Here is a 113,405-nt window from a genome sequence, read left to right as displayed (position 1 = left end):
GCATGAGTTGACTCCACGGATTTTTCTTTTTTTTTTTTTTTTTTTCTTTTTATATATATATTTTTTCTAAGGAGATTAGAAAATTTTGCCATCTTGAAGTTTTTCCTGTTAAAAAAAAAAATTCCTACATATTTGTGGTTTGCGAATTTATTAAATAAAAATAAATGGCCTATTTGATTTGTAATTTTAAAAACAATTCTCAAAAATTTTAAAATAAAAAAATATTTTTTTAGAATTACAAAAAACAGTTCTCTAAAAATTATAGACATTTTAGACATTTTTATTTGTGTTTTCATAAAACAAATTAAAAAAAATTGAACTAAATACAATTTTCAAATTTTTATTTTTTTATTTTTTTTCACCAAAACCTTACCCACCTAAATTCCAACTTTTCGAAACCCAATAGTCAAACCACTTTAATGATGGTCCATAAAAATGGTCCCCTAACGAGGCTGTCTTTAATTCCTTTGTTTTCCTATTCTTTCCCCTCTATTTTTCTCACTAAAAAGTAGGTCTAAAACTTTATCAGTGTCAAATTGCCAATATCTGCTAAGCAAAATAATCACACCACATTTGAATTTGGGAATTGAAAAAAAAAAAAAAAAAAGAAAAGAAAAGAAAGAGAAGCAAATGAGTTATTATGTATTCATTTTCTATTTTTAATGTATTTATTATTTCCTTTTTTTAGCAAGTATTTCTTTTATGTTATAATTTTTAAAATCACAGAGTTAATCCACTTCTTTTATTCATAAAGGTACTTGAAAATTTGGAATAAGAAAAACTACATTCATATCACAAATCAAAAAATAGATTTTTTTTACTAACGAGTCTATATCTTTTACTACGATTGGACATTCTGAATTCGATTCTTATTATTATTATTTTTTTATTTATTTGAATTCGATTCTTACAAAATTTCTAAAAAATAAATGAATATTAATGATATGTGAGTTGTAAATAATTGCACAAATCAAGGAAATAATAATAACATAAAATAATATGATAACTTAATATTTTATTGGTCATTTTCGTCCACCTCACTCCTTATAGTTGAGAGTCCAACGCTGGAAAGAAGAATGCTGCGATCCTTCTTTTGGTTATCTCCCCTTGTAAACCTAATAAAATTAACACACACACTATACCATGCACACAGAAAATATTTGTACGCTTATAATTGTTGCTGTCATCTGACTACCCAACAGCTGAAACAAAAGCTACAAATAATATAGTTTATGTCATTCACTCTCCAATTTCAACGGATTGAGAATGCACACACAACCCTAGAGAATCTGGGAACTCCTCATAGCCATTGATTTTCACTAGAGGGTGTCAGATTAAACTCTCCTCTCCTTTTCGTTGCCACTTTCATTCAAAGTATAATCATCACTTTTATTTGTGTATACCCTTTTACATAAATCTTTAGTGGGTCTTCAGTTTTTATGACTCTGATACGATTTGTGGAAGATTGAGGACTTGGACAATAATGGGTGTTCTGTGATTGGGTTTCTTATTGTTTGGTGTTATTCTTTGATTTGGGTATTAATTGGTTTTGTTCAAATTTTAGAGAGAGACTGAAATTATGATGAATTTTAAGGAATTGTGGACCAAGAGGACGTTTGTCAGTCTTGGTTTGGGGCAGTTACTTTCTCTTCTAATCACCTCAACAGGCTTTTCATCTTCTGAACTCGCCAGAAAAGGTCTTTCTCTTTAATCATGTGTTTTTTTTTTTTTTTCTCCTATTACATGTTATTATGTGACTTATTCAATCTGCAATTGAGAACCACTGCATTAGAAATTGGGTTTGTTTATTTTTAAATTCAGCTTGCTTAAAAAAAAAACACACAACAACTAACAAACAATGCATTAACATTTTAACCTAGCTATGCATTAATTATTATTGAGAATGAACTGGTTATTCTCATCATACTATTACAAATTTAAAAGCTCCCCCTTTTCCCCCATATTTGAATGACATTCAATTGTTGGTTTTTCTTTTTTGGAATTCTTCTATTATTATTATTATTTTTAACTTGGTAATTATTATTGAGAATGAACTGAAAATTCTCATTATACTAAAAAAAATTAAAATTTCCTCCCATCTTGCAATGACATTCAATTGTTGGCTTTTCATTTTTGGGTTGCTTTTATTATGACGGAGTATGGTAAATTATTAACATATGTTTCTGATATCTAAGACTCTCAATCCAAATTTCCTTAATTTTTCTGCCATTTGGGTGTTTGGCAATCTATTTTAATTTGATCCTATATATATTTTTGTGTGCTGTAGGAATTAATGCACCAACTTCACAGTCTTTTCTAAATCATGTGCAATTGGCGTTAGTAAATGGAGGCATCATGATATACCGAAGGAAAGATCTTAAGGTTAGTTCTCTGTACTCTCATGTGTAGCCTTTTTGTGATTAAATTGATGTTATTGTTGGTCCATTAAGCAATGCTGTCATTCTAGTTGCCGAGTTGTGCTACTTGAAAGTTTCATGGAGCAAAAGAATGACCAAGTCATATACTCTCATGATGACTGTAGGCAAGGATAGTTTTTGAGGTTGATTAATTGATAAACATATAAGAGAATTAGAGACACTAGATAGAGTAGCAAACCAGCTCCAACATGGCAGTGTGTGAAAGTGGGCTGATGCTTTATACTCATGTTGGGATTCGTGAGAGCATCACAAGCCTCTGAGTCCAACAAATCTGGAAACATCATTGGTAAAAATTTCCTGTTTTGGTCCAATCCGAGTGTTGTGTGCTTGTGTTTATGAGAGAGAGAGGTATCTCTTCCATCCAACCTTTTTACATCTTTCCTAGCATTAGCATGAGCATGCGCTAGATGGAATGGGCTACCTTTTACTCTTAAGAGGAAAATGCTTCCCACTATATATTAAAACAAAATTAAAATTATGGATGTGTCTAGTGAGATGACATATCAATGGAATATCTGGAGTTGGGGAGTTTGAAGCCTTTTCAAGAATCTCCTTGAAATATATTTCAAGTACCAAAAGTATGTCTGATTTTATACTTGTCCCTACTTTATAAGCTTCCCCATTGTCTACTAATTGTACTCATATTGTCTCATCTCCATTTGACAATGAATCATCCATATGTGAAACTTTGATGTGGGGCAAGTGTGTTAAAACACTTCGCCATGAGATCTGATGCAAAAATTAATCTGAGACTGCTTTAAATATGAAGTGTATGGTCAAATTAATCAATTTATATGTAGGTATAACCATAAACGTTGATCAAATTATGGAGTTTGAGGGTTTCATAATGGTTTAAGGAGACAAAATTTTTGGGGATGTTATAGAATTGTGAACTGTATCTGTGAACCATAAATAGGGGCTTGGTTGGAGTTCTAAGGTGCTTGGGTTGAAGGAGCAAAACGGGGAAGGAGTTGGGCTTGTTAGTGGGATTTTCAAGGGTTGAATAGAAATTAAGATATTGTCTGCCTTTTTTGACGTCTTAAAAAGTGCAGAAAAGTTAAAACCAAGAGGTAGAAGAAGCTATGTGTCCCATCTTGATTTCCTCAAGCATCACAGATTTTACACTATCCCAAGAGCTTTTAAGTGCTGCATTGGATTGAAAGACTTACATAGCAGTCTGCTTTATCTACTACTTATTCTAGCAGGATTCCCTCAAGCATCACAGATTCAACCTATCCCAAGAGCTTTTAAGTGCTACACTGGATTGAGAGAATTACATAGCATTCTACACTGTAATTTTGATTACTAAGTCAATGAATGAATAAAAATATCCTTGAGGTTTCTTTGTGAGTGATTCACAAATTCTGAGGGTGTGAGGCCTTCTCTAGGTGTGATGCCTTCTCTAGGTGTGATACCTAGGCCCTGTTTTTTCCTAGTTGGTACTCATACACACGTCTCTTTTGAGACTTCAACCTTTGACCTCCCTTTGGGAAGTAAGAGTTTGATACCGCTAGGCCACAGGCCCGTTGGTATATCTAGGCCCTGTTGGAGTGATTCCAATAGTTTTTTCTTGTTTTCAATTCTTTTTCTCTACCAATCTGTTTATTTGAATTTCCAGCCACTTGTCCTTTTATTTTCTACATTTCTACTATCGAACCTCCAAATTTCAGCCCTAGTTCTTTGGACTTTCAGCCTCTGAACTCTTTAGTTCTTAACTATTTAAGGCTTCTCCCTTGTCTTGCATCAGAGTCTTAGATTATCTCAGAGTTGTCATTTATGTAATGCAATGAGAATTCAAATTTATTAGTCTAAATAACCAATTTGGTATACTTCCAGTCCTATAGATGATAGATCTTCGACTACCTTTGAGTCCATATCTGGTTATTTTCAATTACCTTAGATTCTTACATGCTGTTTTCTATTGTGATTTTTGGTTTACTGTAACTTCTTAAATTCCAGCATGACATTGTAATCCCTGCGCTTTCTGCTCTGTACAAGTCTTTCATCATTGAGAAGGCTACTATTCTCACTGGATCATTCCCCTTCTGAAAGAACGCTGTGGACTTTTTCTTTAAGTTTCTTACATGTAAAAGTTATTGTAACCTCCGGATGCCACATCATATGTGCCACCTAATGCTGTTAAGTGTACCTTTGGAAACAAATTTCTGCTGGTTCCACTACAAGTTTCTCTGAACTAAATAAATATGGTGGGAATAAATTGCAAGAGTGCAACTTCAGAAAAGGCCCTGATTGCAAGTAAGCATTGTGTAGTTTTCCTGTTCAACTTGCAATTTATTATTCTATCCCTCTTTTGAGGATATTCAAACCTTAAAACTTTATAAATTACTAGCTTGAATGCAATCTAGAACTAGAAAGTTTATATATGAGTTCAATGGAAAAAAGTAAACTTTCTTGTAGTTGCTTGCATATCTGATTATGTTTATATTTTTCAAACAAGATGGTAACATCTTATAATGATTTATATACTTCTCTATATCTATATTAAGGCCAAAGAGTGCTCCTTGTTCTATTTATATGGACTTGGGCATGTCATATTTACTTGGGAAAGATTTTAACCCAGGATAATTTGAGGACGAGATTTCAGGTGGTGGTCAATCGTTGTTACATGTGCCTTTGTGATGAGGAGACAGTGGATCACCTTCTTTTACATTGCGCCATGGCCAGGGAATGTTGGGATTTGATGCTTGGTTTGTTTGGGATTCACTGGGTTATGCCTAGATCCTCTAGAGGGTTGATTGAGGCTTGAAGAGGTTGTACAATGGAGGCTCTTATTCAGGATGCTTGGAGGGCTATGCCTCTATGTGTGTGGTGGTGTATTTGGCTCGAGAGGAATAGGAGATATTTCGAAGGAAAGGAGATGCCTATTTCTATGCTTAAATTCTCTATTTTTTTCACTCTTTTTTGTTGGGATTCAGGGAGAAATTATAGATCTTTAGAGGAGACTGTTGATTTTTTGGCTTCTTTGAAGGTTTAGAGGCTCTTTTTGGCCTTGTGTATTTCAATTGGGATTCACTCCCCTTTTGAGTGCTTTTTTATACAATTAATTTTACTTATAAAAAAAAAAAAAAAAGTTTACTTGGTGCGGGAGTGTGTATAGGTTTTGGATCTCTTTAAACCCCAAATCTCACTGTTGTCTACTTGTCTTATGATATAGGGACTTGTTTTGAATTGTGTCTAAATTTTAGGTCATTGGCTTGTAAGGGTGGGAGTATGCAGCACTACCCAAAAAGTTGGGCATGGGTACCTAGGCATATCTTGCACATTTAGATACAAATCTGCTATAAATATATATATATTATTGTTTAACGTATAATTAATTCCAATTAATTAATGGAAGTGGTGAAGAAGGTTTTCCATCTCTCTCTCTCTCTCTCTCTCTCTCTCTCTCTATTTATATGTGTGTGTATGTGTGAGAAGTAGGAAACTCTTCCTTTTTATCAAATTTGAGTTTGTTTCTTCTTCTACTATCACATATAGAGGTTTGATATGTCTGATTTTAGTTTGTGCATCGAACATAAATCCCATGCCTATACCTGTGTAAGTTTCTGTCGACATGGGTACCTTATGTAACATTAAAGAGTTCACGTAATGTATGTATATATCTCTATGCATGTAGATAAATATGCATATATGTCTATGTATGTACATAATGCATGTATATAAATAGATGCAATTTTACAGGGTTCATTGCTTGGTGCAAGCGGAAAATCTCAAAACTTAACAACGTAAGGATTCGGATTTGAGTATCAGTTTATTGACAAATGTCATGTCCATCTTTAATCTCCCCCTTTAGAAGAGGGACCTACATGGTGATGCAGTTTTTTTAATAAGTAAACATGACTTTTTCACTTATATATATATAGATAGAAGTATATATAGATAGAAGAATATGAAACAAAATTTGTTTGTGGTTCAGTGGTAAATCATTTAATTGTAAAACAAGCTTGTCCCAAGTTGCCTTTCAAAAAAAAAAAAAAAAAAGCTTGTCCCAAGTTAAACCCTCTTTAGGTTCAAATAGTGCAATTGTTCTCAGGCCCTATAATCAGGTCATTATTGGACTGAAATTGCATGCGGCATTTTTCTGGCTGGGACAGAGCCTGGCGGACTTGGGCCAGCTTGGTTGGGCTATCGGGCCACGGGCTTTTCTTTGATCCCTATGGAAAGCACACAGGTTATGTGATCCAATGCCCATGGGGAAGTTATCAATTTGAACACCATTTTTGATGATTCAATGAATATATTATTGTTGGATGAACTCAATTATTACAATGCTGGTTCAAACTGATGTTATTTACTTACAAAAAGAGACGCTACTTATAACTTAAAAATGGGTAATGAGTAACACTCTTAGACCAAAAAGTAATAATTCATTGAGGATTATCAATTTGAAAAATTGATTCACTGAATCAACTACGAACAAATGATGAATATGTATACGGAAAATTTTCCATTTCCCTTAGGAAAACCAAAGTTTACTCCCCTATCATTCCGAATTTTTTTTGTTCCAAGAAGTACCATTTGAAAATTTTGAGGTTGCAGTCAAGAAACAATTCTTTTTCTATTTGAGAAGGTTAAGTATTCTAGAAATTGATCTTATCCTTGTTTGATGTGCAGTGGTGATGGCATATCAATACACATGTGACATCCCGAACAAGTGTCATGCTACTGGATTGCTGGTCAATCCCATCTGTCATAGTTCTTACCTGGCTTTTCTTGAAGACAAAATACAGATACAGAAAATTTACAGGCGTAGCACTCTGTGTAGCTGGTCTTGTCGTGGTGGTTTTTTCAGATGTCCATGCAAAAGACCGATCAAGTAAGAAAATGCTCTTTTACCTGGTTGATTCTAACTATATCCTGCTCCTTATATGCTCAAGGTAGATGATTTACTTGTAATATACTTTTTTCTTTTTGGATGGTCAAGAAACTTCCATTATCTGATCTTGTGGTTCCTGGACTTCAAAATTGTAGCTTATCTGATTCCAATGACCCTAAAATTAGTTATTTTTTGTGTGGTTTACTTGATACGTTTATCTGGTTGTATCTTTGGTGAAGATTCCTATACAGATAATGTCGCAAACAATATGTGCTAGTTTCTGTACTTCAACAGATTGATATTATAGGATTCATATGGCTATTGACTTAATGTTCACATAACTATGTGAATTTTTTTATTCAAGTTCATCTCTTTTTGCTGGTCGTTTGATATCTTTGTTTTCCCCATTGATGCTTGTTATTCTTTTAATGTTTGTTTGTTATTTCTTTTATTCATTAAGGGTACTATTATATTTTTTTTCTTCCCACTATATAAATAGGTGAGAGGTATGGGAAAACTCTAATTCACTCTCATCCTTCATAAAATTCTCTTCTCTCTTTTCTTCCTCTTCCTCTCTATTTCTACAAACACAAGATTCAACTTCAACTTGGTATCGAAGCAGGCAAAGTCTTGACTTCAAACTTCATCGTCACTCGAATCCTACTCTTGTTATAGATTCTTTTGTTAAAGTTCCAGTGATGGAGTGGAAATTTATCTTTTAGTAGACTCTTGACACAAGCTATTCGTGTTAAGTAACCCCGTCTAGATTCTCCCATGACAGATTGTAGTCCGTATTGCTAGAGGTGGAGAGAAATTGAGTGTCAAATAAGTCACAAGAGTGAAGAGTCCTAGTAGGCCAGATTCTGACTTGAATAGAGCACTAATTGGCTACAATTGTACATGAATATAGCACAGCAGGCACACAAATCTAGCACTCTAATTTTTATGAGTTGCTCATCTTCACATCTGCATAACTAGGATGTAGGTCTGAGACAATTATTCGATATAATGTTGGAAAAAGTAATGTTTTATTCAATTTGATATGTAGCTTGCAGTAGAACTTTTGATTCCAAAAGATATCATTGTTTGTGTATCTACGTACTAAAATAATTTTCCTTGATGTTACATAATATTATTTTGGCTTTAGGTGGGAGCAATCCTTTTAAAGGTGATTTGCTTGTGATTGCTGGGTCTACGCTTATGCTGTCAGTAATGTCAGTGAGGTAATTTAATATCATCATTTATCATTAGTATGCATGCATATCTGGTTTGAAGACATTTCATGGGTTAATTTATGTAGGAAAGGTATATTTGCTGTTTATGCTATTAGGACATAGGAGTTAGGATGGCACATTTGCGATCAAAGTTCTGCCATTTGTTTATTTTACAGTGTCTAATTAGTTAAGTTAGTTGTATTTCCTAGTCCAAGGGCAACTTATTCAATATGCATTGAAAGTGTTTTTGAAAAATAGAATAAAATCAGAATCCAAAACTAATTAGGATATCGAGGGATCCATCGAAGGATACTGGCCTTTTGTCGATCAATTGATAATTGACTCGATTGATCGAGCAGTTCAAATTCTGAGTTTCCTTTTCAAATTCAACCACTCTAAAACCCTATTTTCTATAAAAAGTCACGCATTGTTTTAAAAAAGTGGAGAATATAGCTAGCACAAGTTCCATGGCACACTTTTGCATCAAAGTTTTTCATCCATATGGCTTGTGCTCTTTAGTAATCTTTTGATTACCAGGCTTTTGTGTCTTTGCGTCCATCATCATACATCTAGCGTGGTAAGTGGATCACTGAGTTATTGAAGATTTAGTTGCTTCTCTCAAAGGATTTCAACAAAAAAGCCTACACACATAGTTGGACGATACTAGCAAGGAGATAGATAATTCATGGAAAAGCAGAGTTTGTGACAGGCAAAGTCTGTCAACAGATCAGCAACTGAAGGATCTGGGATTGGTCTTGCATAAGTTTGAGTTGGGAAGGACTAAGGGATTCTTGGTCTTAGAATCTGGTTACTTAGTTTATAATATCTTTTCTACATAGTGGATGCTTTATTTGCCTGGCTGGGTCCCGTGGTTTTTCCTGTTTGGGTTTTCTATATAAAATCTGGTGTTCTGAGTGTGATTGGTTTATTTCACTGATTTATTCTTATCACTTGCATAACTAACAATGTAATTGATTGATATTGCTTCAGCCTGTGGCTGCGGTGGGTACTCTCATTCTTCCTTCTATGTAAAGGACTCCCCCCTGCCCCCGTTCAGGATACGAATGAGGGCAGGACTTATTTGCTTAAGATGTGCTCATAATTCACAAATTGGCAGTGTTTTATTTTACTAAGTGTTAAGACCTATGCACCCCGCTCTAGGTCTAGATCACGGACTTTGTGCAACTATAATCAGAGACTTGGGTTAAGGTCTAATAATTTTTCTCATATACATATCAATGGACAGCTTCCTATGATTATTATAATATTTTTACTTTATTTTTATTTCGGTTACTCAGTGCTGGTCCCTCTTACACAGCATGCTAGCAGGGTAAAGACTAGATAGAGACCTATGTTTATCGCCATAGACCGTTGTAAATGTTTTTTTCTTCCCTCCTTGTATAATATATGGTTGATTTGAAGTTACAAACCCCTTAAAATGGCCTCAAAATGCTTCTGTTACTCTCTCTTTTTTAGTAAATGTTCCTGTTGCTTGCTTTTCGGGACTATTTTCCTTTTCCTTTCCTTTTCTCTATATTTTTTTCTTGCTGTGATCGTTTCTCTTGATTATTTCATTTTTGCTTCCTTCTCTTCTGTCATATCTTTCTCCCACTTAGTGATCTTTTTTCTTAGCTTTAATAAAAGATGTTTGTGCAGTTGTATCATGTTATCCACTTGTAATTCATGCGTGCTTAATAAAAAACCCGTCCAGTAAGCAAATGAAATACCGATTGATAGAATTAATTTCGAATGCTAGGAAAGTCGATATATTTTTGGTATTCTTCTGGTTGCTTCTGCTTGGTAGCATTTTCTATCTGAAGTTTTGAAGACCTTATTCCTTTATGAATTGCCTATATTTTTATAATTACTGTTTATTCGTGTATTCATATTTTTTATATAATTTCGTAAACTTCACCCTAGATCTTTTGTTCTAGATTTTGTGTATTAAATTTCTTTCTTTCAGTTATGAGAATGGAATTTTATTTTCTGCTAGAAATCCTGGCTAACTCATTAGAACTAAGGACATTTTAGTAAATTAGTTTGCAAAACTTGTGGTGGTTCACTTTCATAGAAAATGAAAGGGGAATACAGATCATTTCTTTGCTGAAATCCTTTCGCTTCCTCACTGGTAGCCATCTGATGCCTTTTTTTGCAGTCCCAACCATCATGTTATCAATTTTTTTCTGGTTCTATCTGCCCCACTTTTTAGCATATCGCCCCTCCCATAGACATAACTTATGTAAGCCCCTTTTCTTCACTCACTTATAGCAGACCTGTGAAATGAGAATTTATACAGATGGGGTTGTTGAACAATCAACTGTGGTTTTATCCAACCTACCAGTCACTGAAATTAGATTAAGAATCATAGCTAATATGGAAAAAATTAGTCAATGCACAAGTCAGGGATTAGAGCTGTGCAACTGGATTTATGTAAGCAATGTGTACGGGGTGGGGTAATGTAGAAGTCGTGTAATGGAGGAAAAGAAAAAGGCGACAACAACAAAGAGAGAGAGAGATACATGTTTCTAGAAAGATCTAGGAAGACTTCTTTTATAGAGAGTTAACTGATACTAGAAATATGTAAGAAAAATCATATTGAAGAAGATGATGGATGATGCCGCAAATGAGTGGCGGTTGCCTAATAGAAAAGACGCCAGATAATCGGGTGAAGGAGCCAAAGTCTTTTTTTGCTGAATATATATATATATATATATATAACGGAAATATATATATATATATTTCCGTTTCTCATTTTTATTTTTCTATTTTTTTCCTTCTTTTTGCGAATTCATATATTGTTCCAATTGTACTGAGTTAATAGCAGTTCTATTGAAACAGAAATGGGTCCAATGCTGTCCACATGAAGTAGGTTTAAATTCCCCTTTATTTACTTTTTTATTTTTGGTAACAGTGGTGTATTTAGATTTTTGCGCCTTACCCTAATACTCGGTTATGTGCAGGAGTTTCTTGTGAAAAGTGCTGATAGGGTACAGCTCATGGTAATGTTGGGCCTTTTTGGTGCCATTGTCAGTGCTTGCCAAATGTATCCTTGATTTCACAGCTAAACAACAAACTAATTTTTCTTGCAGTATATTGAACTTCTGTGATTATATTCAATTTGGGTTGATCTGTTGCCTTTAAATTGATTTAATGGAAATATTCAGGGCTTGCTTGGACGTTCCTTGAACTTGAATGACCTTATTCACAATTTATATAGCCTTTCATTGTAGAAGTACATCATTTTGAATGGAGACATTTAAAGAAATTAGAGTTCCATTGTGTTTCTTTCAATGTGGTGAGTTTTTGGTTTCTTTGAAATGACTTGAGTTCAAGATTTTAAACAAATTTTTTGATATGGTACCATCTTCACTAATGCCTCCATTCTAGATGATAAATCTCAATATTAAAATGACTTCCAAGAAGTGAATGGGGCTATTCAAATTCAAGAAGCATCCATACAGGCCCAATTTTTTTTGATATGGTACCATCTTCTTTATTTATTTATTTATTTATTTTTTATGTTGTTGAGAAACAAACAATATTTTTGATATGCTCTCTTTTTGATAATTAATCTTTTTCCTATGCCTTTTTGTGGTCAATCTGTTTCGTTAACAATGACTGTAGAAGCATACTGAAGCACAATGAGCTCAAATCCATCCACTGGTCAGCCAGGGCTGTAAGTCTCTTGTTATTCTCTCTCCCTCTCTCTCACACACACATGCACACAAAAGTCAACACATAAATCCAGACTAGTGAAAAGATGCAATTGGTAAACGATATATGGCATTGTCATAATCTTGGTGACTAATACATGGCATTTTCAAAATCTACTTCCGCAATTTTAATGGAAAATTTTTTGAGCACATTCTTTAAAATAGCATGGTAACTACTTAAGTTTACAAAAAAAAAATAAAAATAAAAAATGGATTCGTATTGCACGTTAAGAAAATTGGGAAAAAAAGAAACAAGAGTGAGGCGTTTTTCTTTCTGTTAGGAAACTTGTAATCTTTAAGACACTGAGCCTTAACACTTTGACAGTATGACTTTGAATTCTAAATAAAAATGTTTATAAATATATTAAGACCATAATAAAGAGCCAAGTGGTTAACGTGAAAGTTTGTGGCCAATTGTGTTACACCATTGAAGTTGAGGTGTAAAGGTAAGTTCTACAGTTTATTTTGCACTTCAGCTAAAATGTCTTGAGGGGTTATTGGTTGGTGCAATGGTAAAAACTGGAATTAACGTGATAACAGGTTCAAGCCTCAGTGCAGCCACTTTGCGCAATATAATAACAAAGATTAGGCTTGTCTCTAATTTTCTACTTCCATATCCCATATAGGTGGGACATATACTGGATAGTATACGTGGAATTGTTATAAAAGAATAAAAAGGTAAAATACAAAATAAATAGTAATATATGAACTTCTCTTACTGGGGCATATTAGCAAATTTAAGCTAAGTATATAGTAAAATTTAATATATCAAGGTTGTACATAAAAATAGAAAAATAATAATCCAATCACGAAATTTTGGAAATAGCAATATAAACATTATAACTTGCTTGTATGTATATATTTTTTTGATAAGTAAAATTGTATTAGAAAGCGTTCAAAAGGGGAACGCATCCCAAGAGCTAAACAAGAACCAAGAGCAAAAAAAAGAAAGCCTAAGGATCCAAAGACCCCAAAAAGTCCAAAAACTCCTCAACGGAAGAACAATCTCTCCCCATGCCCCAACTAAAAAAAGAACAAATAATAGAATACTTAAGTGCCCCAATGGGTAACTCCTCCCCAACAAAGGATCTTCTATTGTGTTCTTTCCATAGACACCACCAAATGCAGAGGAAGTCACCATCCAGAATTCGCGAACTCGAGCCCCCCCCCCCCTTTGTCCCCTCTAAATATTGATAAGACCCCGTGAGGTCCGAGGTATATAGTTAACTTGCTCGTATGTATATAAAGATGTATGTTCCAAATTAAGTGACAAAAGAGAAATGGTTGGTCACGTATCACATAGAGAGATGGTTAATCATTAAAAAGAACCAAAAAAGTTAAAAATTTAGACACAAGAGATGCATGCCTCGTGAGTTGAGGTGAACAAAGTGCAACTTTGACTATGTCCTGGCTCATAAGGGGTAAGCCTAATGAGATTCCCACCCAAGTTTTAAAGGCTTAAGGTGTTTTACTTATGTTGCCTTGTTTTGATGGGAGCCTTGAAGTGCCCCACAAGGGATTTATGATGTTAAGCCAAACTAAGGCATATGATGTTTCTTTTGTTTTTATACCATTTGAAACTTCTTTGCAAAAATTTAATGTGAATTTGATTCAAACTTTCATTATAGAAATCATAGTTGCACTTTCTGTTTGGTTCCTATGAGAAGGATCTTTCGGAATTTTAAATAGACCGTGATGGAGATGCGTACATAAGGAAGTATATATAGGACTCTTCAGAATCAAAAGAGTGATGAAAAATTCACAGTAAACAGTCTAGGAAATGTGACCTTTAGTGGTTTAAGTACTTCCTGCTTGTTGGATGGTGGATTTACGTATTGGCAACTGACAAGTGGGAGAGGAGGGTGGGGGGAGCTATTGAAGTTATATATAAATTAATTCCATTTTGTTAATGACCAATGGTTCCAGACAATTTTAAACTTCGCCAATGGGATATTAGTTAGAATAAAAATGTACTCTCTGCGAATTCATGCTAACATCTTTGTTATCCTGTAGGTCTTTTTCTACTGACGTAACTGTCTTTTTCTACTGACATAACTATCTTTTCCACGCAGATCAGTGGGTCCACAATGCTAAACTTGTCGTTGTTGACTGTAGATATGTGGGTTGTTTTGATTCGCATCTCATGAGAAGGTTTATAAGAACGTTAAGCTTTACCTGCATTTTTATTCAATATTTGAGTCAACTCTAAACTCAAGGGTGCTGAATTTCTCCCCAGGTTGATTGGATGTACTTTATAGCCTTTGCTGCTGTTGCTATTGGACTCGTTATTTATTCAGGGTAAGAAATTTTTTATACTTCACTATTGTTGTTGTTATTGTTATTGTTATTGTTATTATTCTTTTGGGGGGGACTTGAAATAAACTATGTTTTAGAGAGCCACTCAAGCTCTGGCAAATTATTCAGCTTGTTCGAACTTGTTAAAATCTTTACAAGCCAAGCTCAAGGTTGGCTTTTGAATGAAAATGCTTAAGGACTTGGCCTCTTCCCGATCAGGCTAAGAACATAAGAGGATTTCTTGCATCTTGTAGGTGGTACCATTTTAAGATTTTTGCAAACCATGAAAAAACTTGAGTATGGACAAACATGCTTGAACGAAGCTTTGATTGGTTGAGCTTGGTCTATAGGCAATATCAGATTTACATTCCACTATTTCCAAACACTCTTGAATAGTCCAATACTTGGCTCGATTCATTCATACCCTTGACAAGATATCACTTTGACAATCCCAGATTAGCTTATTTTGCCTAACGGGTACAAAGTTCATATTGCTCACTTTGACAATCCCAGTTCAGCACGATAACAAAAAGATAAAAAAGACTACTATTATCTTCTCCATTATTGGGTGATCAAGTCATATTTTCTGGTTATGTTATCAAAATTTAAAACCTTATTGCTGACAACAGACTTAATATTTGGCAACCTATGCTTCTTGTCTTACTTCAGGGGTGATAAAGAAGGGGATCGAAATCGTAGTGAGGTCACCAATGAAAAAGAAGAGCAAAGCAAGCATTTTGATGAGGAAGCTGCTTTGGGAAATCCAAATGAAAAAATTACAGCTGGGAGCTCAAAAACTGGAGAAACTAGCGCGTGGAACGTCGCTTCCACCAAACAAAATGAGACTGAAAATAATAATGTTGGAAGAGGTGCATAGGGGAAGAAACTTTGAAACCGGATAAATTTTGTATGCATAGGAAAGGAACGTTGCATGGGATCAAGCACTCCATTGTGAAGGAAGTGGCTGATGTTGGTTCAGTCAGCATTAGCATGTCACAAGCATATTTGAATAATAAACAGTTTTGAAAAAGAAGGCAGTTTTAGATCTGCCATAAAGTGGCTGATGATTGCTTTTGTTTTGTTTCTATTTATTTGTTGATGGAAACTGTGAGACAGGTATGGAACTTTGGTTAATAATCAATTCAGTGTAAAAGAAAAACACATAGACGTTAGGGTTCTAATGTCTAAAATAAATCCGGAGTCACAATCATTTGGGAATTTTTAACTGCCTTCTCCAAATTACATAAATAATATCTTCTCAAGAAATTAGCAGCAGAGTAGTAATAACCAGTGGATTTGGGAATCTAATAGAATCGGTGAAAGGTACGTAATTGACTAAAAAATAATTTTTTTTTTTTTAATTTGAAAAACTCGTAAATGATATTTTTAAACTAACAATTACATTTTTTCAAACTTGCAACATTTTACCAAACATTCTTCCGACTACTATTAAAATAATTACTTTATAACAAAACAAGTGTCTTGTTTTGATAAAAAAAAAAATGCAAACAAAACAGAACCTAAAAACCAAAATATAAGCTCATTTGCATTTGCATTAATAATATATATATGTAATGTTTATATATGTAAGGAAAAATATAACTCTGTAACGTGTATATATATATATGTAAGGAAATATGGAGCTGAAGGGGCAAAAGCCCAAACAGAACAAGGCACGGGCCTATACAAATCCTAAGAGCCCAAGCCCATGTTGTTGAAATTCTGTTGAGAAGAGTAACGGTAACAAAAATTCAAACAAGCCTCTTTTGAGGTTCTTCAGAACGGAGAGTTTCAGAACAGAGAGTTCCATCTGTGATCACTCACAATCTCTTTAGCGAATGGGTAAATATCACCAAACTCAAATCCGATTAAACCAACAACAAAACTTATAAAACAAAAAGTTATCTATGTAATTATTGATTCTGTTGAGGAGAGTAACGGTAACAAAAATTGTGTTGAACTCTCTGTTGAGAACAGAGACTTCCATCTCATTACATAACTTAAACTTGATACAACAAAAAGTATTTTGTAGAAACAACATCTGTGATCACACACAATCCCATTACATAATAAGCATTTGACTGTGTGGAAACAATTACATTGAATTATATACATAAATCATTAGAACCCTAAATTTGCAGATAAGAATTGAAATTGACCGGAATCGACAGCCGATTGTTGCCCTTTTTAAGGTCGGTGGCGAACAACCCCTTCTGTATCACCACAACTATACCAGAACCACCCATGTGTTGGATACGATTCCTCATGCGTGAAGGCAGTGGTGGTGGGTTCAGACCAATTTCTGCGTTCTTGGCATTTTTCTTGGAGTTATTCTTGGTTTGATGATGATCAGAGCCTGCAAGAGTTTCCATGTTGGGCAGGTTCAGGAAGTGATTAATGGCCGGCTTCTTGAGAGATGGGGATCGTTTCTTCATCGGCCATGGCGGCGGTCGGAGCGAAGAAGAAAGGGGAGAAATACAGCTATTGTTATGAGAGAGAGAGAGAGAGAGTAGGGAATGTTTGGAAGGCTAATTACGAGTTGTCTTAATTGGGATTATCAAGTATTGTCTAATAATACAAAGTAACCTGGACACAGAATTGACAACACTAATACTACTGTAGATAGAGCAAAAGCAACAGCACGAGATATTATTCATAGAAAATAATGGCAACATATTAAGCCTTTAAAGGGGGCTCAACTTTCATAACTTGCAAAACAACTGAATCTCCAGATTACCATTTACAATTAGAAGCAACAAACTAATATAAAGCACAATTTACAAGTGATAGACAAATGACTACGACATAACCAGTAACTATACAAAGGTCATGTTAATTAATATAGCCAAAAGTTTTCTTGGAGTTGATCGATGTTGCCGACTGAAAGTGATGGCTCATCATCATTCATAAGAAATTCAGATAAAGCATTGAGTTGCTCCTGCATTTCTGGATCAGTGTCCTCCAAAAACGAGTCTTCTGCTGCTATTGTATATGCATGATTATTGGAGGTTGCAGTTGCATCTAAGTTGTCAAAAAATGAGTCTATCTGCTGCATATCACAAGAGTTGATTGTGATGTTGGACAGATCAAAGACTGTTGCAGTCTCATCATCATCATGTGTTGGCAATGGCTGAATATCAAAGGGTGTATTGTTGGGTAGTTTCTGTGGAAGCAACTGATCAGGATGACTGTCCATTATTGTTACTGTGGACACAGATTGATCAATGTTTTGTGGAGTTGTAGAGACCTCACCATGATCATATCTCATCTTCTTACGACATCTAGGGTTTTCTTCTTTGGATACTTCATGAGCATGATGCTTTGGTGCTCTCTTGAGATGTTTAGAATCATCTCTTTTGATTTTGCAAACTACATAATCATGGGTGCCTTCTTCTAACCCATTCAAACTCACACCGCCCAATGAATACTCGTGCATAGTCCAATGACCTTTTGGCATGATCAAGAACTCATCTTTCTTCACATCTACTTCAAAACTCAACATCTTGTTGAATCCAATAAGCTCTTTCTCTTTATTATAAATGTTCTTGATACCGGTTTGGCCATCCCATGTCCCACATCCGGCTCTCCGAACAATTCTCTTCTTTTCGCGGTCAATTTTCTTCAATTGGGTAAAGACGTAGATAACAAATTCATTGGATTTCAATGAATGCCATGGATCTTCAGCAGTAAATATATTCCAAGGAGAATCGCCATAAACATCGCGCTCCAAAATTACACCCTCGTAAGGCAACGATTCTTGCTTCAGTTTTCTTCTGAGAAAGTGTGTGAGGAGTTCTTCTTCTGTGGGGATAAACCGAAATCCTAGAGGCACAAACATATTTGTGCTAGATAAAAGAGGCGGTGATAAGGATTAAGAAAAAGGAGGCCGAAACCCTGGAGGCTGAGGCGCTGCGCTGATAAAAGAGGCCGGAAAAGAGACGCGGCGATGATGAAAAGAGGGCTGAGACGCGGCGATGATTGGTGAATAAAAATGGAAACAGAAGAAGTGGGACAGACTTAGCGAAGAAGAAGACGAAGAGGAGGAGCGTGATTGAGGCGGTACGTTTTTGGAAAGTGGGTTGGGAAGAAGGAAATATATAGATGGAGGCGGCGGCTAGTAACTTGGAAGGAAAGTAAAACAGATATTGTAATCATTGAAAAAAATCTAAAAAGAGAGAGAGAGAGAGAGAGAGAGAGAGAGATCAAATATTTGATTACAATTACGAGTTGTGTTAAGAGAGAGAGAGAGAGAGAGGGAATGTTTGGAAGGGTAATTACGAGTTGGGTAATTACGAGTTGGGTTGATGTCTGCAGATTTGGGTAATTAAATTGGCGTTATTAAGTAATGTGTAATACAAAGTAAGTTATGTAACCTGGAATAGACTTATTATACATATATCATCTATATATGGATAATCTTCTTGTTTTCTTCAATTTCAGTGATAAGTACTCAACTGCCCAAGGAAATTAGCACACTTTTATTGAACTCAAGCAAGAGCTTTGAATCTAATTCAACTAACAATTAATTGGTGGTCATCAAATTTAATATTAGTGTGTGAATTAATCCCATAAAAACTGGTTATTAAGTAATATTATTGTGAATTAATAATCCCATAAAATTTGGTAAACTTCCAATAAAAGAGCCATTACAACTTCTTGAAACTCCTCTTCCCACAACATAGATACAATGATTGTACTTAGAATTTGCAATGAAACATGTCCTTTTACACATTTAACTACTGAATCATACCAAATAATTAAACTCTGTTGAAAAAAGTAGTTGCTTTTTCTGCAGCAAATTAGACCAGTTGACAATGCATTATGGTAAAGATTCATACACTCTATACAGCAAATTATCTGGTATAATCAAACATTCTCTGGGGAAAAAAGAAGGAAAAAAAAAAAAATTCCTTAATGGAATTTAAGAACTTCATCAGTGCAGCAATGGACAAAAGTGTCTGACTTTCTGAGTTCCTTGTGTCGCAAATCTTCTTTGCTACCAGAGGAGAATAAGGAAAGGCTGCAGTACTCATTCAAGGATTTGATTGATTGTCCAGTTGCTAAGAAATGTACACATCCAGAATTCAGGTAAGGCTAGCAGCCCCCGTTCATTGAGTCAAGAGGTTGTGAGTGTTTTGTGGGCGTCTCATGATGCAATGGATAAAGGCATGAGTTCTTGCTGAGACCACCACCATTATAAACTAATTAATTTTGAAATTAATTTGTTAAACCATAGTTAAAAATAGATCTCAATTTACAACATAAAAGATGCAGTTCTTAGGAATCTTGGTGGAGCTTTATCATGGATGAAATCTATGGCTGAAGCCTCCTACAACTTTGTGCGAAAAAAAGATAAGTGAAGAAATACAATCTGATTACAGTCTATCTGCAACTTATTTGATATAATCAAACAAGTTCTAATGGAATTTAAGAACTTTATGGGCACAGCAATGGAAAAGTGTGACATTCTGAGTTCCTTGTGTTGCAAATATTCTTCACTTCCGGAGGACAAAAAGGAGAAGCTGCAGTACGTACTCATTCAAGAGTTTGCTTGATTGTCCACTTGAAGAGGTTTGGGAATTGTTAAGTGACATGAATTTTTTTTCACAGTGTTATGAAATGGTAGCTGATCTAAAAGGGAGTGGAAAAGAAAATTTCATCTTGGTATACTCAAAGGTTGGCTTGAGTGTTTCTGAGGCCTATGTCAAAACGAATAAGCTACGATCAATTGCTGATATGAATGTTGTTTTCCTTAGTATGCTTTTCGATTTGGTTATTAATTATTGGTGTGCTACATCATGTAAACTGGAATGAACTAACCAATTATACCAACAAAACTCATGTTACGTTACAACTTAAGCTGTTATACAATATAAGAATGGATACACAGCCTTAAGTATACACAATACAAGAAACCCTAGTTTACACTTCTCTGCAATCAATAGGATAGAACCGTCAAATCACAATGCAGCTTCACTTGATGAACAAACTAGGTTTCCAAAGCCTTGTCACAGCCAAATACACTTGCTTGAATGGAGCACACAGTTAGATAAGCAAGGTAACTCATGAACAGCTCCCAATAAGCTTAAACCCTGTTAGCATATATGATACCACAATTTATGGTATGACTTACCATAATAGCAGAGCTTTAAGGGTAAAAGGTTCACTTCACAATGCAGCTCCAAGAATGATCTGCAATTGCGTTCCACAGCTCTATATAGCTAAGATAAACTTGCTTAAGAGATAAACTCAGTGAAACCAGCAAGATATAGCAATGTAAGAACACAACAGCCTTATAATCTTCAAAACCCTAGTTTTAGCCTCTCAAGGGTAAAACTGGAATTTCACCAGAACCTGAAGTTAAACCTGGTTTCTGAAGCCTTGATAACTCAATACATACTTGCTCAACAGGTTGAAATAGTGTATGGAGCAAGATAAAATAATACAGGTTAAACGCTGGCTTTCAAGCTCTTCAAGGGTAAATCTGTCAAAACACATGAAACATGTGCTAATACAGGTTCTCACGGATTCACACAATCATTTTAATCTTTCACAGACGATGTTCTCAATTAACTCAGCAAGGATGGAACAATGTACCATAAAACTATAACCAAAAATAGCTCTCAGCAGGTTATGTTTGCAGCTCCTGTAAAGCCTCTGATCAGAGGGTATAAAAGTAATTCTGTGATGTCTCGGGCCTTAACAATGCTCTAATAATCTTGAATCATAATTATAAAAATGCTCAGATAGTCATTATAACGATTCAAACATGATATCTCAGGCTTAGTTCACATATCACAGAGATTAGGCTTAAAACCCTAGTTTATGAGGTTCACTATACCAGAACTTGAATGGGTCACGTTCTTGGTAAAGTATCAACTTTATTAGCTTTAAATCAACAATTTATTCATGCTTATATGGTGTACATGATGTTCACAGCATGAATTCAACATGTTTAACATATTTCAGTTGTATTTGCACCAGAAAAACACATTATACTGAGGTTAGAGACTTGTAAAACAAATGCAGCTAGGATATGAAGATAAACTTGATTTCTGAAAATGTAAATTGATAAAACAAACTTGCCTCAACCTTCACTTGGCACTACAAATGAAGCAAACCAGAGTTGCCCTTTCAATCCAGAATTCTGCACCAGAAAATCAGCTGCAACTGTCCCCTTCTTGATCTTCATATGAAGCACTCATGATAGATGATTTTTGGGATTAATTTTGGTTCTCTAGGTTAATTAAAATCCCAGAAATACTTGAGACCTTGAGCTTGCAACCTTGCTCAGAAATGCTCTCAAGGGCTCACATTAAGCTCTCTGGCTGCTGTAGCTATGAAGTCTATACAGCAGAACATACAAAGAGGCTTGATAGCTTGTTGTGTCTTTGTAGTGAGGTTTAGGTATTCAATATGTAGTGCAGCTCTAATTGGAGTTCAAGATATTTTCTCATAGCTTGATATCATCATATTAAACTTGCTTGTATCATCAAAACTCAATGCAATGCAAGTTAATAGCACAGATTAGTTCAATGACAGGTTTCAGCAAAACTTCTGCAGAATCATCTTATACATTCTGTATACTCTGTGACAAAAGGGCATCTTGGTAAATTTCCTTGAGACAGGGCCTTCTCGTGATTCTTATAAACTTGTTTCAACAAAGTAAGCTTGCATAGTTTATGATTAGCCCACAGAATACAAGTTATACACAGAAGTCTCTCAGGTTAGACTAATTTCTGCTGAAACCCTAGCTTACACAAGGTTGACATCTCTAAAACCTCTTGATCAATTTTCAGTGACCTCCCTTGTGAATGAATAGCCTTAAATTAACTTCATGATGATGTTCACAAGAAATCCACTCAAGCTCTGGCAAATTATTCAGCTTGTTCGAACTTGTTACAATCTTTACAAGCGAAGCTCAAGGTTGCTTTTGAATGAAAATGTTTAAGGACTTGGCCTCTTCTTGTTCAGGCTTATGAACATAAGAGGATTTCTTGCATCTTGTAGTTGGTACCATTTTAAGATTTTTGCAGACCATGAAAAAACTTTAGTATGGGCAAACATGCTTGAACGAAGCTTTGATTGGTTGAGTATATCAGATTTACATTCCGCTATTTCCAAGGACTCTTGAATAGTCCAATACTTGGCTCGATTCATTCGTACCCTTGACAAGATATCACTTTGACAATCCCAGATTAGCTTATTTTGCCTAACTGGTACAAAGTTCATATTGCTCACAAGTTTGGACATCCTTTCCATCTTATTCTGTAGAAGAGTGGATGTTCTTGTTATGTGGGTCATATAACATTTGTAATAAATTTTGAAATGTAAAACTTTTGAATTAAAAGAGTCGAAAAAATTCATAAATCATCTTGTGAAGTATCTTGTTTTTTCTTAAACTGGTCACCTGAAGGTTGATGGATATTTGGCAAAAATTCAGAGAGGTTTGCCATATATAGGAATCTTCCATCACATTGTCATTATAGTTGGGCTGATTTTCCTTGCTAGAGAAATGTATGTTGCTACTTGAGTGCAGCCTGAAAAAACTTGTGATACATACCCTAAGATCTTTAAATGATGTGAATATTTAAGCATTTTTCTATTTTATAACGAATAATTGAATCCATTTAGTCTACTATTATACAATTCAAACAACTCAATTCAACTAAGCTTTTTTCCAACTATATGGAGTTGGCCACTTGAATACTGTTTTGTCATCCCTCTCTAAGGCCATAATCTCAGTCAAACCCTATGCTATCATATCTTTCCTTATTATCTTTTTATATCAGCCCATGTTAGTTTTGGCTTTCCCTTGCACTATCTTCATTTTGGATACATCACTCTTCCTCTTGGTGCAATTATTCGTCTTTCATATTAATAGATCTTCTCTCATTTTTATCTCTGTAGATGCTACTTCAATTGTCTCAAGAATTTGTTCAGTTTTAATTCTATATCTTCTCGCCTTTCCATGTATCTATCTAAATATTCATTTCTGCCACACTCATTTATGATATTTCTACCATGATACAAAAAAAGACTACTATTATCTTCTCCATTATTGGGTGATCAAGTCATATTTTCTGGTTATGTTATCAAAATTTAAAACCTTATTGCTGACAGCAGACTAATATTTGGCAACCTATGCTTCTTATCTTACTTCAGGGGTGATAAAGAAGGGGATCGAAATTGTAGTGAGCTCACCAATGAAAAAGAAGAGCAAAGCAAGCATTTTGATGAGAAGCTGCTTTGGGAAATCCAGATGAAAAAATTGCAGCTGGGAGCTTGAAAACTTGAGAAACTAGCGAGTGTAACGTCGCTTCCACCAAAAGAAATGATACTGAAAATAAGAATGTTGGAAGAGATGCATAGGGGAAGAAACTTTGAAACCGGATAAATTTTGTAGACATAGGAAAGGAACGTTGCATGCGATCAAGCACTGCATTGTGAATGAAGTGGCTGATGTTGGTTAAGTCAGCATTAGCATGTCACAAGCATATTTGAATAATAAACATTTTTGAAAAAGAAGGCAGTTATAGATCTGTCAAGGATGGTTGCTTTTGTTTTATTTCTAATTATTTGTTTATTTTTTGATGGAAACTGCGAGATAGATATGAAACTTTGGTTAATAATCAATTCAATGTAAAAGAAAAACACATAGACGTAAGGGTTCTAATCTATTTTAATTGTCTAAAATAAATTGATGCAGTGGACTAGATTCAGAGTTGGAACTTTAGAGAGAAAATAGAGGAACTGGTACATAATTGACAGTAGCAGCAATTATATATATATATATATCAGAAATAATGGTAGAGCAAAAGCAAAGAGTATGGTCGACATTTAATTGATTCAGAAAAAATTAATCAAGAAATTAGCAGCAGAGTACTAAGCAGCAGCAGTCACACTACTGCCAACCAATCAAAACACAGCCAAATACACTTGCTTGAATGGTGTACACAGTTAGATAAGCAAGGTAACTCAAGAACAGCTCCCAATAGGCTTAAACCCTAAATTTAAGGGTAAAAGGGTCATTTCACAATGCAGCTCCAAGAATTATCTGCAATTGCCTTCCACAGCTCTATACAGCGAAGATACACTTGCGTAAGAGATAAAATCAGTGAAACCAGCAAGATATAGCAATGTAAGAACACAACAGCCTTATAATCTTCAAAACCTAGTTTTAGCCTCTCAAGGGTAAAACTGGAATTTCACCTGAACCTGAAGTTAAACCTGGTTTCCGCAGCCTTGATAACTCAATACATACTTGCTCAACAGGTTGAAACAGTGGATGGAGAAAGATAAAATAATCTCAGTTCACAATAGGCTTGAAACACATTAAACCCTAGCAACAGTAAAAACATCTTGTGAGAGTTTTTGATATTGCTGTGTTTAATCATGTTGGTATTCATCTCTATGCTTTGGTATTAGATGCTTCCCTTGTCAACATGAAGTCGAGAAAAATGCAGAGACATTAGGGTTCTAATCGATTTTAATTGTCTATTAAAGTCCGGAGTTGCAAGCATAAATTGATCCAGTGGACTAGAAATCAGAGTTGGAACTCCAGAGAGAAAATAGAGGAAGTGGAAGCTCAACTTTTTTCCCTTTGAAAGATGATACAACTGCCAAGTCCAAGTACTGTACATTTACACAAATAACATCATCTACAGAAATTAGCAGCAGTACACTACTGCCCTTGCAAAACAGAGGTGGAGAATGAGAATTGAAGATGGTAGGGGTTTTTTTTTTTTTTTTTCTCAATTAATTACCTATTGATTCTAGCAAGAAACCCGTGCACTCACATGACCAGCCTTTGACCTTCAAGGTGAAATCAGCTTACCAAGTAGCTTTAACATTGGTTCAGCATAGTAATAGCTCTTTTGTTAAGGCTGCAGTTATAACATATTAGAGCTTAAAAAAAAGGAAACAGAAGGAAAATTGAAAACTGACAATGCTAACAACCTCGGATCATAAATATATATACCTGCCCTCTTGGTACAGAAGTCCTTATTTCCAGTGATTACAAGTACAAAAGGTCTAAACACACCATTTTATACCATGAATGTTGAAGCAAAGGAAATATTTACAATATGTGTTCAATTTGGGACAATTAATCATCTTTAAAAGCAAAATTACAAAAACACCAAGGTGCCTTAGAATGTTCATCTGATTGATTCAGTAGCAGCCTCACTTTGAACAGTAACAGGACGAATCCATACAAAGTTGCACTTTGCCAGCCTCATCTTCGATCTGTTGGCCCTCTGCAGGAAGAGGGGTTGAGGGGATCCAGACCTGGTTTACTGGAACGCTGAATCCGACAGAATAAACCTGCTTGCACCTTCACTATAGCAGTCATCCATGCCAATGGCAACTGATCGGACTTTGTCTTCTCAGCACCATTTTACTTCTTCTCAGCCATGAATTCCTGAATTATATAGTTCAGCAAACTCGTCCCTCTCCAAATGATCATGTCTCTATGCCAACATTACAGAACTGTCAAGCTAAGTGGATAATAGCCAAATAGCGCTGCATAAAGGAGAGAACGAAGTGTTCATTATATGTGAAAATCTTTGGCAAGTATAAGAAGGAAGAAAAAGGGAAAAACTTACAGAGAATGATTGGAACATATAGTAGACAATGTTAGCATCCAACCTCTCCCGTATGGCCCTATTATCCCTTGGCAAAGCCAGCCCCTGTTCAATAGGTGAGACGCGATTGATGGTGTTTTTAAAACAGAATCATCCACCGTGACCATGCACTTAGGAAGGATGAACATTGGTGCCAAGGTTTAGCAGAGACCTGTTATCCAGAAATTGTCACAATCTGGATTTTTTTCTTCTTCTCAAGTAACTAGAATTTTTCCTAAGTATGAAGAATATTTGGGAGTAGTCAGGGAGTTTCATAAATAAATAAAAGTTCAGTTAATTCAATGGAAAAATCAGAGTAACTTAAAATTTCCAACAGCAATCATGGTATGGAAAATTGTAAAACAGGAGATAATAACACGTTCAATACCACTATATCAATTCCAAAATAAAGAAAAATTGAAACTTCCAGCATCAATACAAGATATATAAATAATATGCTAAAAACTTATTTTTGCTTGTTGAAAAGATCACAAAACTTAAATCTTTTTTCCCCTAGATCTCAATAACAGGAGGAATGCTGCAAAATAATCAAACTCCAGGAAAGGAATAACCTTACCATGGAAATTGGCCGTTATGATGAATCATTTCAATTTTTAGAATTGACATATTAACTAGGTTGAATGCTTCTAAAGAAAACCAAAGGACAACAAGAGGAAAATGAGATGCACAAACACCCACATGTGAGCGCGCACAATTTCTCTCTTTAAGTTTAAATATTCTTCCAACAAAAATAAGAGTTGCTTTATCCAAAAAGCCTTGGTGCAGAGCATGTTCAAAGTCCATTCATTATGGAGACTGTGCTTGAATATTCTGAATACATTCTAGCACTGCGGCACCCATGTGGGGCCCAAATACTTCTGATACGTAATGCCAGAAACGAAAATCTAAATTATTGTAACATATCAAAAAATGAAAACTGTGAAGTCCAAATGGTCATTCCATAGATAAGAATAGCTTGTTTTCCCAAAGCTCCTTATATTATTGGTCCATTCAGATAAATCCTTCATGGACTCAAGGTTACATCCTCCCAGTTCTTCAACTAAAATGGTTAATTTTATGAGAAAAACCAGATCTGAGATACAATCAAAATCAAATACAGTACTTCTAAAATAGATCTCTTCTCCTAGTTCTCTATCCTCCATCAAAACAAGTTGTTTCCTGCTTCCTCATGATGCTTAAGACAATCATCACAAACTCGTTTTGTAAAAGATGATTCCCAAATTCTATTAATATTTGGGGGGGAAAGGATTAGGTTACCAGGGAATACCTTTTCCATTAGTTGTTTGACGTTGCAACGAAGATTTGAGTTCTTGGATCACCTTTCACATTTATGTAGTAGGTAATCCTTAGCTTTTACCACCAGCAGCTAATCTTCCACATATCATTTAGATATCTCACTGAAAGTTTAATTTGAGTAGAAGATTGTACGAAATGGATGCTCAAACTTGGTGTGCAGAGTAGGAATCATTTCAAATGAACTCAAAATGCATAATTGCTATTGTACTCCAAATATTGTAATAGCAAATGAGGTGCAGCATCAAATTGAATGAATGCTATTGTACTCCAAATATTGTGAATGCTGCTGATGCACAATGTGGTTTCAAAACTTTCCATGAAGGCTAACTGCTAACAGTATCAGCCGAATTTAGCAATCTGAATAATCTGATTCATATTCTGAAAGCAGATTACAATCTGAATCATCTGATTCTCCATTTTTGAACCCATTGTCACTGAGTTCATTACTACAAACATCCTTAATCAATCCTCCTCAACAACAGAATCTCTGTTTCTCTTGCATAAGCCCCTGCTCCTATCCAGCAACCCTTCCTTCATCATACTTGCAAACTTTTCCCTGTTGTCAACAAGGGGGTATTTCTGGTTTACTTTATGACAGTTTGGGTGTAACGCTTCTTAGAAATGTATAACATGTCAGGATGGCGTTCAAACACCTTCATGAACGTCTGTGGCAAAGCCAGCGGTTTTCGGAGATTGCTCACATTCTTGTGCTCAGTTTCTTTTGTATGGGGATGTGGAGAAGCTCATGAAAGACACCAACAATCCTCTTCTCAGATACATCAGTACAGGGATCTAAGCATCCCATATGAAATGAGTTCAATTCTTGTTTAGTGAGTCGTCCTATCATAAATTGAAGGCTAAAACACTGTAAACACACAATACACGTAATGCCTGTACATACATAAACAGACCACATACACCCATGAGCACAATGAGAACCTTTAACATGTCTATAATTCAAAAACAACATTGTAAACGAGCAAGTACAATATATGTCCCTTGAATGTGTCATAAGTTTCTGAGTGATGCCGTAGACTTAGCACTGCTATGCTAGAGCAACAACAGGCCAGCTGAAGTGCACACCCATAAAAGATGCATTAAAATGAAATGTAGTCAGAACTTTATTTAAAGATAAGGAATCCAAAGTACTCTGAAGAGGATATAGTAGATTAGAGAGGCCTCATTGAATCCAAGAAGAACTTGGCTATATGAAGCAATCCAGCACTTTAAGCTGTAATTTTAATTTTTGATGTGCCAATTGAAAATTTCAGGTCAACATAAAAAAAGGAACATCAAAAGTAGCATGGTAACATGACACATCAAAACAAGATTAGTATCTTGCTATTCATGCAAAAATGGCAATAAAATGCCATGTAAAGTTTAAACCACCTTAGTACATCAAAATAGTTCATTTTGGTTGTATAGCTTCACAATCAAGGGAAAAATCGTACCTCAGGAGCAAAAGACCAGCATGCTTAAAAAGGTGAAAATATAGGAAAAACAGCACACAAGCACAGATATTCGGAATGGTCTCCTTTAAGTGATCATCTTGTAGGAGTTGTGGCTGCCATGCTAGCCTTATATACTATCCACAAAGATTATTAAATTGATATAGATAAAAGCAATCAAATCTGAAAGCAAAAATCATAAATTAACTCAATAATACAAACCCCGAAGGTGTATTTCTCAAGCCCATTCGAAAATCAAATTACGAATATCTTTTCAAGGACAAACATTCATTTGATTATAAACATAAATACTCAATAATCAACCAAATTATAAAGACGTGGTGTAAAGTCAAAATCTCCAATTAGATAGAAAGCTCTAAACATAAAGACAATTGTATAACCCAGAAATGCACCGAGGAGAATCACACAAACGTCTTTTGTTGACATCAGAGACCCGTTGAATTAATAAAGGGTGTATCAAAAAGATAAAAGCAAACACATTTGCAAAGGTTGGTCTTCAACTTCAAGGGAACAGAGTCGAGTTCAAAAAAAAATGAGACACATTCAATTTTTGGAGTAAAACCACGTTCCCAAATCATTATGAACAAAACTAAAATTTGTCTAAAACAATCAGACGATGGAGAACAAAAAATGAGCCAGTAAAGGAGTAAATTAAATGAATAAATGAAACCCACATAAAAATAAAAATAAAAACTTGAAAGCTCTGGAGAAACATGGAAATCGAGCACAAACATGTGGAAGCATATGTAACTCTCAAAATTGAAGCTCTCAATGTGAATTATCAGCCAAAATAAATAAATAAATAAATAAAAACTTCAACCAAACAAACAAAATCAACAATATAATCGAAATCTACGCCCTGACCTTTCTGCCGTGTCAATCTATGCCTTCGATGGTGAGGGAGAACGGTTGGAAACCGGAGAGAGAGAGAGGGAGAGGAGAGAGAGAGAGGGAGAGAGAGAGAGAGAGTATACTGGGTTGGGCTTTGGAGTTCAAGTTTGGACCAAATAGTATTACTCTGGTAACTGATGGTGGTACTGGGCTGGGCTTCGAAGTTCAAGGTTAGACAAAACCAGGTTAGGTTAACTATGCTTTTCATTACCAACCAGCTTATACTTGTCACCAATCAACCTTCGACCCTTCTCACTGTACCCGCATTGGAGATCAAATCATGCAAAACGCGCCACATCGACCGCATTGCAAATCAAACCATGCAAAACGTGCCACGTCACGCACTTACTAAACCGACATTGTTTTACATTTCAAAATTCACCTCTTGTAATTGTGTGGAAGTAATGTAAATGATGAAACCACTTTACACATATATATATATATATATATATATATATATATATGAAAATAATTTTATCTTATATTTCGAATTTCACCACTTGTAATGGTAAATTTTACTGAAATTTCAGTATCAGAAACTTGTAACATGAAGTACCCACACTGAAAAGAGGATTCCAGTTTTGTCTCTCAGGACAAATTATCTCTTTTTTTAATTTTTGGGAAGTTAATTTATGTAATAGTCGTATTGCTTCAAAAAAAAAAAAAAAAACGTAGAAAAAAAATTTATGTAGCTCACACTCATTAAATTATGTGTGAAACTAAATAAGGTGGATTGCAATACACGGCATGTTTCCTGTCATTCGGTGTATTGCTTCATTCGGTGTATTGTTCTGAGAAAGTCTGAAACTCACACTCATTGTGTGCTTTGGTCAAAGAATTTTCATTTCCAATCGTCCTACTCATTGAAAACTCTTGGGTTGTCTCACTGACGTGAGAAGTATAGAGAGAGATCAAAGAAAAAATCACAACTACAAAAATTGGTACGAATAATCACTTTTCATGGTGGATATTATTAGGATAATGTGTCAAATTATGTAATTATGTTTCTATTTTAGTGTAATTATTACTTTTTAAGTAGGGTGAATTACATTAAACCCTCTTTTTTTATCTGTGTTTTTTACTAAACCTCCATTTTCTATTTTTTTTGTCAAAAAACTCCTCTTCAACTATTAGAGGGGAGTGATTTAACTAACTTCCGTTAACTAACTATTAGATGGAGGTGATTTAATTCTCAAATATATATATAGCAAATAAATTTCAAGAAAAAAAACTTAGGCTTATATTCGAAAAAAAAATAAAAATTAGGCATTATTTCTGGTAGTGTCCCTTTAATAAATTTATATAAAATGAAAATTAATAAAAATCAAATAAATGAATGCACAATATAATTCTCAAATATATATCTATATATAGCAAATAAATTTCAAGAAAAAAAAACCTAGATTTATATTGGAAAAAAAAAACCATTACAACAACATGTACTTTTCTTCTTGTTCAACTTCTTTTATTTACCCATCATTATAATATTATATATAATTTGTATCATAATATAATAGTATATATAATATGTATCATTAAATATTATTTAAATATATTTTCATTTCCATTTAGCCTTCAGACCAATATAAGTCTAGGATTTTTTTTTTTATTTAGGAAAAAAATCTAGGTTTCTTTTTTTTTTTTTTTTTTTTTTTTTTACTTGAAATTAATTTGCTATATATATATATTTGAGAATTATATTGTGCATTCATTTATTTGGTTTTTTTTTTTTTTTCATTTTATATAGATTTATTAAAGGGACACTTCCAGAAATAATGCCTAATTTTTTTTTTTTCCAATATAAATTTAGGTTTTTTTTTTTTCTTGAAATTTATTTGTTATATATATATATTTGAGAATTAAATCACCCCCTCTAATAATTAGTTAACAGAAGTTAGTTAAATCACCCCCTTCTAATAGTTGAGGGAGGTTTTTTGACAAAAAAAAAAAAAAAAAAAATAGAAAAAGGAGTTTAGTGAAAAATATGGATAGAAAACGGAGATTTAATGTACTTTACCCTTTTCATACATTAAATATCATCTCTTTTCAATATTTACTGATCTTTTTTTCTTCCATCTAAACTTTCACATTTTCCCTCACACATTTTTTTTTTAATTCCCCTCTCGTTCAATTAAAATTACGACCAAGGAAATTCACATGTGAAAGTATCAATAAGTGATGCAAAGTTAACATGATTTGCAGGTAAGTTCATGTTTCAGGCGTTTAAAAAAATAAATAAATAAATAAATAAATAAAACATAAATAAGTGATGCAAAGTTAACATGATTTGCAGTAAGTTCATGTTTCAGGCGTTTAAAAAAAATAAAAAATAAAAAAAAATAAAAAAACATAAAATTGCAGTGCATGTGAGGGGATAGAGAGAAAAGTAAAAACACCATTTTGGTATTTTATCTTGTTTCAGTACTGTTTGGACAAATTTTCACTGTAGCGGAGGAAGTAGCCGGCCCAACTTGTTTCACGTATATAACATTTTAGGTCATTTTTTGGGCAAATTTTCTCTCTCCTCTCCTGATACTCTCTCTCTCTGCGATTCAAGGGCGATATCAAATACAACACCGAAGCTAGATTTTCATCACCACCGACCTAAGCCTACCTAAATTGAAGAAGATATGAGGTAGAAAAATCGAAGCGAAGAGTGAGAAACCTCAGAGAGGGCAAAACGGAGAGAAACGAAGAGAGTGGTGAAGCTCTCGGCAACCGCCACGGAGTCCCTCTCGACCACTTTGAGCGTTCCCAGAATCTCTTTCTGACCAAATTTTGTGGGTTTCGATTCACCAACTCCGTTATCTTCTTGATCTTCATGAGAATTCATTCTGGTGATGCGTTGTTGATTGCTAATTCGTTTCGGTATCTGAAATTAGGGTTTCTGAAGTGATCGTTGTTGTTATTTGAGCTTTGTGTGCGCCTCCTTCTTGTGCATCCATTTTCAGGTGGTTCTTTGAAGGTCACACCAGTTGGCTGCGAATTTGATCGTGAATCTGTGACCGATTAATGTTTGGGCAAGTTTTCAGTCCGAGCCCTTAACTGGATTTTCATCACCACCGATACATGTGTGTGTCTGTGTGTGTATATATATATATATATATATATATATATATATTTTAATTTTTGCAATAAAGATATTACATGTGTATATAAACTAGTTTATAGCAAAAATTAAAATATATATATATATATATATATAAATATTTGTGTGCCCAAACATGTTTTTCATATTTTTATTTCTGACATTTTCACAACAAAGCATAGTTCCTAAACGTACTTCCGAATTTTCACCAAAACTTTCTACAACAAAAACACTGTTTCTGTTTTAGCCAAAAATAAAACGCCAAAAACAAAACGCATGCCAAACGGGCCCTTAGCTAATAATGATAAAGTAGCCCTTAATGAGGTAGAGACACTTAATGTGGTACATGCAAAGGAGCATGATGAAATGGGTGCTCGTGTAGAGACCCAGTTAGCTAAAAGTGTTAAAATGAGACACCTGCCAAAGAGCACGATGAATGATGAAAAGGGTACTCTTGAAGAGACCCAATTAGTTAACAGTGATAAAGTTGCCCTTGATAAAACATATGCCCTTTATATGGCAAAGAGACCTGACGAGGTCAAGTTAGCTAACTATGATAATGTTGCAAATATATCTAGAAATATTGAGATCTCAATGAATTATGAAAAGAAATGGAACAGAAATAAAATTGTCATGGACACTAGATATCTTTGCATAATTCATTGAGGTTCCATTTCTCTTATACAATTACTCTTAATATAAATAACGAGAATCCGAAACCTCAAAATGTCGAAAAAAGTCGACAAAAACATGATTGACCATCTTGGAAAAGAGCAATACAGGTAGAGCTAACTGTACTAGTTAGATAAAAAGTCTTTGGATTTGTGGTCTAAACACTTGAGGGTGTAAAGCATGTTGAGTACAAATGAGTATTTGTACAAAAATGGAATGAGAATAATGAGATTATAAGATTTAAAGCCCGACTGGTAGCTCAAGGTTTTCACAGAGACCTGATATTGCTCATGAAGAGATATACTCTTCTATGATAGATGAAAGAGGTTATATCAAAAGTGATAGGACCAAACACATCTCACCAAAATTCTTTTATGCACACAAACACCAAAAGAATGGTAAAATTGATATTTAGCAAATACATTCATGTGAAAATTTAACAAACCTGTTCACTAAGGCACTGCCAACCACAATGTTCAAGAAATTGGTACATAACAATGGGATGCGACAACTGAAAGATCTTTGGCACTAATGAGGGGGATTTCTTAATTGAAAAGGTTTTGACATATACTGTACTTTTTTTCCTTCGCTCAAGTTTTGTCCCAATAAATTTTTAATCTTGATAAAATTTTAATGAGACATATTCTTAGTATAACGTGACGGAGTCCATAAAGGAGTGTTATAACAGATCCACATCCTTTAATGCACTGTCAGTGTATACAAATGAAAATGTGAATTGTAGGCTGCAACTTCCATTAGTCATGATTACACTAAAAGGCTACGCACGAAGGAAGAATAGTTGATTGGTGTAGTGATGCAATGGGTAGTGGATGCCGAAATAAAAAGCGGCAAGTATTTAGAGTACAAATTGTAATTGTACATTACTAATTCAGTCGGTTGGATGTCTATATATATGTATGTGTATCATTCAATGATGAATAAGAGAAACTATCAGCTATTCACTCTCTCTCTCTCTCTTGTTGTTCTTTCAGCTTTTGATTTCTATACTTTGATATTATTTCTATTACAACAAAAAACAAACAAACCGACTCCATTTCGTGTATCAAATCCATTATAGGTCCTTTTTTTTTTTTGTTTGGACTTCTTATATGTCTTTCAAGACCACCTGATCATCATTATTACTAATCAAACTATGTATTTTAATAATTTTGTATCAATACAAACAAAGTAAAAAAAACATCTTTATAACTATAAATGTTTTTAATGTTTTATCAGCATAACACTTTATATTATTTTTCTAAAAAAGAAAAAATACCTGAGAGTATGTTTGATGGCGCACCAATCTTGGATTTGGGTTTAAAAAAAAAAAATTATTACAAATTTTGAACTAAACTTCCTCCAATCTCAAATCTAAAGCAAATTTGGTACTTCCAAATATAACATAAAATATTTTCATATTTTTGTATTACATTATGCTATTTCAAAAGTATAAAAGGTAATTGAATAAAAACTCAATATAAATCTTACAAAATTGAAATAATTCATGAAGTTTGTTCTTTTGACAATTTTTTCCATATATCCTTACTCAAAAAATAAAAAGGAAAAAAATTACTTGCCAATAACAAAAACTTTTAAATAAATATTTTTCATTAAGTATTATAAAAAATAGAGACGGGTACAACATGGTATTATTTTTAAAGTTAAAAATGGGAGCCCAAAATTTTTGAGGCCTACGGGCCAGCACAGACTTTTTTATTCTGCTTAAACCCCAATAAAACCCCTCTGTGTCACCATCGAAACCCATTTTGCTTTCAAAGCAAAGCAAATAGACCCTGAAAGTTTTCTTTTCCACTTTGATTTCGGAAAGAAAATCAGAGCAAACGTATCGATCTTGTTGAACGATCTATAGCCATGGTTGTAGATCGAGTGGTTGGAGTTTAGCGAGTGGACTCAGCTGGTGCTTTTCTGTTGGAGTATACCGAGTGGACTCGGTTGATCAAAGCATATGATGACAAGGGAATCGTCGACGAACCTACCTTGAGAAATCGAGATGGACATCTTCTCTAGACTTCCAGTTAAATCTCTTTTGAGATTTAGGTGCGTATCCAAACATCTCTGTTCTTTAATTTCTGATCCGTATTTCGTCAAATTGCATCTCAATCGATCAATTCTCTCCAAGAACTCCCAGCAAATGTTTTGCCCTAATTCCACTCCCCAATCAATAGACTATGAGCCATTATTTGACAGCAACCACAACAACGATGATATTAATAATGATAATAATAATGCAATAGTTCAGTTGGATTGTCCATTCTGGAATATGGCTGTCCATGTAATGAATTCTTGCCATGGTTTGATTTGTTATGTTGTTATTGGACGCAAAATTATTTTATACAACCCTTCTACTAGAGTGTCCAAGGAATTGCCAACACCAATGCGGAGTCTTGATTATTTGGGTTTTATTTTGACTCCTCGGATGATGATTACAAGATAGTTATGCTAACTAAGGACCCTTTTGATGCAACTGAAAGTTTCGGATTCAATATGTTTAGTGTTAGATTCAATTCTTGGAGAATGCAAGACGGTGAGTTGTAGTTATGATCTGACATTTCCAATGCGTAGAGATGAAATCTTCTTAAATGGAGCTTTGCATTGGCTACAACAGCTTTCTTTTGATGTATCAAATGAGGTATTTAGTGAGACGTCCCTAGATGGTATTCATGACGAAAATTCGTTGATTTACAGATGGATGGATTTCAGATTTGGGGCTTTCGAAGAATCTTTGTATGTACTTTTTTCCCATATTTTGGTGATGCCCCTGTTGAGGTGTGGTTGACGAAGGAATATGGTGTGATGGCATCTTGGACTAAGTTAATCTCTATCGCATATCACATGGACACTCCCTTCGCACCGTTATGTTTCTTGAGAAATGGTGAACTTCTACTGATGACTAGCGGTGATCGGTCAAGACATCGGGCAAACTTTGGATCATACAATTCTAAAGAAAAAACATTTACGAAAATTTGTAATTGTCCTTTTTCTCAAGCGGTTTTGTATGTGGAGAGTCTAGTTTCACTTAATAGCATTGATGAGAATGGCGAGTTTCCCGTGCAGGGGCCAATCCCAAAAGCAGTGATGGGGCCAATCCCAAAAGCAGTGATGATGATGTTGGCGTGGTTGATTTACATTTTGTGGTTTTTCATTCCCTGCCAATAGATGGATGTTGAATCTTGGATGTCATACTTGGAAAGGAAAAACTGTTTGCCTTCGACATTATACCTAAATACTGATCTGCAATTAGTGTGCTGATTTTCTTTTTTTTCCCTGGTGAATGGTATGTTGAAAATCTATGTTAGTTATATATTGAAAATTAGACAAAGACGATTAAACTATTTGAGCTGTGATTATTTTGATGGAAATTTGTGCATGTGTTTTTTGTCTTTTTTTTGTGAGGTTTTCATTTTACTTTTTAATATATGTTAAAGTTGTTTGTGTTCAAGCCACATAATTAGATTTCTACAATTAGGATGGTATAATTATATGTTAAATTCAATGCATTCACCATTTTTCCATATTAGACGTGGTTGATTAAACCAACAGTATTGAATGGGGTTTTCAACTTGAACAGAATTAGTCATTCCTCAACAAAAAATTCTGAGATGCAATCCTATTGTTAGTTTCCTGAATATTTAATTTTGTATAATGAATCTCTATTGATGTACTCACCTTTAGCAGTAATCTCCAGATTGATGAACCTTTTATCTTTCTTTCTTTTTTTATTATTTATTATTTTTTATTGTTTGGTAATTTGAATCTAGCATGACATGGTTATGAATTAATGACATGATTATGTTATTTGCTTATATCTATGAATAACCTTAATAAACCTTGTTTTGCATCTTAGCGGAAAAGTATATTCTACTATTCTGGTTGTCTTTCACGAGGAAGGCAATGATTTTGCTGAGATGCTATTGCAACGCCTTGAGAGGGAACTCTAACTAGATCCTTGGAAGTATGCTAAGGTTTTATGAGTCTGCTGTAGGCCAAAAAGGGTCATTTACCCGTTATGATTCCTGTTAATCAAGGGTGCTGACAGGAATATATTAGATATAAACCTAATCTTTGGCATTTGAACCCACCTTATCATGCTTGAAAACGAGCATTTCAACTCTGCACTAAATAATATCCTGTTGCATGTTTGTCTACAAACTACATAAACTTATTTTCTTGCATAATTCTCTGCACACGGACTTTTGCATGTAGATGGGTGCAGGCATCCAGTAAAGGTGTGTGTTTTGGGATGCATAATCTCCAAGAATGATGATCCTAGTCAGTTGTTTATTTATTTTTTAATTTTTGAAAAGGTGCAGTGAATATTTCACAGCAATAGCAAAATCTTACATCCATACTTGGGGCATACCCCAAGAAAACAAATACAATTGGTGCAGGTTGAGCTGGGCTTCGTTTTCTTGCTTTTAACAATGAAGTTAATGTACATAAACTTGGTGCAGATTGTTTATTTATGTGTGTAACCTTTTTGGAGTGAAAGCCAATGCTTCATTGGCAGCTTTGCATTGGGCTATTGATCATGGCTTATTTTATAGAATTAGGATCCCGTCCTGTGCACTGGACTGCTCACTGCTCTAGTGTATATTATATTTGTGTGTATATTATTACACAGGTGGATGGCTTTTTTTCAGCCGCTTGCAAGAGGTGCCAGATTGTTGTTCAAGTGGCACCTTTTGCACATTATATCCATTCTTTATGTCCCAAATGTGTCGTCGTCTTGACACAGTTGTGATACACCCCCAAATAATATGATAGTGGACACGCCGGAAGAAAACCCGGAATGCAAAACAGAGGCACCAAAACACCACAATAGATTGAAAATCTAGTCACCAATTGCGTACAGGCCGTAGGACTAAAAGCAACAACACCCAAACAATCCCCATATTCCATGGCTACTACCTCAGTGCTTAGAAGAGATACCTATCATGGAAACCTAGATCAACATCGTGACTAGACATAACCTAAAACAAAACATAGACATATTCAAAACTAAAAGGGAAATAAAATAAACCGACACAATACCGGGATCAAAGGGGAAGAGCGGCGGAGATTGGCCGATTTGCTGACTACCGTTCAAAGCACTCGATCAGAAAATCCACAAGACACATGAGGCCAACCTAGCCAACCACCTGCAGAAGCAACTGTCTGGATTTTTCAAGGAAGCCATCCCATCGAAACGTAACATATTGGAGAAAAACTAACTCTGACAAATAGAGAACCCACTACAGTGAGAGGAACCGACCTCTACAGGGAGACTGTGTCATGTGGATTTTCTTATGTGGAATTTCTGAAATTTTGAGATTGTGTCCTTCCATTCCTTAACTTGGATCTGCCTCTGTTTTTATTACCGTTGCCCTTATTCTTGTTTAAACCATTGCCTCTGCTTTCAACATTCAATGCCGAACCACTAGTGGAATTTCCTGTTGTTTGTCTTTTGATTTCTTCAGTCAGAATCATACTCGATCACAACTTCGTCAAACTTTAACTTGGTGTTCCTTGCAGAGCTACTGATCGCTGTAACTGTGCCACTTCAATTCTCTGGTAATTGTCCTAAAATTAGCAGTGCTCAAACCTCGTCTTTGAATTCGATATCAACAGATACTGATTGCCCAACTATCTCGTTAAACGCATTGAGATGTTCGTTGAACTTACAACATTCGACAATTTTCATGTTAAACAAATTCTTGATCAAGTGCACCTTGTTCGCTGTAGAAGGTTGTTTGTACATACTAGAAATAATTTGCCATGAGAGACTTTGTTATCTTCTCATTCTTGAGCCTTCCTGTCAAGTAATTCACATTCTGCATCCTTCGTATCCTCTGGCTTCTCTTTCAAAGAGTGATACATATTTTTCTAAAACAAAGGTCTTCTATTTACATCTTCTAAAAATCGGAGTTGTGCTATCGAACTTCTCGATCATAGATGTGAATGTTTTATCTTCTGATACCATTACTCCCACTCGAACGGACAGATCGATCTGATTGAAAGACTTTCGAAATTTTGCTAAATGCCTTCTGTGCCATATGTTCTCAACCAAAGGCTCTATTACCAGTTGTTGGAGTTACTCTGCACAATCAACTGGATCCTTTGATACCAGTTGTTGTGCCGGAAACGCAAAATAAACAATGTTGTTCGAGAAATAATCAAGCAATCACGAAGGATAAAAAAAAAAAATCACACACAAGAACATAAGATATACATGGTTCACCCAAATCTTAGAGCTACGTCCATGGAGTGCACCGAACAAATTTACTATGAAAAAGATGAAGAATTACAATGGAGAATTTTCTCTCAATCTCTCTCGATTCTCTCTCTTGTGTTGGCACAAATTAATCATTCATACAACACATATGATGACCCTCTCTTATTCATTCTATTTTTTCTGCACTTTTCTTCACATTCTAAAATCTTATTAGAGTTTATATATATATAAACTCAAAAAAAAATTGTCCTACAATAAATTGTCTTTTGTAGAGTTCAAAATCAATAAGGAAGTTAGAACAGATTAGAAAATTGAAGTTACCAAATAACAAAACAGACTCAACAAAACCACAACAGACATAGTTCTGGGTTTCTGCAACATCTGCGAAAAGAAGTAATTAAAGAAGTAAAGATTACATTTCCACTATATTTATTCTTTCAATTGAAAGATAATGTGTTGTCTATTATTATTTTGGTAGATGATAAATTTTGAGGGTCCAAACCTAACACTAATTTGTTGGGTATCGGAGACAAATATCAAAAATAGAAAAATAATAAAATAATAAAATAAAAAAGTCACTTCATTTAGAAGACAGCCCTTTTACATAAAAGAGAGCCGGACAAGAAAAGAAGTAAACGAAGAAAACAACATAATTATGTCTTAATCAATAGAAATTATTGTTTAGGTTCGAAACCATTGATACCAATCCATCAATAATTGACATTCAATATGCCAATTTGTGATTGGTCCAGTAAGTGTTAAGACCATGTAATTAGATCATTGTTTTAAACTTTGTACATCAAATTTTCCATTTTGATAAAATATGTATATAAAACCCTAGATGCAGTACCCATTCAAATTTTATCATGGTACCGCAAGAAGATAAAAGACATTTGACTTTGTTAATTGATACTCATAAGATGCTGGAGGGTTGTTCTCACCCTAATAACTATTCACTCTCAACGTTTGTTAACTACAAATGAGACTCACCTAGTTTATATGGCATCATCCCATCCAATTCACGAATAGGATGTATTACAATCAATGACCAACCTCTACAAGACTTCATATCCCTCATAATTCTTTTTAATCTACTAATTCATACACTTTTTCCAAGGTTCTAGAATTCTCCAACTCTCCCTACATCCTACAATTGTCGACACTTGTGGAAGATACTTGAACAAACATGCGCTTACATAGTGCATGTAGCTGCCATACAGATCCTTGAAAAATAAAAATAAAAAAAGAGGAGTGCTCCAAATAATTTCCTTTTTTAAATCACTTTAATTATTGTGATTAGTCAAAACTCAAAAGAGTTAAATTATTAACAATGCTGATGTTGGCCTTTGGGTTATTCCTTATCTACCTAGATCACTTTGTAACTTGGCAATGGATATGAGCTAATTGGAAAATTTTGAATTCACCACCAATTCGTAGGATAAAGGATCGGATCGAATCTGTTGAATGGTGAATCGAATCGAATTGAATTCGCGGATTGAGATTTTTTTTAAATAATCCAATATTATTTATTTTTTAACCATAACCTAAGAGATAAAATTTCAATTTATCACAATTAATTCATATATTTAAATAATCTTTAACTAATACATTTTTAGAGTCCATTAAGTGATCATCAACTAATTAAATTAACTAATACATTCTTTGAATATATATATATATATCAAGGATCGGATCAAATTGAACTCATGGATCAAATTTTTAAAAGCACAATTTGTAATCCGATCCATGAGCTACAAAATCGATTTTTTTTTATCTGCCACCGATCTATGGGTATAGCAATCTTATCCGATCTGCACGGATCGGATTTTTAACAACACAATTCGTGATTCGATCCATGAGCTACGAAATCAATTTTTTTTAATCCACCACCGATACATAGGTGTAGCAATCCCATCTGATTTGCACGGATCGGATCGGATCGAATTCGCGAACTCACAGATTATTTGTCCACCCCTAGTTTTAGGGCGGTCATCTATTTATAATCATTTGGACAATACTTAAGTCCTCGTCATTGAGGATTTACGTTATCATTTTTGCTATCTCCACTTTGCACTTATACATGCATTTGACATCAAACCAGACATTTTCGACACTTTTTCTTTTCGAAACAACCATCTCAGTCATTCTCTACCACTTTTGACACAAAAACCAAATTTTGGATTTATGAAAGATGAATATCTGCGAAAGCATTTGCGAGTAATGTTTTAATTAATTAAGAACGAAAGTTGGGGGCTAGAAAACGATATGGAGTGGCTCATTTTGACAAACGTGTCATTTTTGGAAAAATATGTTATGTTTGGTAGGTTAAAATTTTTGGAGCGGTTGATGTAATGTGACAAATGAGCATTATATCCTAACCGCGGATATGAACTAATAACAAATGAACGCATCTTTTTTTAATTAACAAATCATAAATGGTAATTAATTCTATAAGTAAGTATGTACCCGTCATATTTGATTTGATAATTAAAAAAAACATATTCATATATTATTAGTTCACATTAATAATAAGATGGTGTATATCTTTATCATTAATACTGTCCTTATCATTTTACCCCATAATATTTACAAGGGACGAGATCCTTTAAACGTTCTCTAAGTGCATGGTTCTTAAGTTCAACTTTTTTCAATTTGACACTATTCTCTGTCAACTTCAAATTACAAAGTTTCCATATACTTGGGCCCAAATACCACTGTCATTCTTTTTAGATTCCAAACAACAATCCCATTCCTCCCGGCCATCTCTCTCAAAATCTGTTAATGTCTTTATTTTTCTTTTTAAAAATTCATTAATGATAAAGTTTTGATTTTATTTGGAAAAAATTTCCTGCTGATTTATTATAAAATTAATGACAAAATGATACCAAAGGCATGAAGAGCTTGAAGATATATAGAACATGTAAAAAAATTTATGTCTTCGATTCAAGAACACCCCTTTATAACTATGAACAATTACAATATACTCACGGTTAATATGGACCAATAATAAATAGACACGTCCTATTTTAATTACCAAATAACAATTGATTAGTAATGTTCACTAATTTGTAATTGACCAAATTCAGTAAATTAATGAATACTGTTTGCAATTGAATTAGGGAAAACAATATATAAGTGGATTAGGAGTTCTAAATAACAAATTGATCAATTTGAAAAGTTAATTTTTCACATTGATTGAATTAAACAAAATAATTACAAATGCATCCAGAATTATTGCTGAGGTCTAAAATGTCCTCACACTCTTATTACAAAATACAAAAATATCATTTTTAAGTCTATCTAATTTCAAATATTAAAACAAATAATTAAGAATTAGTTTAACTATATATGCCAAAACTATAATTTGATTTATTAAGGATCTCATATCCTGTTGTACGGTAGGGTAATGAAGTATTGGAATATCCATCTGCCTTGCTTTTTTGTTGTCAAGAGGTCTCTAGTTGTTTGTTTCCTTCTTCAATCAATTATAAAAAATCACAACAAATTTTGAGATGCCAAATTGATAACCCTCTTCAAGAACCCTAAATTCATAAGGTACAACATACTTCTAAGGCTTACAAAGTCATAGATCTGAACTCCTAAACAAAAATAATTACATATTTATATTTTTATATGTGTATGTGAAGAGAGAAAGGGAGAGGGACCTAAAAGACTTGCAAGGTGGGTGGTGCCCTCAGCGTTGGTGGCTGATTGACGACAAAAATAAGTGATAGAGAATTATTATTCGCTAGTCAAACTAATTTTTAATTATCTATTTTACTATATTAAAATTATAATGTTTTAAGGAGGATATTTTGTTATTTTGAAATAAGAGTGTGGGGATGTTTTGGACCTGAGCAATAAATATTGATGTATTTGTAATATTTTGCTTAATCCAATCAAACTAGAAAATTAACTTTTAAAACTAATCAATTTATTATTTAGTACTCCTAACTTCACGTGTAGTTGTCCATATATGTACTGCTCAACCCTGCTACTGCAAAACCCTAGCTTTCCTGACCAAAATCAACGCACCCAGGAGTCTCACCAGCAAGACAATATTAAAATGACTTGCGAAGACTAACTTTCTGATGAATCTCGGATGGCCGAGGAATCTCACTATCATTTGAGTCAGATGAGGACCCCTTTGAATGTCTGCATTATCCTGCTAAACATGAAGATCTTTACCGCAGGTACGAACTGTACAAATGCACTAATTTTGTTTTTTCAGACAGGTTTCACAATTATTCACTTCTTCATCAACAACTGTTTGGGATATTTATGTTTCATGTTGTCTTAAAGTACTTATAACTAATTCGAATTCCTCCTCTTGAATTTTCTTTTGATTGCAACAAATATCTTATTATGATGTGGCTGCTAAAGTATGTACCATGAAGCCATGGAGTCAGTGGTTCAAACTTTAGGTGATATTTAAGTCTTATTTCTCAACTCAAAATATATATATATATATCATTATTGCATGAATGTATATGATAAAGACCCAAATAATGGAAACAATATTTACTACACTCTTTACAACTTCTCTTACTATTATCACTCTTTTTTTCTTGCATGGAAAGGGATATCCAAGCAAATTCAGTGAAGGTCAAAGGACGTAATTTTAATTCAGTAGACCCTCCTTGCGGTTTGTCCAAGACAAAGGTAAGATTTTCAGTATAAAATGTTGTTGATGTTAATTTTTATTTATTTATTTATTTTATTTATTTATGTTAATTGTGTCATCTTGCTTTGTGCACATTATACCAAAGGTTGTATCTATACCTATTTCATCCCCACTGTCACTCTCGATTAACGGAGAGACCACACTTGAAAATGACCCTTCAGTGTTTTGTTGATCAAAGAGTTGTTCGTGTGGGAATTAAACAAGTACATTATCATTTCAATGATACAATTTGTCACGAATTTTCAAAATAAAGCTTCATTGGAAGAGAACAAATTATGTTAGTGTTGATTCTAGTATCGCCAAAGCTGCTTTGTATATTTACCAATATGTAGCTAAGAAGTATACATGTACACACACATACGCATTCATGTGAGTGATTGTGGGTATGGGTAATGCCACATCACCCCAGGTCAACACTTTGAGACGACACATCAGCAGTCAAGGTCAAAATAAACCAACCAATATCATAGCAAAGATCAACCACAAATCACCAAACAAAAACAAGTACAGTCTGTCAATCGAATGACCTAGAGCCTTGATCCATCCCCTCCCACTTAGACATCGAGCAACCCAGAGCCTTGAATGTGTCAGGATCATTCAGTCGATCAAAGGACTTAGAGCCTTGATTTGACTCCTACCACTTGAACATCGAGCAACCCAGAGCTTCAAATGCGCCATCATCCAGTCGATCGAAGGACCCAGAGGCGCCTCAATCCGACTCATGCCACCTAGACATCGAGCCACCCAGGGCCTTGAATGTGCCAAGTCCACCTAGTCGATCGAAGGACCCAAAGCCCCAATCTGACTCCCACCACCTGAAGATCGAGCAACCCAGAGCCTTGAATGTACCGGTCATCTAGTCGATCGAAAGACCCAGAGCCTTGATCCGACTCCCACCCACCTGAAATTTTCAAAAGATTTCATTTTCCTGATAACGTTGATCCATCTTATCTAAACTGGTGAATTTGGTTACAACTCAACCACTCCTTGTGGTTAAAAAAAATCTCCTTTATTAAGAGATTTCTCCTCGTACCAGTGTTTTCTGCAGTATATCAATATTATATGGAGGTTATTTGCACTTAATTCAAAAGTTTATTGGAGAGAATTTTGATCCATATATTAATTAAATTAATCATTGAAATTTGCATTGCAAGGACAAAAAGCTATACGGACTTTTCTACGTCAAAGTATGCAGCCCAAATTTGGAGAGCCAAAGAGGTCCAATGGGATCTTAGAAAGTGGGCCCCAAAGTTTTGCATTTGGAACTGCTCTTAGATGTATTCCTACCGTTTTTTTTTCGTTTTTTTTTTTGTTTCAAACAGTCCAATTCCAGAATTTGGTCGACCGTCTTATGGGCATGTTTGGCCCATACCGAAATCCAAAAACTATTTTTTTGGGCCCTTTTTTAGGTATTGTTTCGCTGATACAAATAGTACGTAAACCGCTTTATTAGAAAGAAAAACAAGATATTGATTTTCAATTTTTTTTTTTTTCAGCACTTGGACTAAAATAAGAGCAGTAAGGCCCATAACAGTGCCTAAATAGCTTTATTGACCCAAAAAAATTATAATATTAAAATAAAAATTTTTTTTTTTTTTGAACTATTATAAATAAATGGTGCTAATGACTCATACTTACCATTTAATAGAGTCAAAGTCTTATAGTTTTGAAAAAATAAAATTGACCAAAATACTGACATGGATATAAAAAAATAAGGTTTATCCTCACTGAGATACCACTTTTAGGCACGGAGATACCTGATATATAAAAAGTGGTACATCCGTGCACAAGAGATACCTGATGTATAAAAAGTGGTAAATCCGTGCACAAAAAGTGATACCTATGTACCTAAAAGTGACACTTGAATACTTGATGTATAAAAAGTGTAATTGGACTACAGATTCTAGAGGTCCCTTTGTTTTTTTTTTTTTTTTCGAATGATGAAGCAATATGTATCTATATATAAATTGAAGGTTACATTTGGGCCCAAGGAGGGCCCAAAAGAGAAAGAAACGATTACAATGTTGCCAACTGAAGAACCCATATAGGCCCAAAGATGAAGAAGCCCAATGATGAAACAGTAAAAGATAGCCAATTGATAACAGCTCAAATTGCCGTTATGAATGGATATATTCCAACATATTCCGGTGACAAGGCCATTAACAGCCACACGACGATGAAAGGCACCGCTCTCGCTCAGTCTGGAGGCATTGGTGGTAGTCGGTTACTGGACGGAGAGCAAACCCACTCCTGTGCAAGTTGTAAGAGGATATCTTTGTTCCGAGGTCGCAGCGTACTTGCAACGGAATTTCAAACCAACTTCAAGACTCAGGATTGCGTAGAAGGTGAGTTCCTAAAAACCCCGTTTTGTTCCTTTCTTGCCAAATATGGTCGACCATGGAAGCTAGGGCAAGCCGACATTCTGCATTCCTAGGGTTTCCTTGGTTCCAGTGATTGTTTGCCAAATTAACAAATTGGGGCCAATTGTTGCTTCTTCTATAACATCTACATTTATCTTGAACACATAACCACATTCAAATTAAGAAGAGATGAGAGTGCGTTTCAGGTTTGAAAGAGCAGAAATGACATATGTTGTTTGATTGAAGGTATGAATACACTTGGAGTCAAGGGTTGAGAGCTTAGATTCAACAGCAATCCATAGGATCATCTTCTTTCTGGGGATGGCCATCGAACTCCACACATTCCTAGACCATGGAACTGGAATGTAGGATGGGGATATGGCTGAGATGGTGTGTTTGAGACTGTATATTCCTGTAGGGCCTCCTATCCAAGAGATTGAATCAAGCAATGGTGTGTTGGGAGGGTTGAGTGGCCTTAGCTCAGGGATGAGGGGGGTGAGTTGTGGAGGAAAGTACCATGTATTAGAGTCAATGAGCTCACTCACCAGTGAGAATCAGTCCTGCTAAATGGATAATGGCCGGTGTCTGTGAAGTGCTGGGTGAGTGGACCTCTTTCAAGCCAAAAATCATACCAAAAGTGGGTAGAAGCACCATTGCTTATCTTGTGTTTGATTAATTTCCTTGCAAGTGGTCTCAACTGCAAGATCTTCCTCCAGCTCCATGAACAGACCTGTGGAATTTTCAATGACCAGAAGCAGTTGATCTTGATTAGGTAGGAGTAGGACCTGCACCAGTGTATCCAAATCCTCTGGTTGATGCCAACTTTGAGCTCCCATATGTGCTTGAGAATGACTGTTCTATTTGCAAATTCCAGATTGAAAAGACCTAGACCTCTGTCAGACTTTGGTTTGCATGCATTAGACCATTTGACTCTGGCCCGTCTTCTTTAAGTTTGGACCAGTCCACAATAATCTTCTTAGCAAGGCATTGAGGTCATTGATCAACTTCTTTGGTAGGATGAAAATGCTTGACCAATACAGTTGGGTGGAGATCACAAGTACAGATATGATGAGAACCAGCCTGTCAGGATAAGATAACCTCTTGGAAGACCAGTGGTGGATCATTGATGTGATCTTCCCTAGTAACATGTTGCAGTCCGAAGCCTCGAGACCAGTGGAGATGAGAGGAATCCTGGAAACAGTTTAATGGGTAGTAATCCAATTTCAACGCCTAGGAAGCTGGAGTATAAGAGCTCAGTTGAAAGGTCATGATGTGATGGAATGGTCTTAGTGATGAATGGGGAGAGAACATCTTGGCCATGATGTGGTGGTGGATTCTCACCTCCAAGATGCTTGAAGAAGCTGAGTACCTCAGCTTTGATGCCCTTATGAGCGATAATAGGATCACCGGTGGAAGATGTGAGGCTAATGATTCTCTTGCTATTAGTCCTTGAGAGGAAGGATTTGTAGAAGTAGGATGTATTAGAGTCACCTAGTTTGAGCCATTTGACTCTTGACTTCTGCCTCATTACATCTTCTTTAGCAAAGAGGAGCTTTGTATATTCAGCAGAGAGTGCTTTTTCAAGGACTCTCAGATCAATGTCTGATGGATTATGGTCCAGGTCAGTCTGCATATATGATTATTTCTTTCTCACCATATGTAGGATACACAGCTAGCCAAAAAAGATTGTTAATCAAATAGAGAACTTATTGAAGCCTCACTAACATTTTCAGGTATCTAACAACCTATTGAATGACCTCTTTTTAGCTCGAGTGGAAAAAAAAAAAAATACAGTTTACAAGAAGTTCCAATTTGAGTTACCAGGGAGCCTTTAGAGCTGATGGTATTAATCTCTCTTTCATAAAAGTATGTTGTATTGGAAAATTTTGTAATTTTATTACACACAATATATAGAGAATTTATCATTTAATAAAATGGCATCTAGAACTAAATTTACAACATGAATTTGAACTTAAAAGTTAAAGTTAACAAGCTTTATTATTTATACATGCAACAATGGAAAAAAATAATGACATAGTTTCAATAAGTAAAATGAATAACACATAAATAAAGTTTATATTTGATATTCATACAAAAATTAAAAAAGAAAAAAAGAAAAAAAAAAAAAAAAAAAAAAAAAAAAAAAAAAAAAACTACCCATTGAGATTGAGAGACGTGCTAGGCACTATCCTAGGATTGATAATTCCTCCTTACGTGTGCGAATTGGCATTAATAGTACCAACTACAAGATTCAATCCGAGTGCTCGTAGGTGGTATCCCTACTAGGCACTTCTGAAGGAAGACTACGTAACCAAGTTGTGTCTTTTTGCTCATAAGCATGCAAAATAATGAAGTGTATACACATAAGAAATAGTACTAGTTTAGAAAAGAGTGAGTATAGTATATATGAGTTTTACAAAGATAGTTAGAAGTAGGATTAGACTATTTAAGAAGTGTGGAGACCAACAATAGCTATGCTAATAAAAATCACTACAGTTCTTATAATAAAATCCACCGTAGCTTTGTATAAATAAACAAAAGAAGAATAAACAAGAGGTCCTATAAGGATAGAGCAAGCCCTAAGGCCAGATGCAATACAATTCATAAAATGCATGAAAACTACTGGATCAATTTTCCTCTGTCAATGATTGTCAAACTGTGCACAAAAGCACAGAACAGAAGAAGCTAATATGATAATGCCCAGGTATGACATCCTGCAAATGCACAGCCCTGCGAGAAAAGCTGTTGAAGATCATCCATATCCCCCATACTTTTTAGATCTGCTCCCCACTTCAACTTCAATGAAGCAATTCTGGCTCCCACACAACTTTTGATGAGTCGACAGTGTGGACAGCATATAATGACTTATCTCTAGATGCTTTAGCATTCCTTTCCTTCCAGGTAAAATATACAGCAGCAGAAAGTAACAATTTGTGAAGTAAAAACTCCTTTGAATTCCAATGTGAACTACACCAATCAATAATGTCAGTCCAGCAACTGGGAAAGACATAAAATCCAGCAACATTTTGTATGAATCTCCAAATCTGGCTACTGAACTAGCATTTAAAGAAGAGATGATCCAATGACTCACTCTCTTTCAGACACAGAAAGCATGCATTAATGTAATGCTTGCTTAACATAGGCTTAGAGTCCAGTGTGTAAAGCCTTTTCCTGAATGCTAACCATGTAATGTGACCATCCTTGGGGATATGGTTCGTAAACCGAATTACATTATGCCATTTGTATGCAATAGAAGGGAGTATGAAATACCTCATTGTGTGACTGATTGAATAAGCTTTATTTGGACCAGGAAGCCATTCAATCAGATCAGGGGAATCAGGAGTAATGTGTAAACTGTGAAGCTGATTGATGAGTTCCAGTGATTGGAGAAACTGTTGATGCTGTATTGTAGGAGGGATAGTCCACTGATTATTGGAAATTAGGCAATCAACTGTGGCATTAATATTGACATTGGGTAAATAGGTGGACTTGGCCTTCTATGTCACTGTTACATAAAACCCAAACAATTGGAGACTGTGTGTAAGCAAGAGGATGTTTATCAGTTGATTTAAGCCCAGCTTCCTTGGATACACTTCCACGGATGATTTATCTGTTTTTATTTTTTATTTTTTTTCTCTAACCTATGCTTCATCATTTCTCTATTTACTCCAGGAATTCATCTTGTTCTCATTTGAGTCCAGATAAATCCATCTTCGAGCTACTTAGTCAACTTCTCAATGGAAATATTGGTTCGTTTGCCACAGAATATCCACAGAACGAGCAGCTAGCTGTTAAGCCTTTTCAATGTAGGTAAATACTTAAAAGAGGAAGTATATAAAACATATGGCACTTGGTTAATACTTTACATGTTCGTGTGTATGTATGTATGTAATTGAAGTGGACGGATCGTGAAATGAGACTATAAAATTGCTTGCATGTAACACACAGAATATTGGGCAGGTGGTGGACCAATCCTTACTAAAGGGAAATGTTGGTCAGTTTGCTGCTCTTCTTTTGGTGACTCGAGAGAAAGTGATGGCTCCAATTGCCATCCCTATAGATGACCTTTCCGAATAGAATTTTTTTCACTGATGGTATCGTTTCTAACTTGAATTAGTTATTATTGTAGTTGCCAAGCTACTATGTTCAATTATTTTTATGTAGATGGTGAAATACTGAGCTTTAGTTCCAAAGGTGACAGAAACTACCCCTCCCTGCCTCGTTATGTTTTAATTTTACTATTAAGTTTAATTTTAGTTTGGAATATGTGCGGTTGCCATTATGAAATATTTGTAATTTGAATTTTATATTAAACTACTATTAATAACACTTTTTGTGTATGTCTGGGGAGGAAAAAAACAGGGGAAAATATTTGGGAGTAATTGGGTGCTCGCAGGTGAAAACACATAAATGGTGGTAGGGATGGGGTGGCAGGACACCCCGGTTAGGCGGTTTTGGGCCGGGGTGGAAAGATACTGTCCCAGAGAACTGCCCCTGTTACCATCCCTAGTCGTCTAGCCTAGAGTTTAGGAACAACTCAGTTTCTAGCAGATGGAAGCCATGCAGCTAAACAAATAAACCCCTTATCACCATCTTGCATGGATTCAACTCATGCGGAAGAAGAGCACAATAGCTATGAATGAAGACGAAAGAATGACTTGATGGATCTCTAAATATAAAGGCATACAAGCCGTAACTCGAAGAAAATAAAAAAAGGCATACAAGCCCTAACTCGAAGACAACTCCATCTGGGATCATCAAGGATTGTGCACTCCAAATTTATGAAACACAAGGACATTCACTATTCGTCAAACACTACTTTTTAATCTAAAATCTAATGTTTGTCTTTCTGGTGTGATTCACTGAATTTGATGAACCCCACAAGGCTATAACTTGATTCTGTGAAAGATTTACGACTTGCCTTTAGAAATGACTGAACAGAATTGTAGAACATAGGACTAAAGGCAACAAAACAAATACACAAGTATCCACACATTGCTGAAAAAATATAGAAATAACATTGCTATATCTTGCTTTATTTTACATCATGAAGAAACAGCAATGTTGTCAAGTTGATACCAAAGGGCCTTTGGTCCAACAGTTTAACCTCCCCATCCTTAAAGATGAGTGGAGGGGTTTGAGCTGTCTACAGGTTGGATATCATGACAATGTAGCTGTTCTCTTCTCTGTATATGGAACCAGCTTCACACTCTTCTTTGTTGCCCCCAAAGCTTCCCAGTCAGAGAACTGGTCCAATTTCCTATCCTAATATTCATTCCAGTACAATGTTATCGATCTGTGATTTTGCTTAATTACTACTTACTCAAATGAAACTCCAAAACAAGAAAAGTCTAGCCAAAATTAAAATTCATCATCCATATATTAAAAAAAAAAAAAAAGAACTTGTATTAAAACAAGATGGACAAATATACACAATTTGACTTTCCATATATTTTTGAAGAAACGAAAGTCACACAAAAACTGCATTCTCTCGTCAAGCTTTGTCATCAATTGTCTACCTCAAAAGCTCTACACAAAATTCATTCATTTTCCTCGTGCAATACTTGAAAATAACTAGTTGCAAAACAGAGGGAACACACACCAACAAAACCACACTTCCTTTTCCAGACTGCACAAACATGATGTATTATATGATACCATATGATGCTTACTGAGATTGTAAGCCTGTATCCCCCCGACCCCACTTTTTTTTTCTCTACTTTTTGTTCAGAACAAAAGCAAGATTGCGAAGTTCCTCAAATGCTTGCATTGTTTCTGCATCAAATCCTCCGGCAAACTGCACCAAATCATTGAAGAGAAAATCAATACAATCGACATTGTTATCATGCAGCGACCAAAACCCACTCTGCTTGTTCTTAGTTGTTGACTAAAAACCAGAATAGAGGTTGCTATAAGTTCATCCACATTGTTAGAATTCTATAGCTTAGAGTAAAAAAATACTCGGATCAAGATGTTCCCATCTTTTAGAAGATCATTTGCTCGGTTTCCTAGAAGATAAGTGAGGTAAAGGGAATAAAATTTTGTAATGTTCTGCAATTCTTTTTGGTATATCATATTGGCAACTAAATGATAAAAAAAAATTAAAAAAAAATGAACTTCTGGTATGTCATGAGTGGACAGTAGAAGAACAGAATTGAATAGTGTTGCTGTTGTTATTTTACAAACCTGATGGATTCGGAAGGCAAATCTCACTCCTTGAAGTAGCATATAATCCATGGCAGAATCTTTGTCCGGTGCCCCCTTGGATTGAAGCTCCATTGCTACCCTCTTCATGTACTTCTTTGCCAACTTGACTGAGCCAAACTTTATCTACAATCAGGTTTTACCAAATCAATTGTTTTTAAAGCCATTCTGAAAACTCTTCACCTAGTAAATGCTGGCTAATGAAAGAAAATAAATTGGAAAATGTAGTTGGCTTCCATAAGAAATCGGTTCTTAAGCACCAGTCATGAAACATGTCACATCTCACATGTCAGATTGTGAATGTCACGACAAGGAAGAGGAAAAAATAACGAAAGAAAACAAAAAAGTGTAGGGTAAAATTATTTAGAACTCCATGACCTGAGGAATCCCATATTAATCTGTTTAGAATATTGTCAAGAATATTTTTTACCATCCTAGGAAACAGATGAAAACCAAGACCCATAGTAAATATTAAGTACAAGTACTCAAGGCTTGAGCCAAGGAATCATATTAAAGCAAAGTCTTTTAAAAGGCCTAGGATATTTCGTCGGTAAATTACACTTTTTTGACCTTTTCCTGTTATCCTATCTAGATTTGCCGTATTCATCACCCATATTATTGATGGAAGGCTAATAGTCCAAGTCATATCAAAATTATATATTACCAACTTAATAATCTTTCTACTCAACTTAACTCTCAAGCCTGATCGATTACAGCAATTCTCCTTCCAAGTCATATCTATGATTTTACAGCTAAATCGAAACAACTTGACAACGTTCTTGGAATGCAGAATTATCCTTATTTAGAATGCAGATTCTTATATAAGGAACACATAAAACCGCAAACTAAGAAATGAGAGTGACAGATAAAAGATGAACCTTGCTTATTATCCCATTGTCAAGCATCCAGTCTGTAGGAATATGGAACTCCTTACAATGACGCATCAATGACTCTCTCGTCCGGAGAAGGTTATAAATGGTGCGTTCCATCCTAGAGTCAAGAAGGAGATTGTTCATAGTTTCATACCTTTGCAACTAGCATATATTTCAATAGCATAATAATTTGACAAACTTTAGAAATGCTAATGGATGAAATTTCAGGCTCTTACTTCTCAGACAAAGCAACCATTTTCTTTAGTGCAATGTCACAGGGCAATCGAAGATCATCCTTGTGATTACAAACTTCATATTCCAACTTCTTGAGATCTCTATAACCGAATGCTGCCTCTCTTAGTGTGTCAGCCTTTTTCTCTGGCCAATCAAAGTGCTTTAGGACTGCCCTTTCATCCACCTTCAAGAGGAGAGAATCCGGATAAGAACCAAAAGAAAAAAGATGCAGATCTCTTAACGTTTTTATATATTACATTGGTCAAGATATTCCATAGAAAGTACAGAAATTTTCAAAGCCTACAAAAGTGTGTAAAATGGGTGCAGAAACAACAATTTCTGGTAAAAAAACTACTAAAAATATCATGTAATTTTTTTATAAATTAAATGTTAATGTTGCTATTTCTTTTCAGTAAACTTTTCCCTTATATTCAAATCATAAACTTAATGATTGCAAGAACGATGCACAGAATAATTAAGTTATTTGACAGTGCAAATGAGCTTACAAGGAAGCAAAGTTCGTCATCAAGCCACTTAACAAATGCGACCACATCTTCAATGTCCTGAAAAACTGCATTATTGACTTCTCTTATAAGAGAGTTCACAAATTCTCCTTGAGTCTCAACATCTGCCTTTATCTACACATGAAAAAAAAAAAAAAGATTAAGCAATGTGGAGAACCACCTTACATAAAATTTGGAATAAAGCAATTCAATGAGTATCTTTCTTGTCCTCCATCTGATTGCCAATAAATTGTGACGAAAAAAAAAAACTCAAAATCTTCAACAACTCCAATACCAACTTGTTAACAATGCCAAGAAATTCACTCTTTTTTCTATGTTATGTTAGCAACTGAACAAAGGATTAATGCAAGACATACATCTTTGGAGCCTATAATTTGTTACTAGCAATATCCTAGCTCTTTGATAATGAAGTTCTTAAATAACAAAGAACAAAGAAAGGGGAAGTACTTACAGCAAGCAAATGTGATGATCGATTCTCAATTTCACCAATCATGCTACTACGAACATTTGCAACATCTGGGACTTCACAGGTTCCTCCATTTAAAGAATCTTTCCTAGAGTCCCTCTTCATAAGTGAATGGTAGAACTCAACCACTTGTGGGGCTCGCTGCACCATTCCTGTATTACCTCTAGCTGCAAACTTCAGAGGAGGTGGTGGGGGAGGTGGAGGTGGAGGAGGTGGTGGAATTTGAGCCGGACCATCTTTGTGTCCGCTAGAAATGGTACAAGAAGGTCTTGGAGGAGGATTAGGAATACGCAAGGCTCGTTTTTCAACATCCAAAGAAGCTGTCAATTTATTACTTTCATGGCAGTTGCTAAAAAAATGGGGCCTTTGGACCACACCCATATCATGCTTTGGAGAAACCGGCAGTTCTTCCTCCTTTTCCATTTCTTTTGAACACATAAAACCATCAGATTGCCTTCTCATATTTTTTAGCAAATCTTCAGCACAGCATCTTGATCCACTTATGGAGTGTCTTCTTCTAGGACTCTCCAAGACAACCCAACTTTTATCTAAGACATTATCAAGGCATTCTAAAGTTGGCAAATCCTCACCAATAACAGGCCATTTCTTCAACTTTTTGATCAGATTTATCCTCTTCTTAGCACTACTATATTCTGAGTTTTCATTACTCTGACAAGAAGACGAGCTAAGAGATTCACTACTCCTCTCAACTGAACTAGGGCTTGATGCCTTATCAGAATTCATGGTTGAGAGATTGCGCAACTCATTCCGTAGACACGAATTGACCCATCTCAGGTAGACAAGCTCCTCAACCTCGTTTAACCTGCTCATTTGTAGACCTTCAACTTGTTTACAGAGATTTTCATTTGTGTGCCTTAACAAAGAAGACTCCGCTTTGATCTTCTCAACAGTGTCACTCTGATCATAATCAAAGTGTTATAAGAAAGTGCAGGAACAGAGTAAGAACAGACTGATAAAATAAAGTCACTTTGCCTACCCAAATCTAAATCAATAAATATATTTGCAGTTTTTAAGACTATGAAGGAAAAAGAACAGAAATCAGAACTCTGAAACTCAAAACTTTCATTGTTTTTAGGAGCATTGAAACAAAATATATACACACACACTTTAGATGCGCCTCATAAAACTATTGGATTTGGTTTGAGCTATCCATGTGGAAACAAAAATAGTAAGAAACAAAATGAGAGGCCAACAGATAAAACAATCACAATTATGCACAGCATAACAGAAAGTGATTACCTCAGAAATTTTTGTGTGAGAGGCCAACTGGGATTCCATGGAATAGAGTCTGCAAGCAAGATTTCTGTTCTGAAGCTGGAGCTCCTTGTTCAGACGCCTCAACTCGACAACCTCCATTTCAGGATTACCCGTAGGTGGTCCTGTTGAAATTTCATGATCATCCTTTTCTGATATATCACTCTTCCTTTCTGAAGCAGAAGTTAAAGGCATCAATTGTTGAGAAAGGCTTGTTTTCTCAGATTCTAGCAAAGCAACCTTCCAAACAAGGTTATCAATTTCACTTTTCTTCAATTCAAGTTCCCCTTCAAGGTCCAAAATTTTTGGATTTCTCTTACATTCGGACAACTCAGCTTGCAGCTTAAATTCCCTTTCCTTTGATTCTTGGAGCAAACTTCTCAGTTGATCAAGCTCTAGCAACAAATCCCGAGACCCAGAAGACTTTGTCCGATGGAAATGAACTGCCTGAGGATGAACTTGTGTAGGATTGACCGAGCATGATAAATCGCCAATGAGAGACCGCTTTACCCGCGAATGAGAAGGCACAAATGCGTTCTTCTGGTTTGAGATATCTGAGCTCGTGAGCGGTGCTTTCTTGGCCGGGACTGTGGTCTGCAACTTGGTTTTCTTCTCTGCTGAAAACCCCTTCACAATGTTGGACCCCCACGAAGACCGTAACTTTGAAGAATTATTGCTGTTGCCTTTGACATTGTTACCCTTTGGCATCTGATTTTGATCAGAAAACCTTGATGCTTTCACTCGATTTTCAGATGGGTTTTCTTCTCTCATTGTGAATCAACAGTTCTTAACTTAGCAATATTTAAATAATCTCAATAAAAATGTTCATCAACAGCTACCTTAAAATCAAAAACCCCAATCTATAGCTCATATAAAATCAATGTTTCAATTTTCAAAATTCCGAACAAGTTTATGAATAAGCCTCTGCAAATGCTAAAAAAACTTACGGCAACCACTGATTAAGGTTTCAAGCTCTAAAACCCATAAAACTAGGGTTTTGCAAAACCCTAGGTTTTAAATTTTCAAGCACTACTTACAAGAACAATCAATTCAAGCTATATAGAACCAAATAAAAGGTGGGTTTCTTCAGAGAAAACCAGTGATAGCTTTGCAGCTGGGTTTGAGTGATTTGGAGCTCACAGTTGAAGCCGTCTCTCAGTCCAACAGCCCAAGAAACAGAAGCTCCGTTCTTCTTGAACCCAGAAGACTATTGCAAGAAACAGAATATGGGTTGCTCTGAAACAAGCTAAAAACTTGGAATAAATGATGTCGAAGACTGAAAATTCCTTCAATCATAAAGAAATCATACCACTGAGAGTGAGAGAATGAGAAAGAGAGAGATTTGAAACTTTTGAAATGGAGTTAATGAATCGTCTCAGGTGGAGCCTGAAAATTGTTGGGTGAAATGAAGAAAGGCTCAAATTTTGAGGGATTGGACCATTGGCTCCTCCGTTGAGATTCTGAGAGAGTTGCGAGAAAAGTGGCACTTTGCAGCTTTCTTTATTGTCATTTGAATATTTGAAATTTGAAAGTGAGAAAGTGAGGAACACGACTACAACGCTGCAACGGTCGTATTCCAGTCCCGTGCGCACGCGTGGGTTATTCAGGTAAATATGTCCAAATACACGTGGCATATTATATTGATATGAAAATTCCAAATCATGCCCTTTATATATTCTTTTAATACTGTATCTAATTGCTATTGTAATTTGCTCTTTTTGCAATAACATTTGGTCGCACTAATTAAAATTATCATTATTCCATCACATGTGTCTTGCCATAATTAATACAATACAAAAGATAAGATGTGTCGCAGAACTAGACCGAGAGCATGAACGTGAAATTAACAAAATTTTAAGTCATAAAATATAGAAAATAGGAGTAAAAGTGCACACAAAATGCGAAAGCAACACCAACTTAAAAAAATTATGTGAATGATGTGCAACCAAATTGGTACAACTTAGGCCCAACCATTTATATTTATTGTTTACTGTTTATTTAAACAAATGTAAAGAAAAAACATGTTTGATAATTTTGTTTTGTTTATAAAAAGTTTGAACACTTGAACAAATAACAAATACAGTAGGACGTGTATTTGCACGTTATCCTTGCTTATATATGTGTGTGTACAGGCAATGACAGATTCAGAAAATTTTGTGAGAGGGGCGGTCTTTTAATTTATGGGGTAAGCTTATATGGTGGGTCCATTTTTGTAATTTCAATGAGATTTTCTTCATATATTTTTAAAATTTTAACGTATAAAATGCAAAAAAAAATTATTCAGTAGGGCAAATTATAATTTTAGTGAGGGCATTTTCATAAATTCTCAAAATTTTAAAGTATAAAATGTAGAAAAAAATAATTCAGTGGGGGCGAATTATAATTTTAGTGGGGGCATTTTCATAATATCTAAAAAAATTAAGGTCTAAAAATTCAACGGGGGCATCCGCCCCCACTGGTTCTATGCTAGGTCTGTGCTTGTGTACGGGTCCTAAGACTTTCTTTGTTTATACCATCACGCATTGGTATCATGTTCCATGTTTCAGTGTGTTTTAATTTCTGTGGTGGGGTCATAGGATCGTTTTTTTTAACTTTAATTGTTTTGATAATTTCAATGCAAGAAGAGTAAATTTGCAATACTGCGAAATGTAATACTTTAAATTTTTAATGGGGACAATTATATGGGACAATTCAAAATGAAAAGGTGGACAATTAAATTTAATTTTTTTTTTTTCCCTTCAATATCTGTTACCATGTAGAGCAAATTTCGAATCTTTTAACTAAGTGACAAGCAAATTTACTCCCTAGTAAATGTAAGTTTCACCTCTTTGGGCTTTTATTGATGTATATATGTGGCAAATTACACAGATCGACACCCTTTGAAATTAGGTCATATGATGAAGATTTTTGTTTTAACTTTCACTTGCACCTCAATTTGCCTTTTAGCCTCTGACACATGCAAATTTACCCTTTTACCCTCAAATTTTTAATACAAAATATATAATCTTAAATGACAAAAAAAAAAAACCCTATATATATATATATTCTCTCTCTCTCCCCCCCCCCCCCTATCCAGCGCATCCCTCAATTTCTCTTAACTTGCACATTCCCTCTGCCCAGATGCTCATCTGCTTCTCCCTTTGTCTAAACCACCGACTAGTCACTCGAGGAGGCATTCTCTCAATATGGCTATGTCGTCGACTCAAAGGTCCGTTAGGCTATGTGTAATGCCCTAATTTTAAAAGGATATGTAACACCCCACATTTTTCACGCATAAGTTGATCAGACTTATACACGAAAAATGAGAGATATCAAAAAAATAATTAGTAATATACAAGCATGGAATACAAAATGATAATAATAAAAGAACTTAGACAGGAAAGGAAAACTCGATAATAAAACATCCATCCATCCTTTATTAAATACAATACTCAGTTATACAACTTGGAAATCCCATGTCAAGGATCCCTATATATAAACTTGAAAGTTCAACATCGGAAGTAAATAAAACTGAAAGTAAAATAATACATGAAACTTTTACCCTGAACAAGACCGTAAGAGTAAATGAGTTCGGATGGTGGTCCCACACTGCTAAGCCTCAACCTTGAAACGGGTACTGACCGTATCTTGAAATAACAACAATGGTGGGTCAACCCCACAAGCAAGTCATCTCTACTATGACCCAAATCAGAGAATCAAATAAATTAATCATTATTATTCAGAAGTATACTATACCTGTATACACCCTAATAAAACTACACAATGTATAATATGACCTCAGCCAGAATAGACGGTGATCACTTAGACTCACACGAGGTGGTTAAGTGTCTTCTTTCCCTACCTGGGAAATCAGCTATTAATACATGGTGCACGGCACTGACAACACAGCCTATAAGTCCTACACAGTGGTAACACGTCTCAAGGTACTAATAAATATACTGAGCATATCACTTAAGCAACACATGTCAATAATATTAAAGCACATACCCCAACAGCCACACATCTGTCTATGGCAACGAATGCATAAGGTATAAATGAGTCTCAACTTATTAGTCAGCTCACATGGTTCTATATGGCAACACATCCATATAAATGCGACCTAATTTATTAAGCAGTCAACTTATTACCTGAAATGCACACAGCATAATAATAATGATTTATATATCATTAACAATATAAATAATCCTGTAATGTATAATGGACAATTTATATAAATTAAATCATGTAATCATTTCATTTAACATTAAATAACAACACAATTAATATTCAAATATGTTATTATAATAATTACGTTTGTTTCATAGCGGTCCGTACTGTAAACCATATAATTAATGTTTGGAAATATTAATCGGACATAATAATAACTAACGGGTAATAAAATAATAATTCAATATGCCGTTAAACCCGAACATATCAACACGAGGCCCAAAAATGCAAGTTTGAAGACTCTGGAAATCATAAAATAGTCCCTAGGGGTATTCTGGACATTTCAAGCTACTGCAAAGGTCCCTCACGCGCCTTCACGCGCCTCCTAGAGCTTCCCACACGCGCTGCCACCTTCCACACACGCGCACGCGCCCCCACGCGTGTCTGGCATCAGCCACGCGTATGCACGCGCGCACTAGTGCGTCCTGCTGACGTGGCGCGCGCTGGTTGGTCAGTTGTACCGTGTCTCCGTGGGCGCGCTACACTGGATTGATCTAAATGATCATCCTCTCATCCAACGGTCCTTGAATTTCGCGTACCATATTATTGTATACCGTGCTACACCAAATCAATCTAGTGATCAAAGGTTAATCTATCGGCCACTAATGTAAGCACATAGTAACCTTTGTGCGCTGCATTACACCGGATTACTCCGGTCATCTTCCCCACTGCCGGTGATCGGAATCTCGTCGGAAAATTCACCGGAAATTACAGAAAAATCCCGAAAAATTCCAGAAAATTCTAAAAAAAAAACCTTAAAGCCTTAAATAATTATTTTTAGCTATAATTAATTACATAGGCTAATAAATAAATATCTACCACCTTTAATAATTCAAATTTCATTATTTTAATAAACTAAGTATTAATTTATTAAAATTCCTAGCATGGTTTCGATGCTCCAAAATAACCTAAATAAATTGAATAATTAATTTATGGATTCAAAGGGAAAAAATAAATAATAACTTGCCTCATGGATTTGAAACAAATCCGTCGGTTGCGTATAGTCGGATTAAATTCTTCTTCACCAGTTCAAGGCCACCTCGCTCACTTTTCTTCTCTTTCTCTCTTCTACAATAACTCTCTGCTATTTTAATTTTTTTCTATCTTCCGTTCTCATCAACCAAGCAACTAATATATATACTAACTTATATAATATAAATACTACAAATATCTAACTTATAATAAATACCAAAACATTCCTACCTAATTTTAAGTTAATGACTTGCTATGAAGTCAACCTATTTGACCGACCATTATGCCATAGCAACTGAAGTCCTATTCTCCCATCTAATATCTAATAACATGTTTTAATACTATTATTCTTATTATTATTATTATTATTCTTATTATTATTAATACACTACAATACCAAAGTAATACTTTAATTAACTAATATTAATGAATATAAAACATAACCAATAATATTAATTTAATAATTTAGCATACACAATTCAAAAGTGAATAAATATACACATTAAATAATTAACCTAACACAAAATTAATTTAAATAAACTCTTTAAAAATACAGGGTATTACAGGATAGTCTCGGCATTTTTATTATTATTTTCTTGCATATTTTTAGCATTTTTAGTTGATTATTTGCTTATTTGTTATTTGCCTATTCGTTTAATTGTTGTTTTTATTTAATTGAATTGATTGTTTAATTGTTTATTTAATTGTGTTTTTATTTTCCTTAATTAATTGTTTTTTTTTAATTGAATTGTTTATTTAATTGTTTTGTTATTTTCTTTAATTGGATTAAATTAGTTTTAATTGTTTATATGGTTTTATTAGTTATTTTTCTGTAAAATACGCTTAGGTTGTAGTTAATTAGTTGTTTTTAATTATTAATGTAAAAATAAGGTTTTATTTTTTTATATCAGGTTTTGGGCCGACTAGGGTTGAGATAGGTTTTTCGTCTCCGATTATAATTGGACCTAGGTTTTAGTTTTGCCTATAAATATATGTAATAGTTCTGTCTAGGATTTTTGAACCCAATTCGTGACAGTGGAGGTAGAGAGAGAACAGAGGAAGGTTTTACAGTAATCGGAATTCGTCGAAAACACTTAGGAAGACGACGCTGAGATTTTGAACCGAAATCTCATAGGCAAGTTTTATAACTATCTCTCTCCCTTTGGCTCGTGTTTTTTACATGCCTAATCAATGCTAGGAGTAATTGAATATTAAAACTGACTTTCTGTGCCTGTTGAAATTGATTAAGACGATATGTATGTTAACGATAGTTTAATTGCTTAATCGCATTTTCTTGCATCAACACTTATGTGAATTAATTTTATCAAACATAAAAAGGGTTTAAATATTTTCTGGAACACACTGGAACTTAGAACTGACCAGTAGAGATCTTGGAATGGAGGAACGAAGGGTTTGAAAGTCGGCGCAGGCGAAGCAGATGAGTGAAACGGAAGGAGAGCCGGCTCCCTTTTGAAGGGAGCAGGCTCCCCTAAGCAGAGGCGGCTCCCCTTTGTGGGGAGTTGCCTCTATGGGCCTTGGAGGTGGCTCCCTCAAGGAGGGAGCCGGCTCCATGAAGCTTGGAGGTGGCTCCCTCACTGCTCCTTTAAAATTTTTTTTTTTTCTAGCTTTTCAGCGAGATGTTTTGCTACGGTGCTTGGATTTTGAAGTTTTCAGATGCAATTAGGAGTTGCACAGGGATTTTTCAGTAACATCTAAAGCCTTATTAAAAAATCCAGATGGTGTGATAATGCATAATAAATCACAAGGAACTTTTATGTGGAACAGTAGAAGATCCTTAAGTAAACTTACATATTGAATTTTTGTTGCGGATGATCCAGGTTGTTAAATCTTGAAATTAGCAGTTGATTTATGCTTAATACATTTTAAATCATGCCTCAATGGGTAGAATAAGCATGTTGATGCATATAATTTCTATTATGCTTATTGGAAATTAATTGTTGGTTACATACTCTATCTGTGTTGTCAATTATATGGATATTGTTGGAGTAGTATCAAATAAGCATCTTAACTTATATATTTTGTTATGCTTATTATGGGTCAATTGATGGTTACATTTAATGTCTGTATTATCAATTGTTGGACGGATGGATTATATGCACCGGTATGGAATGGTGGCATACTAGGGACGGTTTAATTTCAACATACTAAAACTTACTTATTCTGGAATAAGGGAATGGATTATAAAATTTAAATCCTACTTATATTTTAAGTTAAATCAACTGAATAAGTTGAGCGACTAACTGGATTACTTGTTATTGTACTATATATCAGATCAATGAACGATTGAATGATAAACTCTGGTTTGGATAGACTTTAAATATATATTTATGGTACCGTAATATGAGCTTGAGACTAAGAGTCGACGGTTAGGAAGCGTATATGCATTGGGATGCATAACTGGCTATGATAGGTAGCGGTGTACCCTGTTAGGCCTAAGTATACATGCCCCCTTCGGGTATGTTTTACATGTTGCCTCTATTCATGTTGAGACCACCTTCATAGTCCAGTTAGAGTCCTCTAGTGTGGATATATATATGTACAGACTACATAGCTATTGTTGAGTTATTTAGGATGTATATGCGTATCGAGTCCCTACTTAGATTGTAGTAGTATAAAACTTGCGCATGGGCCTGACCCATTCTTATTTTTCAGGTACCAGGCGGTTCCAGTCTTAGAGCTTGATCGAGCTGAGTAGAGATAGTCACTCCTTCTTCTGATTATGTAGGACTGCTTCTTTATTTCAGTATCACCTTTGGATTTCATTTTAGTAATTTACTTTTCGGCTTGGGACTTTTGTTAGGGGTCCATTAGAGATGGATTCCCGAGTTGCTAATTATTGGAGGTTATTTATGGAGGTTTTGGTTTATTGGATTTTAATTATATCATTTAATTTTAAGGATTTTTATTTTAGTTATCTTTTCAGCCTTTATTATTTTATTTATTATTTCATTTTGTATTCTGTGTTCAATTACATATTAATTGTTTGGTATCCTTCGAATCTGTGCTTGGACTTGATCACTTGTGGCTCTAAAATCGAGGGGTATCACACTATGTCGCAGAGTTCATCTCCGACTTAATTGATCTTTGTTGACCACTGATATGTTCTATCATTGATACGCTTCTCTAGTTTTTTTGTTGATCTATTTCCTATCATATATCTTTCTATGTTAGTTTATTTGATCTCTTGAAATGGTCAATTTATATTCTTCTTTTGATAAAAGACAAAGATTGATCGAATTTCAGTTTATGCTGTGTATATTATGTGTTTGTTTGTGATGTTTGTTCTCAGATCAGATGTGGTTTTGTGGTTTTCATATTTGGTTCAGATCATCAACGATCGCGAGACTAGTAGATCTAGGGATTCCAGATCTTACCCTCTTTCACCATCGACATTGAATTGAGCTTGTGATTCTCCATACTTAGATCTCACAAGATCAAACCCACTAACCTCTCGACCAATCAAAAACCCTAGCTTCTCATAGAGGCGAAGTTTAATCACGGCAACGACAAGGTTCAGGTTTAATCACGGGCGAGGTGGTTCATGGCAACGATAGGTTCATGACACGTCGCGTAGGTTGAACATGCCAAAAACGTGACGTCTGTCGTTGCAACTTTGACTGCGACAGTGGCGATGGCGGCTATACGTTCTTGACCGTCTGTTTGTCTTCAATTTGATCCCTATCGCTATAGTCGTCATTTTCCTCTGCTCCCTGGCCAGTTTATTAATCAGCTTCTGAGCTTCGTTTTAGACGATTGTTTTAAGTAAAGGGATGATGATGGAAGAAGATGGGTTTCCAGTGATGAAACTCCCAGTCGAGGACTGTTACGACGTTAGTTGTTGGCGGTGACGAGCTGTAGGCTTGGTTTGGGAATATATAGTGAAATAGGCTGGGTTTGAGTTGGGTCTTACGGCTTTAGGTTTTGTTTTCTATAATACCCCTAGTTTTCAAAAGGATATAATTGGAATTTTAAATTTTTATTTCTTGTGCACTTTTATTTGATTATGTGGCTATAGTGTATTTGATTGATTATTTATTTGGATTATGTGTTAAATTGTGTTTAATTGTGGGAAATTTTTTGTAATGCATTTGTTAGTTTTAATTGATTGATTGCTTTATTTTTAATTTTAATATTAATTTTAAAATGGAGTTGGATTTGGGACAATAGTAATGGACCAACCGTTTGAGTCACATGGACTACTTGGATAGGAGGATAAATGGGTACAGTTTTACTCATGGATGGATATACATGTATACATGGGTATATATGTATTTTGGGTTAGTTTAATTATTAGAAATTGTTAATAATTAAATTAGTTTCATTATTTATATAAATGTAATATAATGTGTTTGGGTTTTATATGTATTCATTAAAATTGCCGACTTATATACATATATGTATTTTATATTTTTGTTCTGTTTTTCTTTGACGACTGCTCACATGACTAGAATTAGGTTTTATTTGAAACCTATATATATGTCATTATAAGTCTGCCTAGGGTTAAGAAAACCCTATTTACGTATACAGAGAATTCACGATCAATGGGGTTTGAGAGAAAAACAGAGAGAGGGAAAGTTAGGGTTTGGCTAGGAACAAGGGTTGAACCGAGGAGGGTATTGGAAGCTTGCTTGTGGGTTAAACTAGAAGCAATAAAGGAGTTGAGAACAGTCTCGGATTGCTGGAAAAATTAGGAAGACGACGTTAAGGTTTCAAAACTTAAATCAGAGGCAAGTTCTATTTCTTGCTCTTTTCATTTGACCTATGTTCTGTGCATGCCTAGGTAGTCTCCAGGAACTAAACGGATATTAAAAGTGATTAAGTATGCATGTTAATTCAGCTTTTAAACTGTAATATATGCGTTGATTAATTGAATTTGATTTACTGGATAACTTGTTTCAATTTCTGTTTTAAGTTTCTTGTAACGATGCATACTGGGTTATGTTATTCTGGATGATACAGGACATAGTTGGACCTCTAGGATCTTAAACTGAGACATTATAGAGGGTTTTTAACTTCTTCGAAGACGAAGACGATGACAGGAAGCAGGGACGGAGCCAGCTCTTAAGGGAATGGAGCCGACTCCCAAAGATTTTTGCCCACGGCTCTCTGTGAGAGAGAGAGCTGGCTCCATAGAATTAGGGAGCCAGCTCCCTTGGTCACAGAGCCGGCTCCCAAGGTTAGGGAGCCGGCTCCCTTGTGTAGGAGCTTACTCTCTCATTTTTTGAGAGCAAGCTCTTTTGCATAATAACCTTCGGGAGCCGGCTCCCTTGTGTAGGAGCTTACTCTCTCATTTTTTGAGAGTAAGCTCTTTTGCATAATAACCTTCGGGAATTTTTCTTAAGTACAGTTTTGGTATTTTTGGAGTTCCTGGACTATTCTGGATTGTTATGGAGGATTCTAAACTTTGTTTTATGATATATTAAAACACAATTAGCATAATTAACATCTTTATGCTAGGGGATTTAACAGTATGGAAGTTTGAACAATTTTTGCATGATGTTAACGGATGTAAATGATTTAATAGTCTAATCTTCTTTTAGTAGTTAAAATGACTGGAACATGATTTTTAAATCTATAGTGGATGTATAACAGGGTCATATACTTATTAGATTGTATTCTGCTTATCCTGGATTTTAATTGATAAACTATTAAATTTTGTTCTATCAATTACATGGATGTTATTTTGGATTTTAATTAATGAACCATTAAATTTTGTTATATCAATTACAGGATGTTATTTTGGATTTTAATTGATGAACCATTAAATTCTGTTCTGTCAATTACATGGATGTTATTCTGGATTTTAATTGATGAACTGCTTTATCTGTTTCATCAATTATTGGATGTATGGATTATATGCACCGGTATGGGACGGTGGCATATTAGGTATGGATTGGATCAAAACGCTAACTCCTACCTATTCTGGAATACGGGAATGGATTATAAAATTTAAATCCTACTTATATTTAAGTCAGATCAGTTGCACAAGTTGTATGACTAACTGGATTATTTGTTATTTATATTTAAGTCAGATCAGCTGCACAAGTTGTATGACTAACTGGATTATTTGCTATTTATATTTAAGTCGGATCAACTGAACAAGTTGAAAGACTAAGTGGATTACTTGCCACTTCTATTTAAGTCAGATCAATTGAACAAGTTGAATGACTAACTGGATTTCTTATGGATGGATAGGATATGATATTTATATATATGATTATGGTACCACGATACGAGCTTGAGTCTCAGGATCGATGGTTAGGGAGCATATATGCATTAGGATGTATAACTGGCTATGATGGTAGAGGTATACCCTATTAGGTCTAGGTACTCATGCCCACCTTAGGTGCATTTTGCATGTTGCCTTCTATTCAGGTTGAGACCCCTTTTGTCGTCCAGTGAGAGTCCTTTAGTTTGGATTTATGTATATTATGTTTTGGACTATATAGTTATAGTTGAGGTTATCTAGGATGTATCTGCGTATCGGGTCTCTACTTTGACTGCAGTGTAGTAGAACTTGTTTGTGGATTTGACCCAGCTTTATTTTTCAGGTATTTGTCAGGAGTAGGGATTGTTCATGCTGAGCAGGGATCATCTACTCACTCTTCTGGATTATTTACATAGAAGTTCTCTTTATGTTTCTATGTTTTGATGTAGTCACTTGTTCAATTGGGTTTTTTTAGGGGTCCACATAGTATGGATTCCCGAGTTGTATTAGTAACGGAGGATTGGATGTATCAGAATATTTTCTTATTTATAAAAATTTATTCTGAGAATTTTTATTAATGGAGTATCATTTTAGTTTCTTTCAGTCTTTTATTTATTCTGGTTTATTTATTTTGTACTCTATATTCGATTATTGCCTAATTGTTTTGATATCCTCGGGTAATCGGGCGTGGGCCTGACCAACCCGCATCCGGAAATCCGGGGGTACCACATTTTCGGTGGGGCGGTGGTGCTAGAAGTGTTGGATGGGGCAGTGGTGATGGAGGTTTTGAGTGAGAGTGGGGGTGGTAATGGTGATAGTGGTGGTGGTGGTAAGGGTGGTGATGGTGATGATGATAGAGATGGAGCTGATAGAGGCATTGGGTGAGGTAGTTGTGATATTGTAACGACCCTAAAATGATACCAATTAAAAAAATATTCGGCATGACCTCTGCTAAAAAGAGTTCTACAACAACCTGCTGAAATGCATAAAAAAATGGCCTCTCTTGGACCTTCAAAACTAATCTAACATGTCCTAACACATAATGCAAATAATATAATACATTCCTAAAACAACAACTTCAACAACCTCCTCAAGATAGCCCATCATCACCATCCCATTCATCCAGAACAAAGGAGTACCTGTCTTATACATAGTCCCATGCTCACATACTAGAATTTTACTACAATTACATCAACTTACAGTCCATGAAGCAAAATTACAATAACAGAAGTTCATAAGTCTCTATACTGAATATAACAAACTAAGGTTTTATAAAAAAATGGTAGGACTTAGATACAAAAATAGCAAAATGATCCTCTAATCCAAATTAGGCCTATGGTGGAACGTCATCTGCCACTTCTTTCCCATGTCCTGAAAAATGTTAAATAATAGGGTAAACATAAATCTTAGTAGGTGGTGCCTAAGACACACCTCTTGTGACCCGTGAATCAAAATAATGAATAGAAATATAGAAAACGGGATCATGCTACGCCAGAAGAAAACACAACAAATTACAAGGCCAAAATGGACAATGTGATACTATGGAATGCTATGCCATGCTATGACGCTCTCCATTTTCAAAATCACTTCTATTCTCCACCTTTTAAACCGTTAACGTAATCCGTCCCTTGGTGACTCCTCGGCGATACGAAAGAAGGATTGGCTACTGTGCCTGACCCTTGGTAATTCCGCGGCGTCATTTGGGGCCTAGCTAGCTTAACCACGCCAGCGTGATTTCCCTAGTTCTTTCTAGGTTATATTAACACCACGGCCCTTCGGTAACTGCTCGGCGACCAGGTTTTTCAAAAAAAATTCTTTAATCAAAACTTTATCCCAAACCCCTTTTTTCATTCACTTCAAATTATTTTGCCCTTTTTCGTGCCCAATGCTATACATGAATATCACATGCTTTGCCAATACTATGAAAATAAAGAATTTATACTACACAAATTAACATGTTTTCTTATAGCATTTTTCAACAAGTTAATAAACACCATAGGCATGAAAATTTAATACTTGACATGTTTTACAGCATAAAAATTTCTAAAATTATATTTCATGCTTTCTAATCACCAAACTAGCACTAAAGGCATAAAAAGGCTTGAATTAATCAACAATTTATATGCTTCATCATCATATATATCAAGCAATACATAGTCACAACTTTGGCACAATATATATATATATATATATATATATATATATAATAAAGCATGAAATTTCTACAAATCAAGCATGTTAATTCATAAGTTAAGAAGAATAATTCACAAAAGGCCCAAGAAAATGTAAATTAGAAACCCCTACCTCTTAGGATGCAAAAACCCCCAAATAGGTCCAAAAATTCGAAATCCCTAGAGTGCACCAAATAATAAATTGCTTATATCAACACGTAGATCTCGCCGGACTCTTTGATTTGCCGCAAACGGCATTCAAAAATTCCAAGAAATGAGGAAGTAATTGTAGTTTGAAATTGAAGAAAAAAAAAATGAGAAGAAGAGGGAAAAAAGTATACTGCCGGGGAGAGAGAGGATTTTTGAGGCCAAAATAATGGCCTCTTGACCTTTAGAAAGGTGAGTGGGGAGTGGGCCCCACCACTAAACATTAAATCCCACCTTTTACATTATATATATATATATATATATATATATATATATATATATATTCATAGACATTATATTCTCCCCAACTTTAAATATTTCATCCCCAATATATATATATATATATATATATATATTCATAGACATTATATTCTCCCCAACTTTAAATATTTCATCCCCAAAATCAAGCAATACTTGCGAGAGAAAACAACTCTGGATACTTGGAGCGAACCTCCTGTTCAAGCTCTCAAGTAGCCTCCTTAACTCCATTATGCCTCTAGAAAACTTTCACCAATGGCATCGTCTTGTTCCTCAACACCTTCTGCGATGTGTCAAGGATCTGAATTGGTCCCCCCTAGTAAGAAAAATCCTCATCAATATCCACATCAACCTAACTCAAAATGTAAGATGAATCCGGCTCGTACTTCTGTAACATTGACACATAGAAAACATTGTGGATCCTGTCCAACTGTGGTGGCAAAGCAAGTCTATAGACAACATCTCCTACTCTGTCCAAATCTCAAAAGGTCCAATGAATCGTGGTGATAACTTGCCACTCTTCCCGAACCTCAACAACCCCTTTCGTGAAAAAACCCGTAGAAAGACGTGGTCTCCTACCTCAAAGGATAGCGGCTGTCTCCACCTATCTGCATAACTCTTCTGTCTGCTTTAAGCTGTAAACAATCTATGTCTTATCAACTTAATCTTCTAGGTAGTCTCGAGCACTATGTCGGGTCCTAAGACGGCTGTCTCGCCCACCTCAGTCCACCAAACAGGAGACGTACAAGGTCTACCATACAATGCCTCAAATGGAGCCATCTGAATACTCACCCGATAACTGTTGTTGTAGGCAAACTCAATAAGTGGAAGGTGATCCTCCCAACTACCTCCCAAATTAAGTACACGTGCCTGAAGCATATCTTCCAAGATCTGGATAGTACGCTCCGATTGGCCGTTCGTCTGTGGATGGAATGTTGTACTAAGGTGCAATGATGAACCAAATGCTGCCTGAAGTCCTTCCCAGAACCTCGAAGTAAACTTGGCATCCCTATCTGAAACAATAGCCACTGGAACTCCGTGCAACCTCACAATCTCTTTCACATAAAGAACACCAAGTGCCTCCGCGTCATCTGTTGCCTTAATAAGTAAAAAGTGAGCCTTCTTGGTCAATTTATCAATAATGACCCATACAACTTCATTTCCCCTCTTTGATCTAGGAAGACCTGTCACAAAGTTCATAGCAATCTGCTCCCATTTCCATTGTGCTACAGGCAATAACTGTAATAAATCGGCTGGTCTCTGATGCTTGGCCTTCACCTGCTAACAGGTAAGGCACCTAGCCACAAACTGCGCAACATCTTTCTTCATTATATTCCACCAATATTGACGTCTCAAATTGTGATACATCTTGGTACCACCTAGATGAACTGCAAAGCGGGAAACATGAAACTCCCGTAAAACGTCCTCACGACAACTTGTGGAAACAACTAACAAACCTTTGAACCGTAGACCTCCATCTGCATGCAAGGTCTGATTCTTCACTATCTCACCACTCGAGATCAAAGTGTAAATGACATCCAAATCGGGATCCTATCTCTGTGACTCAATCACTCATCCAACAAGAGTAGGCTGAGCCACAAGACTAAATAAGAATGCCAACTCACTGCAAACATCGTTATCAAAACACTGCAATCCCATCTCTGCCAGATCTTCAAGCATCTTCCACTTTCGAATAGCTAAACCGGCCAAAGTCCCACTAGATTTCCGGCTTAAGGCATTTGCTACCACATTTGCCTTACCCGGATGATACTGCAAGTCAAAGTTGTAATCTTCCAAGAATTCAACCCATCGCATCTATCTGTTGTTCAAGTCCTTTTGGGAGAAAAGGTACTCGAGACTCTTGTGATCCAAGAACACCTCAAATCTCTCACCATACAAGTAATATCTTCAATACTTTAAAGCAAACACGACTGCCGCTAACTCTAAATCACGAGTAGGGCAATTAAGCTCGTGAGTCTTCAATTGTCAAGACCCATAAGCCACCACTCTACCATCCTGCATTAGCATATAACCCAAACCATCAAAATCTGCAATACAATACTCAAATGGATCTCGTGCTCCTCCCGAGATCATGAATACACAAGAATGTCATCCACGAAAACTACCACAAACTGGTCCAAGTAATCGTGAAAGACGCGGTTCATCAAGTCCATGAATGCCGTTGGCACATTAGTCAAGCCAAAGGGTATAACAAGGAACTCATAATGTCCATACCGTGTACAGAATGCAATCTTTGGGATATCCCTAACCTACAACTGATAGTAACCTGACCTCAAGTCAATCTTCGAAAAACAACTAGCTCCCCTCAACTAATCAAACAAATCATCTATCCTTGGCAAATGATACTTGTTTTTTATGGTAGCATGATTCAACTTTCGATAATCAATGCACAACCTAAAAGAACCATTTTTCTTCTTAGCAAACAAGACCAATGCGCCCCATGGTAACACACTCGGTCGGATGAAGCATTTTATCCTCAAATCATCAAGCTATCTCTTCAATTTTTCCAACTCCACCGATGCCATACGATATGGTATTATAGAAATTGGGGAGGTACCGGGCATCAAATCAATAGTAAACTCCACTTCTCGGTGTGGAGGCAACTCTGTCAAGTCCATAAGAAAAACATCCAAGAAATCACAAACAACTGTCGGATAAACCTTTTCCACAACATCATCTCCTTCAGCTAAAAGACTAGCCAAGAAGTAATCACTACAACTCCGTCCACGAATTCCATACAATGATGAAAGTTGGGAATCACTTCGATCTCCCATGAAAAAGAAACAATTTCCCTCGGGGGTGTAAACTGTGACTCTTACTCTGAAACAATCGATCGTAGCACGAAATGAAGCTAACCAATCCATCCCGAGAATGACATCAAAGCTAGTCATCTCCACGAGGATAAGGTTAAACACAAAAGTCCGCCCGGCTATCACGATGAAGCAATCTCTCACAATTCTGCTCAAAGACACTGAAACCCCAACTAGTATACCAACACAAAACGCCCGATCCATGAAACTGACCTCTAACCCCGATGCAAGTGCAAATGATGATGAAATGAAGGAATAAGATGCACTAAAGTCAAACAAAACACGGGCCCAAGAACCAAACACTAGTAATATACCTCGGAGAACTGATGGACCAAAAGATGCATCGGCCTGTGTAAGTGCAAAGACATACCCCTGTGGTACCCGTGCCTGAGAACTACCAGCCTAAACACTTGACTGCTGCACTGACATAGTAGGAGTATCCCTCCTAACTGGCCGTGAACCCTGAGAGGACATGGTAGGCTGTGGCGGTGACGGCGGTATGAAACCTGACTAAGCTGTCGCCGACTGCGATGACTTCTACTGTGACCCTCTACCACTACCCGTGCCTGCTCCCCGATTCGAGTAATCTTGAATCACATGACCTGGGCCACACCCATAACAAGCTCTCGATGCTGTAGGAACTGCAGACGACTTCATAGGACAGTTGGACTTGTAATGTCCAGGTTGCTGACACTGGAAATAAACAACTCAACTTTTCTCTAACCCAGCTGGCATAAAAGTAATAGGAGCGGATCGTACAGACTGCTGCCCCTAAAACTAAGATGAACTACCCATGTTCCTCTTCCATGACTGAACTTCTGAAGATGGTCCTGCATTTCTCTTTTGCTTCCACTATTCCCTTCCTGCATTTCTATCTTTAGTTTCCGCCTCTAACATCAATGCTCTTTCCACTACCTCTGAATAAACTTTGAAGTACTATGCCGTTATCAATGGTCTCATTTTGTAATCAAGACCGGAAACAAACTTTCGAATCTTATCGACCTCATTTCTCACTAACTTAGGAGCAAAGCGAGAAAGAGAAGTGAACTTGTTCTCGTACTCCGTCACTGACAAATTGCCTTAGATAAGGCCATTAAACTGTTCCCTTAGCTCCCACCTCTTGGTAACCGAAAAATACTTCTCATAAAATAGCTCTTTAAACTTTTCCCAATTCTTCTCCTCAATCTTGTGCTGATTAGTGACTGATTTCCACTAAAGCTTAGCATCTTTTTAAAACTTGTAAGTGGCTAGGATGATTTTCAAGTGATCATCCATCACATCCATAGAAGTCAAATGATTTTCTACTTGATTCATGCAGTCGTCTGCTACCATTGGATCTGCACCACCCTCAAACACCACTGGCATCGACTTAGAAAATCCTGAAATCAACTTGAGACGTTTCTGTGCTGGCGTCTCCTCTACCTGAACTACCGGTTGTGGTACCGGCTGCAGAAGAGAAGCAATCGTTACCCTTAAGGCATTCTGCAGCAAATGGTTCAGTGCCAGCTCAGCTGATCCTTTACTCGCTTTAACGAATGCTTCAACATTGTCCTTTCATGTGGAGACACCTTTAGGGGGAATTAAGTCCCTAAGAAGGGTATCCTCTTCAACTTGCTTCGCGGGATTGGAGCTAAAACTCTCACCAATATCTCATCTTGTCAGCCTAGGGCCAACTCCCCTTGGTTTTTTTCGCGATGGCATCGTGCTATAAAACAAGAAAATGGTTCAATAACGATAACACTAAGGTCCAACCATGAACAACTCAACACAAAAGGATACTATACTAACACTTAGCATGCAAGGCTATGTAATAAGCACGTTAGCATAAGCATAAACACATAAACACGTAAGCAAGTAAACAGTTAAGCATGTTTTTCAAATAGCAAAACACTTTTGTAAATAATGGAATAACAATGCAAATGACTTCCCAGACAACCCTAGGTAGGCCTCTACCTGTCATCTTAATAGTTTTCGAACCATTACTCTGATACCAAATTTGTAACGACCCTAAAATGATACTAATTAAAAAAAAAATTTGGCATGACCTCTGCTAAAAAAGGTTCTACAACAACCTGCTGAAGTGCATTAAAAAAATGGCTTCTCTTGGACCTACAAAACTAATCTAACCCGTCACAACATATAATGCAAATAATATAATACATTCTCAAAACAACAATATCAACAACCTCCTTAAGATAACCTATCATCATCATCCCATTTATCCAGAACAAAGGAGTACCTGCCTTATACATAGTTAAATGCTCACATACTAGAATTTTACTCCAATTACATCAACTTACAGTCCATGAAGCAAAATTACAATAACAAGAGTTTGTAAGTCTCTATACTGAATATAACAAACTAAGGTTTTATAAAAAAATGATGGGACTTGGATATAAAAATAGCAAGATGATCCTCTAATCTAAGTTAGGCCTCTGGTGGAACGTCATCCACCACTTATTTCTTATGTCCTGAAAAATGTTAACTAATAGAGTGAACATAAAGCTCAGTGGGTGGTGCCTAAGACACACCTCTTGTGACCCCGCGAATCGAAATAATGAATATAAATATAGAAAACGGGATCATACTACGCCAGGAGAAAATACAACAAATTACAACGTCAAAATGGACAATGTGATGCTATGGAATGCTATGACATGCTATGTCACTCTCCATTTTTAAAATCACTTTTATTCTCCACTTTTCAAACTGTTAACATAACCCGTCCCTCGGTGACTCCTCGGCGATACGAGAGAATGATTGACTACTGCCCCTGACCCTTGGTAACCCCGCGGCGTCATTTGGGGCTCAGCTAACTCAACCACGCCAGTATGATTTCCTTAGTTCTCTCTATGTTATAATAATACCACAGCCCTTCAGTAACACCTCGGCGACCGGGTTTTTTTTTTAAAAAATCTTTAATCAAAACTTTATCCCAAAACCCCTTTTTCATTCACTTCAAATCATTTTGCCCTTTTTCATGCCCAATGCTATGCATTAATATCACATGTTTTGCCAATACTATGAAAATGAAGAATTTATACTACATAAATTAACATACTTTCTTATAGCAATTTTCAACAAGTTAATAAACACCATACGCATGAAAATTTAATACTTAGATATGCTTTATAATATAAAAATTTTTAAAATTATTTTTCATGCTTTCTAATTACCAAACTAGCACTAAAGGCACAAAGGGTTTGAATCAATCAACAATTTACATGTTTCATCATCATATATATCAAGCAACACATAGTCACAACTTTGGCACAATATGTATATAATAAAGCATGAAATTTCTACAAATCAAGCATATTAATTCATAATTTAAGAAGAATAATTCACAAAAGGCCCACGAAAATGTAAATTAGAAACCCTTACCTCTTAGGATGCAAAAACCCCCAAATGGATACAAAAATTCAAAATCCCTATAGTGCACCAAACGAGGAATTACTTATATCAACGTGTAGATCTTGCTGGACTCTTCGATTTGCCGCAAACGGCATCTAAAAATTCCAAGAAATGAGGAAATAACTGTAGTTTGAAATTGAAGAAAAAAAAAAAATGAGAAGAAGAGGGAAAGAAGTATACTGCCGGGGAGAAAGATGATTTTTTAGTCCAAAATAACGGCCTCTTGGCCTTTAGAAAGGTAAGTGGGGAGTGGGGCCCACCACTAAACATTAAATCCCACCTTTTACATTATATATATATATATATATATATATATATATATATATATATATATATAAAAATTCATAAACATTACAGATATATTAGGGGTATTTTGGTCACAAAAATATTTAAACATCATTTTTTTCAAGTCAACAGAGGTCAAAAGGGTAATGTAGTCATTTAATATCTCAAAAGTACTCTGACCCCATCAAGACCTAACATTTGGGGTGTAAGTGAACTATTGTAATATCCCTAATTTTTAAAGAATTTTAAAAGGATTTATTTAATTATTTTATTTGCATTTTAATTAATTATGTGGCTTATGTGCTAAAATGATTTAATTGTTTGATGTGAATTATGTGATTTATTTGTGTATATTTGATTGATGTGATTTATGTGATTTAATTGTATAGTTGTTTGTAAATATGTGTTAGCTTAAATGTTTAATTGTCTATGTTATTTTATTTTTATTTTTATTTAAACGAATGGATTTGGATAATAGTAATGGATCAATCAAATGGGTCTCATGGATTACTTAGATAGAAAGTCTATATGGGTAAGGATTATAACCCATTGGGGTATTATATATATATATATATATATATATGGTATATGCAGATTATTATTATTATTATTATAGTTATTTTTCTTTTTCTTTTTGTGTAAAAATAACTATAATAATAATAATAATAATCTGCATATACCATATATATATATATATGTAAGGATTTGTTAGAGGAGGCTGTTTTATTTACGTGAGTTATAAGAAATAGGCTTGTTCGCGGATAGATCAAGAGACGGCAACCAGAGGCTGCCAGCGTTAGGGAACAGATTGGAGAAGGAGATTGAGGTTTTAATTCAAAATCCTTAAGGTAAGTTCTATGTTCTACTCCTCTTATTTGATCTAATATTCAGTACATGTCTATGATGGCCTTAGGATGATTAAACAAAATTAATAAACTAGTTTGCATACTTTGTATGATTTTGTAATATGGTGCATGAATTATTGTTATATTTTGATCTCTACATGCTAATTATTGTAATTAAATTATTAAAATATTTTGTATAATTATTAGGAAACAATATAAGACAAAATTCTGTCAGCAGTTCGATAATTCCGTTTTCAACCTAATAATAGTATTTTTTGGGTGAAAATAATCGATTGAGAAAAACTCACTAGCTTTAGCTTGTGGACCATGTCAATTTATAGCCGAAAACCATCATTTAGGGTTCCAAAATCGTGTTTTATAATTATTAAGAGGCATCGTAGTATTTTTGTGATTTTTGTTGGAGACTGAAACGAAATCCGATTGTCCTTATATTTTAAATTTGGTTGTTTTTGTTGATTATGTTTGTTATTCTATTTTTTCCAGAATTTTTAAAAATACTTTATTTTTAGGTTTATTTTCGGAATTGCGTTCGTCGTACTAAAACTTGATAAATTTTAAATAATGAGTTAAATATAGGGTGTATGTTTGATAAATATTATTAATCATATTAAAAATATACTGTATATGGTATTAAAATATAATAATTATAGTTAGAGTATATCTTGTAGTATAATAAATGCTATTAAACGTAATTATTCATTCTCGTTGATAAATGATATTATTATATCATCGTCATTATTGAATATTTTAATAAATGATATTGATCATATTATAAATGATATTAATCATAATGTGATTTTTGAATAATATATTGAATTTTAAGTTGTTTAGTTGATATTTATATTGCTTTAATTGTTATAATAATTGTAATGAATGATTTAAATGATTATAATCATGCTATTATAATATGATGTGATCTTGTATATATATATATGTGATTTTTATCTTTTATTTGTTGGATTGTTGTGATACCCCCTAACTTTAGAACACAGGTTGATCAAATCCGCGCATAAAACCAGAAGATATTAAAACAATTAAAGTATTTCAAACAAGGAGAGAATACAAAATGAAATAAATAATAAATAATAAGCTAAAGAAAACTAATAATAATAATTTCCATTAATAACTCTCCAATTGTTACAATCGGAAATCCCGTAACTCAAGGACCCCATAACTAAAATCCATTATCTAGAAATTCATCAATAAATATTGAAGTAATATTATCCTACTTTGAAATAAAATAGAAAGAATGGATAAGTCTTTCCAGCTGCGAATCCTCAACCTTGAGACTTAGACCTTCTAATAACCTGAAAATAAATCATTTAAAAATAAAATAAAAGTAAATAATTCTAATTAATAAAATATCGAGGTATTACACATTGTCATGATATGGTTTCGGATTTATACACCATTGTCAGGATATGATTGTATATTAAGGGTGAACTAGTTAATAAATTTAGACTTATTCCTTGTCTTGCCATTGTCAGGATATGGATGATGGATATAAATTTTATTATTTATTGGATATGGTTATATATATATATATATATATATATATATATATATATGTTTGTGTGTGTGTATATGTATATATATATATATGTATATGTATATGTATGTATGTACTATTATATGAGCATGAGATATCAGGATCGAAGGTTTGGAAAGCTATATTTCTCTTAGAATAAGTAGTTGGATATAGATGATGTGATTATGCCTTGGTAGATGAGGGTACTTGTGACTACTGACGAGTTTTGCATGATGCCTAATATCATGACGAGTCTGCTATATAGTCCAGTGAGAGTCTTTAGTGTGTATCTACATGTATATTGACTAGGTAGCTATTGAATGAGTTGACTATGATGTATTCATTCATTAGGTCTCTGTGGAATGTTGTAGAAAGAACTTGTTTGTGGGCTTGACCCACTAATTATTTTTCAGGTCCATGTCAGCAGGTATAGATATTGTTCGTGTAGAACAAAGACCAATTATCATCACTCTTCCATTCATCTACGTAGGATTCTAGTTTATAGTTTTAGTATTTAAATGTAGACAGTTATTATTATTATTTATTTCAGTTTGAGATTCTATAAGGGTCCACATGGTATGGATTCCCGAGTTGTATTTTAAAAAATTATTGTTCTTAGAAGAAATTATTATTTAATGAAATTTATTTTGATGATTTAGTTATTATTTTAGCTTTTGTTTCAGCATTTCATTTATTCTTTATTTATCTCTTTTATATTTTGTGTTGGTTTATTGTCATATTGTTTTTGATATGTTCGATCCTTCAGGCGTGGGTCTAGTTAACCCGTACTTAAAAATCTAAAGGTATCACAAATACTAAACACTAATTCATATGTAAGTGAAAGTTAAAATTAAAATATTAATTTAATAAAAATATAATTTCAAGGGATATGAATATAATTTGTCAAATATATATAGAAAGAGGGGGATTATTTGGGTACGCCCCCTTAAAAAGTTCGGTACTTTCTACTCAAGTGTTAGAAATTTATACTGCATCCAATTCAAATAAAAAAAATATTATGACTATGAATGAATGGGTGTTAACCCCGTATAACAATTTAATCTTTTGAATGGACCTAATTCTTTAGACCGCAGGGGTAATGCGAAAAAAAAAAAGAAAAAAAAGAAAAAATTTGAGTTGTCCTATTTACTTACGTATCTAGTAAGTGGCGGTGAGGACTGTCTTCTTAAACACGTCTTGGAAAACGAGTCAATCAATCATGACTCTTGAGCAATCACGTGCACGTCTGGATCCCGAACAGTCCATCCTTCCATCTGCCTTTTGTTATGGGTTACTGTGAGTGAGAGAGAGAGAGAGAGAGAGAGTGTCAGTGTATCCGCCTCCTAATCTTCTTGCGTCTTGTCCCATCCTTTCACCTTTTTACGGTATTTTAGGGTTTTCAACAAAACCTTTTGTTCTACCGTATCTGGATCTGTTGATGGGCAAGAAGTAAACAGACAGAACAAGAGAGCATAATCACAGGTGAGTTGCGTTGTCAGATCATCTAAATATATTATAGGCTGGCTTATCACATCCATAACTTCTATGAGTAATATATCTTTTGTTTGTACCCGATTTTTATATGCATGTGGTATGTATGTGTATATAGTAGATTTTTTTTCTTATAAAAGTCGAGTTTAATATATATTCGTGTTCTCTGATCGCTGTGAACGAGTGTATGCTTCTAGTTATGTGTCTATATATATATACACACACACAAACTCGACATCGCTACATCTATTTGTGAACCCTCTCTCTGGTATTGCATCTAGTAACCACCTATATTGTATCTTGCTCGCTCTGGACGACTCTTCTGAGAGAGTGACACTGAGGAAAAACCTCCTTTTCACTCGTCAATAGAGAATCACACAGGAGAGGGAGCGAAAGTGGGCGGGCTTAGGTACGATCGAAGAGATTAGGTATACGTGTTTTTTTTCTTCTTTTTAAATCTCTAGCTCTCTCTTTGATTACACTTTTTAAGAAGTGTATTGGTTAGATTACTACTTATGTTTCTTTAAAAGCTTAGCTCGATGAATAGAGAATCACACAGGAGAGGGAGCGAAAGTGGGCGGGCTTAGGTACGAGTGAAGAGATTTGGTATACGTGTTTTTTTTTTTTTTTTTCAATCTCTAGCTCTCTATTTGATTACTCTTTTTAAAAAGTGTATTGGTTAGATTACTACTTATGTTTCTTTAAAAGCTTAGCTCAAAGATATTATGAGTTTATTGTGACAGCTGGTGTACTATATTTTTAAGAGTGTGATTTATGTGTGAATATATAAAAACTAATATTAATGGAAGCTGAAACATCAGTTGTGGAGGTAGTAATTGTGAGTTGCATGCAAGAGAAAATACTTAGAAAGTTTTGTTTAATTTAAAAAATAGATCTTGTGTTTTTCTAACTTATTTTATTTTAGCAATTAATATCATGCAATCTAAAATAAAGCAAAGTAAAGTTAGAGATGACATTAGGATTTTAGCGAGGAAATCCCAGTTGATAAAATACGTCAACTTATTGTATAGTAAAAATCTCGTGGATTATGCAGTCTAAAGTAAACCGATCTACTATGCTTGAAACAAAGTATACTGAATTTTGACTCCGACTCACACCCTATCGTTCTACCAAACACCAACTGCTGACAATCCTCCGGCTTTGCGACTCTCCGTCAAACAGCAACTTGATTTCAGACTTATACTTGATTTTTGTAGAAGAGTAGCAGGTAGATCAGACAACATTTCTCGAATGCTACCCTTTCAAAGTGTGATCGCTTTTACTTTTATTCTTCAATCGTCTGAATTCGATGTAGAAAGTAGATCTGCTTTTGTTCGATCGATGTAGATGCAACTATATGATTACGATTAGGATTCGAACAATACAACTCTAAACTCAAGTGTTTATGTGTATATGTTCTAGAAAGACGAATAGAAAATTCTCTAAGAATTTTCAAGACAAGAATCTTCCTAAATCTTTTTGAGAATAATAAACTGATAATACAAAAGCCGTATCAAACCAATGTATATGACATGTTTATATAGAGTATAGAATGACCTAATCCCTCTGAAAATATGGAAAAATTCGTGCATAGGATTTGGTACAATTCTAGACCAACTGGGAAACAAATCAGGAAAGGAAACTGAAAGTTGTATTGTGAACAGGACTTCTTGAACCGGTTCAAAGGGGCTGAACCGGTTCAAGATTGGCATAGGGAATTTCGAAGCCAATCTTGAGCCCTTGAACTGATTTAGAGGGGCTGAACCAGTTCAAGTTGTCCAGAACTTGAATTTGGTTATGTTTAGCCTAAAACACTGCATATGGCAAGTTTGAATGGAATACCAATTGTAGAATGTCCTAACCTGTTTAGAATTCTTCCTAAAGTGTTGTTCTTACCTTTTTCTTCGAATGATTTTCAAGTATGGTAACTTTGAACAACTTCCCAGTTCTATAGTCTCGCTGTCGAACTTGATAACTTCCAGAACAAGCCATCTGAATTACAACTCGACTTGGACTTGTTTTGTCTTACGATAATTGCCAAAAATAAAATAGTATCTCATAGTAATAAATCCCCTTTCTCAATGAATTTTTAAATATCTTTTTTGATGTTCCTATATATAATAGATATTTTCATTTCGTTTGATAGATAAGATATGCACACACTAACTATTGCATGTGCCCCAAATGTGGAGTAATTTGAATTCTCAATCTCCCATTTGGGAGGTAGACAGCACTTGAGCCAGAGGCTTAGTGGTAGGTCTTGTACATTTTGGTTTACATATACTCTTCAAAAGTAGGTGAGGTACCCATGTGTTGTGCACACACAATACTTGGATATATATATATACACACACACACACACTCATAGATAGTAGATACATACATGTATATTATTGGGTGAAGTGCAAAAAACTCTCATGAGCTTTGCTCCGTTTTGCAAAGAAACCCTTGAACTACGAAAGACCTCTCTAAACTATGATAAATAGACAATTAAGGATGTGCCGTTAGGCCCGTTATTGTACTGTTTATAGAAAATAGCAAAATACAAGTTTTCTCTTACAGTTAAACAATGCCCTTTCGTTTGAGGTGTCTAATATTGCTGAATTGGAGAAAAGAAAATTTTCATCCAATGAGGGTGGCAACTCAACTATGTAGTTTATTATGTTATATAAAAATTTAGAAATTAATATTAAGATGTGTTTACTATTTCTTTTCTGGTAAGAATTAATAGTATATGATTAGTTTCCATGTTATAGATATACACAAATACACACACACACACACACATATATTAAAGGTCAATATTCTCTTCTTTTCTCCAACAGGCTAGCAGTCGCCTCCATCCTATCGTCCCCGCTCTCTCTTTTCTGTGAGTCGTACGCAGCGGAAAATACTTAGAAAGTTTTTGTTTGTTTTGCAAAATAGATCTGTGTCTTTAATAGCTTTACTTATTTTATATTTTAGTAATTAATCAGTTAATCACATGCAGATAAAATAAAGCAAAGTATAAAGTTAGAGATGACATCAGGATTTTAGCGAGGAAACCCATAAAATACGTCAATTGTGATGGGAAAAATCTCGTGAACTTGTGCAGTCCAAAGTAAACCAATCCACTACGCTTGAAACAAAGTATACCGAACTTTGACTCAGGCTCACACCCTATCGTTATACCCAACACCAACCGTTGACGATCCTCTGGCTTTTCGATTCCTCGTCCAACAACAACTTGATCTCAGGCTTACACTTGATATTTGTAGAAGAGTAGCAGGTAGATCAGATAACACTCCTCGAATGCTCCAACCCTTTTAAAGTGTGATTGCTTTTACTTCTGTTCTTCAATCGTCAGAATGATGTAGAAGATCTGCTTCGTTTGATCGTTGTAGGATGCAACTGTATGATCAAAATCAGGATTCGAACTCCACACAACTCTAACTTATGTGAATATGTGTATGTTCTAGGAAGACAACAAAAAAATCAACTTTGATTTCTGAGAGGGATTAACTTCCTAAGGCTTTGTATGATATATGAATACTGATGCAAAGCCGTTTTTAAACCAATGTATATGACATGGTTTATATAGAGGTTTGCAAAGTCCTATTCCTTCTGAAAATAAAGGAAATTTCGTGCATAGGACTTGGAAGGAAGGTTGGATCAAAAAGGTGTTCAGCAGAACAAGGTAACTAGAAAGCTTGTTGCATTCAGGACTTGTGAAACCGGTTCCCACATTTGGTATCGATTCCCAAAGAACAGTGAGTTATTCTTCGAAGTGTAGCTTCTGGAACCGGTTCACAAATCTTGGTACCGGTTCCCACTTGACAGAATCCAACCTGAACTTGGATTTTCTGTATTTTGGAAACTCTAAACATATACCTTGTAGGTAATTGTGTCCTTAGTGGGAAACGATGTCCTAATGTGTTCTTTCTTTTCCGATGATCAACAGTACTTTCCTCTTCTGTTCAACGTCTAAATTCCGCAGTCAATGTCAAGTCGGATATGGTAATTGAAATTACAACTCGACCAGTACTTGTTTTGTTACCAAAATATGCCAATTTACAAAAATATATCTCACATTTTCACCACCACAACCTTTGCCGCCATCGCCTCTCTCATTTCTCTCTAAGCCCTACATTTAGTTGTCAGTGTGCAAACCACGCTCCAATAGATCATTCTTGCTCTCTTCTTCTTGTCTTCAAACAATGCAGCAAATTGTTTTAGAGAGAGAAAGAATCCTAGAATCCATTAAAGCTAATATGCAGATAGTTTTAGAGTGAGAATGGGGTTGTGAGGAGGAACTCGTATAATAAATGGGTGAAGTGATAGTGTGTGTGATGCGTATGCTCTTTATTCACACTAAGATCCCTGTTTATCTTCATTGAGTTTTCCACAAATGTTTTGTGGGGTTTGTAGTTTTTGAGGAAGTATCTGATCTTGTAATTAAAAAGAATCAATGTTGAGTTTATTGATCACTTGTGATTTGGAAATTTCGACATGCTTATATGTAATCAAGTAAGGGTAATTTTGGAATTACCCTTACTATCGAAAAAAAGGTGAGAGTTGGTGCCTTAGTGGTGCTATCTATCGAAATAATGTTTAGGGAATTCTATACAATTACGGGCATAGTTTATGAGTTCTTTTGCGGTTTATTCTATATCATCAGCCCTTGCTTTTGAAGTATAGTTGGTCCATCCAAATTAAACTATCCAAATTAGTTCTGTTATTGTTAGGTCAATAGGACTTTGATTAATATATATATTTTTTTAGAAAAGGAAAATCTAAATTAAGCCTTAGAAACAACATTAAAATCAATGTTCAAAGAGCTGAATAACCAAAATTTCAAACATTCCAATTGACCTCTCCTTCCTAAACTTCAGCAGCCCATTTACTCAAGCCATGGTCCACCATGTCACACTGTCTTGGGCACCACCATTGATCCCAATCCTTTATCATGATCTTAGGCCTAGTTTGGTACACATAAATGAATGGAATGGGCGTTCCATTCTAACCGTTCCCTTCTTTGGTAAGACATTTAAAGTGGGAATGACCATTCCACCGCTTTCCATCACCACCACCACCACCACAACCACAACCACCGCCTTCCCTCACTACCACCGCTGCCATCACCACCGCCACTAACTTCTACAACTACCGCTGCCATCACCACCCCCGCCTACCACAACCATTGCCGCCGCCATCGCCCTCGCCACCTCCATTGCCTTCCATCGTCGCCACCACTACTGCCGGCTTCTGCCGCCACCACCTTTCGCCCCCACCCCTGCCGCCCCCACCATCACCGCCTTCGGCCACCGCCTTCAACTGCCACCACCTTCGCCTTCCACCCCATCACTTAGAATGGGGATTACATTTCATTCCTACATCATTTGATATTTTCAACCAAACAATAGAATGAGAATGACCATTCATTTCCATTCCATTCCTAATTTCATTCCATTCCATTGCTGCGTACCAAATTAGGCCTTAATGTCTTCACAAATAGCAGATGTTAGGTGATTAGCAGAGCAGAGCTCCATATTGGAGGAACTCCCTCTCTTTTCTTTGGGAAACCTTCGTAGTTGGGTCTTAAGTGAAAAGGGGTTTCATCAACGCCCTGGTGTTGATTATAGTGAGACATTCAGTCCGGTTGTTATACCCCATTACTGTCCGAATCAAATACATAACGTGCTTACAATCACCCTTTATAACCACCCTATCAAGATAGCCCCATTACCTAGAAAATTCAGGCCCTCTGAGAACAGCAGCTCCTGCCATATGTGGACTCCTCATATTGTAGGGACGAGAGAAAAACTATAAGCTACCTTCAGAGCTCTACCAAAGTGGTCTCTAAGAACCAACCCTCTCCACATGACTTTGAAGAGGCATTAAATGATGCATCCACATTGAGTTTCAAACTTCCTAAAGTAACTACTGACCGAGTGGTAGGAGCAGAGTGACGAGAAATAGGCATATATGCTGCACTATTCTGTTTGTGGTGACCTTGAAATTCATAAAAATGGAACATAATTCTATCTAGAATCTTTGCAATGTCCTGTTTGATCCCTTTAAAATGCCAAGAATATTTACCTTTCCAAAGCTCCCAACAAATGAAAGATCGAAGGCTATAACAAGAAGCAGCATCCTCAAACCTGAACCACTTTTCATCAAGAGAAAGCCATACCTGCGTCCAAGAAATCTAACACTTAGTCCCAAAATCCATCTTCAATGGGATTGCTTTCGAAACCACTCTATCCAAAAGATAAAAGCAAAGAGCATGAGCTATAGTTTCTTCCTTTTCACCGCACAACTTGCAAAGTGAACTTTCAACCGAGCCTCTACATTTCAGGCCACTCAATTCAGGTAAACCTCTCATGATACAATGAGCTCTACATTGCCATATAAAGAACTGAACTTTCATGGGCATTTTTATCTTCCAAATCTTCTTCCATAAAGGGGTGAACTCTTGACCGCAGCTACAATGAGCTCATTACCATTAGACTGATTGTTTTCCCAAAACTGTGTAGCCAATTGTGAGCACTTTTGACAGTGAAATTGTCATTTGAATTAAAATCCCAAATTCTGATCCGTATCACCTTGCTCTCGGCTAGGAATCTAGAGAATCAATTCAGCATCCCTTTGGTTAAATAGACTCCTAACAAGGTCAGACATACAAGTGTTTGTCGGAGTATAATTCTCAGAACTGCTTGTATCGTTTTCCATCACACGCCCCTTGCTACTTTTGGTTTTAAGCCATGGCCCATTCTGGTATCCTCCAACTAAACCAGCTCGATCATGATTAATTTCTGAAGTACTGTGTTTGAGAATGTGACTAATCAAGCCACAACTGTAAGAAATGGTGGCATTCCCCATTGAACATCAATACTCCTCTTTGCAGAGGCTTCCTTAAATCAATTGGCACCCTCATTTAAACAAAGCACCCGCCATAGTTACCCCTATGCTGCACTCAACTCTAGCCGAATTTGAAAAAGTTGCAGCAATTTCTGACAAAATCTGTAATATTGATTTTCAGTTTTTGATTATGTTTTAATAGTCAGTAAATTAATTAGGCAGTTTCCAGATCTCAAACTCTTGAAACCCCAATTTTTTTTTAGCCTTTAGGAGTTTAAGGCCATAAATAAGAGTTTGAGATTTATAAATAAGAATTTCAAATTGCATCCCAGCAATCGAATTGCGTGAACTTTGTCTCTCATTTGTCGTCTGTCCATATAAATTGTGAGTCTTCACGTGTTAAAACATACAATTTACTGAACTTCAAGGATTTCAAATCCACATAAATTTTATTTTATTATTATTATTTTTTTTCCTAATTGGTACTCACACACACATGCCTCTTCTGAGGCTCGAAGCCCTGACCTCCCTTTGAGAAGTAGGAGCCTGGTACCACTGGGCCACTGTCCTGCTAGTAAACCACATAAATTTCCACACAACAAACAACCAATTGAAGAGTGGATCGCGTTAGGAGTGGCTTTGTTAACTGGCAGCAGTAGAGATTGAAGGGGATCATTTGGTGAGCCTTGGGCAGAGGTAACTAGGGATTCTTAGTTAGACTGTGGTTAGCCTAATGTGTAATACGGTTATTCTTATTATGGATTTGATCTGTCTGGATTAGGTCTCATGGTTTTCCCCTATGGGTTTTCCAAGTCAAAGTTATTGTTCATGTATGTGGATGATTTTATGCTTCCATATTTTTACTTTTCTTATTTTTATATACCTATGTTTTGCTAATTAAGTTTTAGTTTAACTGTGATTGTTGAAATTTAAAAATTGGTTAAAGTTTGTGTGCATGCTCTACATCTTGATGAGTTCCTTAAGGGATTGGTCATTTAGTTTAAGACAATGGACGAGAGCTTCGTAAATTATACTTGGACCTTTTATTTTTTGATTCCTTTTGACATTGCATGTTGTGTATGCTTTTTTCTTTTAATTCCCTTTTGTTTTTCCCATGAATAAAAAGTAAGAGCAGAGGTAGTATAATCTTTTGACTCAATTCTTTTAGAACTTTTTATGCTTTAGATGTTGATTTGTGTGAAAAACAATGACTTCTCTGTTCCTTAGTGTTAGTGAAGTTGTAGTTGAATTAAATATCTTTTTCTGACATGTAGGTAATTAACATTTGATGTATTTATGAGAAATATTGAACTGTTGCATTGGGCATGTGGCTGCTTGCATGTTTATATATAAAAAGGTGACCTGTGTTTGTATTTTATGCTAACTGATGTTTATTTTGTTTTTGTTTTTTATTTTTATTTTTTATTTTTATTACTGCAGCTCCTAACAAATGAAAAGGATGCGGAGTATCAAGATAAATTGTAGATCTACATAATCTAAACCTCACATGGGAAAGGATGCTGAGAATGGTCTCAAGACCTATCAGAGGAAAAAGAGTAAGAGTGGTCTCAAGACCTATCAGAGGAAAAAGAGGAACGTCAGTAATATTTCCGTTGAGAAATCCTCAGGCGGCTGTTCAGATGGTAAACCTGCATCTGAGAAAAGTAAGAAGAGAATTGAGATGGAAACTTTAAAACAGACCCCTGATGAAGATGTTTTTGTGAATAATGGCTCTTTGGTAGACCTCCTAGATGAAATTTCCGAAGAAGGTAATGGGAGCAAGATAAACACTGTCCCAAATGCAGTGAAGAGGAAGGTCCATAATATTTCCGTTGAGAAATCCTCAGGCGGCTGTTCAGATGGTGAACCTGCGTCTGAGAAAAGTAAGAAGAGAATTGAGATGGAAACTTTAACACAGACCCCTGATGAAGATGTTTTTGTGAATAATGGCTCTGTGGTAGACCTCCTAGATGAAAATTCCGAAGAAGGTAATGGGAGCAAGATAAACATTGTCCCAAATGCAGTGAAGAAGGATTCTACGAGTGGTCTCAAGACCTATCAGAGGAGGAAGGTCGGTAATATTTCCGTTGAGAAATCCTCAGGTTGCTGTTCAGATGGTGAACCTGCATCTGAGAATGATGTTAGTCTAGTAATCAACAAAGATGACCAATCTATGTCTTCACCTGAAAGATCTGTTGCTTGCCATATGAAAAGAAAGCTTCTCATCCTTGATGTGAATGGAGTTCTTGCTGATATCGTTCGAGTTCGAGATCAAAATTATTCCACTTCATATGAAGCGCATACAATAACAGGAGATAAAGCAAGTGAGAACTAACCAAAACAAGTCATTTTTGAGATATAGTTAATTATTTGTTGTCAAACAACTTTCTTTTAAAATCTAGCGTGACCATCACTTATTTTATTAGTTTTCAGGAGGCCTTTCTGCGACGAATTTTTGCAGTTTTGCTTTGAAAAGTTTAATGTTGGTGTATGGTCATCGAGAACCAAGTATTCTTCAACCTCTGGTTTTCCTCATAGTAGTGTTTTTTTTTTTGTTTTTTTCCCTTCTCAATTTGGATTGCAATTTTGGATATATTGTATTTTCTTCATTTTCTACCTTAATCCTTTTACTTATTTTTTATTTATGTATTATACTGTTATGTTCCTAAACCATGTGATTAATTTTTCGTAGGAAAAATTTGGAACCTGTTCTTGACATTCTTCTGGGAAAAACCAAGAACAATTTACTATTTTGCTGGGTAAGCTATTCAAAGTTTAAATTATTATTTTTATCTTTCGCTTTTAACTTATATTGAGCATTCCAACCGTTTCATCATTGTTCAAAATTAGATTGTCGGAAACTTTGGCGCTTAAGAATCTTAATTCTTATGAAATATATTAATCTGAAAGATCTTTGAAATACTTGGTTATTGTGATGCTTTCATATTACCAATATGGCTGTTAACTAGATAGTTGAATCCTTTACACACACTCATATACATTATATGGACAACTTTGATATAACGGGGTCTTATATGGATTGCCGTGTTGAGCTAACCACAGTTTGGAGGTCTTAGGGGATGGGTGCAGTGGAGTTGGAAGTTGCTTCAACCCGCAATTGCATCTGTGCATTATGGTTTAATTATTTATTTCAGTTTTGGGTATCAGCAAACAGATTCAAAGCTGAATGAAAATTTGAGTTCTAAGCATATAGATCCTATAACACCCCCCTTACATTCAATGGGAGAACTTGCAAGCGGTGCAGTATTTTGTGGCATGGAATGGAGCAACCTTCAATCACATTAAGAATATTAGTATTTTGTGTCTTGATATGCATAGCAAAAATAACTCCGCAGCGACAACAAGATGAAAGCATTTGATGATATTTGGTGTTGAGGCTCTCTCTGAATGATATAGTCACAAAGAGACTCCTTGATGATGTCACTATTTCATTGACATGGAAAGAAATAATATGCATGAAATGATGCAATGTGCTAAATGATGGTAACAAATCAACAATTTTTGCCTAATAATTTGAGAGTGAAGGAAATAATCAAGATGAAATGAGCAGAGGAACGATCTAGAGTAGGGTACGATAAACCTGCTCTAATACCATGTTAAATTGAATAGAGAAATAAAGTATGAAGAACACAAGGCATGGATATATGTGGTTCAAACCTTAGGGGATACAAAGTAATAAAGAGAAATAAAGTAAGCCAAGCGGCTTATAGGAAGCAATGCCCAAAAATAGTTGATGAATTTGAATTCCCCACAGGATACAAAGTCCCAGATTTTGTAATCTTCAATGGGGAAGGTAATCGGTATATAGTAGAACATATAGGCACGTTCACCGTTCAATGTGGTGAAGCAGGAGCCAACCCGTGGTTGAAATTGAGGTTTTTCCCAAATTCCCTTACGGGATTGGCCTTCTCTTGGTATATTCACTTACCGCCCTATTATGTTCATTCGTGGCAGCAGATGGAGGAGCTCTTCCATACACAATTCTACCGGACAAAATCAGAAGCGACCTTGACCGATATATCTCGGCTTTACTAGATGGCCAATGAATCAATAGAGATGTTTATCGCCAGATTCAGAAGGGCCAAACTTAAGTGTTGTGTTTCTCTTCCAGAACGGGAGTATGTTAGGCTGGCCCTTAACGGCCTTGACTTTGAGCTCCGGAAGAGGTTTGAAGGAATAGAGTTTCGAGACTTGTTTGAATTGGCTGACAAAGCTAGTAAATTTGACTCCATACTCAAGGAGGAAAAAGAAAGAAAGAATTCTTCCAAAGGGACTTACTTATAGAGATCCTAATTATAAAGTTTTCTCAGCAAAGGTGGAAGATGATATTGAAGCTAATGTGGCAGATGTTTATATCAAGAAGCCTTATGTATGTGAGGCTTTGGTCAAATCAAAATCTTCCACGAGTGGTGGACATGCATCTACCTCTTTGGCCAAGAAAGGAATGGCCGATTCAGGAAAAATTTACACTGTCAACCTGTCCAAAACAGAGCAGATATTTGATCATCTTATGGTTGATAACCAAATATCGTTGCCCTAAGGGTCATATTATTCGTAAGGCTAATGGGCTGAAAGGAAATGAATTTTGCAAATACCACAATTCCTGGAATCATGGTACTAATAATTGTTTTATATTATGAAACGTTTTGAAGAAAACCGTTGATGAAGGTACATTGAAGTTCCTAGAAAAGAAACCGGAAGTAATGGGAGTGGACAGTGACCCATTTCCTACTGTTGTTAGTAGTAATATTATCAGCCTGCTCCAATGGCTCCAAGGAAGAAGGTTGATATTGATGACGAGAAGAAGATGCAGGAAGTTCCAGTTAGGCCAGAACCAGTTGCTGGCAACAGTGGGGTGATAGCGGACTTGGAAAAGCGGCTGAGAGAAGCACAAATTTCCTTCATCCATCACGGCTGATGCCTATTTTGCTTTGCCTCTCCCATTCCATGTTCTCACCTTGATGTCGCACTATGATTCCTCCACATTTTAATTTCTTTAATTTTTAAATGAACTAGTACAAGTTTTGCTATATATTATGTTATATATATATATATATATATATATATATATGCATATTTTAAAGTTCTTTCAACACCATCTTTTAATATGAGTTACAACTAATTGAGTTAAACTCTAGATTAAGAATACAAAATCTATTTACCTTTATAGATTTCAAACTTGAATAGCCTCGTGTCTAGTGATTTTCTTGTCTCTCTTCGCCTCCTCAAGACAACCCTAATTCTCCCAAGGAAACCTTGAAATCTAGAGAATACATAGATTTACATATGTATGTGTATATATATATTTATTTATGTAAATTTCCTTTGTTAACCTGAGTAACGTTTTATCCTCAGTCCACTCCACACACTATGTTTCCTCATGCGTTTTTAAAATTTCCTCTTCCCTTAATAGTATGTGAAAGCATGTATATGTGCGCGTGCACATGTATATACATACACAAGTATTAGTTAACTTTCAATATTCCTTTTTGTTTGGGGTAACTCTAGTGCTGCAACTTGTTGAGTGTTTTTTCATGACAAGCATGTCTAAGCACTTCAAATGCTAACCATAAATGGGGGAATGAATCTATTTAGTACTTAATGCTAATGTTGTGGTTCTAATGCTGCATGTGGAGGTTGGTTTGACATATTGAGATTGGTTTTTTTACAGGACCAATCACACTGTACTGACACAGGTTTTGGGACGGTTGCGAAAAAAGAAAAGCCTATGCTACTAAAGCAACTGAAAAAATTATGGGAAAACCATGAGCAGAATCTTCCTTGGGGGGAGGGGGAGTATAACGAATCAAACACTCTTTTGTTGGATGATTCTTCTTACAAGGCCTTGTGCAATCCTGTAAGTTCATTAACCTCCCTTTCCTTTTCTTTTTCCATTTCAACCTATCATAGTTTTTACATGTTTAGATGTTTAACCAAATTCAAACAGATTTATTCATTCTAAATTTTCGTTTACTGTTAACATATTGATTCATTCTAAAATTTCATTTACTGTTCATGTTCAGCCATGCACCGCAATCTTTCCTTATCCGTACAAGTACAAGGATGTAAAAGATAATTCATTAGGTGAGTCAATCTTCACTCTATTGAGTCTCTTCCACGATTCACCATGCAGCCTAGAGAGAGATAGACTGATGTTCTATAATGAAGGGTGTGGGGCTCAGTGGTTCATTAAACGAACATCTGTTATGTCTCTATCCAATTCTTGTTCTTGATTCAACTGTTAGCCTTTTCATCAACTGAACTTATCGGTAACAAAGATTGGGTAGATTGTTTTACTTTTAACTTCTTGTCTTGATTGCGGTATGTTTGAATTTTCTGTATTACAATGCGAATTATTCTAAAAACATTGTGAAGAACTCCAAATTGATTTTGCAAGTCCTTAGTTATTCCATATCAAGGTAACTTCAATCACATGATGTAGTTCGGCCTCCCCCTCCCTTCGGGTTGGTATTTGGTGGCTTTCTAGATTTCTCCCTGCAGTTCTTTTAATTTTGTAAAATTTGAAAAATATCATTCCTATTTATTGGACTTGGGTTCTTATTGCAGTGATATTTCTGCATCACCATTGTGTCTTTTTTATTATTTTTATTTTTATTTTTAGTTTACACAAATCTTGTTGCATTGTAGCCAATAATTTCTCTCATTTTGTAATGTACAATAGGACCAGGAGGTGATCTTCGGGTTTATTTGGAAGGGTTAGCTTTGGCTGAGAATGTTCAAAATTATGTAGAGCAAAATCCATTCGGACAGCGTCCTATCAGAAAAAGTAATTTATCCTGGGCCTTTTACCTGAAGGTTATTAACACAGTCTCACCCGAAGCAAAAAAATGGTACTAATTCTTCTTCCGCTCGTTGGTAGTAATGGACTCCGTTTTGTGCCAATTGATATCTTGCCCTGAAATTTTTTTTGATTAACGAGATCTGATCTGGTAAAGATGCTAACAATTGTTTGGTTAATGGTGATCTCTAAGGAGAAGTAAGAAGCTTATGACAACTTTTTGTTTAAAGCACTGATGTGGTAAAGATGTTAATGATGATCTCTAAGGGGAAGGAGGAAGTAGTATGTGGGCCTGTTTCACGTATAATTTATTTTGGCTAACCATATATCATGCTCTCTAAGTAAGAAATATGAATGTAGTAGTTAGTTTTCATACAACTTGTATCTTTTTCTATATCAGTTCAATTTGCAGTACAGAATTTTTAATGACCATGCAGATCCCTGCTGTTCTCTCTTGGGTCTGCTATGAAACATATATTAGAAGGATAGTTATTTTTTGCTGGTGATTTATTGGTAAAAGCTATTGCATTGTACAAGCTTTTTATGTTTATTTATTTATTTGATTATTTTTAAATTTTTTTTTTCTTTTTTTTATAATTTTCTGGTTGCTGCTGGGTGGGGCTATGTGAGCACCGGTTTCCTTTTTCGATTTTCTCTATTTCTTTTTTTGTTTATTTCGTGTTCGGGTCATGTAGTCCAGGCCGGGTCAAGTGCTCAGGAAAATTTCCCGGCACTATCATTTATTCCGTTGGCGTCGCATTCATCATTCATGACATGTTGGGGGGCTTATTTTACACTTGTGTATTTATTTATGCTCACATCCATCATATTAATCTTTTTCAGGTATGAACATAATCGTTGAGGATCCACCTTCTTCCTAGCTTGGATGGTTTCCCATTTGCTTCGTTTTGCCATGTTATGTCGATAGCATGTTGATTTGTATATATTGTGGATATGTAACCACCCTTTATTGAGAATTATGACAATGTATTAATTTTGGACGATTGAAATACTCTTTTGAAGAGGGATATGGTCCGAGAACTCTCTTGTATCTTTTGGAGTTCCCGAGTCATTTCCCCTCCGTCTTGCATGTATTTGATACTAGAACAAATGATGTAATGAGGCCATAGGGCCATTTTACTTCTATGTATAATCCATTTTCTTGAAATTTCATTTTTTCATCATTATTTTACTCACCTTGGTATGTTAGCACACACTTTACCATCACTTGTCCATACTATGTTTCTAGACTTAGGAGTGACTTTGGACCACACTTTTGTAGTAGAGACTCTTTCCCAAATCACATTTCTTGTATTTTGGATTCCACATAATAAAATAAGGTCTCTTAACCCAAAAAGTGAACTCACTGATCTTATGCTCATATGGTTTATGAGCAATATGAGCAGGCTCATATGATTTTTCGGTTCGGAAAGTCTTAATGAGCAGGCTCATATGATTTTTAGGTTCAGAAAGTCTTAATGAGCAATAAAATGAGGCCTTTTAACCCAAGAAGTAAACTCACTGATCTTAATGAGCATATGGCTTTTAATCTTGCTCATTTGAACTATAAGATCAGTGAGTTCACTTCTTGGGTTAAAAGGCCTCATTTTATTGCTCATTAAGACTTTCTGAACCTAAAAATCATATGAGCCTGCTCATTAAGACTTTCCGAACCTAAAAATCATATGAGCCTGCTCATATGGCTCATAAACCATATGAGCATAAGATCAGTGAGTTCACTTTTAGCATGCTCATATGGCTTTTAATCTTGCTCATATGGACTTTTAAACCTATTGATCATGAGCCTGCTCATATGACGTATCAGCATCATCCTATTTCCTGAGATGATATGAAGACCCAAATCTATGACCATTATACTTTAGCTTCCACATTTGTGACTCGGGTTTGGTTTTACTAGTTGATGCATTGGGTTGTGGGAGTCGGGGCGTCACAGGCTAATTCTTGGGGGTATAAACTGTTGCACTATCAATATCTTTAGTGGGTCTGGTTCTGATACTCATTGTAATGAGTGGTCGTTTGTCTATTTATTCAAAAGTTTAAGCTGTTAGGTAGTACTGCATACCCACCCATTTATACACCTTTTAATTTCGTCCGATCCAATATAGGACAAGTCCCACTTATAACAACTGCCTCGTTACTTATTTTGCATGGCTTTGCTCTCTCTCAACTCTTACTCTAAAATGGAAATGATACTTATTACGGGGCTTTTAGATGAGTGCACTACTTCCATAGGTGTAGGAATGCTGTTTTGGGCATACGGAGGCCTTTCATATTGTGGTAAAGAAATAGTGTCTTCAGCTCAGGTGGTTGGTTTGATTGGAATCAAGCTTCGCTTGGGCGTAAATTATTTTTCATTGTAAATTATTTTATTTGTAAAAGAATTTTAGAAAACATTATTATGTGCTTGGCTAAATTCTGAAAACAATTTTTGAAAAACAATTGTCTTCTAACAATTTTTGTAGCTTCTAAATACAATTGTCTTTTTCTTTTCTTTTCTTTTCTTTTTTTATTTTTTATTTTTTAAAAAAGTAATTTTTTGAACTAATTTGAATCCTAAAATATATTTTTCAATTTCCCGCATTCAAACAAAAATGTTTGTATTAGGGGTGCACACGGACTAGTTTGATCCGACTTTGAGGATTTTTGGAACCAAACCGCTCCTTACGGTTCCAGAAAATCTGGAACCGAACTATACCATTTGAGCCATGGAACTAAATCAGCCCAAATTGTGAAAAAAGGGTTCAGTTCGGTTCCACGGTTCTAGTTGAATTTTATTTCTATTTCCTTTTTTTTTTTTTTTTTTTTTTTCTCCCCATGAATTGTATATACAACAAAAATATCAATAAAAGCATTCACATTTCCGAATCCAAGACTAAAATAGAGAGAGAAAAAGAAAGGAGAAAGTGGGTGAAATAGACCCAAAAGCTAAATCCTAGAAATTAAAATAAGGTTGAATCTTCCTGAAATTGAAAAGGATTTCAAATCCATTATTGAAAACTAAGAAACTTGATTCGTTATGATTGTTGGTTGTGCTTGAGACGCAAACACGTCGTGAGACTTAGAGATCTGTGAACTAGAAGTGAGAGAGAAGGGAAGAGAGTGTGAGAAAGAGGATGTCACCGATGGCCGCGATAAAATCGACGGTGATGACTGAACTTTGAAGGTTGCCTGAGAGAGATTGATCAACAACTGGATCCCGCAGCGAGTGAATGAGACGGCGTGAGCAAAGAAAACAACGAGATAGTGGAGGAATGTTGACACAAACCCAAAAATCAAAACATTGGGAGAAACTAAAGCAAATACAAAAAATCAGATAATGATGAATGTTGGGTCCCGTTTGATCGTTGTGCCGAAATTCTTTCCAAAGTTAAAGAGTAGTATATATATATATATATATATATATATATATATATATATATATATATATATTTGTATACATAATATAACGGTTCAGACTGGGTCGGTTCGGTCTTATAGGACCTTAATCCGGGACCAAACAAAAAATTCACAGTTCCATTATTTTAAAACCGTGCCCAAACCGAACTGCTATGGAACCGGCCCAGGCCGCAGGCCGCCGGTCCGATCCTGTTTGGTTTTTTGGGTTGATGGTTTTTTTACACACCCCTAGTTTGTGTTTGTTTGTATATAAATAATATTTATATAAAATAGCAAACACAATTTTTGGATAAATTTGATATTCATACAAGTCCTCCGTTAAATCAAACCCTCTGTTAAGAGATTACTTTGAATAGGAATTGCAAATGAAAGAGGACTCTTGTTGATAGTGATGATCAAAGATTAAGCAACAAAAGAGGAACCAAATCGAGATTAATAATTTAAATAAGGATAAAAAATAGAAGATTGCAAATTAAAGAGGATTGTTGTTGACATCGGCAATAGGAATTTCTCCCATGGTGATGAACCAGAAAATGCTTGCTCTAATAGTATAACTAGAAGCAACAACCGTGGTCAACGTCGATGAATTAGAAGCGATCAACGACGATGAACTGGTAAAAACAGTGATCGACAACAAAGATGAAGAAGATGCTTACTCCGATTACGAACGATGAGCAGATGATTAGGAACCAGAAGCCGATGATTGTTGACAATGATGACGAAACTTGCAGGTGTTGACAATGATGAGGAAGCTTTTGGAAAATAACTTGAGCATTTTCAAACCGGAAATCGTTTTTGAAAAAATGGAAAAAAATGCTTAACTCAATTTGTATCTTGCCAACTATAGGAGGGTACTTTCTTGACACAACTAGTAGACTGACTAGCGAGTACGTCGGTGGAAATAGGGGAATGTGTTCCTATGCTCACATTAATACTCTTTTTGATACTCTTGAGGCCTCTATTTATAGCCTTAAAACACCTTGTATATTACCAAGTGGTCATTGTCATAAATTATGGCTACTGAAGTAGTTATGATGACCCAAGGGCTCTAAGAGGTCACTTCCTTTTATCAAACTACTGGCTATTTCCATTCGTTGAATTATATGTATTTTTGTCATCTTTGTAACTGGCGGTAGCCAAGTTGATTATGACTATGTCAGAGCATTAAATGTGATATGAAGTCTCTGCTTTACAACGTGCATCCATCGTTTCACTAATTAGGCTCGTCTAATGACCATGTTCTAGTTTCTCATCCACCAAACCAAATCCTTCTATAAATCCTAATGAGGAGAAGCTCTAAATATCGAGAAGACCTTATGATCAGTATCTTGATCTACTTGATTGTGAGTTTTTTACAACTTGTTTTTCATAGTACTGCGTGATTTGGTACTTTGGTCACCAAGGACTCTTGAAGTTCCGGGGGTTGTAGGATAGTGTCGATGTTTGCTCAAATTGATGATGGCGTTATTCGAGGCTTTGGGTGTCCTTGCGCAGCGCTAAGGCTTAATTGCTCATTGGTGAAAACCATTCGAGGCTTTGAGTGACCTAGTGCAGTGCTAGGGTTCATTTATGCGTTGGTGAAAACCATTTGAGGCTTTAAGGGACCTAGCGTAACGCTAGGGTTTGATTGCTCGTTAGTGAGAATCATGTGAGGCTTTAAATGGCTTAGCGCAGTGCTAGAGCTTGATTACTCGTTGGTGAGAACCATTCGAGTCTTTGAGTGACCTAGCGTAACGCTAGGGTTTGATTGCTCGGTGGTGAGAACCATTTGAGGCTTTGATTGACATTGCACAGTGCTAGGGTTTGATTGTTTGCTAGATGAGAGCCATTCGAGGCTTTGGGTGACCTAACGCAGGGATAGGGTTTGTTTACTTGATGGCAAGGCCTTTTAAGGCTTTTAATGATTTAATATAGTGCCAAGGAGTGATATGGCAATTCTTTGCCTTTCACTAATTTTGACACATGGCCTAGTTATGAGCCATACCTACATTTAGTCCCATTGCGCACGTTTCCTACTGGTAATAAATTTGAGGTGCGTGTAAAGGAGTAATAAATGGGCAGGGAAATGACGAGTTTTAGGGAACTGAAGTGACGGGTGTAAGTCATAACTGCCCTATTGTTATGTCATTTCAACTGAAAAGCCACGGGGGTTTATGTATTTAAATAGACTGTTATCATTGTCTATGCTTGTGAAAACGGATTTTTGTAAAGAGAAAAAAAAATATATAGGTGCTTGTGAGAGGAGGAAAAGGTAGGGGTGCACATGGTTCGGTTCCTTATGGTTCCTGTTGGAACCAGAACCGTTCACAACGGTTTAAAAAACAGAACCAGAACCGGAACTGCATAGATTAGAACCGAACCGTAGAACCGGTTGGGTTCCGATTCGGTTCCATGAGAACCGTTAACCATGAGTTGAGAGACAGCGGCTGAAGCTTGCGAACCCGAATTGGAACAGCGATGGAAACTGAAAGATATGGGTTTTGATTTTTTAAACAATCTGAAATAATATGCCGATAAGGGTTTTGAACTTCTGATTCTTGCAGACAGATTTGAAATATATGGGTTTTGAACTTCTGATTCTTGTAGATTTTGTAGTTTACAGTTGTAGAGAGAGAGATGGTAAGTTTAGCGGTTGCAGAGAGAGAGAGATGGGCAAGCTTGAGAGTTGAGAGAAAGCGGTTAAAGCTTGCAAACCCGAACTGGAACAGCAGGCGATGGAAACTAAAAGATGTGGGTTTTGATTTTTTAAACAATCTGAAATGATATGTCGATATGGGTTTTGAACTTTTGATTGCAAACAGATTTGAAATATATAGAAGAGAGAGAGAGGGCAAGCACCAGGACATGAAAGTGTATTTACTAAAAAGAATAGTGAATTTTGTAGTTTACAGTTGCAGAGAGAGAAAGGGCAAGTTTAGAGTCGAGAGAATAGAGATGGAGGCGATTTGGGAGGCTGAGCCGCTGAAATGAAATGATTTGCCCTAAAAATATATATATTTTTTATAGGTTTAGACCTAATAATCAAATATAATATATATATATATATATATATATATATATATATATATATATATTACGGTTCAGTTCTGGAACCGGAACCAGAACCGAACCGAAACTCAACAGTTCCTCATTTTAGGAACCGGAACCGTGAGAACCGGAATTTCAGTTTCGGTTCTTTCAGTTCAGGTTCCGGTTCCGGTTCCATGGTTCTTTTGTGTACCCCTAGGAAAAGGGGGTCTCCATTGTTGAGTAGTTTAAGTGCTTGAGAGAGAATAGTGCCTAAAGAGTTATGCAAACGAGATGCAGGGTCATCGTCTACACCACCAGAGTTAGAGTGGCGTCGAGCGCCCTTTTTTGGGACATATGATTGGTTTTTACAGTGGGCAGACCGCTATGGGTCAGAAGCAGAATCGGTGGAAAGGCCAACATTAATGGAGGAAGAGGAAGATTTGGCCACCGTGCCTCGTATGCCATCAGAAACAGTACTTTGTTTTAGTGTGCAGGGGTGATATCCATAGTCCTTTGTGGACTTTGTTAGTCATGCCCGTCCGGGTCATGGGTGGGAGGAATGGACATATGCCATTTTGGGGAATGCCGAACACGTGTGTCTTTTGACTTCGATGGGGTTATTGTAGTCGATCAGAACGTTCAGAACTTTGACAATTCCTCGAGATGTGGTAAGGTTGTGGGATTTGGTATTGCGTTGGAGTAGTTTTACATATACCTTTATGACAGCCTGGGGGGAGATACCATCGATGATTGAGGATGTGCATCAGTTACTGGGTCTGCCATTTCAAGGGGCTGAAAATTCCAGAGCGTGGAAACTCAGCAAACTGAAAACCTGTGTGATGGGAGATTTATCTGAAGCAACGGACGTAGCGAAAAACTATGGCACAATTTGGGGGAAAAAAGGTGCAAAGTTAGATGCGCGAGGGAAAGAAGCGCACAAGTATACCTTTGGGTCATGGATGAGGTATAACTTTAGGGATTATCCTATGTCTAAAAAGGATTTAACCGATGAGGGAAAAGAAGGCATCGCAAGCCCCTGAGTAAATCATTCCTCAAATCTGGCGGCCTTCTTGCTATGTTGGGTATCAATATATGTGTTGGAAGGGACGCCAGAAGATGCGCCATTGAATCGTGTAATGGATATCATAGTGAAGCTAGCGGGTGGGGTGAGTGGCATTGGCACCACTATTTTTAGGGACTCTATACCATCGATTGGATATAGTGGGGGAAGACTCAAAGAGCTCGGTGGGATGATGTGTAGTTGATTCATATGTGTCTTCTATGTTTTTACAGATGTTCTGCTATGAAAAGGGTGAGATCATATGCACCAATACTAATAGCGTTGCCAAATGGGGATTTGGTGCTGCGTAGGAGCAGATGGTGGCATGGCGCGCACTGAAAAGCCAATTGAGCTATGTGATAGATCAAAGTTTCCAAGTGATTGGTCGGCCATATGTAGATGCGCTGGCTGGGGCACTGAATATAGTGATGTATTTTGAGGAGGATGAATATGTTGTTAGTGGGGAGTACAGATTACGAGCCAGCGTTGTGCTAGTATTTCTACTATACGCGACACAAGGCTATCTGCCTGCGCTTTGGGAAGGGGGAAAATTGGTAAAGATTTGTAATCCATGCAGGGTACCTGTGAGCACTTGCATTTTTATCATTTTTCTGGTCATTTTGACATTCATGCATTTTCTTTTATTGTTGGAAATTATGATTTAAGTTGCAAATGTGTTTAATTTAATTAAACGTCATGTGTTTATTTCATAAAGAGCATTATGGACTTTTTGTTTTACAACCTATGGGTGTGATAAGGCAGCCACCTTTTGCATATTATCATATATCAATTGTCTAAGGGAATTTCTAGAGAAAAGTTGGCAGAGACATTCGTCATTTCTTGCTTCCTTGTAGTCATTTTATGTAAGCCTCATTTTGTGACCTTTGTGAGGAGATTTTGATAATTCCTTATGAATGAAAGTTTGCCCCAAAGTCAAGAGCTTTCCTTTGGTGTAAAAGTTGGGATCATTTTCTCACTGTTGGGCGGTCATAAGTGGGTTGAAAGAGGAAGGTTGGTTGTGTTGTAAGAAAAAGGGTGTTTTTCATTTTTACAAAGTTGGTAGCTCTAATCCATCATTTGGACTGCTTTGAATTGTTGTTTAGCAAGTGTTCAAGCTTCCCTTAAGGTACAATTGTCTAACCCTCAATTCTTTTGCCTTTAGTGAGTTGATTTCTTTCAAATTTTGAGTTGCAAAGTGTATACAAACAAAACTGAAATTCTGTGCTGCTGAAATTTCATTACATGCTACTGTTTTGCTCAAAATCATGTAAATTCGTAATTTATCTTTTAGAGATGATTTGATATTATGATAATATAGTTAATTAGCTTTCATTGAGAATTGGTTTCACTTAAATTGGTTGAGAAATGAATTTATTATGAATTTTTGAAGTTAGAATGTTCTTGCTGGAAATTCTGGGTTGGGGCAGTTTCTGTCCAAGTTTTTCTCATCAAACCTGCTTTAAATGGTAAGGTATTTTGATGAAATAAAATTTTATCTTGAAAATATAGTCTTTGAACTTTCAGTGGCCTTTGGATTCACTCAATTTGGACGAAAATTGAATTTACTATAAATTTTTGAAGATGGAAGCTATAGGCTGGAAATCAGTTTCTGGCAGATTTTTATTTCAAATTTTTGGATCAAAACTGTTCCAATTGGGAAGGGATTTTGTTAAACTATATTGACACTCTCAAAGTACATTGTTTAAGCTTTCATTAGGCTTTGGAATCACTCAATTTGACTTAGAATTGAATTTGTTATGAATTTTCAAAGATGGAAGTAACATGCTGTGTATAAACTGATTTGTTGTTTTGGAAACTTTGGGACATGATACAATTGTGCATTCATCTTGCATGGTCATGGGGTTAAGTTTAGAATGGAAAAGTAAGTGAGAGCATCTTATTAAAATGGTTTTGAAAACCGGATTACAGGGAGGTGCCTTGTATCCGTGAGTTTAGAAAAGGGAATTGAATCAATGATTTTAAAACCGGACAAGGAGTTGCCTTGTCTGTGCGGTTAATGGGAATCTAGAGGAGACGTAGGGAGTGGCTCTATGCGTAGTTGTGTCACTAGAGCCCCAAATGATCACAAGGAGTGGCCTTGTATCAGGGATAGATGACTAACTCTCTTCTCGTGGTACTGGGGAACAGCCCTGGGCGGATTACATTAACTTTTTGTGATGGAAATGGGATTTTGGGAAGTAAGAGGTATCAGTGACATTAGCATTGGCATTGGCATTTTATGACACTTCATTTTATTATCTCATATGATATGTTGTTTTCCTGAGCTTGTATGATCCCTTTAGCTTTTATCCGTTCTTTGTTTGCATTCATGGAGGTATTAAGGAGTGCGTTTTAGGCAATTCCTGCTGAGCTGTGTAAGAGTCGGGGCTGGTGTTGTTGTGTTATATTCCATATAATAGTCTATGTTTTGTATTATATTTCTTTAGAATATTTCTGGCATGTAATAAATGTTATTTCGGACTTTAAAAATTTAATGTTGTAATATTTGTATCTTATCTATTAATTTTCAGTTTTGTTTTTGTAAAGGAAAATAGATAGGTGGTTGTGTGGTTGAGACAGTTTATAGGGATATTTATTAATTTTGAGACTGTGATTGTTTACGTGTTGTGTTCACAATCCGGACTACGGTCTTGGGGCGTGACAGTACCCATGCAATTTGGGTATGATCGAAAGGTGGCCGTGCAATATATCTTTGTGGACACTGAAGCGACATATGCAATAAGATTCATGCGGTTTATGACCACGCAGACAGCCTTATTGACAGAGGGTGTAGGGAATTTATTTCTTCTTTGGAAGCGACGTATGCCTTAAACAACGAATAAAGCACGCACGTATTGGAAGTTGATATTGGAGGATTTTAAGAATTACTGTGAGAGGACAATAACCAAAGTTTGAGCACGCGCTATCTTTGCTGGAGATATTTCCTTTAGACCCCCAGTAGACTTTGAGAGGGGGGAACTCTGCAAGTTTGCATGTACGAGAAGTGAGGGAGCAATTGACGAGGTGTCTGGCTCGAGCAATGAAGAGGGAGGAATTTGAACAGTGATAGGGCAAACAAGTGGGCTCTTACCGAAAAGGCGAGGGCCGCAAACTCGGGCGCACTCTGGGCCTGAAGCAAAAAAGTAGGCGGTGGGTGAGACGAGACCATTGAGGGCGGTGGGACCAAAGAGGACAAAGATGATAGCCAATCGGGTAGCGATGGGGAGAAGGGCCCAACGATGCCAAATACTGCAAGATGAGGAGAATGAAGAAGATAAGAGAGGGAGAATGAAGAAGATAAGAGAGGGAGCCAGTGGTGGTACCTTTGCCGTTTGAAAATTTAGGGGAACATTGGTTGATGGAGTCAATATTGGTTGTGGGGGCGGTAGGGGAGCGTATGCTTTGTTGAGTACAAAGTATAAAGGTAGATGAAATAGTGTTAGAGTCAGGCTCAGATGAGGCACCTTCGAATGATAGTGAATTTCCCTTTCTTTCTCATTATGATTTTGCTAAAGCCTTAGGTAATAGTGCATTGCTATATGATATACAGGATGTGGTGATATTAGGAGAGCGAGTGGTGCCAAGAGAGGCGCAAGGAAGATTATCTAAAGTAGCAGAGGAGGTACGATAGGATGCGGCTGCGATGTCAGAGGAGGAAGAGATTATAGGACATGATGTGTCGCTGAGCATAGCACGGGTAGCGCTGGTGGCGGGGAGTGGGGAGGGCAGTCTAATAGAGCAGGGTAATGCAAGGATAAGGGACATTGTAGCATCACCATTGGGGATGAGCCAAACATTAGGAGTCGCTTCAAGGACAAATATGTTCACACGAGAAGCAGGGGCAGAAAGAAACATAGTGATGCCCTTCGTGTCCCAAGCAATAGTGGTGTTTGATGTGAGACAGGCGCTGCATCCCTTAGTGATGCGTGTAGTGCCACACTACCGTCAAGCTTAAGAGAGTGTGTGCATTTTAAGGTAAGGGCCAAGAGTTTTACATTTGTAGAAGCCACTACTATCTTCACTAAAAATATAGCTAGGGCGAGTAGGGATTGTCCCAATGGATTGTGAGTATCGAGCAATGTCGTGGAATCGTTATTAGGGCTAGTAGGTCGAGTGATCAAACAATTGGTTGGTTGGTTGATTAGAAAACAACTAAATTAAACTAAGTGATAACAAAAGAATGCAACTAAGAGTAAGTAATATAGAGAGAGATCTTGGGGTTTAGAGATTACCACTAAGCAATGCATTTCTATACCATTGACAAGTGACTAATGAGGGCAAATGGTGTGTCGCAATATTGGTGTGTGTGTGTTTGGTTGATTCAATAAGCAAGGATGACTAGTTAAGTATGTATTGTCTAAACATCATGTGAAAGGCACACTATATCTAACCAATGAAACATACATTGTCTAAACAACATGCGAAAGGCATAATAGATCAAAACAAGTCATTAATCCTTTCATTAAGTTCACAATCCAAATACAACACAAGGATAGAGACATATGCTACTTGCATTTAAAAGCTTGGATCATCAAACAACAAGCATAGATTGTCATCCCATTTAATACTACACTACCACTACACTACATCTACACTGCTAGCATGAAAATAAACTAGGGGAGAGGCACAATCCATCAAGGAATAAGTATGAACCATCAAGAGAATCACAAGAGCATTCCTTTAAGCACTATGTTTTGACAATCTCCAAATCTATAGCATCAATACACATAGATATGCATCAATAACACTAAATCTAGAGACAAGCACATGAACATCTATCCTAGCAGACATAGACATATGAATAGAATGAAATGATCAATTGGAAGCATTAAACCACATAAATCATTGAATAAACAAGATCTATATATATTAAAGTGTCAAAACATCAATTACAACACTAATCCCTCAATAATACACAAGATTAAGATATAAAAAGCATGCTTGGGGCTAACTCTAGCCCCAAGAGGATGTCTAGCCACTCATGGTGATGTTGCTCCAACCCTCAAGGGCTAATTCCATGGTTAAAATCTGCTCCTTGTTGATGAAGAACTCCAATGGTGTATCTAGCCTCCTCCTCCTCTAAGCTTGCTCTCCAAGAGATGATATGAAAATGATATTGGCCACTTCATGTAAAAAACAATCCTTATCCTTGTATAGGTAGGTCAAATGACACCCAAAATGAGCTGGGGTTGTGCACACAATATTCCCTAATGATTGGATAAAGGATAACTTTCAATGAGATGGAAATTTAACTTTTTCGCACTGGAGGAAGTTCGATCGATTGAACCTTGGACTTAGATCGATCAAATTGGCTGAGATCTATCGAACTTAGGCTAGATCGATCCAACTTGTTGAGCTTTTTGGGAAAAGACAAATCTGAGATATTTTGAGAGATATTTTTGGGAAAAGGACAAAAGTGGTTAGTGGGTGGTACAACTGTGGATAGGATCAATCATTTGAATAAGGACAAAAGTGTTCGATCGATCGAAGGGTGGTGTTGGATCAATCGAACTTTTGGACTTTATGCTTTGGACCAAGGCTTGGTTTTATTTTTGAAGTACTGAGATCGATTATTGTTCGATCGATCGAACCTTGAAGTTGGATCAATCGAACTTTGCTGCTTCCCACCTTTGGCTTCATTTGCTTTCTTCTTTCTCCACTTTGCTCCTTTCTTTGTTTAATCCCAGAATTGCTTCAATTAAGCTCTTATTTGGTTGAGTTAGCTTATTTTCGGGATAAGTGCCTGAAAATGGAAATAATACGAAATTAATCTAAAACGGTAAAGTAAGATAGATAAAGGTGCTATAATGCCTAAGCTTAAGGGGTTTAAATACGCACTTTTCAGCACTCATCACTTAGCATTTATGAGTTTGGGATTTTCGCATAACGAAGATGTGATAAGACCAAAGAATGACATAGCTATGGGTAAGTGTTAGAGGAACAAGTAGATGCAGAAAAAGAAGTGATGGGGTCTGTGGAGCAAAACTTGGGATAAATAATGAATGCTGCGATGAGAGAACACACAGATGAGCGGGCAGATGACAGGGAACGCCACACAGAAAGTGATGGGGAGAGTAGTGAACAGAGCTCCACGAGTTAGAAAATATGTTGCTGAGAGGTAAGGACTTAACTGTGGAACAAACCAATGTGACAACGCATGAGGATGAGAAAGATAAATCAACACTATTGGGTATAGAGGACACTGTGCAAGAGGTGAACTGGATGAGGGTAATGATGCAACAACGATATGTGCAATTATTGGAAGCAGCGTTAGTGCAAAATCTAAAGGTGTCTCGAGCCCTAGCTGTGTGTCATGTGTATTTTCAGCAAGCGGGCTTGGGAGAATGTTTGAGATATTGTTGCTTATTGAGAAAGGCCAGTGGAGGAAGACCTGTTGCACGAGGTGGCGGTGCTACTAGGTGATCTTGGACAACTTGAATTTCCATTGGAATGGTTAAGGCATCGATTATTGCTGACACACCCCAACCCAATATACATTAATTAATAAATTGAACAATTGGAATGCATTCAACATCAAACATAGGTGACATCATCATACATCATAGTGCCTGCTTAACAATTTATAAATAAAAACAAACTATAAGTCCACTACGTGATTTCTGAAAAAATTAAATTGTTAATTACACGTTATACTACCAACTCATACTACAATAACTACATCTTATACAAATGACTTCGTGTTGTTCTTTCCCCCATTCACACCCAAGACCCTAAACATGGCAGTGGCAACCAAACTTTGTACCTGAAAAACATAGATATGGAAGGAGTGAGCTTTATGCCCAATGAATGCAACACTACATCAAGGGGGTATATATGTTACTAATCTCATTGTATAAGGGTGTTATGTGCACATTACCTTTTCTTATTATTTTTTTTCTCTATATATATCTCTCAACCTTTTTTTTTTTCTTTGAAACTTTGAGAATTTGTAGAACAAGGATGTAACGTTTCCGATTTTTATCATTTTCCAATTTTTCGGATTTTCCTGATTTTTTAATGTATTTTCGCTTTTTCCCGTTTTGCGTGCCGGACACTGTGAGGTGTGCCAGTTGTGCCTAAGAGTTGGTTAGGGGGTATTCCATTGAGTTCAGGATTCTCGGAAATGGAATGGTTTCCATTTCAGTATTTTTTCGTTTTTCAAGCCGGACGGTTCCTGGTGGGACCCGCTACCGGAATTGTTGTGCACGGGGGTTGTGTCATGGGTTTATTGCATGTCATGTATAAGTATTTTATGCATAATTTTATTTGGTTGTATGACTAATTATGTGATTGCAGATTAAATGGAATATATTTATATATATATAAATGTTAAAAGTTAGATTTTTGTGTTTTAGTGGTGAGACCTACCATTAAACATTTTGTGGCCAAAAGGCCATTTGTGGCCTCACATTCTCCCCCTCATTCCCGACAGTTTCTCTCTCCCTCCTTAATTTCTCTTTTTTTTTTTTTTTTTTTTTTTTTTCTTCATCAATTCAAGGCCTGATTAAGCCAAATCCTTTGTGAATTTGTTGGTACTCCTTTAGGCAATGTTGGAGAGCTCATCGAGGCCGTCGTTTTGATTAGAGCCAAGCATCATTTAGCCAATCCTAGGGATTTCGAAAATTGGGCATAAATTGGGGCTTTTTGCGTTCTTTGAGGTAAGGGTGTTCTAATCCACACAATCTTTGATTTTTGTGATTTATCTTCTTATATTTGATGTATAACATGCTAAATTAGGGTAGTTCCTTGAGTAATTGCTAAAATGTTATATATATATTTTGTGTATCCATGTGAGTTTTCATGTAAAAGTGAATTGTGAGTTTATGGTTGTTAAATTTAATTGAGAATCATGCTTAAATGGTTTTGTTTTTAATTCCATATGTTTAGTTGCTGAAATTTGGGTGTTTCTAAGCATGTTATGTTGCATTTGAAATTTCCTTGTTGAGCATGTTATGTTGTATGATTGAATTGTATGAGATTACGGTAATTTGAGAAGCATGAAGCATTCATGCATCTATTGGGAATGAAAAAGGGGAAAATGTTTTTTTTTTTTTTTTTTTTTTTGAAAAACGAAGGAAACGGTTTTTGGGAAAAGTTTTTGAAATGTATTTGTGAAAATCGGACGCCTAGGAGGCACCTTGTGGTTCGTGGTGTTAGTGTGGTATAGAGGGGACTAGGGAAAGACCCTAGTGTGGTTGAGCTATCTAGACCCAGACGACGCCATGGAGGTGCCATGTGGTCGGGGAAAGCTAGCTAACCCTCATTTCGTGACGCCTTGGATTGCACTAACAGTTTGAAAGTTGAAACGGTATTGTTTCGCAAATGGGGAGCGATATTGCATGGCATGGCATTTCATTGGCATACATTGTACATTGGTGGTTGGACGACTTACGTATGTGTCGTTGTTATTATTGTTGTCATACTTGTTTTTTTCTCGAGGCATGATCCCATTTACTCGTACTTTATTCCTTATGTGGAATCACGGAATCATAAGAAGTATGTCTTAGACACTTCCTATTGAGCACTTAGTTTACCCCTTTATCTTAACATTTTTTAAGTCCGAGAAAGGGAATGGTGAAAGAGTATCCTCCGCAAGTTCAAAAACGGGACTAGATGTTCATCTTGCTATCCTTAGTATTTTGAGTCCATTCTTTTGTAATGCATTACTTTGTAAATGTATTAAGTTTATGTAGCTTGGCCATGTAATGTAACTATAAGCCTTGATATTAATTTGAAGTAAATTAAGCAAATTGTAAAGATTATGAAGAATTATGTACGATCATATTGCTAACTGACTTAAATGGTTATTGTAAACCGTATTTCAATGATTTTGTATGTACTTGTATAGGTTTTTTCAGTTTAAAGTTCCATAGAAGACTTTTGCTCATTTCTATGTTCATAGCAGTTCAATTGCAATTTTCCTTGCTCGTATGGTCATTTTTCGGTCGACCGAAACTTCCAGTAGCCTCATTTACTGTTTGGATCACAACCGGCCGACTGAAATGGCCATTTCGGTTGACTGGCACATGAGCTATTTCGGTTGACCGGTTTGCTGCTGTTTGCACACTTTGCTCCCTCTTTCCGGTACGATTAACCACGAGTCTTGGCAAGTCGCTTAAGGTTTTAATGGATCATATATATGATATAATAATGATGTAAGAGCACCGGACTTAATGGCGTTGACTTAGGTGACCTCGGGTACGGGTAAGGACCCGGTTAGCGGTTCGGATCTACTGGTTTGGGTCATTACAAAGGATTTTAATTTTTTGAAATTTCAGTTTACTGTTTTCTACTATTTATTTATTATTATTTGTCCATACCAACACTGTGAAACAAAACAAAAAAAAAAATCTCAATATCAATGTGCACTGGTTTTCGAAATTTTGAGTAGAATTGTTTTCTTTAGTTTGCACTTTATTTTCGTTTTCTATTTTTTATTTTTATCTTTACTTTTATTTTATACTTTTATTCTTTTATTTTTATTTTTTATTTTTATCTTTATTTGTCCATTGCCAGTGTCTTCCAATAGTGCCCTTTTCGGTTATTTTACAAAATGATTTATTTATATATATTTAATAAAATGGTTCAGTAAGGGTAATTTAGTCAACTTGGGGTTTAAATTTGTCAAATGGACCTATTTGTACCAAATTGAAACTTTAGGAGTGTTTTTTTGAATGTGAGGGACATTTTCCAATAGTGTCCTTTTTGGTCATTTTACAAAATTATTTATTTATATATATTTTAAAAAATAGTTTAAGTAATTTAGTCAACTTATGATTTAAATTTGTTTGAAGCTAGTTACACTCTCTGGTTATTTATTTATTTTTTTTTCGTGCCTTATAATAGTAGGAAATGAATTTCTAAATATATACTTATATGGTACGTTAACAAACTTTAATTGTTTTTATAACTTGGCAAGGTAAGTATATTAGGAATATTAAAAAATAAGATATTGAATTTTAAATTGAGATAACTATTTTGGACAATCACAAAAAAAAAAAAAAGGTGGACATTTTTTTTGGGACGGAATAAGTACTAAAATTTGTCCCAATAGACAAATTAAATGACTAAATAAAGTTATATATATGGCATAAATGTTATAATAGGCCATCTACGGCTGATTAATTATATATGTTGTTTGCCTCTTAATTTTGACTCTCTTTGTATGCCCATGTCAATAATGTAAAGAGTATTTTAAGAATGGAACGAAATACGACCCAGTTAAGTTGAAGGAAAAATGGGTGAGCTCAATTGGCAGAGTCCTGAACCGTGTAGGAACCAAATTCGACTCAGACCCTTCTCTTTCCCTTTTCTAACTAGGTTAAACAAAAAAAAGTATAAAGGATATAAAAATAAAATTCGTTTTAAAATTGATTTTTAACTTCTCAAGTCATCTTCAAAATGAATTTCAAAATGTAAAAATTATTTCTGAATGACCCAGCCCTTTAATCTGGTTATTCTATAAAGGTACATGTTATCATGATTCATAGGATCAAGAGTTCACTTAATTCCAACGGCATCACATTTTTTTAAAGAAATTTCATTTTTACCCTTATATACCGCATTTAATTGTTAGAACATGAACCTAGCTTTTTCTATTGTAGAGAAAAATGATCAAGTGAGGTCTAAAATGACATTATCAATAATTTTGTTAATTTTTTAAAAGTAGAATTGAAATAAATTATTATTATTATTATTTTGGAATTTCTCATCTTTTTTAAAACAGTTTTACTAAAGAAATGGATTTGAAATTAAAAGAATGAAATTAGTAAATTTTAGACAATTATAGGAAGTGGAAAGTATTAAAAAAAATATATATATATCATTTTGTGAAAAGCGCTCACCATTTTTCTGAATCCACATATCTTTTACGTTTTCTTCATTATTTTTTTTTAAAAAAAAAATTACCAGCTACTCCTACTTTTAAACTTTAAGGACAAATAAGTCTTATAATATTTTCGGAAAACAAAAAGTCCTACTTTTAATATATATTTTCAAATAAATACATATTCTACTTTATTTATTTATTTATTTTTTTCACTCTGGCCTTTATTACTAAATTACCATTCATGCCTTTCCTCAATAGAATACAAATTTCGTTGTCTACTTCCAATATTTTATTTTTTATTTTTTATTTTTTAGCACCTTCCAATATTTTATAACTAAAACCTATTCAGAAAGCATACTTATTGTTACCAAAATTAATATTCCTTACCCGATTAACAAAGTATTTTAAATTCATTTTTGGTTATAAATTACCTAGAACATATTAAAATACAATGAATATTTTTCATGAATTACATTTATGTATAATAAATGAATTATTTTCATTTTTTTTTTAATGAATTTTTCCCTTAATATTTCTATAAAAAAATCTCAAGAATCAACATAA

General features: G+C 35.5%; 2 protein-coding genes, 2 long non-coding RNA genes and 1 pseudogene across 8 annotated transcripts; 3 read left to right on the top strand and 2 right to left on the bottom strand.

Moving 5' to 3' along the window:
* The first annotated feature begins 1,490 nt into the window (after positions 1–1,490).
* On the top strand, positions 1,491–18,647 carry LOC132301785 (uncharacterized; annotated as a pseudogene).
* A 6,799-nt stretch (positions 18,648–25,446) lies between these two features.
* On the bottom strand, positions 25,447–29,961 carry LOC132300839 (uncharacterized). Of its 4 annotated transcripts, none has more exons than XR_009480599.1 (4): positions 28,890–29,961; positions 27,410–28,329; positions 26,104–26,356; positions 25,447–26,020 (listed from the first exon to the last, which is right to left on the bottom strand). It is a non-coding gene; the product is annotated as an uncharacterized LOC132300839 (long non-coding RNA). The 4 variants fall into 4 exon arrangements; XR_009480598.1 differs by having other exon boundaries at positions 29,772–29,960; XR_009480592.1 differs by having other exon boundaries at positions 27,410–29,952.
* Positions 29,962–35,313: 5,352 nt separating this feature from the next.
* LOC132300833 (uncharacterized) lies at positions 35,314–36,911 on the top strand. The gene is made up of 2 exons (XR_009480582.1): positions 35,314–35,616; positions 36,265–36,911. It is a non-coding gene; the product is annotated as an uncharacterized LOC132300833 (long non-coding RNA).
* A 9,604-nt stretch (positions 36,912–46,515) lies between these two features.
* LOC132300824 (uncharacterized) lies at positions 46,516–52,236 on the top strand. Its single transcript, XM_059798076.1, has 2 exons — positions 46,516–46,819; positions 50,507–52,236. The coding sequence occupies exons 1-2, from the start codon at positions 46,531–46,533 to the stop codon at positions 50,527–50,529; spliced, it is 312 nt and encodes a 103-aa protein (XP_059654059.1). The 5' UTR covers positions 46,516–46,530; the 3' UTR covers positions 50,530–52,236.
* A 42-nt stretch (positions 52,237–52,278) lies between these two features.
* On the bottom strand, positions 52,279–57,860 carry LOC132300812 (protein CHUP1, chloroplastic-like). 2 transcript variants are annotated; one of them, XM_059798064.1, is made up of 7 exons: positions 56,395–57,860; positions 55,120–56,052; positions 54,651–54,782; positions 54,147–54,328; positions 53,917–54,028; positions 53,021–53,164; positions 52,279–52,631 (listed from the first exon to the last, which is right to left on the bottom strand). In XM_059798064.1, exons 1-7 carry the CDS (start codon positions 57,178–57,180, stop codon positions 52,551–52,553), a joined length of 2,370 nt encoding a protein of 789 aa, XP_059654047.1. In that variant the 5' UTR covers positions 57,181–57,860; the 3' UTR covers positions 52,279–52,550. The 2 variants fall into 2 exon arrangements, with proteins under 2 accessions (XP_059654047.1, XP_059654041.1); XM_059798058.1 differs by lacking the exon at positions 52,279–52,631 and having other exon boundaries at positions 52,750–53,164.
* Positions 57,861–113,405: the final 55,545 nt, after the last annotated feature.

This window comes from Cornus florida, unplaced genomic scaffold, assembly GCF_030987335.1.
Source record: "Cornus florida cultivar Cherokee Brave unplaced genomic scaffold, ASM3098733v1 CherokeeBrave_3.0.0_Hap2_Chr01, whole genome shotgun sequence".
NCBI classification, from domain to species: domain Eukaryota; kingdom Viridiplantae; phylum Streptophyta; class Magnoliopsida; order Cornales; family Cornaceae; genus Cornus; species Cornus florida.
This window is presented reverse-complemented; position numbering and strand designations above follow the sequence as displayed.

Excerpts from the sequence above, each read along its gene's own strand:
- LOC132300824 (XM_059798076.1), top strand. The coding sequence starts at position 46,531 with ATGAAGAAGCCCAATGATGAAACAGTAAAAGATAGCCAATTGATAACA. Across the intron at positions 46,820-50,506 it reads GACTCAGGATTGCGTAGAAG|GAATTCATCTTGTTCTCATT; the intron begins GTGAGTTCCTAA and ends TATTTACTCCAG.
- LOC132300812 (XM_059798058.1), bottom strand. The coding sequence starts at position 57,180 with ATGAGAGAAGAAAACCCATCTGAAAATCGAGTGAAAGCATCAAGGTTT. Across the intron at positions 54,783-55,119 it reads GATCATCACATTTGCTTGCT|ATAAAGGCAGATGTTGAGAC; the intron begins GTAAGTACTTCC and ends TTTCATGTGTAG. Across the intron at positions 54,329-54,650 it reads ATGACGAACTTTGCTTCCTT|GTGGATGAAAGGGCAGTCCT; the intron begins GTAAGCTCATTT and ends CTCCTCTTGAAG.